At 47.2% G+C, this 141,664-nt stretch overlaps 6 protein-coding genes and 1 long non-coding RNA gene across 25 annotated transcripts; 4 read left to right on the top strand and 3 right to left on the bottom strand.

Annotated features, from left to right (window-relative positions):
- Positions 1–17,139: 17,139 nt before the first annotated feature.
- On the top strand, positions 17,140–23,324 carry ccnl1a (cyclin L1a). 3 transcript variants are annotated; one of them, XM_029843701.1, is made up of 11 exons: positions 17,142–17,529; positions 17,700–17,774; positions 18,257–18,366; positions 18,716–18,891; positions 19,764–19,884; positions 19,970–20,034; positions 21,579–21,678; positions 21,756–21,860; positions 21,950–22,200; positions 22,268–22,360; positions 22,433–23,324. In XM_029843701.1, the coding sequence occupies exons 4-11, from the start codon at positions 18,779–18,781 to the stop codon at positions 22,869–22,871; spliced, it is 1,287 nt and encodes a 428-aa protein (XP_029699561.1). In that variant the 5' UTR covers positions 17,142–17,529; positions 17,700–17,774; positions 18,257–18,366; positions 18,716–18,778; the 3' UTR covers positions 22,872–23,324. The 3 variants fall into 3 exon arrangements, with proteins under 3 accessions (XP_003976321.1, XP_029699561.1, XP_029699562.1); XM_003976272.3 differs by lacking the exon at positions 18,716–18,891 and having other exon boundaries at positions 17,140–17,529; XM_029843702.1 differs by lacking the exon at positions 17,142–17,529 and having other exon boundaries at positions 18,716–18,755.
- A 1,326-nt stretch (positions 23,325–24,650) lies between these two features.
- Positions 24,651–86,539, bottom strand: veph1 (ventricular zone expressed PH domain-containing 1). 10 transcript variants are annotated; one of them, XR_003889976.1, is made up of 18 exons: positions 86,400–86,539; positions 83,740–83,893; positions 83,460–83,641; positions 83,167–83,385; positions 81,791–81,965; positions 52,998–53,161; positions 52,346–52,381; positions 52,073–52,267; positions 45,864–46,084; positions 45,145–45,342; positions 44,267–44,571; positions 44,013–44,158; positions 35,711–35,845; positions 28,384–28,501; positions 26,816–26,949; positions 26,018–26,159; positions 25,679–25,732; positions 25,513–25,600 (listed from the first exon to the last, which is right to left on the bottom strand). XR_003889976.1 is itself a non-coding variant. In XM_029843691.1 (17 exons), exons 3-17 carry the CDS (start codon positions 83,595–83,597, stop codon positions 25,418–25,420), a joined length of 2,421 nt encoding a protein of 806 aa, XP_029699551.1. In that variant the 5' UTR covers positions 83,598–83,641; positions 83,740–83,893; positions 86,400–86,539; the 3' UTR covers positions 24,651–25,417. The 10 variants fall into 10 exon arrangements, 9 of the variants coding, with proteins under 9 accessions (XP_029699551.1, XP_029699558.1, XP_029699553.1 ...); XM_029843691.1 differs by lacking the exon at positions 26,018–26,159 and having other exon boundaries at positions 24,651–25,600; XM_029843693.1 differs by lacking the exon at positions 26,018–26,159 and having other exon boundaries at positions 25,418–25,600; positions 83,460–83,638.
- Positions 63,658–71,440, top strand: ptx3a (pentraxin 3, long a). The gene is made up of 4 exons (XM_011617198.2): positions 63,658–63,885; positions 67,635–67,794; positions 68,167–68,603; positions 70,017–71,440. The coding sequence occupies exons 1-4, from the start codon at positions 63,744–63,746 to the stop codon at positions 70,679–70,681; spliced, it is 1,404 nt and encodes a 467-aa protein (XP_011615500.1). The 5' UTR covers positions 63,658–63,743; the 3' UTR covers positions 70,682–71,440.
- On the top strand, positions 85,941–87,361 carry LOC115251420 (uncharacterized). 2 transcript variants are annotated; one of them, XR_003889980.1, is made up of 3 exons: positions 85,941–86,069; positions 86,348–86,652; positions 86,844–87,361. It is a non-coding gene; the product is annotated as an uncharacterized lncRNA (long non-coding RNA). The 2 variants fall into 2 exon arrangements; XR_003889981.1 differs by having other exon boundaries at positions 85,943–86,069; positions 86,348–86,617.
- A 159-nt stretch (positions 87,362–87,520) lies between these two features.
- On the top strand, positions 87,521–96,636 carry golim4a (golgi integral membrane protein 4a). 3 transcript variants are annotated; one of them, XM_011617195.2, is made up of 16 exons: positions 87,521–88,134; positions 91,197–91,271; positions 91,344–91,393; positions 91,502–91,555; positions 91,626–91,776; positions 91,981–92,063; positions 92,158–92,241; positions 92,828–93,037; positions 93,132–93,332; positions 93,624–93,814; positions 93,886–93,980; positions 94,098–94,177; positions 94,246–94,446; positions 94,544–94,612; positions 94,703–94,780; positions 95,777–96,636. In XM_011617195.2, exons 1-16 carry the CDS (start codon positions 87,948–87,950, stop codon positions 95,897–95,899), a joined length of 1,932 nt encoding a protein of 643 aa, XP_011615497.2. In that variant the 5' UTR covers positions 87,521–87,947; the 3' UTR covers positions 95,900–96,636. The 3 variants fall into 3 exon arrangements, with proteins under 3 accessions (XP_011615497.2, XP_011615498.2, XP_011615499.2); XM_011617196.2 differs by having other exon boundaries at positions 93,910–93,980; XM_011617197.2 differs by lacking the exons at positions 87,521–88,134; positions 91,197–91,271 and having other exon boundaries at positions 91,342–91,393; positions 91,917–92,063.
- LOC105418248 (uncharacterized) lies at positions 94,350–102,113 on the bottom strand. Of its 4 annotated transcripts, none has more exons than XR_003889979.1 (9): positions 101,924–102,113; positions 101,425–101,548; positions 100,459–100,552; positions 99,103–99,224; positions 98,895–99,037; positions 98,209–98,406; positions 97,708–97,827; positions 97,339–97,488; positions 94,350–94,482 (listed from the first exon to the last, which is right to left on the bottom strand). XR_003889979.1 is itself a non-coding variant. In XM_011617205.2 (7 exons), exons 1-7 carry the CDS (start codon positions 101,932–101,934, stop codon positions 97,710–97,712), a joined length of 810 nt encoding a protein of 269 aa, XP_011615507.2. In that variant the 5' UTR covers positions 101,935–102,113; the 3' UTR covers positions 96,166–97,709. The 4 variants fall into 4 exon arrangements, 1 of the variants encoding a protein (XP_011615507.2); XR_003889978.1 differs by having other exon boundaries at positions 97,700–97,827; XR_003889977.1 differs by having other exon boundaries at positions 97,339–97,827.
- Positions 102,114–102,488: 375 nt separating this feature from the next.
- serpini1 (serpin peptidase inhibitor, clade I (neuroserpin), member 1) lies at positions 102,489–109,387 on the bottom strand. Of its 2 annotated transcripts, XM_029844090.1 has the most exons (9): positions 109,267–109,387; positions 106,492–106,773; positions 106,096–106,326; positions 105,767–105,961; positions 104,381–104,585; positions 104,031–104,128; positions 103,546–103,632; positions 103,376–103,465; positions 103,229–103,305 (listed from the first exon to the last, which is right to left on the bottom strand). In XM_029844090.1, exons 2-9 carry the CDS (start codon positions 106,757–106,759, stop codon positions 103,229–103,231), a joined length of 1,251 nt encoding a protein of 416 aa, XP_029699950.1. In that variant the 5' UTR covers positions 106,760–106,773; positions 109,267–109,387. The 2 variants fall into 2 exon arrangements, with proteins under 2 accessions (XP_003976318.1, XP_029699950.1); XM_003976269.2 differs by lacking the exon at positions 109,267–109,387 and having other exon boundaries at positions 102,489–103,305; positions 106,492–106,759.
- Between the last annotated feature and the right edge of the window lie 32,277 nt (positions 109,388–141,664).

Consider the following 141,664-nt stretch of genomic DNA (forward strand, 5'->3'; position numbering starts at 1 on the left):
CTGGTAGACAGGCGGTCAGTCCTTTAATAGGTGGCCTGATGTAGATTGTCGACAGGTGCGTCTGCCTGCAGCGCCAGCTGTAGCAAATTATCGGCTCATCCACGCCCCCTGCAGGAAGAAACAAGCAGCACACGACCCGGAACCCTAGACCCAACAGATGCTTGATTATGGTTTTTATTTCCACCTTTATGTTGAAATATTTTAAGATGACCTTATTGCACCCCTTCTGAAAAGAATAAAAAACTCCCCATCCAATCAATCTGTAGGTGGAGTTTTTAATCATCTTTAGACTGGCAGGTGCAACCTCCAACCATGTAGGTTCAAAAAACTTCTCAATTCCACCCTCCATATTCAATGACATCGTTCATTGGGTCTCAGATAAAGTACTTGCCCTGAAACAAATGTCCAATTATATTTTCTATGCAGGACAAACTAACAACAATTGCTGCAGGCTTTCATCACCTGGCTGGATCACCAGCTTCTGCCAAAGTGGTGGGCAACATACTGTAGATCGATGCCACCTTAGGATCAAGCCCTCTGGTGCAGAAGCTCAATGTGGCTTTTACAGAAAACTGCTTTATTCAATTAACAATCAAGCTATGTGTGACCATCAGTGTTTGATTGTGGATATATTCACTAGAAAGCAGGCTCTGTCCACAACTCAAGAGGCGTGAAACACAGCCCTCTCTATGTTCAGGGACTGTCCCCACCTGAGGGTTACTGTATCCTATAGGGGAGGGTGGTTATCACTGTATATCCAGGCTTGTAGCATTGATAGCACCATTTAGAGAACATGGGAGACATATGATGGCGGCCAGGTTCAACAGACATCATACAAAAGCTCAATCTATTATATAAACGACATTGGGGATTATGAAGACCAGATGGTGGCCAATATTTTACAAAACCTTGTAGGTGAAGCCTGCCTTTGCCACAAAGGTTATTGCATGCTGTACCATTTGGCACAATGTCCGCCTGAGGAAAGGTGAAAGCATAGAAATCCTCTTTCCAGAAAACAGGTGGTCCTTCTTGTCCCAGCTGCAGATCAAACTTTGGACATCATCGTCACTCCCTAAGCCATATGTCAAAGTCAGTCCTCGAGGGCCACGATCCTGCAGGGTTTTCTGTCCTACCAGGCTGAAAATGCATTCAGGTTGATAGAAAACCCGACAGGATTGTGGCCCTCAAGGACTGACTTTGACATTGGAATGAGACTCCAACAACTTCTTGAATCTCCATTTAAAGTGTGACAACTCTAGTATGATATGATTAAAGTGGTATGAAAGAGAAACGAGCTAATGATGCTTATAATTACATAAATTCTAATATCTTTAAGGCCAAAACATACTACACAGGAAGCACCAATATGTCATTAAGTGAAAGAAAATTTTTGCTTCTAATAAGCAATATATTAAACACATTGCAGACAATACTTACATTTGTATGACATCTCTCCCTGCCCCAGTTCAACAGCCATTAGCAAGTTGTCACGTGTTACCGTAAAGGCTGATGGGATACATAACTGGGTTAGGGTGCATCGAGTTGTACACTACTTTTTACAGTGCATTGTGGGATACATTTAGTATGCTACATAATAGGGTACAGCGAAGCTCACTAAGCATTCAGATACTACTACAATCAGAACAAAAGAAGATTCAGACCACTGTTGCCTTTGAAGAAGATACCAGAAGACAAGGACAACAGTCAGAAGCTTCAACTCCAAGCAGTAGCCTGATGGCTAACACAACCAAAATGCTGCACACATTTAAGATTCAAGATTCAAGACATACAGACACAAGTAAGAAAGAAACCACAAAAGAGTCGTCTGTGGCGTGTTCTCCACTGCCTGCCCCTCAAAGCAGCACTTTTCTACACTAAATTTACTATTACATAAATGTTCTGCTTTTTTTCTTTTCACTTTAAGCTTTTACGTTAAGCAGGACAAAACTCTGTTAAAGTTATTTTTTTAGCAAATTCATTTTACACTAAAAATAATTCATTAATTGAATATAATTAAATAATCAGTTTTCATGTATGTTCTCACTCTACCAAACAGGCTACAAACGAAGGAAAGGTGCAGAAACAAAAACACATCGTTTAAATGTAACAGAAAATGCTGCAAAGTGCACCAGGCTACTAGGGGTAGCCAACAGTCTCCCTCTAGTGGCCTGAGCATTGTAAGACAAGTGTTGGCTGACCATTCGATGCGCTCTAAAGAGACTTTGAAGAAATTCCCTTCTGGTGTTTAAACCGAATATGGGTCTATTTCCGTCCTCTCCCTCTGCCCTCCAGCTGCAACGGCAGTTCTGCTTTCTTTCTCATGTTTTAAGTGGGCAGAGTGTGTTTTCACAAGAAGAAGAGGAAGCGAATGTGCCAGGACACGTTGATGTGACTGTTGATGGAAGCAAACACGTTTGACTGCTGTGATTATATTTGACAGCCTGATTGTTGTATGGCTGGTGTGTGTGTGTGTGTGTGTGTGTGTGTGTGTGTGTGTGTGTGTGTGTGTGTGTGTGTGTGTGTGTGTGTGTGTGTGTGTGTGTGTGTGTGTGTGTCTCAGCCTAAAGCCCATAGGCAGCCTAAAGACAACCTAATGGCATCTCATTCTGTTATGGTTATGTGCAAATGTCTTCTGACACACATATACACAGCACACATACTCACAGTTGACAGGCAAGCACATGTGGAGGGTGAACTCCACAGACTAATTTCCACAGCAGTGTAGACACACTTGCAGGTTTGTGAGGACTCTGCAACAAGGTGCTCATAAACACAAGCACACATACAGGGAATGGTGTGTGTGTGTGTGTGTGGGCGTGTGTGCGCGTGCGCGTGCATGTGTGTCTGTGAAACTAAGGCCTTGTTGGTCACAGGGCAACCCTACAGCCTCCCTCCTGTGTAGTCCCATGAGTCCTCCCACACCCTATAATTAGTGTCACCAGGGCAACCAGAGAAAGAATGTTCAGTATTCCTGTTGTAAGTGTGTGAGCAGGAGGTGCAGGTTGTAGTCGTCATTCCTGAGGCCTCAGACTGAGGCCCTCAGTCTAACAGTCATGTAGGATTGTGCACGCAAGTGTGCTGACATGCGCACTCGCAAACACAAACCTTTATTATTACCTGCTGCCCTGAAATCATTCAAAAAGCAGATGTTTATGTTAAAACAGTCTAACAGACGTAAAATGAGTGAGAGTGAGCTTCAGTGAACTACAGTCAGACGCGCTGTTATGTCACTGCTGTTTTGTGGGTCATAGTGTGGAAGACCAAGACCTCCTCTGGTGGACATTCCCTAACACCCCTCCCCCTTCACTGGGTCTTTTGCTGTGTTCCATTTAACTCAGAATTCAGAGCTGAGAATAACAGCCGCCTTTTCAGGGTCCCAATTGCGATGTCAGAAAACAAGATGGCGACTGCCTTGTCTGAATATGTGGTGCTTCTGCAACTTTCAAACAAGGTGGATGCAATGGAAAGACAAAACGCAGTAGGTAGCCTACTTTTTCTCTCTCAGCATATTTCCTTGTGTACAAAGCGTATGGAAGGGTGAATGCACCATTTACTGTTGACACTGGGGGCGGCCATTTTTCAAAGCCAGCTGAGGGGTGGTGAGGAATCTTCCACCTTCCAAGTAGGAAATCTGACTTTGGAGGTGTTCCAGCCGAAACATCCAAATTGGAATTCTGACTTCTGAGTAAAAATGGAATGCAGCATTAATTGGGTCCTTCACTCAGAACCAATGACTCATCAGAAACAAGCTGACCCTGACAACCTGTGTCTATAGTCATGATGCCATTAACTCAGGAGCTCAAAATACTTGAAACACATTATCTCCTCCATCAAAGTGCACTTTGTTGCATTGAGCCAGCTTTTAAAGTAAGCTATGAAAATGAGCCAGTGATTGGAGTTGCAAAAAAGACCTTGAACTCTTATGTCCTACTTCCTGAGTTGCTTCATCCACTCATAGAAGGTAGTTGATGCAGGTAGCTGATGCAGGTAGTAGATGCAGGAATCTCATGCAATGTCAGACTTGTGCTGTTGAACTTTTTTGCTCATTTATTGTAAATTAAAATAACGCCAATGACAGAAGCAAATGAAGTGAAGTCCTTATTTAAGTTATTTCATGTTTAAAAGCCAGGAACAGGGCATAGTGGAACTCACTGCACTGTCCTCAGGCCTGTGTCCATAAAGGCATCACCTGTTCCCTCGTGGAGGCTGCTAACTCACACTCAGCAGAAATATTGTAATAACTACAGTCAGGTTTTGATGTGACAGCTGTTGCTTGTGTCAATGCCTGATGGCTTAGATCAGATTTTTTTTTATATCAAACAAAACAATGGAGAAGCATCTGGCCTCAGGTGGACCAGACCAAATCAGATCAGATCAGATCAGATCCAGATTTGTGCCTGAGATTCAGCTGTGACTGAGAATTCACAATTTATCTGGCCATTTTGGCTCACAGAATTTATAAGCCCCACCAATATTGTGCAAGTTCTGATCCAAAGAGAGATACTATTACAACTATTGAACATTGTGTTACTACTAAAGTTCAACCAGTCAACTACAGAAAATGACAAAATACAACAAGGTAAGTTGTTGGCATCAAAAGATACCTGATCCTTTGAGCTTGACTGTGTTCAATGTAATTTATTGTTTTAGAGACCGAAGGCTTTACTCACACGCCAACCACGCGTTGTAACAGGTTAAAGTATGGGTCGTTACCTGTAATGTCCACAAGAGGGCAGTGTACCATAGCAATAGTCTCAATGCGCAACATTTAATTCAACCAGAAGATTCCGCAGAAATCTGTGCGGTCCCTGCCCCCCCCCCCCCCCCCCCCCCCCCCCCACCAAAGCGCATAGGAGGTGATACATGCCAAACATTTTGACGACAGGAGGTCCTGTCAATGCCACTACCTGGGCCAGTGTGACAACTCCTGCAGTCACCATCTTTCTGACCAATGTCTCCCCCGTCCAGATGGGAAGGTCCAACTTGGTCCCCCATAGGACTGGCTCTTGCAGGAGCAAGAGCCTGCCCCCTCCTTTCTTTAATCATGCCTTAATGTCAATGCCATGTTCCATGCCCTAAAAACACTGTTAATGAAAACAAGGCAGAGGAGATGCACTCGTTTTTGATGTGTTCATGAGAACCGGATTAAAATCTTGACCCAGGCTATTAAGACGCTGCAGGACACAGTGGGACAACGGTCTCCACAGAGTCACTTTTGGCCCAGTTAAGCACTGCAAGAACTGTAGGCTCCTACTTGCCAAATGGACTGACCCCCCTCATCTTTAGGAGGAAAAGAACACTCTGTGGAATCCAGTGTAGCTTGTCCCAAATAAAATTAATGAAAACCTGCTGAATCTGCCTAAGGAGGGGAGCCGGAAGGTCAACGCACATCATCCTGTGCCACAAGGAGGAGGAGACCAGATTATTTGCAATTCGTGTCCTACCACCTTCACTTCTCTAGCCGACCTTTAACACTCTCAAGGGTGTCTTCCCAGTTCTTTCCCATAAAGTCCTCCTCCCTCAGGAAGACCCCAAGGTAGAAAAGTCTTCTTGTCTTCCACTGAAGACCCCCAGGTAGTGTGAGACCTTACCCTAGCCCCCCTCAAACCATCAAAGCCTCGTTTTTTAACCTTGGCTGATGAAATAAAACCAAATTCATTAATAATGTTGGTTAAAACATCAATATTTTGTTGTGAATTGGTTAAAATGATCAGATCAGCAGAATAAACCGACAATTTAAAAGTTACAGGGCACTGAGGCAAACATATGCCAGCTAATTTCTGTCACAATTTGTGCAACAGAGGCTCGATGGCTATTGCATATAACATCCCAGTGAGAGTAGCCCTGCCTCACCCCTCTCTGGATCTCAATTGGAGCGCTCAGCCCACCATTAATTTTTAGAACACTCTATAGAGTGCTCAGACCATAGCTGTAAAGCCAGAGTTTAACCCAAAGGCAGCTAAGGTCTGCCACAGGTACTGGTGTTCAACCCAGTCAAAAGCCTTTTCCTGGTCTATGGAAATAAGACCAGTCTAGGTGGCCAATGAACTGGAGAGTTTCAAAATTTCCCTAATTAAAGTGACATTATCACAGATAAACTTGTTGGGCACACAGTAAGTTTGGTCAGAATGAAAGATGGACAACATAAGAGCCAGAGCTTTGGACAGGATTCTGTCATCCATGCACAGCAGAGACACCGGCCTCCAATTCTTTAAGTCCTGTGGGTCTCCCTTCTTTGGCAGCAGGGTGATGACTGCTCTTCTGCAGCTCATGGGCAGTCTGCCCCCTTTCAGGCTGTCAGAGACCACCTGCAGTAGGTCACTACCGATAATGCCCCAGAAAGACTTGTAGAATTCAACCGTACGCCGTCCATCCCTGGTGCTCTACCATTTTGCAGATTTAAGGTGGCAGCGTGGAGCTCTTGCAGGGCTATCTCTGCTGCCAGCCCTGCATGGGTGTCTTTGCTGACTTGAGGGAAACCCCTGAAGAAGGTGTTTTGCACATCTAGATTACTCGACCACTCACTCCTATAGAGGTTCTTATAGAACCCAGCACCGTACTTCCTTTATCTTATTTTTCTCTGCATGCTCTACTGTTGTTGCACTGTGAATTTCCCCGTGTGGGACAATAAAGGACCTGAATCTGAATCATACGAGTTTGAGATTTTGGAGCAGCCACCCGTACGCAAGGAGTGAATGATCTTTCTTTGTCTGTTCTTTTTGTTTAGTCCAACAAAAAAAGGGGATGGAACATCCATCTGGGAGGTGATCTTGAACCGGTCTAGAGCGCCCTGTTGTGAGATGCCCAACAGGTTGGCCAAAGCTAACTTTTTGGACTTGAGGGTATTTATTAGGTCCATGTTTTCTGTAGATGCAGCTGAAATGCTCAGTTCTCCTACCTGCATCTCAAGATCTTTAATTTTCACTCGCCTAAATGGAAGGTTCATGGAAAATTGTTGGCACATTCGTCCGCCTGAAGCGCCAGCTGTGGATAACCATTGGCTCCTCCACGCCCCCTGCAGGAAGAAACAAGCGACCAGGAACCTTGGAACCCATTATTACCCCACCCCCTCAATGGGCGCCTCTGAGCACCCTACCAGGCTTGTCTGGGTGGGAGTAGAAGTCGCGGAGGAGGCTGTCATCAAGGATGAATCGGCGGGGAACCCATGATTGCTCCTCCGGGCCATACCCTTCCCAGTCGACCAGGAACTGGAACCCTCGTCCTCGTACGTCCCGGATTCTCTTGACTGTAGAGGCGGGCCCCCCATCCACAACTTGGAGGGGGGGGGGGGGGGACCAGATCCGACACAGAGACCGGCTAAACCCTGGAGACGTGGAATGTGGGGTGCATCTTAAATGCTGGTTCAGGTTCAGGCGGATGGCTGTGGGGTTCACCATCTGCTCTATCTCGAAAGGGCGAAGCATGGAGCCAGCTTCAGAGACTCCACCTGGAGCGGGAGGTCCTTTGAGGACAGCCAGACATTCTGACCTAGCTGATAGGACAGGGCTGGAATCCAGCGTCTGCCGTTGAGAGCACTGGGAGGCCTGCAGGAGTGCAGCACGGACCTGCCTCCCCACCCTCCTGCATCGGCGTATGTCGGCCTGAATCGAGGGCACCTCCACCTCATCCTTAAGGACCAACAGCCGGTTTGGTGGAACCCCACCTGGAACCAGAACTGATTGCTGAGCCTCTCGGACTCTCTCCGCCAGGATGCAGCTCCCAGGATGCAGGAAGGGAGTAAGATGGGGTCCGGTCCCGCGTCAACCGGATCAGATCGGGACCCCGAATCTGCAACAGCTCTCCTCTCGCCCCCACGCCTGGAGGCGAGAGTAGAGCGAAGGCAGTTGGGCTGACAGGGCATGCTCCAACTCACCAGTCTCCCTGTCAAACAATCTATCCGGGGGTTGTGGCGCGCCAGCCAAGGAGCTCCGAGAACCCCCGGGGAAGAGGATGCCGGGATGAGGAACAGGCGGATTTGCTCCCGATGGTTCCCGGAGACAATGAGGGTGAGGGGTTGAGTTTGGTGCGTCACCATTGCCAGGACTTCCCCATTGAGACCAAGGATAAGTCTTGGCACGGGCAGAGTCTCGACAGGGATGCGGACTTACACGGCCAAGTCCTGGCTGATGAAGCTGTCGTCTGTGCCGGAGTCCACCAAGAATGGCGCAGAGACAGATTCCTGGCCCCAAAGGAGCGTGCCCGGCAGTGTTAAGCAGGCCGACGAGGAGCAGGAAGAGGGATCGCTCACCGGCACTCCAACGTGCGTTGACGAGCTTAGTCCATTGGGCCGGGACGGGCAATTGAAGAGGAAGTGGCCAACCTGGCCGCAATACAGGCAGGCCTTTGTCCCCAGCTGGTGCTTCCATTCCACGTGGGAGAGTCGGGCTCATCCCAGCTGCATAGGTTTGTCAGTGAAGTCCTCCTGAGGTGGAACAGGGACCGGAGTTGATGATTCAACTGGAGCTCCACTCCTCCAGGACGGACTCCTTGAACTCCTCCCTGGGCACTCGCTATCCCTCTGCATCTCTCCCACAGTCGGTTGTCCAGCTGGATCGCCAGGCTGATGAGCGTCTCCAGGTCCCCAGACTCCTCCCGAGTGGCTAACTCACCCTTGAGTTCCTCCGCGAGTCCTTGGGCTAACACCCCCCGGAGGGCCACGTCATTCCAGGCGCTCCTGGCTGCGAGAATGCAGAACTGGATGGAGTAGTCCATGATGTTGAGGGTCTGTAGTGAGGCCCAGATATCTGAAAGCAGCTGGTCATGCTGTCCCAGCAGCTTTCCCTGGGCCTCTAACGTTCGGCGCACTGCGTCTTGGTCCGCCGGGTCCATACTGGTTGGAGAGTTCTCTTACGTTTAAGTTTTTTCCAAGACCTGAAAGCAGGCAAAAACGCAGTGGTAAAAGAGTCCAAACAAGAGTCTTTATTATAAAAATATACAAGGCCCTTCTGGGTCGCGGGGAAAATCTCTTATTCGGTCCTCCGGGACGCACCGGGAGCTCGAGCGCGGAGCAAAAGACCAGTTCAGCGACCGGTACGCATCCCGCAGATAGGCCTGGAGACCTCGGCCGAGCGAGAAACAAAGTTAGCCAGGGAACCTTTTCGAAAAACCAAGCAACTGGAGTCAGGGTTACCAAGATGTATACGAAAACCCTCCGACGCTGGCAGACTGGCATTCTGCCCTTAAATGGAAGATTGATGGAAAATTGTTGCCAGGTGCGTCCACCTGCAGCGCCAGCTGTGGATAATCATTGGCTCCTCCACGCCCCATGCAGGAAGAAACAAGCAACAAGCGACCCGGAATCTTGGAACCCAACACTATGACTTTTAACACCACTTTTAATAACAATAATAAATAGAATAAAACATTAACAATTAACAAACAAACAATCACTCCGGACATGAACTGGGGACCCCGATCAGAGACTACATCCGACGGAAGGCCGTGGAGCCGAAATATGTGCTGCAGAACAAGTTCAGCAGTCTCCTTGGCCGATGGAAGCTTGGGTAGGGGCACAAAGTGGGCCATCTTGCTGAACCGGTCTACCACAGTCAGGATAGTGGTGAATCCGCCCGACAGTGGCAGACCGGTAACAAAGTCCAGAGGAATATGGGACAGGGGTGCATTTTCTGGTCATCAGCAGAGCGTTGAGAGAGAACGGCGCCGACCCTCACATCAGAAGCATCCACCTCTACTATGAACTGCCTTTCAGGATCAGGAACCAGGAGAATGGGAGCTGAGGTGAACCGGGCCTTGAGGTTCTGGAATGCCTCCTCGGCAGCCTGGGACCAACGGAAGGGTACCTTGGAGGAGGTGAGAGAAGTGAGGAGGAGTGGCCACGGTGCTGTATCCCCGGATGAACCTTCGGTAGAAGTTGGCGAACCCTAGGAACCGTTGCAGCTGTTTCCGGGACGGGCCAGGAGGTGAAGGCAGAGACCTTGGAGGGGTCCATCTCCACGCTGCCTTGACTGATAATGTACCCCAGGAAAGAGATGGAGGTAGCATGGAATTCGCACTTCTCAGCCTTAACAAACAGAGTTTTCCATCAGGCATTGGAGGACAGCTTGGACATGATGCACATGTTCCTCCTTGGACCAGGAGAAGATCAAGATATCATCCAGATAGACAAACACAAACTTGTTGAGCATGTCTCTTAAAATGTCATTAATGAGTGCCTGGAATATGGCCGGGGCATTAGTAAGGCCGAAAGGCATGACCAGGTACTCATAGTGTCCAGTGGGTGGGTTGAAGGCGGTCTTCCACTCGTCCCCCTCCCAGATCCTTTCTAGATGGTAGGCATTGCGGAGATCCAACTTGGTGAAGACCATGGCCCCCTGAAGCAGCTCAAAGGCTGAAGCGATGAGTGGGAGAGGGTATCGATTCTTGACCGTGATCTCGTTGAGGCCCCTGTAGTTGATGCAGGGGCTCAGGGACCCGTCCTTCTCCACAAAGAAGAACCCTGCCCCAGCAGGAAATGAGGAGGGACGGATGATCCCAGCAGCCAGAGCGTCATTAATGTAGACCTCCATGGCCTCTCTTTCTGGTGCAGACAGTGAGTAGAGACGACCCTTGGGCGGCGTGGTGCCGGGAAGAAGGTCTATGGTGCAGTCGTAGGGCCGATGAGGGGGCAGGGAGGTAGCCTTAGCCTTGCTGAACACCTCCCGGAAGTCATGGTATTCGGAGGGTACCCCGGACAGGTCGGGGGCCGGAATGTATTTGACTGATAGTAGAGGTGCAGTAGCTTGATCAAGGCAGACCTGGTGACAGGAGGAACTCCACCCCAGAATGGAACCCGTCGCCCAGTCAATGCGGGGGTTGTGATGACGGACCCTCGCAGGCGGGCAGACGAACGGTGCTCCGCCCCTCCCTGGTGTAGCTCTCTTCTCCTTGCCTGGATGCACCTGTCCAGCCTAGAAGTCAGCTCGATGAGTCCATCGAGGGAGGGCGAAAGATCAAAGGAAACCAACGCATCCTTTATGTATGGCGCTAGCCCTTTGAGGAAGGCATCGCACTAGGCTGCTGGGTTCCAGTCACTAAGCCGGGCCTGGGTACAGAAGTCGATAGCGTAGCAATGGGCCGACCTTTCTGCTTCAAGCTCAGGAGTCCCCCAGTGGCATCCGGGCCCAGAGAAACAGGCCCAAAAACCTTACGAAGTTCAGCAAAGAAGGCCTGGAAAAAGGGACAGGCCGGCGTGCCCCTCTCCCACTCTGCCGTTCTCCACAGGCGTGCTCTGCCAGTCAGGTGATTGATGGTAAAGGCGACCCTCACCGCCTCCGAGGCGAAGGTGTAGGGCTGCAGAGCAAACAGGATAGAATAGTTCGTGAGAAATGGATTGCAGCCCTCTGAGTCCCCAGAATAACGCTCTGGGGTTCCCACCCGGGCTCTGGAGCCTGGTGGGGGAGCAGGAACCGGAGGAGGAGGAGCTGGAGCAGGAACAGGAGCGTCCGGTTGTGACACTGAGCCCACCAGCTGTTGGACCTGGGTGGCTACTGACGTTAATGCCCGCTCCAGAGCCAACGCCGTCTGCCAAGCCTCTGCAGTGTTGGAGGCTAGCTGGGCCTCGAATTGTTGGAGCCTTCCCTCCACTTGGTCCAAGCGAGACTGGGGTGGTGACGAGTGTGCTGGATCCATGTTTGGCCAGATTGTACTGTGACGGGTGCGATTAGGACCCCAAAGCAGCACTCTGGAAAGCTGGGACCGTTGGTAATGACCTTTATTAGTACACAGGCAAGCAGGAATTCAGGCAGACAAGGAAGCACAGGAAACAGTCCGTTCTTCAGGCTCAGGGCCCACACAAAGTCTGTGGGTTTCAGGCTCGGGGATTGGGTTGAGCAGAGCCGGAATGCGGAACCGTACAGTCTGTTTACAGCGGGCAGGAGTGACAGAAAGGGGCTTACAGTAGATGAGGCCGACGATGTAGCAGAGCAGACTGGGGATGAACAGCAGCGAAGTCAGGACCAGGTGAGCAGACAGGAACCAGAAACGCTAAGGCAGACGTCGGGGTCAGGGACGGAAGGCTGGAGAGTTTACCGGGAGACAGGCGGCGCAGGCAGGTCAGGGGCAAACAGGTTTCCGCAACAGGAGGTCAGGCAGATAAGTGCTGGAGAGTCTTGCATGGAAACGCAGAAGAACAATCTGGCAAAGACTGAGAGTGCAGGGGAGGCTTATAAGCAGGGCTGATTGGGAATAAGCTGCAGCTGTGCTTGCAGGGGAGTGGAGTTGAGCTGACGGGGTGGGAGTGGCTGGCAGGTAGAGTGCAGCAGAGGCAGGGAGAGTGGAAAATTACTGGGGCAGAGGGACAGGAGGGAACTGGGGAAATGGGGCTGTGACATCCTCGGAAGAAGCCAGTTCCATCCCTTCAGCCTCCCCTCAACTTTTTATAAACCCCCCTCCGAATTCTTGGACATAAAAGCTTGATCACCAAGGTGGATACCCAAGTACTTTAACCCCCCTGTCCCCCAGGAGAGCTCCCTGGTAATGTAAGCTACTTGCACCGTTCTCCACCCACTGCCAAGGCTTCACTTTTGTTCCAATTAACTTTTGCTGATGACAGTTTGTTAAAACTAGTGACAGTTTTACAGAGGTTAGTGATGTCGATCTGACTATTGATAAAAAACAATGATGTCATCGATGAAAGCAGACACAACATAACGCCGCAGACAGCCTGAAATGGTGAAACCATAGCTGTGCTCTCAGTTTCCGTAGGAGTGGCTCAATAAAGTGCGAGTGTAGAGCATCCCTGACATTGAGCAGCCCTGCCTGATCCCCCTCTGGACAATGAAAGGAGCATACAGGCCACTGATCTTCAGCACACTCTCAATGCCACAGTACAAGACCTGGATCCTGGCTATGAAACCTGGGCTAAAACCAAAGGTCTGCAGCATCCGCCACAGGTACTGGTGTTCAACCCTGTCAAAAGCCTTTTCTTGATGCAGAGAAATCAGACCAATCTCACAACCCAATGAACCAGAGAGGTCCAAAATGTCTCAAATTAATGCAATGTTGTCAGAGATTAACCTGCTGTGCACACAGTATGTCTGGTCCTCATGGATCACCCTCTCCATCACCTTTCTCAGCCAAGTTGCCAACACTGTAGACAGCAGCTTATAATCGGTGCAAGGACACCGGGCACCAGTTCTTTGTCACGGACCAGATGAGAACCCAAACGCGACACCAGAGTTTGGCTGAACACCGCTTTATTGTCAGAAACAGACAACAGACAGGATTCACCAGGGAGCGAGCAGAATAGAGTAGTTGGGGACAGGCAAGGTCGAGATCGGGCAGGCAGGCAAACAGGAATACGCTGGAAAGTCATCTGAACACGAATAGCGATCTGGCAGGGAGCAGGTGTGCCTCTGGGGACTAAAAGGGGGGCAAATTTGTGTCCTGATGCACAACAGGTGCGCAGGGCGAAGAGACTCATGGGCACGATTGCCCGCAGCTGTGACAGTTCTTTATGTCCTGCAGGTCCCCTTTCTTTGGGAGGAGGGTAAGGACAGTTCTCCTGCAGCTCAGTGGCAGCCAACCTTGGCTCAGACTGTCCCTGAGGTCACACAGTAGGTCCTCACTGAGTACAGGCCAGAAGGCCTGTAAAGCTCTGATGGAAGCCCATCAACGCCTTTCCCACCAGCCACGCCATGCAATGCTGCCGTCAGTTCCTCAGCAGACAGAGGAGCATCCAGCTCCCTGTTGTATTCTTCACCCACCTGGGGTAGACCTTTCAGGAAGGACTGCTCCACCTCAGGCTGCTCCTGGCATTCCATCCTGTACAGATCCCAGTAGTACATCACCAGCCGCTGGCGGATCTCAATAGGGTCATCAAGCACTTGTCCATTGTTGGCCCTCAGGGAGTGCATCATCCTCCTCTGGCCATTCTTACACTCCGGGCCAAAGAAAAAGGGAGAGGGGGCATCGATTTGGGCGATGTGTTGGAACCTTGAGCAGACCAGAGCGCCCTGAGCAGCCACACCCAGCAGGTCAGCTAAAGCTGATGATTTGGTCTTGAGAAACTAAAAATGCTCTCTTCTTCCTGTGGAGGTGGAGCTCCACCACTTCTCTCTCCAGGTCCCTCATGGACCTGGCCATGTCCCTGCTGGCATTGAGGGTGTACTGCAGACAAAACTGTTTAATGTGGATCTTCCCAACATCCCACCACTGCTGAGTGGAGCTGTAACTATGTTTTGTCAATTGAAAATTACTCCACAGGGTTTTGAAAGCATCCTTAAACACACTATCGTGCAACAGTTGGGTGTTAAAGTGCCAATATGTACTTTTACATTTTTTATACAAACAATACAACTCACAATAGCATGATCAGAGAACCAACCGGACTGATAGACACCCTCTTAACTATATTTATATGGTGCCTAAAGAAATAGAGCCGATCCAACCTGGCCAGAGAGAGCTGGTTCCCCCTGGAGTGGGTCCAGGTGAATTGTCTCTGACCCAGATGGAAATACCGCCACATGTCACACAGCTCACGAGCCTGCACCACCTTTGTGAGGGTACTTTTGGATGGCATGTGAGGTTCAGGGTGATTCCTGTCCAGCAGGGGGTTCTCTGTGCAATTAAAATTTCCTCCCAGGAACAGGAACTCATCATTGTTGCAACTGGTGACAACCTTCTCTACCTCATTCAGCAAAACCAGCCTGTACAACCCAGCAGTAGGAGAATACATATTCACAAAAACAAGTTTAACATTTTCAAATACAGTGCTTATTTTTAACAATCGGCCTGGGACAGATTCCTCTACAGAGGAGGAGAGAGGTACAAAATCTCTGGAGAAGAGGACCCCCACCCCCACACTGTTGCTGCATCTATGGCTAAGGAACAGCTGCCCTGCCCAATACCTTCTCCAGTCAGGCTCGGAGTGCTGTGGGTCCTCTGAAGAAAAGTTACACTCAGTTTTTTGCTGTTGACAAGTTCAACTTACTGCCAGCAATGCGGACCAAACTCTGACACCGATCGTACAGGGAGCGGACAGCCCGTATCAGGGGGCCTGGCACCCCATACTCTCTGTGAGTATGGGGTGCCGTATCAGGGGGCCCGGCACCCCATACTCACAGAGAGTATGGGGTGCCGGGCCCCCTGATACGGGCTGTCCGCTCCCTGTACAATCGTGTCAGATGCCGGATGGTGGTCCAGAACCTTTTCGAGGCTGTCCGAAAGTCGTTCGCCATGGCCTCACCGAACTCTTCCCATGCCCGGGTCTTTGCCTCGGCAACAGCCATGAGCTAAGTGTGTCCTGTGGGATAATTGTGTGAGGTAAGCTGTGTGTGTGTCCTGTGAACTATGTGTGTGAGGTTCTGCTTTGGACATTTTCTTCACTTTATCATTTTGGACTTTTGTATCCGTATTGTTTCTCTTGATGGACACATTGAGGCTGTTCTCCTCCACTCCAACATCCCCCATGTCCAGGACGGTCTCAGTCATTCTTGTGGTCGTCTGCTCCACCAGCTCTCTGGTGAGAGACTCACTCTGCAGGTCCAGGTGGTCCCCCAGGTGGTCCCCCTGCAGCTCTGCCGGCTCCTCCAGCTCCACAGTTGTGCCCGCATCGCTCTGCGCGTTTTGCGCGGACTCGCTGTCCCCGTCGTGCGCGTGCGGCGCGGCGTCGACGGGCAGGTCGGCTGGCCGATGAGCCTCCGCGCCATTCGGGCACGACCGGATCACATGGCCCTCCTCCCCACACCCAAAACATTTCAGGGAATCAGTGGTGACAAACACGGTGTAATCAAAGTCGTCCACCCTGAAGCGAAGAGCCATGTTGAGCCCTTCCTTATCGTTATTAAGGACCATCGACACCTGTCGTCTGAAGGACACAACATGGCTCAGCAGCAGGGACTTATACCCGAGAGGAATTAACCTCATCAGGGACACCACGCGTCCGTGTCGGCTGACCCCTGCAGCAACATGTCGTTCTTAAGGAACGGAGAGACGTTCAATACCACCACCTTTTTTGCCTGGTTTGACAGGGGAAACACCGGTGTCAGTGCACCGTTAATGACCACCCCAGCCACCACCAGCTGATTGGCCTTATCAGTGCTGTCCACGAACACTACCACCATGCTATTCATCCTGGAAGCGGATTTCACGCTCTCCACAATCTCTCCCACAGCCAGGGCGCACTCCTCCACGGACACACCGGTCTGTGGGTGAGTTTCTCCAACTCGGAGACTCCCGCCGCCGCCGCCATGACCGTGGCCACCAAACAATTCCACCAAAGACAGTGAATAAACAATCAAAATTACAGTAAAGTGCTCCCCAATGTGATTAAACACCACCCAGTGTGACAATAAAGGTTAGGAATCAGAAAAAAATTGGAAAAAAACGCTTATATCCTTCACTCACTCACTAAGAGAGAGAGAGAGATGCCTTCAGAATTTCCTTAATACTTGGTGTCATATTTTCAACACGGTGTTTCTCAGAGAATTTAAAGGATGATCAGCTGCTACTGAGTGGCCCAAAGTGGGCCATGAAACTCCAACGTATCGAACCCCCTCGCCCCTGCCGCCCGTTTGAGTTATTAGAGTGTCTTTCAACCCAGGACCGGACCGAAATGAACACAACGTTCTCCTCGTGGTTTCCACATGGGGCTAGGTTTTTTTTTTTACTCCAGCTGTCACAAAGAGATCATTTACGCTTCTGACTGTCAGAATAAACAGGGTTTATCTTCTTATTTACTGACAAGGCGCCTGACATACAAGGTTACAATCTGTTATACAAGATGGTAAAATCTAAAGTTTCCGAATTGCAGGCTTGTTATACATTGTGTTTGACGTTCATATTCATATTGCTCATAATCATTGCTATTAAGCTAAACTTAAGTGGCTTTTTGTAATTATGCGGATTAATATCCTAAAAAGTCTGGACTTTCCCGTAAATTACGTCACAATTACGGTTGCTCCGGTGGCGTTTACTCCTGTGCCTTTTACGTAATCTTAATAACATTTCAAACGAATGCGTCTGTGAACAACCGCTGCGATAGAAAGATGAGTTGTCATTCTACTTCTGTGTACAGTAACAACAGTTATTTCTATTAATATTTATAACATATGACTGTGTCACACCAGCAGGAGGCAGTAATGACCCATAGAGGACAGCGGCCACATTAACCACAAATGAAGAACAGGGTGGAGGGCGCGCGGTGCGGATGTGCTCACGAGTCACGTTGCCGGAGCACGAACGTTCCTTGTACCGCGGTGACGTCACTGCCAGGCACTCGGAAAGCTGAAAAACGTTGCGTCGAGGCCGGCTGCGTGTTAGCTTTTTAACGACTACTTTTCCCTCCAGAATATGGCCGCGGGTCCTCTTTCTGTATCTTCGAATGCTTCCACCAACAACGATGGCATCCTCATTGGAGATAAAGTTTACGCAGAAGTATTCCTCACCATCGACAATTCGCTTATACCCGACGAAAGGCTTTCTCCGACGCCATCGATGCTCGATGGCCTCGACTTGAATACAGAAACCGACCTTCGTATTCTGGGATGTGAACTGATTCAATCAGCGGGTATTCTCCTCCGGTTACCCCAGGTATCATGTTGTCAACCATTCTCCTCGAAAAGCCGTATTACCTTGTTGATAGCATTTCGCTAACGTTAGCATTGGCGCTAATGTGAATGGGTTAAAATGGCGCCTATCCATTGTGCTGGCCTGCCTTAGTTAGCCGGAGCAGCAAAGTCATCCTGTATTCTCGTCGACAGGTTGCGATGGCAACGGGACAGGTGTTGTTTCATCGTTTTTTCTACTCAAAGTCCTTCGTCAAGCACAGTTTTGAGGTAAGTCTGGGCGGAATTCGAACGATTGTGAGCCCGAGATTACGTGTCAGTGCTAGCTTAGCTTTGCGTTGTGGTTACGTTTGTGGCAGCCATGTTACCGATACGTTGTAGCTCCAGTTTGTGAACAAAGACAATACGCCTAGAGTCATTAATAGGCAACTAAAACAATTCCACATGTATTTGTGCTTTAGATGAAGTGAAAAATAGTGCGTTTACCCATGTGACGTAGGGTTGTTTTATAGGTGTAGTTGTGTGTGTATATATATATATCTATATATATATAGATATATATATATATATATAGATATATATATATATATATATAGATATATATCTCAGTGTCTATAGCGGCAGCTGCTCTAGAAGGTGACTCAGGATATGTTGTTATGGAAACACTACGTGAAGGATGTCAGGATGTGGGTGATTGTCCTAACTGTCATTTAAGGTGGCCTCTAAATCTACTTGGTGTCATTCTTTTCCAGATTGTTGCCATGGCGTGTATAAACCTGGCCTCCAAGATCGAAGAAGCACCACGTCGAATACGAGATGTCATCAATGTTTTCCACCACCTACGACAGCTCAGAGGCAAAAAGTAAGTATCTACATCTACTCTTGGATTGATCAACAATTCAATGTTTTCATTTGTTCAGTGTCCATTTCTGAAATATACAATGTTAACCTGTTTTTACTGTGATGTACCTTTCTGTTGATCATGTACTCAACCATTTTAAAGTTTTTCAGTTTCTGAAGTGTAGTTGTCCACATGCAAGCTTGATTTCACTGATTTGCTATCTCACTGAACAGTGGAGTGCTCTTTTGCACACTACAGAGGCATTACAGCATTCACATGTGTGCCTTTGTCATTAAAGTACTCTGTACATGTCTGTACTATAGGCCCTGGCATTAACTTGGCTTTTTTTTCCCTTGCAACCAACTAACAGCGACCAGCTACATTTACCAAAGCCTGGGTGATGTGGAATGGTACGTAAGATGAAGCAGTCGGCATGACAACCATGGTGCAATGGGGGCTCTCTCCTCCCCCAGGGCCACCCCACCCCTCCTGCGGGAGACGCCCATGGTCTGAGCCACCGTGGGCCACTGGGATCGGGGATGACAGGTTGGCCGAAGGTCCTTGGCCCCTGGGGCACCTTGAGGACTTCTGTGGTTCAGTCTTAAACTTTTGGGTAGCTGTCCATCAATCTGTGGACTGTTGGGTAATGTAGTCTTTGACTGCTCCTCACCATGCATTTCCTGTGTGCTTTAAGAGCATGAATCCGTTCACCAACTGTTGCTCATGGCTTTTCTAGAAATCTCACCTCAAAGTCATCATTGAGGTTGCTGCTTTGGCTCAGACAGGAAGTGCAGTATGTTAAAGTACTGCTGAGTAAAGGTACATGTAGGAACAGTGAGTTTCAATACCTGGAGCAGTTTTCCATGTAAGTGTACCTGTAAATCTGAAAACAGGTGAGAGTTTTGGCTGACTGCCTCTAAATATACAGTTCCACATATTTCTGTTTTATAAAATAGTTATAAAATATTTAAGTTCCCCCGTGTGCAATAAAAGGTTGTGACCTTGAAAGGAGTATGACTTGGATGTCGTGTTCTGTGAGTGGTAATGGGATACATCCATTTGTACAGTAGGATGTATATGTTGAATTTTGGTGTTGGGAAAGTTGAAGGCGAATGCCACTGTCTCACTGGGAGCTGTAGACAATACTGTCAGATTCTCATGTGGCCTTAAAGACTGAAATGGTGATTTGATATTTCTGTTAAAGCTGTGACACTGGGTGATGTGGTTGAGGACTATCTGATCCCAAAGTTTTTACTGGAACCACAGGAGTCTCAAACCCCCACAAACTGTCAGGCATTCAGAGAGAAACTAGCTGCTCCGAGTTGGTTGGAAAGGAAAAAAAAGTTGATTAAGTCCAAAGGGCACATTTACTTTTAAGGAGAGAAACATGATTTTATTTTGATTCCTTTACAAACCAGGACTCCAAGTCCATTGATACTTGATCAGAACTACATTAATACCAAAAACCAAGTCATCAAAGCTGAGCGGCGGGTCCTGAAGGAGCTGGGCTTCTGTGTGCACGTCAAGCACCCACACAAGGTGAGTTGCTCACACCTGTAGTCTGAAGGTGTGTTATACGCCTATGGTTGACCGCTGCGCCTGAACATGCCTGTCTTTGTTCCAGATCATCGTCATGTACCTTCAGGTGCTGGAGTGCGAGAAGAATCAGATCCTGGTCCAGACGGCCTGGTGAGTTCCCAACATCTCTACAGCAGGAGCAGTCTGTCATGGAAGTGCAAACAGACCTGGGCCAAATCAGTTTTAAATGGTTGAAATGCTTGCAGATGCTTTGGTGTCTGACCGTGTCAAACTGTGCCTGGACACCTATTAAAGTATTTAGCCCAGGTCTGACCGAGACCTCACCTTTCCACCCGCTCTGTCATGTGATGGGGCAGGCCATGGTGTGTCCCCCTGTCTTCCCCTTATCGCGTCTTCTGAATGATAATTCTTTTGAATGATGATGCTGTGAACACGGTTTAACTTTGTCCTTTCTCTCTACTCTTTGATTAAAGGGTAGTCCGTGCTGGTAAGTCACATAAAGAACCTCTGAACTCTGCCTACTCCAACCACATGAACTCGGCAAGCTGCCCCCATTGGCTGGCTGCTCCCGCCCTGACAGCCAATCCCAATGTCAAGATTCACTGAAGGGGGCGGGCCTTTCCGTACAGCTGCCATCATCTTGTTTTCTCTTGGGGTCAAAGGATTTGTATTTTTTTGGTCTTGCTACAAGGATGTGACTAATACTTGTGTCAAGTAGCTACACATACATTTTTCCTAGTTTACTTGCATTTAGCTGTAAAGTAAACTAACCTTTTTTGAGCTGCCTACTTCAGATTTATAGTGTATATACACCATTGTACACTGTGTCCTTCCACACTGACATGGTGTCCAGACGTGTGTCTGTCTTACAGGCTGATCCAGTTCTCAGCTTTGGCCCCCCAGGATGGCTCTCGGCAGTCTAAATCAGTGGCCCATGATTGTTAGCGTTGAGTTAGCAGGCTCATTCATAGCAGTCGCTTCAGGTTACGTCTGTTAAAGCAGCTTGGACAGGAAGGAATTCATGTGCAGCACCTATAAAAAACCTCAGAGCCACAGACGGACGAGGGTCCGCTGACGAGCAAAACATGGAGGTTTCACTCTGTCATGGCTGAATTTACCTCAACAGTCATGGTCCCTGAAAATGTGCATGAAGTTTTGGGGGTGAACATTGCTTCTGTAGGTCTTGTCCCCTTCCTGTTTTCCATCACATTATGGACATTTATTCTTGTTTTCTTCATGGTTTCATGTTCAGTCTCAGTTGCCGGTTGCCAGCATAGTCGGAGCACATTAGGACACTCGTCCTCCATTGGGCTCAACATCATCTTCACATGTCTCAGGATGTCCCACTGATGCCTTGGCTGCATCAGCCTGTCATTGATTCCAGCCTGTAGCTGCCATGCATGCAACACATGCACCCCCACCACCCTGCACCAACCTGATCACGTGTTCATGCTCTACCTATGACATGTCGCCTCTAGATCCCTGAGAGTTGGACAAAGTTAAATACGGTTCATTCCAAATTTTGGGTTAGGGTACTTTGGCACCAAATGGTTTCACTAAAACAGCCTTTCTTGAATTGATGTGTGTAAATCAGCTGCTTAGCTTAAAGTAAATGGAGGATAATGCCAAATAGATGCTAATCAGAGTTGTTTCATGAGTCGAGGTGTGAAGCCAAAGTGTTTTGTCCATTTTAGGAACTACATGAATGATAGCCTGAGGACTAATGTGTTTGTGAGGTTCCAGCCTGAGACTATCGCCTGTGCCTGCATATTCCTTGCTGCCCGAGCTCTGCAGGTATGAGCAAACATTAGACTGCAGCCATTTCTAAATCAGACCAGAGCACCTTGTATACTAGTGGTTTTCCTGTGTAGATACCCCTTCCATGCAGACCTCATTGGTACCTGCTTTTTGGAGCCACTGAGGAAGAAATCAAGGAGATCTGTGTCACCACCCTACGACTCTACAGCAGGAAGAAGGTCTGTTCAGGCTTCCACTCCCCAAAGAAACAAAGACCTTCAGCCTTGCTCGTGAAAGTTTCTAATATTTAGATTCTTGTTTAATGCAGCCCAACTATGACCAACTTGAAAAGGAAGTAGAGCGGAGGAAGGTGTTCCTGGCAGAGGCCAAGCTGAAGGCCAAAGGTTTCAATCCTGATGGGACCCCTGCGCTTGCCGTTGGAGGCTTCTCCCCCGCCTCTAAACCCTGCTCTCCAAATGTGGTTAAAGTAGAAGAGAAGTCTCCCAACCCCCCCACTGCCAAAGCGGCGAAGAAGGAGCCTGACACCCGCACGCAGATCAGCAAGAGTCCGCACAACGGGTAAGCCTTGCTCAGTAGCACCCCAGCTGGTGTGCCGCTATGTTGCTGATGCTCGTTTGTCTTCCAGTTTGAGGAAGGACGTGAAGATCGGGAGGAACAGCAGGAGCAGAAGTCGCTCTAGATCACGCTCCAGATCTCGATCCCGCTCCCCTCGCAGACAGTAAGACACCCCCCTCCTCCTGCATTTACTGCTTTTAGCCGAGTTCTGTTCTCATGGTCACTGTCATTTCAGTTACAACAGCAGGCGTAGTCACTCGGGAACCTACAGTTCACACTCGCGCTCTCACAGTCGTAGTCCATCACCTCGTCGACATCTGCCCTCACCCCTCCTCCCCCATCTCAAATCCAAGGCCAGCCACCATGGCAACAGTGACTCCAAAGCCAGTGGACGCCATGGGAACAGCGGCGGGTCAAGTCACAAGAGAAAGCGCTCTCGGTCACGCTCGCGCACTCCAGTTAAAGTCGAGCGAGATCGAGATAGAGAACGGGAGCGAGAGCGTGGCTCTTATGAACTCTCAAAGAAACACAAACACGAGCGAGCCGCTGGCCACCGCGGCGAGAGAAGGGAGAGGGAGCGCTCTCGGTCATATGACAGGGAGAGGGAACGCAGCCACAAGAGCAAACACCACGGCGGCAGCGGGCACTCGGGCCACGGCAGGCACCGACGTTGATCCACCAGGACCATCGCCTGGTTTAAACCAAATGGATGTCAGTCAAAACCTGTGGTAAACTCCAGATAAAGGCTTTTTTTAAGTGATTCCTCATTCCCGCTGACGGCGCTAGCATGATAAAGTTGTGGACTTTAAAACAGACCTTATTTACAGTGTAAAGATGGATCAGGATCCACTGAAAATATGAATGCTTTGATTTATAAAAGCAAAAGAGTGGCTGGAAGGACAGAATGAAATGTGTAATGGAGATATGTTTGAACACCGAGAAAGGCAGGTGACTTATTTTTGGATCATTGCTAAAGCTGTTTATATGGTTTCAAAAGGTATTTTTTTTCTTTGCAGGAGATGCAGACTTGATTTAAAACATTTTATTGTCTTTGATTTGTTACACTGGTTTGTAGTCTGCACTTGTTAATGTCCCGATTTTTATTGAGTAATAAATGAGTAATTACACTGGCTCGCACTTTCTTTGAAATAAGGGTTTCACGCAATATGTGTAGAGTCGACAGGGGGCGCTCTTATACCGAAACAACTCAGTCTTGGACAAGGTATGTTCAGGTGTCTAATACCCGGGCCGACTCCCCAAAGATTTGCAGGAGCTTTAACTGCACATGAAGGTTTCTCACCTTCAGATTCTCGCAGCAACTATAAGCATTCTGAGAGGAAATCCCTCCTTTCAGTCCTCAAACACGCAGAAGGGTGCAGATGTGAGTCCAACGGGAGTCCTGACATTCTGTCCTGCAGACTAAAGTGTGATTCCAGTAGAAATCTTCTGGTTTGAAATTGAAACATTAAACGATCTTTTAGACTAGGGTCTCCAGTCATTCGGAACCCTGTCGCTCATGTTTGCCCCCACCTCCCATGTGTGTCAGACCCATTCTGTTCACTTCAGACTACGAAGGGGAACAAGCTCCATGTGCCTCCTTGACCCTGAATGGGTGTGGTGGGGAAACGACCGTCTCCCCTCAGAGTTTAGGTTCTGCCGAAGGACAACGCCAGCAGCTCACAGTCTAAAGGTCAGTGTCAGCTGTTGATGCTGCTGCACTTTCCAAGCTCCCCAGTCCAGCAGGGACCTCTGAACATGCCCTTCTGCTCCTCTGGTGTTCATAGGTCTCCCAGGGTCTGTCCAGGGGGCTGTCCAGGGTGACAACATGCAAAATGTCCTCCACAGGAAATGCAGTTACCTCCAGCATTGCTCAATGTTGGTTTCACCCTGGCCGTGCACAGGGTGCAATTTACACTGGTGTAAATTCTGTCCTCAGATAAGAAAAACATTTAATTCTGAAAGAAGTCTACCATAAAAAAAATCAAATCAAAACACAAGGATCAGAAAACTACCGAGTGAAGGCACCAGCACAACCCCAGACACTGTGGGACAGACGGACATGTTTCTCTATGATGGTTTCAATAAAAGCACAGCAGTGATCATAAAAACAGAAGACTGGCTGCAGATCAGTCAGTCAGGGGCAGAACCGAGTCAGATCTGAACTGGAGCAGCTCCGGCCTGTCAACAACGTTCATAGATCAATATGAGCGATCTCCAGAAAACTAAATCCTGCCCCCTCTGTAGTCAGATGACACGCCTCCCCAAACCTCTGCCAATGAAACAGGAAACAGACATAGATTCAGATTTGTGAAGAGTTTCTGGTTGTGTTGGTGAATATTTACACAGTCTCCATCTTTGCATATCACAGCAAGTAAAACAATCTCACCACACCAAAAATTTAGGGGAAATGTTTGTAACATAAATTGGCCTATACCCAAACACTCCAACCATCATTTTGTAAATAAAAACAACCTTTATTTGCTTCAGGTGTGAGCACATCCCAAAATAACAAACAAAAGAAGTTAAGTTCCCTGACCGGGCCTCGCAAACAAATAAACAACATACAGATGGGTATCTTCCAATTTCCTCACATGAAAACAGGAGAAAAAGAAATCAGCCAAAGAAAGGGGCCTCTCACCCCAGACTGCTGCTTACAAACATGAATGCTTCTGTTCCATAATGGTAAAATGGAACGATGTAGAACTGCCGCATGGAGGAAAGATGGAGAGGCCATCTTGGAAGTCAAGTGGAGCTTTTAAATCCTTGAAGCGCTGGAAGACCAATCAGGGTACCAGTAACCAGAACTCCTTCCTCCACCCACTGCATACAGATGCACACTGACACACCCACACACATCCACACATTCATTATTGCAGGGAATCAGAACATTGCAGTGATCATAACATTTGGTAATAAAATAACTGAGATGTGACTAGCTTGTAAGTGTTGGAGGTGGGGCTTGAACCTCGCACTTCACATTCTGACCTGTCAATCTGAGGCTCTAGCTCTATACAAACATGTTGCCTCCCTACACTGAGCCAGGTTAGGGTTTTCTTTGTCTTGAGGTTTTACGCTAAACTAACAGTCTTTGCTCCTCCACCAGTTCCCGTCTGCTGTTCTCTTCTGTCAGCATCTGCACTGCTAGCTCAGTATTACTGCTAAAGGAGATAGCAGCTCCTCATCGTTCAGTTCACATTGAGCTCAGAGGTCAGCTGTTGCATCACAGGTAGGTGGTGGCCTCGTGGTTCTCCCTCTCTCTGGCCTGGGCCACGGCCACATTGATGCACTGCAGCCATTCCTCTGCGTGCTTCTCATCCTGAGCTTTCAGCACGTACGTCTTGCTGTCGGTGAAGATCTCAAAGGCTCGAGGCAGGCTGCGATCACGTCGCTTCCTGGCTACAATCTTCAGAAGGAAAGACAGGCAATAACCTTCAGACAGGGTTAATGTGCTGCTGAAGCTGAGGCAAGAGGTTGTGCTCACCTTCACACTTTGCACTTTGCTCAGCTCAATGGGGACGTCCTCCAGCTCATTTTTCTGTGGAAGACGGGTGAGGAAACATGAAGAGAACAAGAAAAACATCTTCTGGGACCCTGTCTAATGGCAGTAAATACTATTATTTAATAATACTGAATAGGGTCAGTTTAAGGAAACATTGACCTCTAATTTCTCCAGTTAGCTTGTGACTCAGCAAAGACCCAGACCCTGGAAGCCCATTTTTGAGGCAGAATCTTGAGTCTAGACTGGACTGTTCTGCAGCACCACCACCGTTCTGATGGATTTGAAGTTCTGTGTGTAAATCACTGCCTCGTCTGCTCCGACCTTTAATGCTGATGAACACACATGCTGGAGGTCAAAGGTCAGTGGCAGCAGGTGCACCCCAGCAGAGCATGCTGGACTTCAGAGACTGTTCAGAGGAACCTTTATTCCAGAGCGGAGAACTGTTGGTGTTTCCTCATCTGAGCTGTGTGGAGCAAATGTGAAACATCAGCCTCCCTCAGCAACAGCTCAACCAGCTTCACATAAACTCCTTCAGCTCCATGTAAACATGAACGATAACCATGGAAACAAGAAGGTTCCCGCGTCCACCTGGAGACACTCAAATATTGGCCTTTCTTTGATGACGCTGTCTCTGCAGAACATGAGGTCACATCACATTGTCTCATCTCTAAAAGCAACAACGTCAGTGTTTGTAACATCTGTGTGAGCAGGACCATCTGCACACGTGATTATTTACACTCGTATAAATTCAACTTTTATTAACTTAATGTGCTGAATCAGCATTTTATAACATGTAGTGATGGTAATCTAAATATTTGTGATTAAAACAATAAGTCATGATTGAGTATGGGCTATAAATATTTACAACACATTGGGCTTATGAACCTTAATTAATCATTTATTAAGGTTCTTTGGGTCCCTTTTATTTCATAACAGGAGTCAGCAAAGGACTGATCACACTTCCTGATTCCTATAACAGAAATATTGCTCACAATCTTAATTGTTCAGTTCCAAGCGAGGTGACTCAGTTCTTCCCGTCTGTCCCACGCTTACACGTACAGTTGGGAAGCTCCACCCCCTGTGAATGTGTGTGAGTGTGTGTCCTCATTGGCTACGTACTGCTTTGGCTCTCCTGAAGAGAAGCTGGTTTCCTGCCAGGGTGAAGTAACGAGTCTTCCAGCGCTTGATGAACTTCCAGCGGACATGCTTCTCCTTCAGCTTCCCCTCCATCAGAGGCTGCCCCTCCTTCACACCTGCACAGTCACACAGGAGGTAAAGATCCAGCTGGTGGCATCAGTTCGCACCTCAGACACTCATTAACACTACAACAGTGTGAAAAAGAAACAGCAGCAGGGAGTCAGATCACATCCATCCGATAATTACTTGGATGTCATATTGTCACCAGATCTGATTTACTCCAAGAAGAAAATTCACCCCAGCAACAATTCCAGGAAAATGATTTCAAAGAAAGCAACCCTCTCGGTCCCAGTATAACCAGTCATTAATCCTAACTGTCCCAGCATAACCAGTCATTTATCCTCTCTGTTCCAGTATGACCAGTCCATTTACCCCTCTGTCACAGTATAACCAGTCATTAACCCTCTTGGTCCCAGTATAACCAGTCGTTTACCTTCTCTGTTCCAGTATGACCATTCATTAACCCTCTCTTCCCAGTACGTGTTGGCGCCAACTTCAAAGCAGGAGGCGAAAAACAGTGGGGGAAGGTTTGCGTGAGTTCACGTGACCAGCGCCCCCTGCTGACAGGCAGCTGTGGTGCATCCAGCCCAAGTGTAGCGCTGCAGCTGCAGGTGTTGCTGCTGGATCTGAACTCTACACATCAGAGAAGCTGGACGATGGATTAAAGGTTGACATCTGAGACTCATAAAGGATCATAGTTCCAGCCAGAGACACAAATGTTTCCCTGCTCTTCAAAGCCTCCTGGATCTGCTGTATCTTTCTGGAATTCAGTCCAGTTGGAGATCCTCATTTTTGAATCAGGAGAGTAAACGTGGGAGTAAATCTAGGTGTGTATGCATGAGGGTGTGCGCATGCATGAGGGTGTGCGCATGCATGCATGCATGCTTGTTTTACATTGAGGCCTAAAGCTCAACTACTTCTGTAGGTACTCCATGCTGCTGCACGTGCATGGACGAATGCACAACATCAAAGGGATTTCTGTACCAGTGGAAACAGCAGAGAAGCTGGGAACATTGTAACTTACACTGGGAACACCTTAACCTTCACTGGAAACACCTTAATCTTTACTGGGAACACCTTAAGCTTTACTGGGAAGACCATAAACTTTACTGGGAATACCTTAAGCTTCTCTGGGAACACCTTAACCTTCAGTAGGAACACCATGTGCTTCTGTGGAGCCAGCCAGCAGGTTTACAGGCTGCTGATGCTGCTGACCTTAACCCGGATGCTTCTGTCTTCTGACAGCTGAATGACGATGTTCCATCGGGTCAGGTGACTTTCAGGTGTCATTAAAGATCACCTCTGAAATACATCAGTGTGTTTCTCTACAGGATCACTCCACAGGTGTGTACTTCCACACATTCCACACAACAGGGGGGCATCATCACCACATCATCAGCACTGAAGCGGCAGCTTAGTATAGTATCAAGTGGTAAAAACACAGGTGGGAGCGCGGGGTTTTGGGAGGTATACAGAAGTGTGTGTGTCACCTGTGGCCTTCTCAGGGTTGCTGCACATGAAACACAGCCAGCCACCCCCCTCCTCACTGTAGGCAAACAGGTCTAAGAAGCGCACCTCCTCCAGCTCAATCTGGAGGCTGTCCAGGTCCTGAAGACAGACATGGAAGATACAGGTGAAGATAGGGGAACACAGGCGATTACAGAGGAACTCAGGTGAACACAGGCGATTACAGAGGAACTCAGGTGAACACAGGGGAACAAGGAATCTTTATTTGTATAGCGTCTGTTACAATCAAAATTGATTCTAGGCGCTTTACAGAATCCCAGGGCCTGACCCCCAACAAGCAACAGTGGCAAGGAAAAACTCCCCTTTAACAGGAAGAAACCTTGAGCAGGCCCAGGCTCATGTAGGAGGACCCTCCTGCTGATGGCCGGCTGGGTAGAGAGAGAGGAGAAGGGGAAAGGACAGGTAGAGGAGAGAATAGGTAGAACATACAGAAATACATTATATTAAGTAAAATAAGTATGATAATTTGTCTGTCTAGGATAGTAACTGGAACTACAGAATTAGTGACAATAAGCTTTTCAAAGAGGTAGGTTTTAAGTCTAATCTTAAAAGCAGATATGGAGTCAGCCTCCCGTACCTGGACAGGGAGCCGGTTACACAGCAGGGGGGGCCTGGTAGCTAAATGTTCGGACCCCCATTCTACCCCTAGAGACTCTGGGGACCACAAGTAGACCAGCATTGTGAGTGCGGAGTGGTCTATTGGGCTGATAAAGTGTCACTAGCTCCCCCAAGTAGGATGGAGTTAGGCCTCTGATCACAGGGGAGCAGTCATTTCCAAGTTATCTAGATGGGAAGGTAAATCATCTGATGGAACACACACACACACACACACACGCACACGCACACACACACACACACACACTAACCTGAGAGGAACTTAACAGCTCCAACATTTCATGGACACGTATCCATGAGTGTCAGTAATGAAAAAACCCTTTTCCCACACTGACGCAATTCTGACCTGATCCTTTAAACCATCTCTCAACCCTCAGACAGTTCTTTGAAGTTGTGAGGACCAGCCAAAATGTGCTCACTTCTCAGAATGGTCCTTAAATTGCAAGAAAAATGAGTATTTTGGTACTGTGTCACTGATGATGAATAGTTTGTACAGATATTAAACAGATTCATTTTAAATGTGATTTGTAGTTGATGATATCAGCAGCTCCTGTGAAATTGTTGTTTTCTTGTTAGTTTTGTCAAATTCTGATTTTCGTGTGTTGTTGAGCAAGACCTGATAACCACAATGGAAGTGGCCCATCTGGTGTAGACCAGGGGCCTTTATGTGAGTGCATTTTCCTCTATGGTCCACATGTTGATTGCCCTCCATTGTGGCCTCAGTCTTGTCAATTTTTCCAAAGAAATTACAATCAGGATTTCTCAACATGTTTGTCCTGAAGACCACAGAGTTCCGTGACGCACGTCCAGGCTGCACTTTTCAGGCTGCAAATAGCACACCTGGTTCTCGTTTATCCTGCTGCTCCACTCCATCCAGCCCCCCTCAGTCCAGAGATAGAGAGAGAAAGAGAGTGTATGTATGTATGTATGTATGTGTGTGTGTGTGTGTGTGTGTGTGTGTGTGTGTGTGTGTGTGTATGTATGTATGTATGTATATATGTATCGTATTTTCACGACCATAAGGCGCACTATATTAAAAGGCGCAGTCTCAGTTATGGGTGCTATTTCTGTACATAAGGCGCACCGTATTATTAGGCGCATGCTGAAACATACAGTAAAAAATGACAACGGAAGTAAAACAGTGAGTTTCGACACATTTATTGAACAAAATATTCATTCTTCCGCCACAAAACCATCAAAGTTTTCATCTTCTGTATCTCAATTAAACAGCTGCACAATTTCACTGTCCAACATCCCGAATTCCTCTTCTTAATCATCTGAATCGGACTCACCAACCGGTTCCGGTTCAGTGTTGATTTTGTGAAAGCTCTTACAATACATGAACACGGTATCATAGCCCCTGCGTTTACAATCCACCCGCATATGGTGGCATATCTTGCTCGCCGCTGCCTCATAGTCTTTGTGAAGGAGTGTTCGTTTTCCGTCATCCAGCGCTCTGTCCGTTTCCGTGGCAGCCGAGAACCACGGTGAACGACGACTTCTTGTGCCCCGTTGTGCTTATCGCCACCGTGCTGGTCCCTTTTTCTCCACTTTGTGGGTCAAAGGGATGTCAAAAGTCAGAGGGATCTCATCCATGTTGGTGATGTGGCTGGGCGCGGTTATCTTGTTGCGGCAGTGGGTGCGGAAGATAGCCACCCTCTCCTGGTAATCCGCGGGCACCGCTGCGCAACAGTTGTCCTTGCGCGTATGGAGAGATGCCGCCGCCTCATAAAGCGAAAACACTAAGTTTGCTTGATTGCCATTTTCAGCCGCATATTCGATGGCCTGCAGTTTCAGTCAGCCTCATTCATACGCGTCTCGCTTGACCGGCGCCATTTTATGGGATCCTTACGCGTAGGTGTGCCGCTAATCGATTGGCGGAGCGTTTACCGTAGTGCACCCACCAAAGGCGCACAGCAGATTTCGGAACTCAGTCCACACACAAGGCGCACCATATTATAAGGCGCACCGTCAATTTTTAAGAAAATCTCAGTGTTTTAGGTGCGCCTTATAGTCGTGGAAAATACGGTATGTAGTGTGTGTGTGTCTGTATGTATGTGTGTGTGTGCAGGTCCATCACTGGTTCATTGCTGTTGCTGCTCCCTGCTCTACAGTCCAGGGTGAAGGGAATATGACATTTGGAAATCTGCCTGGAGCAGCTCGTCCTCACAAACTCAGCGAGTGAGGAGACAAGTGTGGGAGGGCACCAAGACAGCTGTGAGAAAGCTGATGGCTTCAGAGGAGACGAAAGGGTGGCTCAGGTTCCTCATCACTCTAAACTTAATGGAAGAGACACGAAGGGAAACTAAATCTCCACCAGAAATAAAGGGAACACTCAAGGTCGCCCAGAAGGTCCATCTCCCCTGTGGATGGTGGTGATGATGGTGGTGGCAGCAGGTCCATACCATACCATACCATACCATACCATACCATACCATACCATACCATACCATACCATACCATACCATACCATCCTCTACCGTTATCCGGGGTCGGGTCGCAGGGGCCTAAGCAGAGCGGCCCAGACTTCCCTCTCCCCAGCTACTTCTTCCAGCTCGTCCGGAGGGATCCATAGGCATTCCCAGACCAGTCGAGAGACATAGTCTCTCCAACGTGTCCTGGGTCTTCCTGGGGGCCTCGTACCGGAGAGAAATGCCCTGAACACCTCACCAGGGAGTCGTCCAGGGGGCATCCTAACTAGAAGCCCAAGCCACCTAATCTGGCTCCTCTCAACGCGGAGGAGCAGCGGCTCTACTCCAAGCTCCTCCCGGATGGCAGAGCTTCTCACCCTATCTCTAAGGGAGAGCCCAGCCACCCTACAGAGGAAGCTCATTTTGGCCGCTTGTACCCGTGATCTTGTTCTGTCGGTCATAAGCCAAAGCTCATGACCATAGGTGAGGGTAGGAACGAAGATGGACCGGTAAATCGAAAGCTTTGCCTTTTGGCTCAGCTCTCTTCACCACAACGGACCGGTGCAGAGTCCGCATTACTGCAAACCGGACCCCCTCAACACCATGACTGTGCCTAGAAATTCTGTCCATAAAAGTTATGAACAGAATCGGATACAAAGGGCAGCCCTGGCGGAGACCAACCCTCACTGGAAACAAGTTCGACTTACTGCCAGCAATGCGGACCCAACTCTTACACCAATTGTACAGGGAGCGGACGGCCCGTATCAGGTGGCCAGGCACCCCATACTCTCGGAGGAACCCCCCCACAGGAACCCCCGAGGGACACGGTCGAATGCCTTCTCCAAGTCCACAAAACACATGTGGACTGGTTGGGCAAACTCCCATGCACGCTCGAAGACCCTGCTGAGGGTGTAGAGCTGTTCCACTGTTCCACGCCCAGGACGAAAACCACATTGCTCCTCCTGAATCCGAGGTTTGACTATCTGGCGGACCCTCCTCTCCAGTACCCATGAATAGACCTTACCAGAGAGGCTGAGGAGTGTGATCCCCCTATAGTTGGAACACACCCTCCGGTCCCCCTTCTTAAAAAGAGGGACTATCACCCCAGTCTGCCAATCCAGCGGCACCGCCCCCGATGTCCACACGATGTTGCAGAGTCGAGTCAACCATGACAGGAACTCTGAGCAGATCTCATCCACCCCCAGGGCCTTGCCACCAAGGAGTTTTTTGACTACCTCGGCAGCTTCAGCCCCGGAGATACAAGAGCCTGTCCCCAGGTCCCCGGGCCCTGCTTCCTCACTGGAAGGCGCATCAGTGGGATTAAGGAGGTCCTCGAAGTATTCCATCCACTGATCCCGAGTTGAGGTTAGCAGCACACCATCGCCACTATACACAGCGTTGACAGTGCACTGCTTCCCCTTCCTCAGATGCCAGATGGTGGTCCAGAACCTTTTCAAGGCTGTCCGAAAGTTGTTCTCCATGACCTCACCGAACTCTTCCCATGCATGGGTCTTTGCCTCGGCAACCGCCGTAGCTGCACTCCGCTCGGCCTACCGGTACCTATCTGCTGCCTCAGGAGTCCCACAGGCCAGTAAGCCCGATACGACTCCTTCTTCAGCTTGACGGCATCCCTCACCGCTGGTGTCCACCAGTGGGTTCGGGCATTGCCGCCACGACAGGCACCAACCACCTTGCGGCCACAGCACTGGTCAGCTGCCTTAACAATGGAGACATGGAACATGGTCCACTCGGACTCAATGTCCCCTGCCTCCCCTGGGATATGGTCAAAGCTCTCCCGGAGGTGTGAGTTGAAGCTCCTTCTGACAGGAGACTCTGCCAGGTGTTCCAGCAGACCCTCAAAATACATTTGGGTCTGCCGGGTCTGTCCGGCATCTTTCCCCAACATCGGAGCCAACTCACCACCAGGTGGTGATCAGTTGACAGCTCTGCCCCTCTCTTCACCCGGGTGTCCAGAACATGCGGGCGCAAATCCGATGACACAACCACAAAGTCAATCATCGATCTGCAGCCTAAAGTGTCCTGGTGCCAAGTGCACATGTAGACGCCTTTATGCCTGAACAAGGTGTTTGTAATGGACAATCTGAGACGAGCACAGAAGTCCAACAACAAAACACCACTCGGGTTCAAATCAGGGGGACCGTTCTTCCCAATCACACCTCTCCAGGTCACACTGTCACTGCCAACGTGAGCATTGAAGTCACCCAGGAGGACGAGGGAGCCCCCAGAAATAGCACTCTCCAGCACTCCCTCTAAAGACTCCAAAAAGGGTGGATACGCTGAACTGCTGTTTGGATCATAGGCCCAAACAACAGTCAGGATCCGTCCCCCCACCCGAAGGTGAAGAGAGGCTACCCTCTCATCCACCAGGGTAATTTCCAATATACAGGCACTGAGCTAGGGGCAACAAGAATTGCCACCCCTGCCCATCGCCTCTCACCATTGGCAACTCCAGAGTGGTAGAGTCCAACCCCTCTCGAGAAGACTGGTTCCAGAGCCTTTGCTATGCGTTGAGGTGAGGCCAACTATATCAAGTCGGAACTTCTGAGCACCAGCTCAGGCTCCTTTCCCATCAGAGAGGTGACATCCTGTCGCAGAATTTTAGCCGTTTGGAGAAGTAAATGATGAATCTAAGTTATTGCGTAGGAGATGGTTTATTCCAGTCAGTCGGTCAGGATACATACACGGATGCATGCAGAGAGATCTCTCCCTAAATGTAAACAGTTCTGATCTTATATAGCCGAAGGCCCGCCTCCGAGGCGTGGACACAGGATGTCTTCACAGCAGGTGTGCGCTGCATGCACCGCATGTGTTTGGTGCCTCCACAGCATGTGTTTCGGCCGGCGCAAGAAGTTGAATGGCTGAGAATGTCCCCCTCCTCAGTTGTTTGACGCAGGTCTCCTTTGAACCTCAGGGCCCCTTTGTTTCCTGTAAATGCATGAGGTGGCAAACGGACTCCTCTGCTCCCCCAGTCTTCACCACACCCTACCTAAATTTCCATTTCAACCCTTCCTTTTGCACTCAAATTCCATTTCACATCCCATGTCCCTAGAGCTAGTTTCTGCAGCCGGGGATCAGACCACCAAGGTCTCTGCCTTCGGCCGCCACCCAACACACAATGTAACTGACCCCCTTGGCCCCTCCTGCAGGTGGTGAGCCCAAGGGGGTCCCGTGTTGCCTCTTCGGGCTGTGCCCGGCCAGACTCCATGGGCAGAGGTCCGGCCACCAGGCGCTCGCCAAAGTGCCCCGCCCCCAGGCCTGGCTCCAGGAGGGGGCCCCGGTGACCCGCATCCAGGCAAGTGAAACTTGGAACCGATATTGTTACTCATCATTAGGGGGTCCTGGGCTACGCTTTGTCTGATCCCTCACCTAGGACCTCTCTGCATTGGGTGGACCTACCAGGGGCATAAAGCCCCAGACCACGGAGCTCCTAGGATCATTGGGACATGCAAACCCCTCCACCACGATAAGGTGGTAGCCCAGGAGGGGGGCAGCAGGTCCTTGAAGATTAAATGAATAAAGAAATCCACTGATCTGCTGACCTCAAACTGGGACTGATGCACTTTGAGACTCCAGTGAGGTGTGTATGCAGACTGATCAATCAATCTTTATTTGTATAGCGTCTGTTACAATCAAAATTGTTTCTAGGCGCTTTACAGAGTTCATGTAGGGGGACCCTCCTGCTGATGGTCAGCTGGGTAGAGAGAGAGGAGAAGGGAGAGGACAGGCAGAGGAGAGAATAGGTAGAATAAAGAAATACACACAGAAATACATTATATTAAGTAAAATAAGCTGCCGGTAGAGTCGAGTTGAGTGGGTCAGTGGGGTTGGAGGTCAGTAGGGCAGCATGCAGCTCTCAAGGCAGTGATACCTGTAGATGAATACGGGGGGGCATAAAAACTACACAAGAAATAACAACAAAGGAGGAACAAAATGAGAAGTAAAGCTGTTGATGAGCAGAGTCTGAGGCAGCAATTTTAAAACAAGAAGAAACAGAGAATGTAAGCAGCAGCAGTAGCAACGGTGACCTTTGACAGTTAAATCAAATCAGTTCTTCAAAATGTTAAAAATCCCTCCTGGTTTCTGCAGTAACAAATGTCAGGTCAATGTTTTCTTCCACTGCTGTGACTGGATGACAGCAGCATAACTGCATGTGTGTGTGTGTGTGCGTGCCTGTAACTAACTAAAAACAGTTTTTGTTCTACATTCACAGTGCACCGTTTGGCAGAACAGAGAACTCTGGTACCTTTTGATGCAGTGTGGCGTGCTGCGTCATGGTCATTGGAAAGCTGTGCGCTCCTTTCAGCTGTATCTTCTCCCAGAGTGAAGACAGTTTCTCCACACCATCGTCCTTGGAGCACAGAGGAATGCTGGACTTACACTGAGCCAAAGAAATGTGACCATGAGAAAAGACAAGGAGAGTAATTATAGGAGAGGAAAAGGAAATATCACATATTAGACATTGGATAAAAAAAATGGAAATCATTCAGCTCCCGCTGCACACCCGCTGAGAAACCGACCCTGGTAATTGTTTTGCGCTACGTGAAGCCTACTCCAGCGACCATAGTTAAGTGCATTCCGGGGGCCAGAGTGGGCGACATAGAAGCCAATCTAAAGCTGCTGGCGAGAAGTAAATGTAAATTCAGTAAAGTTATTATTCATGTCGGAGCAAACGACACCCGGCTTCGTCAGTCGGAGGTTACCAAAATTAACAGAGGTGGTGTGCAACTACACAAAACTTCCTCTCCCCAAACTGGCCAGCAATTAAATGTTTAGTCGCATGTCGTCGCTTCGTTGCTGGCCGTCATGGTGGTGCCCCAAAAATCAGGTGTCCTTTGTAGACAATTGGAACAGTTTTTGGGGAAAACCTGGTCTGATTAGGAGAGACAGTGTCCATCCCACCCAGGATGGTGCCTCCCTCATCTCTAGTAACTTGGGCAATTTTATTAGACCCAATGTGACCTGACAAACCAGGGTCCAGATCAGGATGCAGAGTTGTAGTCTAACACACCTCTCTGCCGCTTCCATAGAACCCTCATCCACCAACAATAACATATTTAACTCTATAGAGGTAGTCTCTGTTCCATGGTTAAGTTCACCAAGCACAGAGCAGGGGAGCGGTGAATCACCATAATCTTATTAAAATTAAAATTAATTCTAAATCTAAAATTAAAATTCTTCTGAGGACCCCGTCTCAGCTTCCTCATCGCTGGATGCCTCGGATGACAGGGTCTCTAAATTGGCACCCCCAACAGCATTGGGGATCTTGGAGGGCTGGTCAGGGTGACAGCGATGGAACTCGCGGATGAGCTGTGCATCCAGGATGTGACGGGCCGGGACCCATGACCTCTCCTCTGGGCCGTATCCCTCCCAGTCTACGAGATACTGAAGACCCCTTCCATGGCGGCGGGAGCGAATTAGGCGGCGAACTGTGAAGGCAGGACCCCCATCAATAATCCGTGGAGGTGGTGGCAGCTCAGAAGCAGGCATCAATGGACTTTCACGAACCGGCTTGACCCTCGAGACATGGAAGGTTGGGTGGATCCGCATGGTCCGGAGCAGCTTGAGTCTGACAGCCGCAGGGTTGACGACCTTCACAATAACAAACGGCCCGATGAACTTGGGCGCCAGCTTCTTAGACTCCACCCTCAAGGGAAGGTCTCGGGTCGAGAGCCATACTTTCTGGCCCACCTGGTACTTGGGAGCCTGGGAACTACAGCGGCTGGCGGCCGTCGAGTAACGGTCAGCAGCCCGTAGGAGAGCAGCCCTGGCCTGGGTCCAGGTCTGGCGGCAACGGTGGATGAAGGCCTTGACGGACGGACAGGAAGCTTCCTTCTCCAGGGCCGGAAACAGCGGCGGCTGGAAGCCGTAGGCGCACTGGAAGGGGGAAAGTCCCGTGGCAGAGCTGGTTAAGGTGTTGTGGGCGTATTCTACCCACAGTAGCTGCTTGGACCAAGTGGTGGGGTTTCTGGACGCCATGCAGCGAAGCACCGTCTCCATCTCTTGATTCATCCTCTCCGATTGGCCGTTGGATTGGGGGTGGAAACCAGAGGACAAGCTTACGGTGGCCCCGATGAGGCTGCAGAACTCCCGCCAGAATATGGATGTGAACTGGGGACCCCAATCAGAGACCACATCAGACGGAAGGCCGTGGAGCTGAAATATGTGCTGTAGAACTAGTTCGGCCGTCTCCTTGGCCGATGGAAGCTTGGGTAGGGGCACAAAGTGGGCCATCTTGCTGAAACGGTCTACCACTGTCAGGATGCTGGTGAATCCGCCCGACAGTGGCAGACCGGTAACAAAGTCCAGAGAAATATGGGACCAGGGCCGATATGGCACAGGCAGAGGTTGCAGGTAACCGGCAGGGGCCTGGTGGGAGCGCTTGTGCTGACTACAGATCAGGCAGGCATTGACAAACTCTTTCGTGTCCTCCTCTAAAGTGGGCCACCAGAATCGTCGCTGCAGGACCTCTTTGGTACGCCAAATGCCTGGGTGACAAGTGAGCCGGGAGCCGTGGGCCCATTATAGGATGTCAGACCTCAGGCCCTCCGGGACAAACAGGTGGTCAGGAGGACAGGAGCTGGGATCAGGCTGATTCTCCATAGCAGCTTTTACACGCTCCTCTACCTCCCAGGTGAGGGAAGCCACCAGGCAGGGAGCAGGGAGAATGGTGTCTGGGTTTAGGGCAGTGTCTTCCGTTCCCAAAAACTGGCGGGATAGGGCGTCAGGCTTGACATTGTGGGAGCCTGGCCGATAGGAGAGGGAAAAGTTGAACAGGGGAAAAAATAATGACCACCTGGCCTGACGGGAGTTCAGTCTCTTGGCTGAGCGGATGTACTCCAGGTTCTTATGGTCCGTCCACACCAGGATGGGCAATTTAGTCCCTTCCAACCAGTGACGCCACTCCTCCAATGCCAGTTTCATGGCCAATAGCTCCCGGTTCCAGATGTCATAATTCCTCTCTGCTGGAGACAGACGTCGGGGGAGAGGAAGGCACAGGGGTGCATTTTCTGGTCATCTGCAGAGCGTTGAGAGAGAATGGCTCCAACCCCCATGTCAGAGGCATCCACCTCCACTATGAACTGCTTCTGAGGATCGGGAACCAGGAGAATTGGAGCTGAGGTGAACTGGGCCTTGAGGTCCTGGAAAGCCTCCCTGGCAGCCGGAGACCAACGGAAGGGTACCTTGGAGGAGGTAAGAGCAGTGAGTGGAGCGGCCACGGTGCTGTATCTCCGGATGAACCTTCGGTAAAAGTTGGCGAATCCCAGGAACCGTTGCAGCTGTTTCTGGGAATCGGGTACGGGCTAGGAGGTGACGGCAGAGACCTTGGAGGGGTCCATCTCCACACTGCCTTGACTGATAATGTATCCCAGGAAAGAGATGGAGGTAGCATGGAATTTACACTTTTCAGCTTTCACAAACAGCGAGTTCTCCAGCAGGTGTTGGAGGACGGCCTGGACATGATGCACATGTTCCTCCTTGGACTGGGAGAAGATCAAGATATCATCCAGATAGACAAACACAAACTTGTTGCGCATGTCTCTTAAAATGTCATTAATGAGTGCCTGGAATACGGCCAGGGCAGTAGTAAGGCCGAAAGGCATGACCAGGTACTCATAGTGTCCAGTGGGTGTGTTGAAGGCAGTCTTCCACTCATCCCCCTCCCGGATCCGGACTAGGTGGTAGGCATTGCGGAGATCCAACTTGGTGAAAACCTTGGCCCCCTGAAGCAGCTCAAAGGCTGAAGCGATGAGTGGGAGAGGGTACCGATTCTTGACGGTGATATCGTTGAGGACCCTATAGTCAATGCAGGGCCTTAAGGACCCGTCTTTCTTCTCCACAAAGAAGAACCCCGCCCCAGCAGGCGATGAGGAGGGGTGGATGATCCCGGCGGCCAGAGCGTCATTAATGTAGGCCTCCATGGCCTCTCTCTCTGGCGCAGACAGGGAGTAGAGACGAGGCGCGGTGCCGGGCAGAAGGTCTATGGCGCAGTCATACAGCCGATGAGGGGGCAGGGAGGTAGCCTTAGCCTTGCTGAACACCTCCTGGAAGTCGTGATATTCGGAGGGCACCCCAGACAGGTTGGCGGTCGGACTGGATCTGACAGACAGTAGAGGTGCAACCGCTTGATGAAGACAACCCTGGTGACAGGAGGAACTCCACCCCAGAATGGACCCCGTCGCCTAATCAATGTGGGGGTTGTGACGACGGAGCCAGGGATAGCCAAGGATGAGTGGGAGGTGAGGTGACTTCAAGACGTGGAACTGTATGGTCTCGTGATGGTTGCCGGACAGAAGCATGCGGATGGGCGTGGTCTGGTGAGTGACGGTCCCCAGGAGATGGCCATCCAGGGCGCTGGCAGGAACGGAATGTGGTAAGGAAACCTGGTCGATACCCAGCTGGACGCCGAGCTCCTTGTCGATCAGGCTGACAGCCGCCCCAGAGTCTATGAAGGTGGCGAAGGTGCGAGAACCCCCGCCAACAGGAGCCGGATGTGAAACAATGGCCGTGGGCAGGGGGCAGAGTCTTGAGTCCGACTCAGCAGTACGCTCCCTTTTACTGCTGAGCCCTCACTTTTACTGGGCAACGAGAGACGAAGTGTCCAGCCTGGCCGCAGTAGAGGCAGAGGTTCCCCTGGCGTCGTCGCTCTTGCTCCTCAGGAGTCAGGCTGGTGCGTCCCACCTGCATGGGATCGGCCCCCCCAGATGCAGGCCCTGTGAGCAGGTTGGGAGCGACTGGAGACCCTCGCAGGCTGCTCCGCCCCTCCTTGGCGTAGCTCCCTCCTCCTTGCCTGGATGCGTCTGTCCAGCCTAGAAGTCAGCTCTATGAGTCCATCGAGGGAGGGTGGAAGATCATAGGAAACCAACGCATCCTTTATGTATGGTGCTAGTCCATGGAGGAAGGCGTCGCACTGGGCTGCTTGGTTCCAGTCACTAAGCCGGGCCCGGGTACGGAAGTCGATAGCGTAGTCAGCAAAGGGCCGACTTCCTCGCTTCACACTCATGAGTCCCCCGGTGGCCTCCAGGCCCTGAGAAACAGGCTCCCACCCGGGGCTCTGGAGCAGTGCCTAGTGGGGGCACAGGAACCGGAGGACGAGGAGCTGGAGCAGGAACAGGAGCGCCCGGTTGGGTCACTGAGACCGTCAGCTGTTGGACCTGGGTGGCTACTGACGTTAATACCCGCTCCAGGGCCGACGCCGTCTGCCAAGCCTCTGCAGTGTTGGAGGCTAGCTGGGCCTCGAATTGTTGGAGCCTCCCCTCCAGTTGGTCCAAGCGAGACTAAGGTGGTGATGAGTGTGCTGGGTCAATGTTTGGCCAGATTGTACTGTGATGGGTGCGATTAGGACCCAAAAGCAGCACTCTGGAAAACTGGACCGTGGTAATGACTTTTATTAGCACACGGGCAAACAGGAACTCAGGCAGACAAGGAAACACAGGAAATAGTCCGTTCTTCAGGCTCAGGGCCCACACAAAGTCTATGGGTTGCAGGCTCGGGGAGTGGGTCGAGCAGAGCCGGAATGCGGAACCAGGGGGGAAGGACGTAAATCCTCGGAACCGTGCAGTTCCGCTGACAGTGGGCAGGAGTGACAGAGAGGGTCTTACAGGAGATGAGGCTGACGATGTAGCGGAGCATACTGGGGACGAGCAGCAGCGAAGTCGGGGCCAGGCGGAGAAATCAAAACCAGGCGAGCAGAGAGGAACCAGAAATGCTGAGGCAGAAAGCAGGTAGGTTGTCCGGGGAACAGGCGAGGCAGGCAGAACGAAGACAGGCAGGGTCGATAACAGGGAATCCGGCAGGGAAATAACGCTGGAAAGTCTCGCATCAAAGCAGAAGAACAATCTGGCAAAGACTGAGAGTGCAGGGGAGGCTTATAAGCAGGGCTCATTGGGAATAAGCTGCAGCTGTGCTTGCAGGTGAGTGGAGTTGAGCTGACGGGGTGGGAGTGGCTGGCAGGTAGAGTGCAGCAGAGGCAGGGAGAGTGGAAAATTACTGGGGCAGAGGGACAGGAGGGAACTGGGGAAATGGGGCTGTGACAGAAACTAATATCACAATTAAATGTGGACTATTAAATATTAGATCTCTTTTGTGCAAATCCCTGTTAGTGCATGACCTGATAACGGATCATCACATTGATTTATTTTGTCTAACTGAGACCTGGCTTCAGGAGGAGGAGAATGTTAGCCTAAACAAATCTACTCCTCCTACCCATCTTAATTATCATATTCCTCCTGTTACTGGTTGAGGAGGGGGAGTGGCATCAATCTGTCACTCCAAGTTATTAATTAATCCTAGACCAAAACATGGTTCCAGTTCATTTGAAAGCCTGACTCTTGACATCACCCATCTGAACCAGAGGACAGAAAAGCCACTTTTGTTTGTAGTTGTATATCGGCCCCCTGCTAGACATTTATGATTAAGGATTCTTCTATGCTCAGAACAAAGTCTTACTATAGCAGATGTCTTTCAGATAATGCTGTAGCTTTGTTTGAGGAAGCGATCCCTGTGCTCATCCCGGGACCACCGTGTGCTTCTCCAGGGCTCAATTATTATAATCTTAGCCCTGCAGAGGTTGACTCTATTGCTGAAGGTGAAGCAACCTCACTGAGAATCATGCTTGATTCTGTTGCTCCCCGAAAAAGAAAATAGTAAATCAGAGGAGGTGTGCTCCCTGGTATACAGGCTCCTGGTTGTACAGTGCCAGGAGGAATGCAAGGAACTGTACATTGGGGAAACCAAACAACCTCTCCACAGAACAATGACACAACACAGATGTACCACCTCTTCAGGTCAGGACTCAGCAGTCCACTTACACCTAAAGGAGAGCGGGCACTCCATCGAGGACAGCCAAATACGGATACTGGCCAGAGAAGACAGCTGGTTTGAGAGTGGTGTCAAGGAAGCTATCTATGTGAAATTGGAAAAACCATCCTTAAACTGAGGTGGTGGGCTGAGGCACTTCCTGTCACCCACGTACAATGCAGTCCTCCACTCCTTCCAACAACAAACCAAACATTCAAACCATTCCAGGAGACCTGGTGACTCACCAACACCTCAACCGAAAATAGGTGAACGACCCAACCAACAACCCTGCCAATGACTCTCAGGTGACCACTCAGATCATTAACATGCCAATGGTCCACAGGGGCTATATTTTCAAGCTCGGTCCCAAACGAGTTCAGAAGCCTGAAGTGAACTGAAGACGCCTTCTGGATAGAAGGCGAAATGTCTTCAAAGAGAAGAAACACAGTCCAGTTGACAGAGAGAACTACCTTGGATAACGATGAACTGGATGATTGAGAATCTACACAGACACCCACTGGTATAATTCACACATTAGGGCCCTCAAGCAGAAAGTGCGAAGACTAGAAAGGAAGTGGTATTCTTGTAAAATAGATAGCTATCATGTAGCCTGGAAAGACTGTCGGGTAGTTTACAAAAAGGCCCTCTGTTAGGCGAGAACAGCTTATTTTTCTTCTTTAATTGAAGAAAACAAGAACAACCCCAGGTTTCTTTTCAGCACTGTGGGCAAATTAACCAAGAATCACAGCGTTTTAGATCCACGTATCTTCCATGTATCTACCTTCTTCCCTTAGTGGTGAAGACTTCATGAGCTTCTTCAATGATAAAGTTCTAGCTATCAGAGAAAAAGCCAACCAGGCCATCCCAACAACTGGACCATCACCAGATGTGCTGACTGTGGGAACATACGAAGGGGTCTCCAACAAGCCCTTAAACTCCTTCACCCCTATATATTTTTCTGAGGCGTCTTCACTAATTCAGAAATCCAAGTCCACCACATGTCTTTTAGATCCCATCCCAAAACACCTGTTCAAGGATGTTTTACCAATGATAGGCAGCTCTATCCTGGACCAGATCAATTGTTCCATAGTGACAGGTTATGTAACCCGGTCCTACAAGGTAGCAGTGATTAAGCCGTTGCTAAAGAAAACATCACTGGATCCTGACGTATTAGCAAGTTATAGGCCGATATCCAACCTTCCCTTTATCTCTAAAATTCTTGAGAAGGTGGTGGTGACTCAGTTACTGGAGCACCTGCAGAGAAACTGAGTGTTTGAGATGTTTCAGTGAGGTTTTAGAGCTCACCATAGCACAGAAACAGTACTTATTACACTTAGTTTTTCTGCTTCCCCCCTTCTGTATTCATCTACAGGTATCGCCGTCTTCAGAGCTCCATGCTGACCTACTGACCTCTGACCCCGCTGACCCACTCAACTCAATTTTACCGGCAGCTTATTTTACCTAATATAATGTATTTCTCTATGTATTTCTATGCTTTACTTATTCTCTCCTCTACCCGTCCTCCGCCTTTCTCCTCTCTATCTACCCAGCCGGCCATCAACAGGAGGGTCCCCCTATATGACCCTGGTCCTGCTCAAGGTTTCTTCCTGTTAAAGGGGAGTTTTTCCTTGCCATTGTTACTTGTTTGGGGTCAGGCCCTGGGATTCTGTAAAGCGCCTAGAAACAACTTTGATTGTAACAGATGCTATATAAATAAAGATGGATTAAAGATTGATGTGTTGGTGCACCTGTAGCTGCAGCAGCATGATGTGGATCCACAGGTCAGGTTGCCGGCTGCTTAGGTAGAAGCAGGACTTGGCATACAGACAGTAGGGACTCTTTACAGGACAGGAGAATGACAGCCTGGCCACACGGCCTCCAGTTGAGTTTGAGTCTGTCACACGTAAAGATAGTTCAGTCCAAACACACACAAACGACAAACGACACACACACACACACACACACACACACACACAGACACACACACACACCAGAGAACTACCTTCGATGGTGCAGTGGTCCGGGGTAGGGATCTGATGCATCAGGCTTTTACAAAATTCTGTGATGGTCTCCATGTTGTCTCTCAAGTGGATGAAGAGTTTGTCGGGCTGTTCTTCCTCCTCTTTTCCATCTCTGTCCATCCTCTCAGGCTCTGTGACCCCTGTATCAGGGGCAGGGGCGGTGGTGGTCTCAGAGTTGATCACTTTGTTCTCTGAGTTACTGGCGGCCTGATTTCCTTCATTATCCTCGCCGGTGTCAGAGCTGATGGACCACGAGCGCACAGCATGAAGAGCCAGACTCGTCGATCTGAGGAAGACAACAGGATGAGGAAAATCCTCTGCCCGTTTCTGAAAAGCTGTGGAAGAAGGCCTTAGTTTCTGTAGAATCATCTCCAGGAAACTTGGCACACTAACATCATCAGGATCATTCCCAAATGATTACTGGTGTTAACATGTGACTAAAGGTGATTACAGATGATCACATGGGACTACAGGTGATCACAGTGAAGACAAGTGATTGCAGGTGATTACAGGTGACTAGAGGTGATCACGGGTACTTACAGATTATTACAGGTGAATACAGGTGATCACTGGTGATTACAGGTGACTAGAGGTAATTACAGGTAATTGCAGGTGATCACAGGTGACTGTAGGTAATTACAGGTGATGATAGGTGATCACAGATGACTGGAGGTAATTACAGGTGATCACAGGTGACTAGAGGTAATTACAGGTGATCACAGGTGAGTGAAAGTAATTACTGGTGATCACAGGTGACTAGAGGTAATTACCGGTGATCACAGGTGATTGGAGGTAATTACATGTGATCACAGTTGCCAAGTATTTGGTCTCCAAACTGTTGCAAGAGCAGAAGTTTAACCTGTTGAACCTTATCTCTCGGCGCTCTTCTCTAACTGCCTGGGTCAGACCGTAGTGTCTCTCTGGTGTGGGTGGGGCTCCCTGCTGCCCTGCCTCCTCCATCATTTTGTCCTCAAAGGCCTTGTTGCTCACCTGCAGCTGCTGCTCAGTTCTATTGCCTCCTGCAGGAGACACAGAGGGAGAAGAGGCCTCGTGTATCCTGTAACACACGGGTTGGAGGTGCAGGGCACGTGAGTTGAAACTGTCCAGACATATTTGAATTGATTTCAGTCACGTCTCCCCCCTCCCTTCCCAGCATTTCTCAGCATGACCATCATCTGTCTTTGTCTTGTTGTCCTCCCTCTGAAAACTTTCTCCTCTGTTTTTTGCTTTCTAATCATGTTATTCATCTCTTCTCGGTCTGCCTATGTCATTTGCTTCATGAGCTCATTAAACACTCTGTTTGCTCCACAGGCTGCCAGAACCAGGCTGGTTCTCCTAATGTCTCAGGCTCTCTCTGTAGCTCAAAATACAATCCAGGAATCTCCGCTACTATGGAAACGTTGTCCCCAATAGATTATGCTCTTGTTTCTCATTCACATTCATACTAAACATACACATTGGCTGTGCTTCTGTTAGCATTAACTACTGTTGCTGTTATCCACACAGTCTGAATAGAACATTCTGTTGGTCAATGAGGTCAATGTGTTAATGTGTGATATGATATAAAGCATTGATGACCTGCAGTGTGAGGTTGTATTGTCCTCCAGTCTCCGTCCCAGCTGCCTGGCAATCGCTGTAAAGGAGTTGCTCATCCTGTAGATATCTTTAGTGCCACCTCCCAGCAATGATGGGTAACGGTCAGTTAGAGCTCTGATCTCCAGCAGCAACATATGGTGAATGCTGTGCTCCACACTGCCCAAGAGGGACACCAGGTAGACCAGAGAACTGTGAGCGTGAGCCTAGAGACAGAATAAAGATTTCAGCAAAATGTTGTCAAATACATTGTACTGGTGTACAGCGGTGGAACTGGGTTTACTCGGTTTTTCTACAGTTTTTCTACAGCTGATGCAACCAGACCAATTTTACGGTTCCAACACTTGACCTGCTGGTGATTAGAATTTACAAGCTCACCCACATTTCAAATCTTGAAGTGACTTTGTTTGATTCAAACTCTGGTGACTTTGTCAAACGCTTGTGACTCTGGATCAAACCCTGGTGACTCTAGATCAAACTCTGGTGACTCTGGATCAAACCCTGGTGACTATGAGTCAAATCCTGGTGACTCTGGATGAATCCGGATCAAACCCTGGTGACTTTAGAACAAGATAACTCTGGATCAAACCCTGATGACGCTAGATCAAAATGTGGTGACTATAGATCAAACCCTGGTCACGCTAGATCAAAATGTGGTGACTATAGATCAAACCCTGGTCACTCTAGATCATACCCTGGTGACTCTGAATCAAACCCTCGTGAGTCTAGATCTGACACTGCCTGGTCTTCTGCTCTCATGCCGAGGTGGAAAATTCCACTCACTCTGCCATGCCCCTCCTCCACACCCATCTGATCAGCCTTCATCATTTTCACCTGTGGCTCCCTGTTAGGCCTATTTAAACCACTGCTACACTCACTGTACATTCATGCCTTGCCAGATTGTTATCGCTCCATGCCAGACTCTCCAGCACTTTGATCGGATATCCTGGTTTTGACCCTGCCTGCCTTGGACTTATCTTCTCTGTCAGTGCCCTGGTAAACCTGACAACCTTCTGGCCCCATTCAAGAGTTTTTGTCTTGTGTTTGTTTGGACTTTGCCCTCTTGTGTTCTTTTTTGCATGCCACAGAGGTTTGTGATACCTACCGTGCTGTTACCCACAAGTTTTTAATAAAGATATTTATTAAAACTGTCCGGAACTCCTGTGTTGCAAGTGGATCCCATCACACCGTGTCAGTACAATCTGGCCAAGTATGGATCCAGCACATGGCCCCTCACCACTGGCTCGCCTTGACAGGATTGAGGTGGTTCTGCAGCAGCATGAGACCATGATGGCCACAGCCGATGCAGAGGCCAGACAAGCAGCTCCTCCTGGTTGGAGTAGATTCTTTGGGTTGAATTTGCCCACAACTCCCTCATATGCCACTGGTTTCTCACCATTTCAGTGTTGTTATGGGTACCAACCCTGGCTCTTTCCTGCCCTTGAAAAGGAGGTCCTTCCACTTTTGCCTTCATATCCTGGTTTTGACCCTGCCTGCCTTGGACTTATCTTCTCTGTCAGTGCCCTGGTAAACCTGACAACCTTCTGGCCCCATTCAAGAGTTTTTGTCTTGTGTTTGTTTGGACTTTGCCCTCTTGTGTTCTTTTTTGCATGCCACAGAGGTTTGTGATACCTACCGTGCTGTTACCCACAAGTTTTTAATAAAGATATTTATTAAAACTGTCCGGAACTCCTGTGTTGCAAGTGGATCCCATCACACCGTGTCAGTACAATCTGGCCAAGTATGGATCCAGCACATGGCCCCTCACCACTGGCTCGCCTTGACAGGATTGAGGTGGTTCTGCAGCAGCATGAGACCATGATGGCCACAGCCGATGCAGAGGCCAGACAAGCAGCTCCTCCTGGTTGGAGTAGATTCTTTGGGTTGAATTTGCCCACAACTCCCTCATATGCCACTGGTTTCTCACCATTTCAGTGTTGTTATGGGTACCAACCCTGGCTCTTTCCTGCCCTTGAAAAGGAGGTCCTTCCACTTTTGCCTTCATTCGCCGCTGTCATCGCACCTGGCACCAAATGCATGCATCCCTTCTTCGTGCTGCTGACTGTTATTCTGTCGCCGCCAATCAACATCGATCTCCAGCTACGGTCTACCAAGTTGGTCAAAAGGTCTGGCTCTCCATTAGGGATCTGCCCCTTTGAGTGGAATCTAGGAAACTGGCTTGAAGATTCATTGGCCCTTTCCCCAACGTGAAGATCATCAGTCCGGCAGTGGTAAGACTCTGGCTCCCTGGATCCATGTGCATTCACCCTACCTTTCATGTGTCCAGGGTCAAGCCTGTTCAGGTAAGTCCACTGGTTCCCCCCGCGCCACCCCCTCCCGCGCCTCAGTTGATCAATGGAGGGTCCCGTATATGCTGTAAGGCGGCTTCTCTGCTCTAGCCGTCGTGGAAGAGGGATACAGTATTTGGAAGACTGGGAGGGATATGGTCCAGAGGAACGTTCTTTGATTCCTGCGCGGTTCATCGGATTCATTGACTGGTTCATTTGGATCAAACCCTGGTTAAACCATAACAAAACCCTAGTGACTCTAGATCAAACCCTTATTACTATAGATCAAACCTTGATGCTCCTAGATTAAATCCTGGTGACTCTGGATCAAATGCTGGTGAGTCTAGGTCTGAGAATAGCTAGGGTCTGTGGAATGTCTTAGAAACATAGATGTGGTTATGAGAGAGCTGACGTTCTGAATCTCAATCATTAGGTTTTGGCGAGCAGCATGTAACTGATGTGGATTTAAAATGATCGTAAATTTGCCATTTCGTCTAGCACATCAAACGGAAAATTGATTTTCCGTGTTGTGCATCCACCCATGTCAACTACAGTTCAGAAATAGTGGAAGAATGTGCGACAGATTTATGGAGGATTTTAAAACATTTGTAACATTTCTGGCATCACTGAGCCCAACTGATTCTGGTCCTACTGAAAATGCCCTCTAATATCAGCTCATCTTTCACACATTGACTTAGCTGCCAGGTTGGCTAGTGGTGGCTCCTGATGTTTGGATATGAGCAGCAGGATTGTGGGTAATGTAGTTATTTTCTTCTGAACCATTCTGTTTTAAAATTGGACATTAGAAGGAAATGAAAAGGAACCTAAACAGGTGTAATATTGTGATGTAATGCAGTAAATATGCAAGTTGCAACAAATATGCTTGTAAAGTTGCTGGAAGTTGATCGTTATGTGGACAGGACTAGCATCTTACTCACAGTGTTTGGGTTGAGGCAACAAATGGGTTTGTCGCTCTTTTTACTGCATGCTGGGACAGAAGAAGGTATCCATTTTCTTGTTGGGAGCAGGTGAAGCCAGTAAATTAGGAAATAAAAGGTGTGTGGAAAAACATGGGGGCCATAAACATGTTCAGCGAGGCCCCTCGTTACTCCAGCAGGTACTCACACGTATGCTAACAAGTTGTAAATCAGGAATTCAGTGTAATGCATCAACCTGAAGAACTTCTGCCTGAAGATCAGGGAAAAAAACAATAGAATGCAAATAAACTTTCATCAAGTTAAGATTGACAAGTATGCAGCAGAAGCATCAAATTCCCATAATCAAAATACCAGTTTGGGATATTTCTGCTGTATTTGACATTATAGCTTTGACTGAACTGGGATTTTACAAACTCCCAGAGTTTGAATTGGTAGAAAAGACATGTCCACCTGTGAAAGACAGACACTCATGGACAAATACAAAAGTCTCTGTTACTCTCTGTGCCCTAAAAAAGCTGTCAGCCGTTGGACCATTGAGAAGAGCTGAGAGGACTTGAGCAGAGGACCAGAGGAGCAGATCAACGTGTGTTTCAGGGCTCACTCAGTCTTAATACAGGTAAAACAACCACCAGAACATTAAACAATACCAATAAAAAAAATCACTGGTCCAACAACAGTTAGAGTGGAAGATTCCATTGATCCCTGAGAAGTGTTGAACCCACATTGCTCACTGGAACCTCATGACAAATGTGGAAATTTCTGTATCGGGCACATTTGGACCGTCCATCATCATTCCGGCGCTGGGATATGTGTTCTACTTGACAACTAAACATTAACAAAAACACTGTCTTTCTCCCTTTCCTGTTCAGTTTCCTGTGGAGGTCTGCAGAAGAGTGACCTCCGTTTTAGAAGCCTTTAAAACTGGACTGTTGGCTCCAGAACAGCCTCCTGTTGGGAAACACAGAGGATGTTCCAACATTTGCCAGTCCAGGATGGTGACAGTATGGACATGAAAGACATGAATTTCTGATCTAAGTTTAGCCTCAGAGATGACAGTTCCAGTATAAACTGGGAGGCAGCTGCTCCAGTTAAAGATCCTCCTGAGATGAGACTTCTCTGGAAACTTTGATGCTGTAATGTGACAACACAATTCAGGAGTTTCAACTTCTTTATCAAATGAGCCAAAAAGAAGAATCAGACCTTCAAACTGCAACAAGAACCCCCAACTTCAGCTGATGTGAGTTAAAGTAAGCCAGGATCCACCACAGTTATGGAGTCTCAGGGTTTGTTTCTCAAACACACACTGATGCAACCACAGCCTGTAATGACTCCCCCTTAGGATCAGAGGCTCCAGGAGCCAGAGAGAGTTGTGCAACAGAAGACAAATGCATCTCTGTTTGAAAGTGTGTGAGAGCATTTGTGTGGGGCACATAGCCACAGCAGAAACTATCTGCTGCCATCACCAGGAGGCCTCTGTGGAGGCATTTCCCAGAAACTGCCTGGCTTAGTTTACAAATGGTTCCAACATGAGGAGGGACAGAACAAATATGTGCATCAGCTCAACAAGCTCTTCCCAGATTTCCACTTTTCCCTTTTAATTTTCCATGAATTAGATGGAAATTGGCCCTAAATGGTCCCTGTGGGAGTGGGGTGCCCTAACCCCATCCAGCCATCACCTTCATCACTGTCAATACATGACAATGTACTGACAGCAGTGTGTGATATCATTGTATGATGCAGTGATTTCACTTTTGCAGACACATGCTGATGACTTCATAAAGATGGACGCTTTTGAAATATAAACCCTATCAGGATGTCCTAGTCCTTCTCTTTTTAGCTGCTTAAGATTCTGCAGTCTATGTCGCAGCTGATGGGTAGACCTGTTGTGTGTGTGGGTGGGTGTGTGTGTGTATGGTCACATGGTTGTGCTCAACACGATCCGCATACACACAATGATTTGACCCGTTCCTCATCATTCTCCTGTAGTGCCCTGATTCGTGTCCTTGTACGCTTCCTACCCTCTCTTATGAGTATTTAAGCACTTTCCTGTCACTTCTGCACAGCCTCAGACTACAACCACACTGGTTGCCTGTAGTCCTGACAGGACCTGGTGTTTAGTGCCCCAGGTCTGTGGAGAGACTCGTCCTCTGGGAACACAGACCTGGTCTTGGGACAGCCAAATCTGAGCTAAGTAGTGCTGGCTGACAGAAGGAGCGTGGGACAGCATGGAGGAGCGGGCTCACAGGTTCCACAGCTGAAAAGACTTGACTGCTGACCTTTCAACGTATGCGTGCACGTGTGTGTGTGTACATGCTGATGGTGTCAGCACATCCTTTCCTTGCTCTGCAGCCCTTCAGCGATACTGAAGCTAAATGAACTGTAATCACCAGCTCTGGTTCCTACAGCACTGAAGAATCCCAGTTCATGTGTTCACACATTGTTGTGTTGATCTTCACTGAGCTGTGCAGACACTGAACTCTGAGGAGGAGACATGTTTGTCTAGGCTACACACACCAGATAAAGACAACAGTCACAACCTCCGGATGTGTCCAGCAGTGAGGGTTTTATTCCTGGCAGCACAACAGAGGACAAGTCAGGCAGGCTCAGCCCGTCCATCTCCACTCATTAAAGTAATCACTCATGCTGTGTGTATATGTGTGTATGTGTGTCTGTGTGTCTGTGTGTTTGTGTGATCTGGTATATGCTCCACAATGAGCACAATAATTCACATTTATCAAGCAGAGTGAGGGCATTTTGTCTGGTCCTCGCAACTTCAAAGTTGTGTCTAAGGGTTCACACTTGGATTGGTTCAGGTCAGAACTTAGATTGAGTCAGAAACAGGGTCAGAAGCTGAGGACAGGGCTGGATTACGTCCATGTGAGCGCTCACAAAGACAGAGATGTGTGTATACATTTATACACTGAATATGTTTATGTGTGTGTGTGTTCTTGTTGGCATGTGTCTGTACCTTGCTGATGACACCAACGGAACCATGGATTTTTGCCACGTGACCCAGAAGAGCAGGGAACTGCTGTCCCACAATCCTTAGTGCTGGCAGGAGCCCGAAGAGAGAGGAAGGACTGGCCTGGGACACGTCCACCAGTGCGCCCAGTAGGGCCTCGCTGAGACACTGGTATTCCAGGTAACTGACCAGCCGGGGCACCTGAGGGCTCAAAATCTTTGTGGGGACACACACAGATAAACCAGAAAGGATGTTAACTATCCTTATTTTGATACTCACATCACAAACACAGCCTGAGATGTCTTCAGTCTTCAGCTGGAAGTGAGCAGAGAGACCTGGCACCTCATGAACCGAGCCATGAACAAAGCTTGACTGTGTCCCTTCATTATCTGTACTGGTCACACTGTGTTGCACCAGACTGGACTGGATCACGCTAACAAAGCAGGGCACTGCCAGCCCCGCACACATGTGAGTCAGCACTTCACGGCCTTAACCGAGGCCTCATGGGAAGCTTTTTATCTGCTCACTAGAGTGAGAATAGTGTGTCTGCAGTCACAACAGGACAGCATCTCTGAGTCTGGAGGTGGACAGACCAGATCTCCATTGTGTGATGACTGATGCAGGGACTTCCTGCTCCGCTGACTCTGGGCCAAATGTACTAGCACGCATTTCACTGGCCACCTGGCCGGGTTAAACAGAAAAGAGCTCAGCTCAGGTTCAGTTAGACATGATTTGGAAATGTCTGCTCGAAACTGCAATAATACGTGTTTAATGACGTGTTTCAGGGCCGCTGCTTTTACAGTTTTGTGATCCAACACAGAGTGATCAACGGAGTTGTCAACAGTATCATGACAACTGTGGATAAACTCACTTTAATGGAGGCTTTTCTGAGCATGACACTATTATGCACAACAGCACCCCAAATACTCACCACTGGATGTTTCTCTGCCACAGCCTGAATGAGGCGGATTAGGTGCTGCTGCTCTGGGCTCTCCAGTTGCAGCATCATGGCAAGGAGGCTGTGGAGGTGACAGTGGATGGCCTCTGGCTGTCTGGGATAGACTGACGGTAACACTCGCAGCAGCATGTGGTTACCTGCAAACAGACACAGGTCTTTTCTATTACCGGTACTACCAAAGAAAACAGGAGGAGGAAAAGAGAGGAGGGCTGCTGTTTTCAGACTGTCTTCAAGCCGTTCGTGCAACAGACAAAACAAAAACCACAGAAGCACCAGAAGAGACAAGGTGCCACCAAGAGACCAAGGTGTGCTAATGCACATCCCTGATCCTGAAGCATGATCCAGAGTCCAGATCATGACTTCGCAGTCAGACCATTTGGGCCACCAGGATTCTGTTCCGTTCCGTTTTCTCCCGCTTATCCGGATCCGGGTCGCGGGGGCAGCAGCTTCAGGAGGGATGCCCAGACAGCCCTCTCACCGGCCACTTCCATCAGCTCCTCCGGGGGAACCCCCAGCCGCTACCAAGCCAAGCAAGAGATGTAATCTCTCCACCTAGTCCTGGGCCGGCCACGAGGCCGCCTCCCGGTGGGACATGTCTGGAACACCTCTAAAGGGAGGCTTCCGGAAGGCATCCTAGCCAGATGCCTGAGCCACCCCAACTGACTCCTCTCGATGTAGAGAAGCAGCGGTTCTATTCCAAGCTCCTCCCGGATGTCCGGGCTTCTCACCCTATCTCTAAGGCTGAGCCCGGCCACCCTATGGAGGAAACTCATTTCAGTCGCTTGTATCCGCGATCTCATTCTTTCGGTCATCACCCAACGTTGATGGCCATAGGTGAGGACTGGGACGTAGATTGACCGGTAGATCGAGAGCTTTGCCTTCCGGCTCAGCTTCTTCTTCACCACGATGGATCGGTTGAGCGCCCGCATCACTGCTGACGCTGCTCCGATCCGCCTGTTGATCTCACGTTCCATCCTACCCTCACTCATGAACAAGATCCCGAGATACTTAAACTCCTCCACCTGGGGCAGGACCTCCTCCCCAACCCGGAGAAGGCACTCTACCTTTTTCCGAGCGAGGACCATGGACTCTGACTTGGAGGTGCTGATCCGCATCCCTGCTGCTTCACACTCGGTCGCGAACCATCCCAGCATTTGTTGGAGGTCCCTGTTCGATGGCACCAGAAGAACTACGTCATCCGCAAAAAGCAGCGACGAGATCTTCCGCTCACCGAACTCAAAATCAACTCAAATCAATCTTTATTTATATAGCGTCTTTTACAATCCAAATTGTTTCAAGGCGCTTTCCAGAATCCCAGGGCCTAACCCCAGACAAGCAACGGTGGCAAGGAAAAACTCCCCTTTAACAGGAAGAAATCTTGAGCAGGACCAGGCTCATGTAGGGGGACCCTCCTGCTAATGGCCGGCTGGGTAGAAAGAGAGGAGAAGGGGGAGGACAGGTAGAGGATAGAATAGGTAGGAGAGGGAGAGGGAGAGGGAGAGGGAGAGGAGAGGAGAGGAGAGGAGAGGAGAGGAGAGGAGAGGAGAGGAGAGGAGAGGCATAGAGCATAGACATACATACAAAAATACATTATATTGAATTAACTTGAATTGAATAAGCTGCTGGTTGAGTGGGTCAGCGGGGTCGGAGGTCAGTATAGAGCTCTGAAGGTGGCGATACCTGTAAATAAATACAAAAGGGGGGGAGAAGCAGAAAAACTACACAGGAAATAGCATTACTAGTCTACTTGATGGAGGAGGAGAGGAGAGGAGAGGAGAGGAGAGGAGAGGAGAGGAGAGGAGAGGGAATCATGACCCAGTGGGGTGACAGAGGCCTGTCAGGTGATCATGTTTCTGGAACCCGGCAGCCTTGGCCTATAAGCTAAGATGTTAACCTAATGATTAGCCGACCTCCTAAGTATGATAATTTATCTGTTTATGATAATAACCGGAACTACAGAATTAGTAACAATAACCTTTTTCAAAGAGGTAGGTTTTAAGCCTAATCTTAAAAGTAGCAATGGAGTCAGCCTCCCGGGCCTGGTAGCTAAATGTTCGGCCCCCCATTCTACTCCTAGAGACTCTGGGAACCACAAGTAGACCAGCATTCTGAGAGCGGAGCGGTCTATTGGGCTGGTAAGGTATCACTAGCTCCTCCAGGTAGGATGGAGCTAGGCCTCTGAGGACCTTGTAGGTCAAAAGAAGGGTTTTAAAAATTATTCTAAATTTAACGGGCAGCCAATGAAGAGACGCCAGTACAGGAGTAATGTGATCTCTTTTGTCAATACCAGACAGGTCTGAAGCTTCACTAACTTCTCTGTCTCCTCTGGTTTCATGGATCAATAAAGCTGAGTGTCATCAGCATAACAATGAAAATGTATTGCATGCTGCCAAATAATATTCCCTAAGGGAAGCATGTACAAGGTGAAAAGGATTGGTTCAAGTACAGAACTCGACACCCTCCACTCCCCGGCTCCGCCTAGAAATTCTGTCCATAAAAATTATGAACAGAACCAGTGACAAAGGGCAGCCCTGGCGGAGTCCAACCATCACTGGGAACGAGTCCGACTTACAACCGGCTATCCGGACCAAGCTCCTGCTCCTTTGGTACAGGGACTGGACGGCCCTTATCAAGGGATCTTCCACCCCATACTCCCGGAGCACCCCCCACAGAATGCTCCTGGGGACCCGGTCATAAGCCTTTTCCAAGTCCACAAAGCACATGTGGACTGGTTGGGCAAACTCCCAACTCCCCTCAAGCACCCCAGCAAGGGTAAAGAGCTGATCCGTGGTTCCACGACCAGGGCGAAACCCGCATTGTTCCTCCTCGATCAGAGGTTCGATTATCAGTCTAATCCTCTTTTCCAGCACCCTGTCATAGACTTTCCCAGGGAGGCTGAGGAGTGTGATCCCCCTATACCGTATTGGCCCGAATATAAGACGGTGTTTTTTGCATTGAAATAAGACTGAAAAAGTGGGGGTCGTCTTACATTCGGGGTCTAGACATTATACCCATTCACAACGCTAGATGGCGCCAGATATCTTTAAAGCGAATGCTGAAAGCAAACCCCTGTCACGAAAGAAGAAAAATAAAAATAGCGGTAGCACGAAGAAGAAAAATAAAAAATAGCGGTAAGAATGAAAAGAGAAGAAAATAAGAGAAGAGATAACAGAAAATAGTCTTTTTTCAAACTTGAGTCTTGAAAAAGAGGGGGTCGTCTTATAATCAGGTCGTCTTATATTCGGGCTAATACGGTAGTTGGAACACACCCTCTGGTCCCCACTCTTAAAAATCGGGACCACCACCCCGGTCTGCCAGTCCAAGGGCACTGCCCCCGATGTCCACGCAATGTTGCAGGGGCGTGTCAACCAGGACAGCCCTATAACATCCAGAGCCTTAAGATACCCCGGGCAGATCTCATCCTCTCACGGAGCTCCACCGCTAGGCAGCTGTTTCACTACCTCGGCAACTTCCGCACTGGAAATTGGATGGTCCACCTCCTGGTCATCTGACTCTGTTCCACCTTGAGGATACGTGTTGGTAGGATTGAGGAGCTCCTGGAAGTATTCCTTCCACCACCGGATAATGGCCCCAGAAGACGTCAGCAGCTCCCCATGCACACCTAACACGGTGTGGGCGAGTTGCCCCCTGCCGCCCTAAAGGCGAGGGACAGTTTGCCAGAATCTTCTCGGAGCAGACCAAAAGTCGTCCTCCATAGCCTCACCGAACTCCTCCCATGCCCGAGTTTTTGCCTCCGCGACTGTTGCTGCCGCAACCCGCTTAGCCAACCTGTACCGGTCAGCTGCTTCCGGAGACCCACAGACCAGCCATGACCTTTAGGCCTCTTTCTTCAGCCTGACGGCTCCCCTCACCTCTGGTGTCCACCATTGGCTACGGGGATTACCGCCACGACCAGCACCAGCGGCCTTGCAGCCACAACCGCCTCAACAATGGCGGAGTGGAACATGGCCCATTCCGACTCAATGTCCCCTACCGCCCTCGGAACATGATCAAAGCTCTGTCAGAGGTGGGAGTTGAAGACCAGCCTGACGGGTTCCTCCACCAAGCATTCCCAACAGACCCTCACTAAGCGTTTGGGCCTGCCAGGTCCGCGCGGTGGCTCCCCCCCCGATCCAACTCACCACCAGGTAGTGATCAGTTGACAGCTCTGCTCCTCTCTTCACCCGAGTCTCCAAAACATATGGCCGCAGATCAGCTGACACGACTATAAAGTCAATCATTGACCTACAGCCCAGGCTGTCATGGTGCCAAGAGCACCGATGAACAACCTTAAGTTCGAACATAGTGTTAGTTATGGCCAAACTGCGACTAGCACAGAACTCCAATAACTGAACACCACTCTGTTTCTGATCGGGCAGACCGTTCCTCCCAATCACGCCTTTCCAGGTCACACTGTTGTTGCCCACGTGAGCGTTGAAGTCTCCCAGCAGCATGATGGAGTCCCCAGTTGGGACACTGTCCAGCGTCCGTCCTATATCCTCCAAAAGGGCGGGTACTCTGAACTATTGTTTGGTGCATACGCACAAACAACCGTCAGAATCCGTTCCCTGACCCGAAGGCGCAGGGAAGCAACCCTTTCGCTCGACCGCGAGAACCCCAACGTCGAACTAGAGAGTCTGGGGGCAAGCAAAAAGCCCACCCTCACTCTCCGTCTCTCACCCTGAGCAATTCAAGCGTAGAAGAGTGTCCAACCCCCCTCAAGGACTTAGGTTCCTGAGCCAACATTATGTGTGGAGGTGAGGCCGACCATATCTAGTCGGTAGCGCTCAACCTTCCCCACAAGCTCCAGGTCTTTCCCCGCCAGAGAGGTGACGTTCCATGTTCCAAAAGCCAATTTCCATAACCGAGGATCGGACCGCCAAAGCCCCCGCCTTGGTCCGCCGCCCAATCCACACTGCACCGGACCCTTCATGCTCTTCCTGCGGGTGGTGGGTCCACTGGAGACGGAAGTGTTCACATAGCTGGTTCGTGCTGGGTCCGGCCGGGCCCCATGGACGCAGGCCCGGCCACCAGGCGCCCGCCATCGAGCACCAGCCCCAGGCCTGGCTCCAGGGTGGGGCCCCGGTAACCCTCCGGGCTGGGTACGCGGCTTCCCTTTTCGATGTTCCATGATTGCTCTTGTGAACCATTCTTTGTCTGACCCTTCACCTAGGACCAATCTGCCTTGGGAGACCCTACCAGGGGCAAACTGCCCCGGACAGCATAGCTCCCAGGCTAATTAGGGTACGCAAACTCCTCCACCACGATAAGGTGCCACCAGGATTCAGCATTTGTAATAAAACCTTACAGCAAGAAATACATAAAAAGATTCACACATGCTGGTAACACTCAGCAGTGAAGGTCTCTGACCAGTCTGGAGCTTCAAAATGGCCCACGTTTGTCCTCTTGATGTAAAGAAGTCTGCTCGTTACACAAATCATTGTAAAAACAGATAGACTACACGTACAGTCATCCAGAGCTGCTAATAACTGTAAAGCTGAGTTTACAGCATTTATGGGCCTGCACAGGAATGTTAAAAGGCAGGAGTTCACAGTCTCATAGCTTTACAAAGGCAACATCTGGTTGGACAAACATTCAAGAACAGGGTGACCGTGGGCACCAAAGTCAGCTCTTTGTGTAACTGTCTAGTTCCTGATGTGGTTAGGTTCAGGGTGAGGGATGTACGAGGTCAGTTCTTTTTTCCCTTTGTTATGTGTTTGCCTTATTTTGTAGGTGGCATGGCTAGATTAGCTAGATTGTTAAGTATAATGGACTCCTCAGCATTAGCCAACATTGTTACACTAACAGTCTCCTCACTAAAAGCAAAGCTAACAGTCCAGGTCTCACTCTTGAACGGTGCCATTGTATGCTCACCTGGTCGGTACGTTTGCGGATTCTCTAATGTCTGGCCCGCGATAATACACAGTCAAACAGCAGTGATGTCTGTCCAGCATCATGTTTGATGCTGGACCTCAGACCTTTCTTAATGGGTTTGAAAAGAACAGAAGAACAGTAAGATTCCTTTTTCTCTGACAATAAAAATGCCCTTAAAGATTCCAGTGTTTTTTCTGCTGCTTCTGCCTAACTGTGATATTTAAATTATTTACATTTTCAACAAGATTTACTAGTTATAGTAAAAAGTTCTAAGAGAGTCTGGGAATTTTTCACACATTAGTTTTTTGTTTATAAAAAAGAAACATGGAGATATTTACAACATTTTGAGGTTTAGAGTGTTTTCTGTAAAATCCAACAGTGACATTTATGTATAGTGACATACAGTATATGTGATGCAGCTTGAAACACTGGCACAACATTTTAAATTAAGGAGCAGAGTGATACCTCCTCCTCAGAGCAGCAATCTCTGGGATTCCACATGTTTTTGTTTCATGTCCCGCCCACTTGAGGGGCATGGCCTCATCAGAATCACTTGATCTCTTCTAGATCACATCAAACACCACGGAAACGGTCCAATGATAGAATCATCTCCAAAGACATATCTGAGTTCAGCACGGAGACGTGACCCACAAGATCTGACACAGAGAACATCTGCTCATAAAAGAAGTTGGTACAGAATCGCACGGTGATGCGAGCAGACACGTCACAACCACAGGTTCACTAGGACAGTATCAGCTGGACACAGTGAGACAAGCTGTCAATTTATCCATTTATCCATCAGATGTGACCTTGAGTGTCACTGATCTGGTGCACTCAAGATCACATCTGATGGATAAATTGAGTGCCGCTGATCTGGTGCTACAGCGAATGTGTTTACCTACAAGGATAACCACAACAATCCTGCACCACCCAATCCAGCACACGTATGTATGTGAGTGTATGTGAACGTATCAGTATGTTTGTCTATGCAAGTGTGTATTTGAGTGTCTGTCTATGTGAGTTTGTATAGTTGATTCTGAGGAATGGATGAACGGGCATGACGAACAGTATGGAGTTCAGTATGATACGGATTGTTGTCTTGTAGGAGACACAGATGTTACAATTGAATCATGTTTGACATCTTTAGGTTGGAGCATTAATCTCACACAAGAACATGTGTTGTTATTTTGGTCAATATAATGAAGAGAGAACACACACGTACATAGATGCACACACACTCACACACGCACACACACACATATAAACACACCAAAATGGACACACAAGCGCACACACACACACACAAACTTTCATGATGTGTTTCCATATGGACCCCAGGTGATCGTCATGACGCAGACACATACGCTTGTTCATCATAATTATTGCTTTATCGTCCTCCTACAGAATCACTTAACATCAAATTAGGAGTCAGAAAATGAAATATGCAGTAATCTTGTACGTGTGGTTTTTTGGGGGGGAGGCTGTGAATGTGTGAGTGTTATTATGAATATGTGTGTAGGAAATAGACTGTGGGAGAGCCTGTTATTTGGAGCTTCAGTCCTGGCTGACATACGAGAACCACAAAAGTCCATTTTAAACTGAGACCTGTGAATAAAGGTGACCTGAACTGAACAAACAGAAAGATACACACACAACATGTGGGGAGAAACACACACACACACACACACACACACACACACACACACACACACACAGCGCTGCATGGGGCAGGATCAGGAAAGTAATCTCCCCATCTCTGGCTTGTATCCACTTATGACCTATAGTCAATATTCTAATCAGGTGATACTCTAGCTCTTACATCATTTCCTGTGCTGTCATGAGTTTGGTGGCTGATCTTCATATCTCGACTGCCCTGATCTTCCTCCTGCATTGAACACGTCTCACTCCTGGTCTCACTCATGGCACCGAGGTAAGATGAAGCAGGTGATCAATAGACACACGATATATAACTATTGATAAGGCTGATGTTGATCAAGAACAATAATCCACTGTAGGAAGAGAAGTCTTCACATCAGCTCTGTCCTGAGCTCTGACTATACCCTGTCCACCTAGCCCACACTTCCCCATCACTGACGTTGAGCCTCGGGCCAATCATTGCGAATTGGTACTAGTGGAAACGAGGCATAACCAGTCCAGTTTCTGCATCATAGGAGATCAGTACAGCCAGTAATTGTGTACACGTCTATATCAGACTCACTTATGCAACCAGACTTTCTGTCTAAAAATCAGTTCACAGTACTCAGATTATGGGTGGAGACAGCCCCAGCACTACCCCTGGTAGATAGTTTGTTGCTGTTGGGCCAGGTTGACAGGATTTTTCAAGCCTCCCTTTGGAGCCTTGATGTTGGGGAGGAGGAGGCGGAAAGGCCTTTCTGCTCAGAAGGCACCTGTCTGCTTTTTCGTGTCCAAAAAATGCAATATAGAGTACCAGACGATTTTTCTTTTCTTTGCTTTTAGCCACAGTATTTTTCCTGCTGGAAGTGGTTGTTCATGGTTAGATAGTGGAGGGGGAATATTGTCCCAGTCTTTGAGGCAGGAATATGTTGCTTCAATGTCAATTAGCATTTTAGTGGGGATGCTGTTGATGTGTAAAGGGTAAGCACAGCATCTTCTGCTGAATACTGGGACACTTTGTCAGGGTTAAAGGATTCTCCTAGGCACCGTCATTGTTGTTCGTCAGTGTAGCCATAGTCATCGCAGCCATAGTCAGCGCAGCCAGGGACTGGGAGGCCACACATCATGAGTGATGGGGGGGTCAGGTCTATAGGGTCCAGGGTAAAAGGAACTAGAGGAACTGGAAAAGGCTACCCTTTTCTTCCATTTCTGTCATAATGTTCCTCAACACCACTAGGGGGGGCCTGGGTTGCTGTGGCATTGGCTTTGTTCCCTCTTGAGGCTGATGTTACAGTTGTCCAGGGAAGGGGCAGTGGGTAGTGTCTCTGTGGGTGGGTGTTTCAGAAGGCAGGAAGTTGGGCAGGGTGCATAAAGAGGGGGCCGTTCCTCCTCCATCTGGTCAGTCTGTTTCTGGTTTTCTTTGGGTGTACTTAATTTCTCTTCTTTGGTTTCACCTCCTCATTCATTGACCCACCATTTTGGAATGTATTTCAAAGTCTTAAGTTCATTTTTCTGCGTACTCCATTTTCCTCTTCTTCTCCCTCTTGAGCAGTATTCCAGAATTATAATCCGTTTGGGAAAACAGCAGGTTTCCTTGATAATAGACCACAATCTTCATGTTCTGGCCAGAAGATGGGATCACTCCCTCCTCCCACAGGCCTCTCTTTTGCTGTCTTGTCACCAGTTGAGCGAATGCGGGCATTCGTTCGTTCCTAAAGTCCTGGGGTCCGGCATTTATTCCTAAAGTCCTGGGGTCTGGAACCAAAACCAGGTGTCGAACTGGGCTGTATCCACAGAGAGTCTTTTCTTCTGGTTTTACCTCAATCATGTTGGGGTCACCAATTGTTAACAGCCTCCTCTTCGGAGCCTCGATGTCGGGGAGGAGGAGGAGGAGGAGGAGGAAGCGGAAACGCCTTTCAGCTCTGAATGCACCTGTCTGTGTGTTTGTGTCCAAAAAATGCGACACAGAAGACTGTTCTTTCCAAAAGGTTGCCCAGCATTTTATTGAAGATCAAAAAGGAGTCAGGATTACAGCAGCCAATAAGTCAAAAATACTCGAAGATCCACACAGCAAAAACCTAGTTGTAATTCAAAACCAAAAAATCACTCGACTGGTAAATAAGTCGCCACTGCACCGTTTGCGGTCTCTGAGGTACCTGAACGCTCACTGGGCCACTGTACCTCTCCGGACACCTTATGCTGCTCCCAAATGCTAACAGTGTGGTTTATATTCACTAAGGAATGCACTGAAAGACAAATTTACAACCAGGTCCATATCTTGTGTTTTTGGAACAATCTCTGCCTGTTCGAGTATCTTCCAAGGACATGAGGCACTGGAGGCCTACCAGACAACTTAGCTTTGCAAATGACCATGTGTCGTTCAAAACTCAGCATGAGTGGTCAAATGATGACTGAATAAGGAGAACATTAAGTGTCTAAACTAAGCAAAAACACACCAGTACATGCTTACATGGATCATAGCTGTGATGATTAAAGTTGACTATTTTGGATGGAAATATGAGGAGTCATAGCTAAAACATTGTTAATACACACAGGGCCTTAACTGTTAGCAATCTCACAGTTTTAACTTTAGCATTGAATTTTCAACCCTTCAGCCACAACGATTGGCCTACTACATTACATCCATAAAGAAGTAAGCAAGTTAGCTAGCTAACTCAACGACAGCAATGGACGAGTTTATGCAACAGTAAACTGTCCGTGAGTCAGCATTGCGACAGTTCTCCTAACACTACATTGCCATGGTTTTACTCGGTTCTCACCAGTTGATACAAAACACAACTGTTGAAAACTTGACAGAATGCTTCTGCTTCCAGGTCAGTTAAATATAAGCTAAATGTAGCAAGTGCAGACGTATAGGCCTATCCACAGGCACCAACATCTAAACCATATTAGATTGTGTGTGTGCGTGAGTGAGTGTGAGACTGTGTGTGTGGGTTTAGGTGTGTAAGGGGAGCATACATGTGGTTGAGGACTCTACAATGTTGGGCTTCCTGCCGAAGGGTTACTCAACATTTAATGGGGGAGGGGGTAGAGAATGAGAGGGAGGGGCAGAGGGGTGGGGGTGGGGGAGGGAGCAGTATGAAAGAGTGCAGGGTGGGAGAAAGTGACACAGAACTCCTCTGAACACAAGCAGGAGCAAACTCACCAGATACACTCATTCATCTCTACACACACACAAACACACTCAGCATGCTACTGTGGAGTCTCCCCAGAACAGTGTGTGTCCTGTCGGTGTGTGTGTGCCTGGCTCTCACCTACGAGGACGACGATATTGAGGTCAATTACGCTGACACCTACTACAATGAAATCACAGAGGAGGACACGCCAGTCCGTGAGTGTTGCCCTGTGTGTGTAAGAGAGTGTATGTGTGCTTGTGTGTGATATCAGCAGGGACATTAGGGGAATTACTGGTGGCCATGCTGGCCACCTGGGTCCGTTTTGAGGGAGCATCTTCAGTGAGTTAGTCACCCTGAGATGAGGGGAACTCTGGTCTCCACCTCAGAATAACTCTGAATCAGTTACCATGACAACAAACTCCATCAAACTAACCTGCTCGGTTTGCTTCATCTAACTCACATAAGTCTGTTTCTGGAGGAAGCAGTTGATGTTAAAGAGCAGACACTCCGTCATGAGAAAATCAGCTGATTATTGCTTCATTAGAGATTGTCATAAAAGAGTTAAGGCTTTGTTTGATTGGTACTAGTGGAAACGAGGCTACAATCCTGACAGAGGAAACTTCCAGCTAATACTGTATATTGAAGTTTACTCTGGATCTGGATGGATGACTCCCTTCATCTCAACCCATGACTGCTGAACCTTGTGAAGACGCTGAGGCTGAAACTGGGTTTTTATTTTTGACACAAGTCTTGTTTCTCCTCTTTAATGTGAAAGCATCTTGTTGCTATGTTCATGAGCACCCTGCAGGACAGCCCTCAATTATTCTCTCTGTTCCAAAAGTCCAGACAGAAGCTGGGAAACTGGATTTTGGGTTGCATCTGCATCCTGAAATTTGCTTCAAATCCTTTTAAATCTTGTGTCCTTACATGACTTTAGAAGACAACTTCTAAAGATGTCAAGGTTTTTAGGTCAAGCACACAACCCAACTCTTGTCTGTGTATAAGTGTTTGTCTTGTTGATGACCGTCTCTCGGTGGAGCAAATCTGCTTATATAAAGAATTAAATATAAGAAATATATACATGTGTATATAAAATGAACTTTTCTAGCAGCCTCCAGATAACCCCAGTTCATGAGTGGGGACTAAGGACCAAGGTTAGGGTTAGACCATCTATCAACCAGACTAGAGTTTAGTATAATCACTCTGAGGACCAACACTTACTAGATCAGCCACTGAAGATACCTGCTGGACAACAAGCTGTGAAGGTCCTTCCTGGTTCCTATGTGCTTGTGTCCTGTCCAAGTGGTGAACCTCACTGACCCCCCTGGCTGATGGAGATATTTGGTTGGTAGATGAGCAGCTTTGAATCAGTCACCTCTCACCTTTTCCACCCATTCCTGATCATTTTCCAGCCCTCTTTTTTTTACAACACAAAAGCTTTTTCACATTCTGCTAGCAAAAGTTAGATGGCAACATAACAGTGCCTCATCGGTGCATGAGAAGGTGGAGTCAGCAGAGATAGTCAGGACTGACCGTCTTCATTAGAACAAACATAACCAACATAGAGAATTCCATCTGTTAGTGTCCAAATATGGGACCATTCCCTTGGTCTGCAATTAATCCTCACATGTGGACTCCATCAGCTACGTTCTGCAGCTCAAACTCTTTTGCTGCTGCAATTTTGGATTTTATTGAGTTAATATACCGACTTCCTGCATCTGCTGTCATTAATATTTCCAACTCTACTGAAAAGACGTAGGAGGCTTGTTGTCACCGGTTGCCAGGGTGACTTGTGTTGTCTGTCTTCCATTGAGGAGGCTTTTAACTAAATCTAATCTAATTTCTAAATACCTGCTTTGAAACCCACAACTCTGAGTATGACAGCTCAGAGCTGGACAACCTGGATTTCAGGTAAGGAACCTGCTTTCTGGGGTATTCAGGTTTCCAACACTTACCCCCAGGGGGAATTCAGGTTACAAATAAAGGGGAAAGAAGGCAACTGCATTCTGCGTAGATTATTCTACTTTTAAGTGTTTATTAGATATTTTAAACACATACAATTATAAGATGAAGCAAAGACGGAGGCAGACAAGCTTGTGTGAACGTGTGTGAACAACACCAAACATGTTGAGACTGAGGGGGCGGAGTTTCTCAGACTCCAGCACATGAACTCATCAACACGGTGGGGGGGGGGGGGGGGGGGGGAGTGTAAGAGGTGAGGTGGTAGAAGCCTGCAGGACGACAGGCCGGGGTCGAGGTCACGGCAGATCCATCACATCACTGATGCAGCCCTGACAGAGTGGGAGCACACCCACCTCCTGTGTTCTTCAGTTGAAACTGGAGGAACTGCTGCAATGGCCATCACCTTGGTTTTCTCAGCTGTAAACCCACCTGGAGAGATTTTAGTCTCAACAACAACAGCGTGTGATGCAGTTTCTATGACTTGGGATTCATTTTCACCATTCCTCTCAAGTCCTGACCCATACTCGCCACTCTCCCCGTCGCCCACTTCCTGTATGTCTCCCATTCAATTAGGAGGTCCCGTTCAACTGCTCCTGGTTGACCTCTCCTGTTGGTCTCAGCCCTGTTAACACTGCAGCCCCAAATCTGTTTTCTGTCCCATCTGGATTGCTGAAAATCTGATTTAATGTCATGCGAACAGCACAATTCTGGTCTTTTCAAGAAAAAAAATCCCATGTATGACTCCAGATTCGACAAGCCTGTTGCCTCACTTTACTACGACCAATTTAATCAAGCTGGAGATGCTAATAATAGCATATCTTTCAGCAATAGGCACATTCATCTAATAGCACATAGCATGCAGCACATAGCTTGGCATAGCAGAGATCAGAACCACGATTCAAAGCATGAGTAGAAAATGGAGAGTGCTCTGTTGCACATCCTTTGTCTCGGTGACCATCCTTCCATGTTTCTACTTCTGTGTTGATGCACCGTGCCACCACCGGCATTACTAGAGCACACACTGGAGCTGAAACTGTGACCATCAGACAATCAGAGGTGCAGATGTGACACAATCTGATACGATCTCTTGTAAACTGCAGTTCGGACAGGACTGCAGTTTCAAGATCAGATTTGAGCAACAACTGATTTGTCTGCATTGTGAACTGGACATCTTTCCCCACGACTGTTGTGGGAATTCTGGGGGTTGTGGAACTGGTACACTGGAGAATCAGAAGATTTGTGTTTACTGGTTTACTGTAAAGTTTACTGGTCTCAGGAGTAGTACCATCATAGCAACAGTTCATGGATGCAAAGCCAACACCAATTCTGATAAGGCATTCATACCAAGAGGTATATAAGGCCATGTACACCACCAGCCAGTCTGTCTTTAGTTAACCCAGACAGAGAATGCTAACCTTGGATAAAACAGAAATATCTAACTTGTTTATCCCATCAATCCAGAATGAGTCAACATCCAGAATGAGTTTAAAGTTTGGATCAGATTTCTTACATCTACTCTGATTCTGTCCTGAGGGCACTGAAATGAAATCATTTGAGTGCAAAGGTGTTGGAGGGTGTGTGCTACAGCACCCCTGCTGGCAGGAGGTGGTGCTGATGGTTAAACTACCTGTACCAAATTACAATCTATGTAGAATTATACGTCCTCTAAAAATCACAAAATCTTCCTCACCAGCAAAACAACAAGAATGTTAAATGTGTTCTTTTCATTAAATAAGTTCAACAATTGTGTGTTCAAACAGAAAAGGGCCCTAAAATAAGATTAAAATAACATCATAAAATAAAATAACATTTACAATTTTTGGGTAAGGGTAGCAATGTAACAGAAACATTTCTATGGATGAAAATGAGCAGTCTCCTATCAGTAATCATGGATTTCTACTGAAGAGCTCTGCAGGTGGGACAAAATGTGGTGGGGTCAGAATTTTCTTTAATATCGTTGAGTAAACAAGGGGAAATCCGCCCCTGCTTTGTCTGTCTGCAGCCACATCAAGCCCACCCCCCTGCGGCTCTCCAGACCTCAACAAATGGGACAAGATGTTCTCTATGCTAGAGAATAGTCAGATGAGGGAGAACATGCTGCTCCAGTATGCAGATGACATCATCAAGGTGGAGATTGGATCACTGCGGGGAGAAATGCTCAGGTAAGTGAACATCTGCTCATCCATCCAGCACATCAAGATACCCAAACAGGAAGTTGATTTTTATTGAATCCAGCCACAATGGACCAAATTGTGAGAAAGGCAAAGTTCTGGTAAGTTCCAAGGTTCAGCCCAGAGTCCCCTCACACCAGCTAAATCTGTCCAACATGTGCGAATATGTTTGATGCTGCCTATGTGAACAGACAGGTGACCTGTTTTCTGGAGAGCACACCTGAAAGAGACTCAAGGGATGTAGCTTGATCTCCAGGTCATGAGATGACCTGCTGTTACAATCGTGAACCTTCAGAACTCACGTTTTGGTTGTTGATGCTGAAGACGGATGTTTAAGATGACTAATGTGGCCCCTTTGTCCAGGTTCATAGCCCAGTATGGTGGCTCCTGTGGGGCTGCAGTAGAGACAGCAGGAAGAAGGATGGTTCTGCAGCTGGAAAATCGCCTCAGAGAATCCCTGGAGCGCATCCGACTGAAAGAGCAGAACTCGGCTGCTGCTCGAAATTCCATTGGGAATTCGAACCACCTCGAGGCCACGTTGCAGCAGCTCATTTCCACGGTACAAACACAAGCCAACCGACTCGCCAAGCTGGAAACCAGTTGTTTCAGCAGCCCAGGAACTGGGATGGGGATGAACTCAAAACGATCTCTGCTCCCAGAGGGGGGAGCGGCCGAGATCCTGGAGCAAGAGGTCGCATCTCATCAGGCGGCCTTGAACGGGCTCCAGGCTGCACTGCTCCAGGTGAGGGTGGGTCTGGCTGAGGTGCTGAGTTCATCGCAGCAGAGATACCTCCCTGCAGGTGAGATATCCATTTTACCAGCAGCCATCTGTCCTCACCTGCTGTCTCTGTCTTCACATTCTTCCACACAACCACCCACATACGCTTCCACCTTCACAGTTTCTTCTCTGTTGACATATTCAGGTCAGGCTTCAGCTTAAAGAATCAGACCCCCCCACTGGGTTTTAGGGTCCAGCAGCTAATTCTTCCTGAATTCCACTTCCTCAGTCTTATGTAGTTCCCTGTCCTCAGTGTCCATCTCAGGCTTTTTAAACTCATGTCTCTCCTGTTTAACTGACATTTGCCATTAAGGTATTGGCTGGTTTCTGTCCTGAGCTGGATAACCAGCAGACACAGGAACACTTTTTATTTTACACTGCAGTTTTTTATTTAAGGAACAGCTCAAACACCTCCAAGGTCAACAATTCTGCAACATGTCCACTCTAACATTTCCTGAAATCCTTTAATTCCATGATTTGGGTCAAGATCAACTCCTGGTTGATTTGTTAGTCCTTCCTTTGGTATTCTGCGTTTTTAGGCTAAATAAATTTAGGATAATGGACTTGTGCTAGCAAAGATTAGGCAGTAAATCTGGGAAACAAAGCTGTTACTCAACATGTGGTTCCTCTTAGCTGAGCTGCTGCTCTGGTTTCATCTCCTTCCTCTTTGAGAATACCGATTAATAACAGTATAACATGTTATTGATTATGGTACGAAATAATTTTTTATTTTTTGACACAAACACACGCGCACGCACACACACACACACACACACACACTCACACACACACACACACTCACACACACACACACACACACACACCTTTTTTGTCAAAACATAAAAAACTCACAGCAAACCACAAAAACACCAAAGAGCCCTGGGAAATCAGAACCAAATGGAGACCATCTATGAGTCACATAGTCTCAGTGTTCAAAGGGTCTTTTTAAGCAGAGGTTTGAAACCTGAGAGTAGCCTAACATGAACTTGAGGGGGTCTGTGGTTTAAGTGGAGACAGAGTGGGTCTGCTAACAGGACCAGTCCTGAAGCTGCTCCACTGCTCCACTTCCTCCAAAAATGAGGAAAATAATTCAGATGATCAGACTTTCTGTTTCAGGATTCCTTTAAGGTTCATGGTGATGAGAACATTTTACAGTTCCATCCATCTTTCCTCCTCCAGAAGAAAAGTCCCTGTTAAACCAGCTTCTGTGAGGCAACATATGCTAAACTCAGCCAGCTAACATTAGCATGGCTTCTTTAAGCTGTGACCCAACTAACTGTGAGCTCACTAACATTTCCTGTTCTTGTCATGTAATGACCACTATTTCTGCCAATGATCTGGTTCTTTGGTGCTGAGTATTCAGGTTTAATCCTGCTCCCAGAACAAACCCACGTGTCTAACATAGGCCTAAAAAGTCATTGTTGTTTCTGTTTAGGATGTGAGATGGCACTCCTCTTCCCCATGCGTTCTCGACGGATCTACACGGCCGTGGCACCAGAAGTCCCGCTTGCCCTCTCTGCCTTTACTGTCTGTATGTGGGTGAAGCCAACCGCTGCCTCCAGCAAAACGGTGCTTTTGTCCTATGGGGACCGCCACAACTCTTTTGAGATCCAGCTGCTTCTCGCTCACACATCGGCACTCATCACCATTGGAGGAGAAGCCCACCTGGTAGAAGCGCGTGGCGTGGTCAAATCAGGGGGAACAGAAGACTGGATCCATCTGTGTGGGACCTGGTCGTCAGAACAAGGTCTGGCGTCCCTGTGGGCTGATGGGAAAAAGGTGGTCACCACAACTGGAGTGGCAGAGGGACATGTTTTACCGGATGGGGGCTCATTCCAGCTGGGGCAAGAACGGAGTGGCTGCTGCCTCCCAAATCAAGGCAATGAGTACAGGGTACCGGGGTTTGAGGCGGGATTTGAGCCAAAGTTGGCATTCACAGGGAAGATGACAGGGGTCAACATGTGGAGCAGGGTTCTGTCAGGGGAGGAGATATCCCAGCTAGCTCTGAGAGAGGGGCGGGGCTGCGGGCAGCGGGGAAACATCGTGGCGTGGGGAGTGACGGAGATGGTTCCACACGGAGGCGCACAGTTTGTCAACTGACACATTGGAGGGTTTGGATTGTGATTGGCATCGTCATCATCATCATCATTAAATGTAATTAGCTTCTTGGCTAACATGAAAAGAGCATCTGTAAACATTACAGGTCATCTATAGAATGTTTTTGGTGTAGCTCCACCTTCATATTGTTGTAGCCTTACCTCCACTGTGATGTAGCCCCACCCCCATTTTTGGCCACAAACATGCAGCTGAACTTGATACTGTGAGAGAGTGGGAGTCTATTCGTGTGATGTCAACAGATTTAGCATATAACCCGTAAATGGTGCACTTACCAAAGACTACAAAGATGCTAAACTGAGCCAGTGAAACCAAGGAAACCAGTGAACAAACCACAGCCATCCAATAAAAACTGTGCTGGTTTCAAATGACACAGGTTAATATCATAGGTCCCCACTGCAACCGAGGGTGGAGGAGAATGGACGAATGAATAAATAAATGAACAAATGAGCGACTGAATGAATTATACGGGACTGGAAACTGCTGTAGGGTTATTTCATTTGCTAACCCTTTCTAGATTTTGTTAGAGGGAGTTACCCGTGTATCTTTATCAGCTGGAGTGTGTGAACACATTTTATTTTTGTTTTTCCGATCATAAAACTGTTATGTTACTGCTTATTTTCAGATTTGATCTTTTCTGAACCTTCGTGCTGTAACCTTTGTTCCTTTTGTGAAATGGTGAAATGTAAATTGTACATAAGCATGTTTTGCAAATGATGAATAAAAGTGACAATGTTTCCAGTTTTCTGTCCCAACGATGCCTCCATCATCAAAATGCTCACAATAAAGAGAAATCAAACATTTGAAACACAATTGCAGGTAAAATATATACACGTTCATATCATTACGTGTTCTCCAACGAGCCCTTAAACTCCTTCACCCCTATATATTTTTCTGAGGCGTCATCGCGAATTCAGAAATCCAAGACCACCACGTGTCGTTTAGATCCCATGCCAACACACCTGTTGAAGGATGTTTTACCAGTGATAGGCAATTCTACGTGGACCTGCAGAGAAACAGCCTGTTTGAGATGTTTCAGTCAGGCTTTAGAGCTCACCACAGCACAGAAACGGCACTTCTTAAAGTTACTAATGATCTTCTCATAGCGTCAGATCATGGACTGGTCTCTATGCTGGTTCTGCTGGAGCTCAGTGCTGCCTTTGATACAGTTGATCACAGAATCCTGTTACAGAGACTGGAACATGTGATTGGGATTAAAGGGACAGCACTAGACTGGTTTAGATCATATCTATCTGATAGATACCAGTTTGCTCATGTCCATGGTGTTCCCTCCTCATAAAGTAGGGTTAGCCATGGAGTTCCACAAGGTTCTGTACTTGGACCAATCCTTTTCACCTTGTACATGCTTCCCTTAGGGAACATTATTCGGCAGCATGGGATAAATTTTCATTGTTATGCTGATGACACTCATCTTTATTTATCCATGAAACCAGAGGAGACAGAGAAGTTAGTGAAGCTTCAGACCTGTCTTAAAGACATAAAGTCCTGGATGTCTTCAAATTTCCTCCTCCTTAACCCAGGAAAAACTGAGGTCATGGTGTTTGGTCCTGAACCTCTCAGGGATAGATTAGATCACATGATCACTCTAGATCAGGGGTGGGGAACCTCCGGCCTCCGGGCCGTATACGGCCTACGAGACCATTTCTACCGGCCCGCAACGCAATAAGATTTTTATATTTTATATGTGCACTTATACAGTGTTCGCTAAACTCCGCGAGCTGCGAGTAGCAGCGGTAGTGTATTTTTGCCTTTCGTATCCTGAAATTTCTTTCGTAACGAGGAAATATTTTCCCGTTTTCTGAGATAAAACAGACGGTTATGTTATGTCCGAGTCAAGGTCAGGGTCAGTGAACACAGCATGTGATGTACGTAGTGGGCTGGACTGATTGACACGGACGAAAAATGCTTAGCGAAACACGCTAAACTCGACGAGTTGAAAGGACAGGAGTTTGGATAAAATTAACGCTCTTCGCCGGAGTTTGGAGGCTCAACAAGCAGCTTTCACACGACCATGTACCGACAGAGAGAATATTATGCGTGCAAGTTTTGTGGTGAGTGAATTAATAGCCACGAAGCTGAAACCTCACGCCGAAGGAGAGTTCGTGAACGCGCCTCGTAGCCGCCGCTGAGGTGCTCGCGCCGGACAAAGTAGAATTGTTTCAAAGCGTGAATTTTTTTTCGTGAATAACTATTGAACTAAGACATATATTGTTATGATTCCAGTGGCTCTTTTTCATTTATTTTCTTGATTATCTTGTTGTATTGCAGTTTTTGTGAGTAGAGGCCTCGAACAGGCCCTTACGGGTCTCTTGCCTCAACTCTGCACCTCTTTTTATTGTTTTGTATGATCATGAAAACGTATTTTACTTGTCATTTTATTCTATTTTTTTTGGTGATTTTATATGCATGTGTGCTAAATAAATAATTCAAACTCAAATGCAGCAATCATGAGACTTAGTAACACAGTGGTTATAGACTTTTTTTTTTTTGTCTTTTTTTTTGCATCCCTAGGTATGTGTTCATAATAGTATGGCCCTCGGAGGACTTTATAAAAATTGAAATAGTCCTCGATATCAAAAGGGTTCCCCACCCCTGCTCTAGATGGTATCTCATTAACATCTAGTCTCTCTGTGAGGAATCTAGGAGTAACTTTTGATCACAATTTCTCCTTCAACTCACACATTAAATTAGTCTCTAGAAGTGCCTTTTTTCACCTGAGAAACATCGCAAAGATCAGAAAGCTACTGACGTGGCATAATGCTGAAAAGTTAGTCCATGCATTTGTTACTTCCAGGCTGGACTATTGTAATTCTTTATTATCAGGGTGTCCAAACAACTCTTTAAGAAGCTTCCAGTTGATCCAAAATTCTGCAGCCAGAGTTCTGACAGGTATTGACAAAAGAGATCACATAACTCCTGTACTGGCATTTCTTCATTGGCTGCCCGTTAAATTTAGATTTTTTTTAAAAACCTTTCATTTGACCTACAAGGTCCTCAGAGGCCTAGCTCCATCCTACCTGGAGGAGCTAGTGACACCTTACCAGCCCAATAGACCGCTCCACTCTCAGAATGCTGGTCTACTTGTGGTTCCCAGAGTCTCTAGGAGTAGAATGGGGGGCCGAGCATTTAGCTACCAGGCCCCCCTGCTATGGAACCAGCTCCCTGTCCAGGTACGGGAGGCTGACTCCATCGCTACTTTTAAGATCAGACTTAAAACCTACCTCTTTGAAAAAGCTTATTGTTACTAATTCTGCAGTTCCAGTTATTATCATAGACAGACAAACTATCATACTTAGGGGATCGTCTAATAATTAGGTTAACATCTTAGCTATGCTGTTATAGGCCAAGGCTGCCAGGGTCCAAAAACATGATCACCTGACAGGCCTCTGTCACCCCACTGGGTCATGGTTTCCTCTCCTCTCCTCTCTCTTCTCCTCTCCTCTCCTCCTCCTCATCAAATAGACTAGTTATGCTGATTCTTGTGTAGTTTTTCTGCTCCCCCCTCCCCCCCTTTCTGTATTCATTTACAGGTATCGCCGCTTTCGGAGCTGCGTGATGACCTCCGGCCCTGCTGACCCACTCGGCCGGCGGCTTGCATAATTAGTGTATTTCTCTCTCTCTCTCTCTCTCTCTCCCTCCCTCTCTGTGAGTGGAGCGCGTGGAGCTGAGAGCGTTCTCGTTCTGAGAATTTTTCAAACTTTTGCAAGGTTTCGGCCTATGTTGTACGGTTAATTGTTGATTTATTGGGTTGGTTAGTTGTTGGTGGTGTTTTTTGTGTGTTTTGTTAGGGGTTTGAGGTTTGTGTCGGGTGGAATCAGCCAGGTTTGTCTGGCTGGTTGGCGTCTGACGCACATGGTGTTTGGTGGTGGGAGCTGGGACCTCTCCCGGTTAACGCGGAGGCATGGCGTTAAGGTGGGGACCGGGTCTCTGTACACCGTGGAGGAGGTGGCCCTCGCTGTGGGGGAGAAAATCGGACATGGGTCCGTGAAGTCGGCCGCCCGAATGAACGGGGCAGTGGTGTTGTTTGTGGACAAGGTGGAGCAGGCGAACCGGCTGGTGGAGACGGGGATCAGCGTTGGCGGGAGATTCGAGGCGGTGCTGCCGCTGAGGCAGCCCTCCACCCGGATCACCCTGTCCAACGTACCCCCTTTCATCAGCGACGAGTTCCTGGCCAGGTTCGGAAAGATCGTCTCGCCCATTAAAAGGGTTCTATCGGGGTGCAAGTCCCCGTTGCTAAAGCACGTCGTGTCTCATAGGAGACAACTTTATATGATATTAAATAACCGGGCGGAGGAGCTGAACGTGCGCTTCCACGTTAAGGTGGAAGAATTTGACTATATGTTGTATGCGTCCTCCTCCAGCATGAAGTGCTTCGGCTGTGGTGAGGAGGGTCATTTAATTAGAGCCTGTCCGAGCCAGTTGGTTCCGAAGGGCGGGAGACCGCCCCGGACCGGCCCGGTGCCGGGAGTCCGGGCGGCCCCGGGGGGGCCACTGCGGCAGGACTAGAGGAGAGTATCGGGAGAGGTGGACAGGAGGAGGCAGGTGAGAAGGTGGTGAGTGAGGGTCAGGTGAGTGAGCCTGATGGTGCACTGGTGGGTGTGGTGTCTCAGGTAAGTGAAGGTGGTGAGGGACAGGTGGGTGAAGGTGGGTGAAGGTGGTGAGGGACAGGTGGGTGAAGGTGGTGAGAGACAGGTTGGTGAAGGTGGCGAGGGACAGGTAGGTGAAGGTGGTGAGGGGCAGGTGGATGAAGATGGTGAGGGACAAGTGTATGAAGGTGGTGAGGGACAGGTAGGTGAAGGTAGTGAGGGACAGGTAGGTGAAGGTGGTGAGGGGCAAGTAGGTGAAGGTGGTGAGGGACAGGTAGGTGAAGGTGGTGAGGGACAGGTAGGTGAAGGTGGTGAGGGACAGGTGCATGACGGTGTTGAGTTGATGAAACAGGAGGCTGCGTGGACTCTTGTTCCACAAAAACGCCCGAAAAGGAAAGATGAACTGGCGGAGGTGGGCGCGAAGGCCAGTCGGTTGCCTGGGAAAAGAGCATTCTGGAAACCTGAGCTCGCTGAGAGCAGTGATGGAGGAGAATGTGTGTCTGATGAGAGTGAGCTCTCACACACAGAGAAATCCAGAACCTTCGATGACGGCCCATACACTGCAAAAATGATTAAGAGTTTCCTTGCGAACACAAAAAACTCAAAAGGGGTTAAAGTTGAACATCACTTCCCCGAGAAACAGTTATTTTACACATCTGTCAAACATCATCTTAGAAATAAACTGGAGTCAGATTTTACTGACCAGGAGGTTTTTAGATTACGAAAATTGATTTTAAAAGTTAAAAGAGAGTTGTGCAATTGAGGTTTTGTTCAGTGTGGCGGCTTTTTTAGTGTTTTTAATAGCCATCCTTGACCATAGTTTTAGACCCCTCACTTTTTTAATGAATAATTTTAAGGTGGGAAGTTTAAATATTAACGGGGCTAGAGAAACAAGAAAGAGGGCCAAAGCATATGAAACGGCTAAGAGCAAAAGAATAGATGTTTTATTTTTACAAGAGACCCACAGCAGTGACAGCAATGAGACCGACTGGAGGAGAGAGTGGGAGGGGGGGTTGTTTTTAAGCCTCAGCACTACGGTCAGTGCAGGGGTGGGCATCCTCTTCTCCAGGTCTTTTAACCCAGTCGCTGTCACAGTGGAGCACGTCGTTCAGGGACGCTGCCTTTTAGTTAAAGCTGCTTTTAGTCACCACACGGTTGTTTTTATTAATATTTATGCTCCCAACAACGGTGCAGAGAGGAAGCTCTTTTTAGAGAAAATCAACGACGTTTTAAACAATCTTAGCTCGTCTGATTTGTTGATTTTAGGGGGGGATTTTAATTGTACATAAGATCATGTTTTAGATCGAAATCACATAGAGCCGCATCCAGTTTCCCAGCAGGTTCTGAGGCAGCTGGTCCGCTCCCATGGTCTGGTGGACGTGTGGAGAAGGATGCATGCAAGCCACAGACAGTTCACATGGTCCCACATCAGAGACGACACCATCTCTTTGGCTCGCCTCGACCGCTTTTACTGTTGTAAACACCATTTTAGTACTTTTAAAAAGTGTGATATTTTACCAGTGGGTTTTACAGATCATTCTTTGCTTTTAGGCTGCGTGCTAGTGAGGGACATTCGCCCTAAAAGCGCCTACTGGCATTTTAATTCAACTCTGACTGCCGACAGAGGTTTTAAGGAGGCTTTTAGCTACTTTTGGGCTGGTTTTAGGCAGAGGAAGAAGGATTTTACCTGTCTAAGACAGTGGTGGGACCATGGAAAAGTTCAGATCAGGTTGTTGTGTCAGCAGCACACTCTCAATGTCACCCGCTACATCACCAGATCAATCGAAGCTCTGGAGACCGAGATTGTGGAACTGGAACAGTTTTGTGAGTCCAGAGGATGTGTTTGGAGGGTGTTTGGAGGCCCTCAAGACCAAAAAGATGGCCTTGGCCAACCTGCTGGACACTAAGGTACAGGGTGCGCTGGTGCGGTCCCGGATCCAGGACATCGCAGAGATGGATACCACCTCGACCTTCTTCTTTGGCCTGGAGAGGAAGCGTGGGCAGAGCAGGGTCATCCACTCCCTACTATCGGAGGAAGGACGGGAGCTGACTGAGCCGGAGCAGATCCGGAGGAGGGCAATGGACTTTTACTCCTCATTGTTCAGGAGTGAGTATAAAGAAAACAATGAACTGTTTGAGGAGTACTGCTCTGGACTGCCCCAGGTGCCAGAAGAGGCCAATGGTCAGCTGGAACGCCCCCTGTCTGTCCCAGAGCTGTATGCTGCTCTTCAGAGCATGCAGAGCCTGAAGGCTCCGGGCATCGACGGACTGGGGGTGGACTTCTACAAGGCTTTCTGGAGCATTGTGGGGCAAGACCTCCTGGACGTTCTCAACGAAAGTCTTCACTCTGGCTCCTTGCCGCTGTCCTGCAGGAGGGCAGTAATTGCCCTCCTACCAAAGAAGGGGAACCTGCAGGACATCAAGAACTGGCGCCCCGTTTCCCTGCTCTGCTCGGACTACAAAATCCTCTCCAAGGCCTTGGCCACCCGGCTGAGGGAGGCCATGGAACACGTCATCCACCGGGACCAGACGTACTGTGTGCCCGGCAGGTCAATGGTGGATAACATCCACCTCATTCGGGACGTTTTGGAAGTCTCCAGTTTATTGGGAACACAGGTTGGTCTCCTTTCTTTAGACCAAGAAAAGGCTTTCGACCGTGTTGAACACAGCTTTCTGTGGAGAACCATGGAGAGGTTTGGGTTCAACGCTGGTCTGATAGCCATGATCAAGGTCTTGTATCGTGACATTGAGAGTGTCCTGAAGTTCAATGGTGGCTTGTGTGCTCCTTTTAGGGTGCATAGAGGTGTCCGTCAGGGCTGCGCCCTGTCGGGGATGCTCTATGCGCTCTCCCTGGAACCCCTCCTGATCAAAATACTGTACGTGTAAATGTTCAGGGTTTGGTTTTATCGGGTTTTACTGGAAAGTTGGTTTTATCTGCTTATGCTGACGATGTTATTGTTTTTACTAGAGATCAGCAGGACATCAACATTTTAAACCGCATAACGGACAAGTTTTCCATGGTGTCGGCGGCGAGGGTAAACTGGGGAAAGAGTGAAGCCCTTGCTGTCGGCAACTGGGGTGGGGGTCTCCCGGTTCTCCCAGGAGGCTTGACCTGGAAGAGGAATGGACTTCGGTATCTGGGGGTGTACCTCGGCTGCCAGGAGATGGAAGCCAAGAACTGGAATGACATCGTGGAAAAGGTGGACAGCAAATTGCATAAATGGAGCTGGATCAAGCCCCACATGTCTTTTAGAGGGCGGGTTTTGGTTTTAAATAACCTTGTTGCTTCGCTGCTGTGGCACCGGCTGGCCTGCCTGGATCCACCGTCGGGCCTGCTGGCCCAGGTCCAGTCAAAGATGGTGGATTTCTTCTGGGACCGTCTACATTGGGTGCCACAGTCAGTATTGTTTTTACCTCGAGAGGAGGGGGGCCAGGGCCTCATCCACCTGGCCAGTAGAGTGGCCACGTTAAGATTACAGTTCGTTCAGTGGTTCCTCGGAGGGCCTCCTGATTTAGTGTGGAGGAGTGTGGCCAGCTGTGTACTCAGACGTGTGAACAACCTGGGGCTGGATGCTGCTCTGTTTTTAACTAAGTTAAACTTTTTATCATTACGGGGGCTACCTCTATTTTATCAGGGTGTTTTTAAATCCTGTTCTCTCTTTAGATGGAGCTTTGTTCAGACCGACTCTCTGCACTGGCTTTTAAAGGAGCGGTTAGTCTGTGGTGGCATGCTAGACATCTGCAGCAGCGCCACCCCTGGGCTGAAGGAGGCCCTGATCAGAAGGAGGATGGTGACACTGCAGCAGGTGGTGGCAGCAGCGGGACCAGAGCTCACCGATGCCCAGGCTGTGAGCTCGGCGCTGGGGGTCCGGTCGGTCCGACTGATCCAGAGGAGCTTGGACCTCTGGAAACAGAGACTATCGATAAAGGAGAAGGGTCTCCTCCTCCTTCACGGGAGAGGAGAGGCTGAGACTGACCCCACGGACGCTTTCCCTGAACTCCACCCGGACCTCCTGGACCTCGGGGGTCCTCTCCTGGATGGCTGTGGCTCAGGAACCCTTCACGGCATGGACAGGAGGATTTTATACGCCAACATTGTGAAGACACTCAACAAAGACAAACTAAAAAACAGAGAGGTGACTGTATGGAAGGACAGGCTGGGGGGACAGAGTCCTCAGTGGAGGACTCTCTACAAGCCCCCTATCAAGAAGAGGACTGGTGACCTCCAATGGAGGATTTTACATGGAGCCATCGCCACCAGTGCCTTCCTGTCAATTTTAAATCCGAACACTTTAAGCAACTGTCCTTTCTGTGATTTTAATGAGAGTGTCTTCCATGTTTTTACCGGGTGCAGTAGGCTGGTGGGTCTTTTTAGGGTTTTAACTGATGTTTTTAGGCTTTTTAATGTCATGTTCACCACTGCTGTTTTTATTTGTGGTACAAGACACAAGAGGGCAGAAAAGGGGAAATGCCAGACTTTAAATTTCTTAATAAGTGAGGCTAAACTTGCGATCTATTTGACCAGGAGGGACAAGATTAAAAATGGAGCGGCATGTGACGCGGTGGCTTTGTGGAAGCAGAACGTGGGGTTGCGCCTGAATCTGGAGTTCTGCTTCTACAAAGCCACTGAGAACCTGGAAGCCTTTAAACAGCAGTGGGGACATGACCAGGTTTTAGTGAAGGTAACAGAGCAGGGGGAGATGGAGGCTGCAGCATGGCTGCTCTGAGGGACAGGTTAGGGTTTTAACTGTTTTTATGTGAACAGAGCACTGTAAATAAAGTACACTTTAAAAGTCAAAAGTCTCTCTCTCTCTCTCTCTTCCCCCCCACCCAGCTGGCCATCAGCAGGTGGGTCCCCCTACATAAGCCTGGTCCTGCTCAAGGTTTCTTCCTGTTAAAGAGGACTTTTTCCTTGCCACTGTTGCTTGTCTGGGGTTAGGCCCTGGGATACTGGAAAGCGCCATGAAACAATTTTGATTGTAAAAGACGCTATATAAATAAAGATTGATTGATCATTTCTACACATCAAATATGATTATCCTGAACTTGGCTTCAGTCATCCTGATGTCATGGCAACGCTCCTCACAAATGTTTACATTTTAGTGGTGGAGCCAGGATCGTGAGTCAAACACTCTCCTACATCTACAGATTGGACTCTCCACTGAAACAAGCAAAACCTTCAGATTCAGGGGACACTGCTGAAACCAGCCAACCCCCATAAACACACAAACACACAAAGACTGAACAGACTGTTTTTGCTGTAGAGGGTTTGTGTGGAGGGCAGAGAGACCACCACATATTTAAGAGACAATAGTTGGAGGTAAAAACAACAGCCACAGCCTCTGTTGCAATAAAGACCTCCAGCAGAGTCATGCTATGTGTGTGTGTGTTTTCCTGCTGTAATGAGGCCCACACTGGTGGATCAACCCCCCCATGAAACTGGATCACAGTCACTGGGAGCTCCACATAATGTTCTCTTCCTCTGTGTCTTCCCCGAGAAGATCACTAAAGCACCAATGTAACAATGTTGGATTTTCTTCTTTGAAGCTCAAAGTTGCTCCAAGAAAAACACAACTGACATCATTATCAAGAACGTCACACTAGAGGGGGTCTTAATGAGATCCTGAAGAGCCAAGTCAAAAGACAAAGGAACCTTTCACAGGAGGGAGGGCATGGGAGGAGGGAAGAGGAGGGGAGGAGAGAGGACGAGAGGGGAGGAGAGGAGGAGTGGAGAAGAGGAGGGGAGAGTAGAGGAGGTGGAGGAGAGGAGGGAAGAGGAGAGGAAGTAGGGGAGGGGGAAGGGAGGGGGAGAGGAGAGGAAGAGGAGGAGGAGGAGAGGGGGTAGGGGGGGGAGAGGAGAGGCAAAGAGAGGAGGAGAGGAGAGGTGGCGCTCAAGCCATTTCTCGTTGAGAATTTTGAGATCCTTTGAAATATCAAATATTTTGCCAAAACTTGAATATGTGCAGCTCCCAAACATGAAAAATGCTCGAGAAAAGAAAAAATAATTGAATAAAAATGAAAAAACAGAGTCGAAACCTAATAATGCTGCACCTTCCCCTGCTGGTCAATACGGGAACAGTTACGTGATAAAAATGCAGCCTCATGAAACAGTCTACACCAGAAAGTGTTTGTGAACCACAGCAGCTTCAGAGCATCTGCGAAGGTGTGTGTGTGTGAGTGTGTGCGTGTTTGTGTGTCTGTGTCTGTGAGTATCTGTCTGTGTGGAAGGGAAAGTCATCATCATCATCATCATCAGGACAGCAGAGGAATGTTGACAGTTCTACTTTTGCTGTAGAACTCAAAGAAGGAGAAACAGTTCAGGCTGGACAGGAAGTCAGCGCTATATCAACACAACTCTGTCATGATCTAAAGTGTACAAATACAAGGAACACTTGAGATCCTCCTGCAGCCACAGCTGATGTACCACAAGAGGCTGCTATGACTCAATAGGTGTGTGATGATGAAGAGTAACGATGAAGGCGCCTACCTCCCAACACGCTGAGCATTATGGCCTCTGTGTGCTCAGCCAGCAGATCCACCTCGACGATGGCGGCCAGCGAGAGATAGCTGGACATGTTCCTGCTCAGCTCCCTGTTTCCTCTCTGCAGGAAGCGCACAGCCACAGGGATGGCCAATGCCATGACGGACGGACGGCTGTAGTTCTGATGGAGATCACACCAAGATGTCAGATTCAAGCTGCAAAACAGCCCAGTCAAACACAAAAACACAAAAAAAAACCCATTGAACTCGGCTTTACATGGCAAGGTTAATAAAGATTTTACAATGAAATGCATCCTTCCAACAATTTATTTCATTCAAACTGCTGTCCCAATCATCTACATTTTTGTTTGTTTAAAGCAGGGGTGGGCATCGAGGGCCATACCCAAGCCAGACTTTCTGTCCTACAGGTAAACACTTTCACCTGGGGTTTCATTTACCTTGGTGAAAGCGTTTCCTGCCTGGTAGGATAAATCCCGGCTTGAATTATACCCTCAAGGAATGGATTTGACCTCCGCTGATGGGCAAGTCCAATCCATGAAGGCTGGAATCCAGCCAGGTTTTTTATCCTACCAGGGAGAAACCGCGTTCACCAAGGTAAACGGAACCCCAGGTGAAAGTATTTACCTGTAGGACAGAAAGTCTAGCTTGGATACGGCCCTCGTGGACTGGATTTGCCCACCCCTGGTTTAAAGTATGTTTGAAGGTTTCTGTTGTCAAGAGGCAGAATGAGGATTTAAAGTGCACTGGCTCCCCCAACAGATCACATAGTGGTACAGTACCGTGTGTGCGAGTGTGTGTTCACCTTCCTGGATAAAATGTACCTTTTTTTTGTCTGTCATACCTCAGTTCCACCGCATGATGGTAGTGTTCACAAAACAAAATATTCCAGCTGAGCCACCATTTTTCAAGGATTTCCTCGCATTAATGTCAGAAAGGGTTTCTCTGCTTTTCATATGCCTCCCTCAGTGGGAGTTTAATAGTCAGTAAGATAATCTGTGTTCTTTTGGCTGTGCCTACCTGCCACATCAAACAAAAACTGCTTTATCCTCTTATTCAAAGTACCATTTATGATACTTCCAAAAATCAGATAATGAAAAGTGAAGGTTGTTTTAGGAGTCGGCATGTGTGTGTGATGTGTTTGTGTGAGCCACCGGTCCCTGCAAGCTAACAAGGAGCCGCTCTGCTGCTTCATCTGTGATCGGGTGGGTCAGCCACCAAACAAGAGCGGAGGTGAGGCCTTGTGTCTGGTCTTCAGCCGCTGGATGTTTTGAGAAGACCAGACCTGCAGCAGCTTTGTTCTGAGACATCCTGAGCTGCTTCACCAACGTATGGAACTCTTTAAATGCGTTCACATGCCCGTACCTGCAGGATACAGCTGGTGATGTCGGAGGCTATCTTGGCGTGTGGTGTGTCCTCTGTGCCCCCCTCCTGCGGGGTTAGATTATGTTCCAGACATGACTCCCACAGCCCCACCAACGATGTGCCGTGCCTCTCAATGGAGCTCGTCTCCCTGATGGCCGTCGTGATGCGCGTTATGCAAATCTCCACCACGGCCTGGTCATTGCCATTAGACACATAGTCCTGTAAGGTGGAGGTGAGGCGTTACTGAGGCGTCCAGAAGTATGACTAATGGGGAGGAGCGTCTGCTGACTGACCGGTGAACAGGCGATGACCTTGATGTTGTCCAGAGCCTCCGACAGACTGCCTTCAATTTCTGCATCCTCCAGTGAAAATAGATCCCCCGCTCGGGACAGGTCCCGCTTCCCCAAAACCTGTCTAAACAACTGGTGCATCCTGGCCACTTCCCCAGTCCTGTCAGACCAGTCTGGGATGGCTGCTGCCCAGTTTAATGGAGGACAAATTTATCCTCGACATCATGTTTCACACAGTTGTGTGTGTGTGTGTGTGTGTGAGTGTGTGTGTGTGCATACTGACCTGATCATTAATGATATATTAATGATCAATTCTGTCCCTCCTGCTTTACGTCTTCTCCCCGATTCTGGTAGGAAGTGACACATTTATTCCAGCGCATCTGTGGGTCTTTCCCAGGTCAGTTACCATGGAGACGAAACATATTCCTGAAATCCTGCTGAAAGTAAGTAAAAGGAAAGGAAACTACACCTGATCATTTCCTGTGACCATCTCACCTCAAAAGTATCTACACGAATCAATAGTCTGGCCTCACAGACGTGCACAGTGTGGACGACTGAACACCAACCTGCTATTGCGTCACAGCCTGAGGTGTTATGCTCACATGTGGGACAGAAGGCAAAACTTCACTCTGGACCATCATCAGCTATTTAACACACCATCACTCACACCTGTCACCACACACACTCTACCATAATGCATACATATGAAAGACTACAGAAGAATAATAGTGTGTGATTATCATGGTGTATGCAAGATTGTGTGTGTAAGACAAAGTATGAATTATGTCCCTGGCAGCCTCAGTATTTAGTGTATCATTGAGTGTGTATGTGCGTGTTTGTGTGCCAATAAAATGAGCCAGAGGAATTCTAGTTCTTAAACAATCAGCTAGTTACTATTAATCACTGAGTTACGGCTGAGCGAGCTTAGGAATGCAGTCTTTAAATACACACAGACACACACACACATTTGTTCAGTGTGAATGTGAATGGAATGTGTCAGACCTACACACAGAACTGCTATTGGGCCACACAGTGAGACCCCTAACCCTGACTGTAGGGGGGTAATTTGACTGAAGCCACCCCCCTCTCTCCCTGTCTCCTCTCCCCCTCTCTCTCGTCCTTCTGCCCTCCTGTCTTCTGGGCTGAGAGAAAACACTGGATCTTTTGTACAATCTATAAGACAGACCCTCACCCACACACGCACACTAACATGCACCTGCTCAGTCTGCACACACACAGGAGAACATTCCATGGTTCTTTTTCCTCTTTCTTTCTTTCTTTCTTTCTTTCTTTCTTTCTTTCTTTCTTTCTTTCTTTCTTCACATAATCATTTTGATCCTCAAATATCTGACTGTGATTTGTTCCTGTCGGCTCTTGTTTAACTGCATTAATGAGGACATTCTAGTGTTTGTTTTAGAAGAATGAGACCAAAGTCTTTAACAAACATATTAACATATTTGACTATATCCAAGAGGCACACTAAAACAGGCATACATCAATGGTCAGGTGTGATTATTGTTGTGAGGATGAACAAAAATAAAAAATCTTTTAGGTTCTTAAATCTGAAATCTGAGCCAATGACGGACTTCCATCAGCTCCTGGAGCACAAATTTGGTGTTTGCCTTAAAGTTCTGAACAAAAGCCAATTTAAATTTATTTATATATGTTTATTTATTTATTTATTTTAATAAAAACTGGGTCGTGGATTATGTAACTGATATCATGAATTTTATGAGTAAATATGAGTAAAAAAAAATGAGTTCCCTTAAGTCATCTTTCAAAATCTGTAGCCATAAAATGCTGCAGGAGAGTGCTGTGTGTGTATGTGTGTGTGAGAGAATGATCTTCATTATTTATGGTCTGCAGTTATGCAGCTGTGGAGCACCGACAACAGGCAAGAGCACTAGGACAGTGAGGTTGGGGCCATTTGTCCCAACACGTCGGCCTGAGTGGAGCTGATACTACAGGAACGTTACTGTGGTCATAATTTCAGGTGCTACAACAGGACCAGAACCAGGAAAAACTCCTTTTCACTTAGCTGAAGTTTGCTAGCATGTTGCTAACAGACACAGGGGTACACACGGCACAGATCAGCTACAGAGGTTAAGGACAGGTGTGTGTTCAAGTGTGTGTCTGCTGCTGTAACTGGGTCCAGTCTCTGGGACTCTGATGAGTTTCACCATGAATGTTCTTTAGAACACCTCTACAGTCAGAAAAACATTCATTATTTCCATCTCCACACTTACCTGAGCTGGACTTGTTCTGGTTCCAGCACCGTATCTGTCAAATGTGTCCAAATGTCCCTTAATGTTTAATGTTGTTTTGAAATGTGCTGAAGATCACCAGCATCAACAATGCTGGTCATGCCTCCTTTGATGTGCTGGTAAACCATCACTGATGGAGGGACTGGGGAGACAACCCTGCATGTGGGGGTCGGGATGAGGGTCACAGGTCCACACTGTAAAGAATATGTGACCCATCTAACAGTACATGATCAACTTCATGACAACAAGCTGGGACATCTGTTTGTGTCCGTCTGTGACCTTGAGGTGTCCCCCACCCTCGTGGTTCCTTCCAGTACAGTTGGAACAGCATTAATTTGGATGTAGACAGGTAAAGAGGGGAAATGAAATGTGAGCATTCTAACTGAACTCGCCTTTCAAGCTTCCGGGCACATTCCAGTGTGCGCATATCTGTGTGTGTGTGTGTAGGGGGGTTACAAGTATTCACTGTGATACATCACAAATTTACAAGTATTTAACGGGTATTTAACCACGCGTTAAATGCGCGTGATCACGCACGCGTATATGCTTGATCTTTGTGTTTATAAGTGAATTCATGTGTAGCGGGTTTCTTCTCATACACAACTTTCCCAACATTCCGACATTCAGCCCCGGCAACGCGTCTCAGGAATAAAAAAAGGGTGCAGAGTGAAGAGCTTACCAGGTCCGATGCAGCACGGCGGCGCGCGGGCACGGAGCCGCGACGGGGCCTCGGTGCAGTCCTCCAGGTAGACCTCGGCGGTTCACGGAGTGACACTGCAACGCTGCAAAATCAAGTTCCAGCGCGATGGAAAACCTTCAGCTCGTTACACTGAAGACTGCCCTCAGAGAACCAAGTGCACCACCGTGTGGCTATACAGAGCGCGGAACTCCCAACAGGTGAATGGAGGACAGTGTCACGGTGATGCCTTCAGGTACCGTCGGAAAACCAGAATTAGGACCAAACAGTTAAAAAGAAACTGAAAGTGTGTGATTTACAACTGTGGGTGTGGTAGTAACAGTATTAACTACTGCATTAGACGTATATTTTATTTCTATATTAGTTCGCTGCATTTCATTCCCGTTTTATTTTTGATTGGTTTCACGTTCCTCACTTTACCAATAGATGGCACTATTTCCCGACGCATAACAACCGGAAATGCAGCTCGCAAAATAAAAGCCTGTTATTCTACCTTTTCAGCACATGCCAGCACCAATGTGAAATATTTGTACAGACTTACCAAAGTGACAGCAACTGGAAACAACCAATAAAGTGTCATTTAATAAATTCACATTTTAAAATGTTCATTATTTGTGCCAAACCCTTTCTGCCTTACTGTAAAAAAACAACACCCTGACTGCCAATAATTCGCATCTATCTTTAACTCATACATACCGTGCTTTTAATAATTCACCCATTTTCTGCTCTGCACCCCTATTTTATCTAGTCTAGTAAGTGTTCATGTGCAACTGTAACAATGCACATTTCCCCACTTAAATTGAAAACATTAATATTGCTGTGGGACATTAGATAAATGTTTTGGGTCAAATTAAAATTTATCTATTACAATGAAATTAAACTCACATTTACAACGTTTTTACTAACAGGACGCGTTCGAAGATTTCACGAGAACCGTTTTAAGGTCTGTTGTAAATGTCTGTGAAAATGTCTGTTGTACACCTTATAGGAACTACAAATCCCAGCTGATGCCATTCGATTGATGTCACCGTCAGCCAACCAGAGCTCTATTCCACAGAGCAGAGCGGGGCCTGAGCACGATAGGGGAGGGACTTCCTGTGAGGCAGTTGTTTGATGGCAGGCAGCTGCGGGGCTGACACGTAAACTCAGTTAAAGGTGCTGCGGAGGCCATGTCGGAGACCTAAGGCTCTTTTTTCTCCCCGGACGTGTCTGAAGCGCGGCAGCAGAGTCCAGAGGAGGGAGCCGGAATCGTTAGACTGACTTTAAACTGTATTTTAGAGGAGAGACGCCAATTTGATCGCGAGCGGAACCTGAGCGGTTACTTTGAAGTCCCGGGAAAAGTAGCGACTAAAATAATGCACACGTCAGCAACGATTCCAACTTAAGCAGGGTTTCTACTGGAGATGCTCGGAGAGTGACGGAAAGAGCAATTTCAGGCTTCACTGGGACGCTGAGAAGTTGGGACGGAAGTTCCCAGCAGCAGAGACGGGGCTTACTGGCGCAGACAGCGGGGAGGGCTGCTGGTCCAACATGGGAAACGGGGTTTGTTCCCGGAGGCAGCGGAGGATCTTCCAGTGTCTCCTGTTGGTCACCGTGGTCTGTGGAATGTTCTACGGGGGGATGATGTCCTACGAGATGCACAAACAGCTGAGGAGGACCGAGGCGATGGCGCTGAAGTACCAGCAGCACCAGGAGTCCCTGTCGGCGCAGCTCCAAGGTAAAAAGAGCGACGCAGGCGTGATTTACAAAAGCACGGAGTCCGGTCAGCCAACTGCTGCTCCAGGCTCGGCTCGGCTCCACCGGACCCACTTTCGGAAATAAGCAGGAGGCCATAGAACCATTTACAAAACAACAAGGCTTCCCATTAATTAAAGCAAAAGTTAGCTTAAAGTTGCAAAATTACACAAAAGCCCATCAATAACATTATGCATGCACGGAAATGCGTCTTGCACGATGTCTAAGAACAAATTAATCAAGTCCGTCACAAACAAAGGCAAATGCGTGCATGTTTCCATGCTCAGTACAATTCTATCGAGTTATTGATTATTAAAGCATCATATAAGAGTTGAGAATGAAGTTGTAATACAGAACATAAACTTTACCCAACAAACGTATGATGTTGTGCTAATTTGTGAGGTCAGACATTCTCTTTTGTATGCAACTACAATAAGACTGAAGTTAGAGCCTGTAGCAGCGCGCGCGGGTGGTAATCGGTGTGTCCCAGGTTCACCTTGATGTCACGGCTCAGCCACAAACCCCTGTCTGCTAGCCTCAGGAACAGTCTTGATCAGTTGATTCCTCAGTAACAGCTGTTAAACATGTTTGATGCTTACCGGTAATCGGTTCCTCATGTCTGAGGTGGATCACAGCGCCCCACCTCAGACGTGTGGGTTGGATCTGAGATGGATCACAGCGCCCCACCTCAGACGTGTGGGTTGGATCTGAGAGCAGCTTCCTTCAAATAGGGTCACTGGCTGCACTGACTGAAAATTTGTAGAGTTCACAGAACTTTACAGCTCTAGACAGGACAAACTCTTGTTTGTGGTCACAAGAAGTGAGAAGTGGTTTAGTTCTTGGAACTGAATGTAATGTACAGTGACTTAAGTGCACACTCATCACAGCCTATTTTAAACGGTTGTTGGCTGTTGGCTGTGAAGGCATCTTAAGGTGTTTAAACACGGGTAGTTAGTTTATTTAATATGCAAGTGAAAGATTAATATTTTAAAATAGAATTCTTCCTGTGAAGGTGTCAGCTTTTATTTGACCTCATTCTTCCTCCAACCCAAGCAACAGCCTTCACTTTCTGTTACCTGTCATCCATGTTGGTATCTGAACTCTGAACAATGCTGGGGTCAGTGCGGTACTCGAGTTGAAAAGCAGTCAGTTGCTCATTGAGCCAATCAGAATTCACTCGATATCCACTGTTGATTGGTATGTTTTTGTGTCCTATATTTAGAGGGGGAGCACAGCACGTCATTTAAAAGGTCACATGATTCCCTCCCACAGATGCCAACTACCGTAGATGTAAAAACTCAGATTTATAAGTGGCCTCTGAACCAGAGAAGCAACATTATTGCTCTTATTTCTAAACCTGTGTATGAGAGTGTGCTGACCACCTGGACAGGCTGCTGTTACCTTAACTCTTGGGTTTTTAGTTCTGAAGCCAGTTTAGCTGCTTTAGAAGCAGGTTTCTCAGTTTTCAGCCCTCTGAGGTTTCGCAGATTTACTCTGTTACAAATGGGATGAAAAGAAAGATGAGCTGAGAAGCTGCGACTGCTCCACCATCACAGGTTCCACCAGTTTCTGAACATCTGGAGTTCATTTGATGAAGTTTAAACATGTTTAATTCAGCTTTATTTATATAGCATCTGTTACCGTTGGGGTTATTGCAGACTGAGCAGGACTGGGCTCAGCTGGACTGCCCCCCGTCCCCACACACCCACACATACACATGAACACACACACAACCGCATCTTTACTTTGCTGATCTATATCACTGACCCTGAAGGTGCTGGTGTTCCGGCCCAGTGCAGGGATCAGAAGGTAAGTGTGTTCCTACAGCTCAACCACCAGCTCCATGGTCCCAGTTCTCTCACACCTTAAATCAGGCAATGTTCCCTCTAAGCTGCACGCTTGCGCAATCGCGCACTGCTTGCACATACTCAGCGCACAAGAAAATCTATGCAGCGCACAAAATAAAATTCAACAGAAACGTATTAATTAATATCTAATGTTAGAACTGATATAATCTAGTTAATTAGACCAGTAATATTGTTTTCTGCACCATTTCACAACGTAACTCAATGAGCGACAGGTGTCCAGCCAATAATCCGAAACAATTCACTTACGCTACGCAGCCAATCAGCATTGACAGTGTTTGCGTATGTGCCCTGCCTTTACTCGCCGTGCAGGTTAGCTAGCTAACAGCAGTGCAGCGGAAGAGATGCAAATGCTAATCCCTTATCATGGCGGGCAGAGCCACATCCACAAAGTCAAAAGTAGCTTTGTGATCTTTACACATCTGAAATTACATAAATGGAGGTGATTTGTCTCAGCTATAGAGCAACTAGTCCTTTCTGCTGAAACTTGTATGATTTTGCAATCATACAAATATACTGTCAACACAACAGACTCTAAAATGAATAAAAAGCATTAGAAACAAACGCTGCTGAACTAAGATGGAATTCTGACTAAAAATGTGGGTTTTAACAAGGAAAATTAGAGGGTCCTAATACTTAACCAGGCAGCAAACCTCTCAGTCAGAATAATACATTAAATTTATTTTCCTGAATACTTTCTCGGTGTGACTAGAATCTGAAGTTTTAGTAAGTGGTACCATTGACTGTAATGAGCAGCAGGATTGAAATGCCATTTTCATCTGGCATTTTAGCTAAAAGGTAGAATTCTGATCCTCACCTCAGACACAATGACTGATGTATTGTCCTTTGGTCCTCTATGTTACATTTGTCCATCATATTTTGTGATTTATTTATTTATTTATTTTATTTTTTTACATTAGAAACTGTAGCTGAAAAACCCATAATGTAAACGTAAATACTGTGGTAGTATAACAGTGCAAATCAGCTAAACCTGCCAGAGCTGAGGATAAGTGTCTCTATGATGGAAGCAACCTCTGCTCTTTCCAGATGTTCCCTCTAACAGCAGGATCGCACCTCTCCTACACTCTCAAGGCCACTTGCTCTTTCTTTTCATTCTTCTCTTGTATATACTTTCCACCAGACTGAAGAAGAATAACTCTTCACCTTTTTCTTTCTTCAGTGGTGTATGAACATCGGTCCAGGTTAGAGAAGTCTCTTCAGAAAGAGCGTTTAGAGCACAAAAAAGCCAAAGAAGGTGAGGTCATGCCCACTGCAGCTTCAAGAGCACCTACTGAAATAGAATCTGAACAGGTTTCTTTCTTTTTAGATTACCTGTCCTACAAATTGGAAGCACAGCAGTCAATTAACAAGGAGAAGGTATTTATCCACCTTCATGATGGTTCTGAATGACTTCAGGTGTTCATCCTCTAAAGTTCCACCTGCTGAACTGGGATCAGGAAGGTCTTTGTTTCTGTGTTTGAACAGCAAGACTCCATCAGCAGACTGAACTCTCTACAAGTGCAGCACCAGATCCTGAAGGTACACATCTGGCTGAGCTCTCCCACCATCATTGCTGCTGTTAGTTAAGACTTGTGGTGTCTTCTGTCAGAATCAGCACGAGGATCTGAAGAAGCAGTATTATGACCTGCAGGACCAGCACCAGGCCCAGGGTGACGACCACAACCGGCAGCTGGACGAACACCGAGAGCGCTATGACAAACTGCAGCAGATCAAAGAGCTGGAAGTCTCCCAACTCAAAGGTGGTAAAACAAATGGGCTGGAGGATGCTAGCTCTTCATTTGTTTCCATCTTTTGACCTAACTAAATAAGGTCTTGGTGTTTCACAACCTAAAGAACACAAACCTTAAATATTTATTTCTCTCCATTTTGTCTGCTGCAGCCTCAGATGCTCAGCAGGACAATGTTGTGTCCGGTCTTTGACGTGTCTGGCTTTGGGCTTGCAGACAGTATGTTTAACCTGAGGGAGGAAAATAAACAGCTGAGGAAAGCTCATCATGACATTCACACCCAGCTCCAGGATGCCCAGGTGAGAGCAGCCATCAGTCTTTGATCAGAGATGTCAGATTCCACCTCTCTCCATTAGCTATCCTTCCTTCATGCCGGTGGCTGCATGTGTTCAGGTTCGTCATCAGGACCTGAAGGCGGCCCACGACCAGCTGGCTCTGAACCTACAAGACCACAAAAGTGCTCTGGCTGCAGCTCAGGTGGGACATCTGTGTTTACTCTGCTCAGCTCTGGTTCTATTTGCAGCGGTGGTCTCTCACTCATTCTCTTCTGCGTTAGACAAATCTTTAAAAAGCAGAACTAATTCTCTACCTCTTTACATGCTGGTCTGAGTTCTAACAGCAGTTCTACAAGAACATTCAAACCAGTCACCCTGAAGGACAGGATCAAAGGTCAGAGAGAGGACTCTAGCATCCACGAGCCAATCTGCTGCCCTCTCATCAACTTTAGGAGTTCAATGAATCTTCAAGTTCTCCAAGGGAACCTCCCAGTGGGATTAATGATGTCGTCCATCCGTCTGTCTGTCATCTATATCTATCTGTCCATTTATGTCTGTCTTTCTATCATCTAAAACTGTCTGTCTGTCTATATCTATCGCTGTGTCTGTTTATCCATCCACATAAAGGATGGGTAGTATATCTATAATGAATCGGGTTGTTTCATTTTTCTAGACTTCCTTTTATTGTTCTAGAAAAGGGGGTCATCATGGTCCAAAGATTAGTAGAGAAAAGCTCTCTTTGGTTTCTGTGGTTCTATCATAGTTCGGTGATTGTCTGTCCTCTTTAGGTGCAGGTGGATGAATACAAGCAGCTGAAGGAGTCCCTGAATGCAGCCTCTAATCTGGGCCAGCATCACCCCAACACTCCTCAGCACCAGTCAGTAGCTGTTGACACACCAGAGTCCCGCATTCATGAAGCCGAGAAGACCAGAGTCCTGGACCTGCCAAATAAAGATAAGCCAGGACACTTCCTGGACCAAGAGGAATCTGAATCCAGGGTAATGCAAGTGCCCTCTTACTAATAACCCAAAGATGCTAAAACAGCTACTTTTTAAATATAAATAAATGTAAATATAAATCTTTGTCACCCAGTTGGGGGAGCTCGGCCAGTCAGACAAGGAGGGAGAGGCAGAGAGGAGGAGGGAGCTGGAGGAAGAGGAGATGGCTCAAGCAGGCAAGCCTGAGAAGCTGGAGGAGGATCTAGACCAACCACAGCAGGAGGAAGATGAGCAGCCAGAACCACAACAGCCTGATGAGAACACTGCGGACCAAAAGAGGGGTCGTTCTCAGCAGGTCAGTTATCCCTGAACTCTCTGGACTGAGACTAGCACCTCCAAGAAAAGGGCACACCTTGTCTACAGCCAATGGAACAGAAGGGGGTGTGCTTAAATCATCCCCTATTGGTTAGATATAATAATATTCCATGGGTGAAACACTGGTGGACACTGTAGAATCTTTCTGAGGTCCGCAGTAGCTAACAGAGTGACCATGTTTGTTTTCTCTTTGAGCCTGTTAAAACCAAAACTAAATCTTTACCTGGATTCACTCTGACTTTTCCTCCCTGCAACCGTCTCCTCTGTGAAGAGCCTCCATCAGCAGGACACCCCATTGGAACACATGAAGTCACCCTTTGACCAACACCTTGAAGCTCAACGGGCCGAGGAGCGTAGGCGGATCCAACTGAGGCAGGCGGACCTGCAGCTACAGAGAGAGAGGGAGCAGAGGCTGAAGGAGGAGCAGCAGCACACAGACACCAACAGAGAGGAGCAGCAAAGGTCTGCGTCCAGATCATGGGTTCAAATGGTCTGAAATGTTGTAAGGTCATGATTTTCAAATCCATTCAAAGCCTGTCTTATGGTGCTGGTAACAGGAGGACGGCGTATGAGAATATGGACACTGACATTGTTCAAGGAGAAGAGGATCATCACACCGATGATGAAGGTGAGACGTCAGCAGTCCATTCGGTTTAACTTTATTTACAGGGCAGCTGTTACAGTAAAGACCGTCTGCAGACATGTGACAGAAACCCTGATGGTTGGATGTGTCACATGTGATCAGACAGAGACACACACCTGCTGAATGAAGAAGAGGAGGAGGAAGAGATGAAGGTGGAGCAGAAAGTCCCACCACATCAACAGGTGATGCTCTCACACGCACACACCCATCACCACTCTTGAGCTGTTACCTTGGGACTTTCCCTCTGCAGGCCGTCATAGATGGTGAGCTGGACCCTGAGGATGACCCCAACAACCAAGGAGAAGATGAGTTTGATGAGGCAGAGGATGAGCAGCCGCAGCACAGGGTCACTGAGGAGGAGGATGAAGAGGAGCCAGCAGCTCTGGGCCAGCACAGAGACACACACTCCCACCAAGAGCCACCAGCGCCAGCTGTGGAGGAGGAACTGGTGGTGAGTGAATAACACAGATGTCACCAGCAGGTCCACCTGTGAAGAATAAAGATCAGAATTGGAAGAAAGATGTGAACTTCCTTTTTGAAATTTCTAGATGGCTGGAAACCCGGACCAACAGGAAGATACGGTGGACGACCAGTACCAGGAGGACTTGGAGGATGAGGTGTGTAACCTGAGTCATTTTCAGATATCAAAGAGATGTCTGTCCTCCAGAACATCAAATTTACTGTCTACTGTCTCCATGTTGGTGAAGGCTCAAGAGGATGTGGCTGGTGGGCAGAAAAGAGATGTGATGGAGGAGGATCCATACAATGAGGACAACATTGAACAGGTGAGTTTTCAGCAGAATCAGAACCAGGATCAGTTCTTCTGCTGACGTTCAGATTTCTTTGGGTTTCACTGACAACCGAGCAGCCTCTGTTGAAGCCCTCTCAGCCAACATGTGCTGGTTTCAAACCAGGAACCAGTCAGACAGGTTCTCACAAACGCTCATGTTGGTACCCAAGGTGACACTTTCATACCTGCTCTAGCTGCTGATGTGATTCAGATCCTGCTGAAACTTGTCAGAACTTCAACTCTCAAGCAGCTATGACTTCAGACAGAGAATCAGACAGAGATGATCAGCTCCACATGGAAACTGTGAACTCATTGAGTATCAGTCATATTTACTGCATGGCTACATGCACGTGAGGGTAACATGAACCAGTGTGGAGATCAGGTGAGGAATCTGTTGCGGTGTCACATTAGCACCCAGTTAATTAAATTCCTCCAACACTCGTTTTCATGAAAGTGGTCCAGGTTGATGAATTGTGACGTATTACTGTCATCACATGGTGGTTTTGTTGTCATTAATACCCCCTAGCAACCTGCCCTCCATGAATCTGACTCCCGCCCTGCACGCCCCAACATTCAAGTATTCATTCCTTTGGTCTGGAGGGTGGATTTGCATTGAAGGAGGGTGGGATGATATGATGCTGTCTCTGAGAGGACTTCGGTTTCTTCTGCTCCCAGTGGTGAAGTGAAGCTCTTTAGTCAGAGCAAATAAAGCTGCCCTTCAACCATGATGGCCGGGAAAATGGCTTCACGCACACATACTGCTGAGAGCAGAAAAAGAGTAATTAAACATGTTCATTCAGGAACACGTGCTCTGCACAACTACATATTATGCGCAGGCTGCTGCCACGTGGAGTGACGGGTATCTTAAAGCGTCTTGTATTTTTATAAAACACAAGTTGTGAAGCAGCTTTAGTCAGAAAAGAACCTTTTACTTCCTGTGACAGTCAGACTGTGGAAAATAACATTCCTGAATTTTTTTGTTCTTCTGTAGAAGCGACCAAAAAAAGTGGAAGACCAAGAGAACGAGGAAGACAACTATGAAGAGGAAGAGGAGGAAGTGGAGAATCATGTTGTCCGAGTGAATAAGGGAACAAACAGGAGGGCAGAGATGTAAAAGCGGCAGAGACTGTGATTGCACTGGCTGCCTTCCGAAATAATGGGGAATAATTCATCCGTTCAAGTGTCGGAATCAGGAAAATGAGGGCTATTGTTCAAGGAAGTTGAGCGCACCCTGCAGTGTGGGAGTGGAACTGTGGAAATGGGCCACATCTTTCAGGTGATAAATGGATGTAGAAGCTTTTTAATCCTGTTTCTCTTCTGCTCTTCTGATCTAACTGTTGTCAGACACCCGGAGAATGTATTTATCATGTTTTATCTTTGTGCAAAAGAATTTTTAATGTCCTGTAGTTCAGAATTTTTATTCAAATTATGCAATCTATTTTCTTTGTAGAGTCCACATCTGAAATTTCATGTCATTCTTCTCTTATTTATTGCTGTGCTGACTGACAATCTTTCAAAAGGTGCAACATTTCCTTTGCTCTGAAGCAATATCTGACACAGGAGTACTGTCACTGGATATTTCTGCCATGAAAGACGTGAATGTGCCTTCTCTAGTGTGGATTTCAGGTTTCCTGACCAACTTCTCATGTCTTTTAGCTGGAACTTGTCACGTGGACTGCTGGTTTAAATTTGCCTCATTCAAAACAATTATCTGTAAATTCCACTGTTTACTGTACAATGTCTAGTAAAATCAAGATTTTGTGTATGATTCTATGTTTCATCTGTTGTATTTGATACCTAAAGAACTTTTGATTTAATCTGAATGACATGCAGAATAAAGAGTTCAACAGATTTCATCTCTGTCCGATCTTAAAATCTCTAAACTTCTGTCATGATTTATGTCAAAACTTTGGTTACAATTGGTGGTTATTAATTGTTCCTCTGAGGTCATGTGACTGCTGGCATTTGTTAGCAAAATACCTCAAAAACTTAGGGGGATTTCAATAAAATGTTAACGAAAAGCTGATTACATTTTGGTGAAGTTTGGTGATGGTATGATTAACTTATGATCTTCCAAAGATCATAAGTTAATCTTTATCCTCTCCCAATGTGGAGGACATGCCCCCAGGCTCACACTGCTCTCACATTTGCAGTTCCATCACAGGAGTTCGGTTTTTAAGAGACAGAGCTCTTTTTTTTTTTTTTAAACTAACTGATTTCACTGGGAGCCCCGACCCTGATCCCAACCCTGACCTAGAGCTTGACCCTTACCCTAAACCCAACCCTACCATGACCCACAGCATCAATGATCTGTGAGATGATTCTGGTGTCTTCTTGTCATGTCAATGTCAGAGACAGAAAAGTCCCATTTGAGGGTGTCACAGATTGAAATGAGCAATAATGCTGCTTCTGGCATAAACAACCTTCTTTCGACACAAAAAAATAGTGTTGATTCATGTAAAAATAGTATTAATTTATTGTTGACATCCAGCTATAAACCTGTATTTAATGACTGTTAGAAAACGGGAATGTGTGAGTGTGTGTGAGAGACACCTGCTGCTGGGGGTTCGCAGTTCATTATCCAGTCAGTCAGAGGACGCGAAGCCATTATCCTGCTGAGTCTGTCTGCTGAATGATTGATAAACCTGCAAAGGTTGTCCTGTTTGGTTTCTTGGGTTTTCTACCTGTGTAAACCTGGAAAATCTACAGAAGTCAAAGAAAGTTAGTAGATCCGCACAGATTAGGACAGATTTTCCAGCCAATAAAGGCAAGTCAGCCATAACCAATTTACATACACCTGAGACCTAAAATCTAGAAGACATTTACTCTTTGTATGTATGAAAATGCTTCTGCTTCATTGCTCCTTATCACATTTTATTTGAAGGCATCCCCTGTGATTGATTCTCTGTCAGACCTGTCCACCTTCATAAAATGTTGCAGATCCTGGTACTTTCTGGGAAAAGCAGTCTTGAGGGTGCAAAGTCTTCTAAGAGCTTTGGAATTCCATCTAGGACCTCCAACATTGGCAAACAGGTAAAAACCCTGAAAGGTGATGGAATGAGATGAGGAAAACCAGAAGAGAAGAGGGAAACAAAGTTCAATAAACTTCTAAACTGTAGTGCTGGTGATTATCTTCTCTCTAGCATCCCAGTGGAAACTCTCTAATCTACACTGGCTGAAGGCAGGGGTGGAACCTGACCTAAAGCTACACATACACAACCCTAAAGATGGAATTCTTTGACACACAAAGACATCAGATCAGAGATTCCTTCTGGCTGGAGAAAAGTCCTACAAATCCTCAGTGTGGCTAACCAAGGAACCAAAGGATTAACGGTGGATTGATGATACACTAGTTCAGTATGCATTTTAGTTACGGAGGTTTCATTTTTGAGTGCACCATCCACGTTGATCTTGTCTGCTCACCGTGCACGATAGTTCGGTGTGAAGGAAACTGGGTTGTGGAGCAGACTGAGCGAACGGAGTGAAGCCTTTCCCAGAGCTCCAAGTCCACCCAAGGACCTAATGGCATTCTCAGACAGACAGAGATGCTCCACCACGGGGAGCTTTGGCAGCTGGCGCAGACCCACCAGATGGTTCTGCTGCAGGTTTAGCATTTTGCACCTGCCAAGAGAACAAGAACCAGAACTCTATTGGTCACATCAATATCATGCTTGCCAAATAATAGCTGGCTTGCCTTTGTTGGCTGGAAAATCTGTCCTAATCTGTGCGGATCTACTTCCTTTCTTTGACAAACACATCACCATCAGTGTAATCATCCATCACAGCTGGAACTCCACCTATCCGGGTGGGAACGACACCTGCTGCTATTCAAATGACCAGGCAACAGAGGAGACAGCTACCGAGACAACCCTAATCAGGAGTGGGGAACAGACTCTTTCTGGCTCATCTGTGGAGAGTTTTGCATTTGATCAAGAGATAGAAGCAGGAGGTCAGCATTTTAGAGCCAATTAGACCAGAACCAGAGGGTGTTCTGTGTCTCCCAGCACAGAGTGTGGGGGCCAAGAAGACAGGCCAGTTCACAAGGAAAATAGAGTTTCAACAGGAGTTGAGACACAAGCGTGGTGCATTCTGGGTAGTGTGATTCCAACCTTGGCAGGCATACAGAACTCAGGTCAGTGAGCGAGTTTGAGACCAGCTGCAGTTTCTCCGCACGGATGAGTCGGTGGAGGATCCGGAGGAAATTTTCAGACTGAAAAGGATCACCCAAGTCCTGGTAGGACAGGTTCAACTCCTGAGGAAAGACAGGAAGTTGAACCATTACAATCTTCTGGAAACTGAACCAGTCTGTTGGCTCACCAGACAGTTTTCCCAGTTCTCCTGCAGTCGCTCCTCCCAGTTCTGCCCTTCGTCCTTCCTCCTCTTTCTATCTAAACAGGCCTCAGCCACCTCTCCTTCAAACAGTTGATCCTCTGAAGGTCCTTTTAAATGATATGATCAAAAATCATTTCATTATTGCCACCTTGTCATTTATCACTTCAGCCTCGCGGTGCCCCAACCTCTTTTATGTCAGACAATATTTTTAAGATGTGTCGGGCAAATAATAAAACAGAATAAAACGATATGACTAACACAAAAACTGGTATTCCAAAATATAATAATAAAGGTGAATCCACTGTGTCATTGTATGTAACTTTGTTAGCAGTGTCCTGCTGGCTAGTGCCAACAACATAACAAGAGTAACATGCTGTCAAATCAAGATACACCAAAAAATAAATATAAAGTACATGAAAAATACAACTCATCATGATGCTAAATCAGCGACAGCACTAAGCTTCTTTTTGTCTAACCAAATGGTCCCATCTAGGGGTAATGGGAGACAACCACAACCGAAGTGTGTTGCTTGTTTCCAGCTGACTCCTTCAGTTTGTTTTGGTTGTTGTTACTGCAGAAACCCCCCTCACACACATATGATGTCTTAAATGCTAACAGCTGTGTCTCAATGTCCTTTGCTATTTCTGTGATGCGCCAAGTGACAGTGCTAGCCCACAGAGGCACCCGTGCTATCTTTTTAACCACAGCCTCTCTAAAAAGTTCGGAGTGGAGGCCCTCAGTAATTGCTCCTGTCCTGCTTTTTTCTTTCAAAATACCCCAAACGCTTGTTTTGCTTGGTCTCCAGGTGGCGAAGCAGTTTTGAAGGCTTCATTGCCTCACTGGAGAGCCAGTCACCACATATTATGCAGAGCGGGCTTGGTGCGTGGAAATAACCTATCGCAAAGACTCCAAATTTTAAGTCATTCTCCTGATATTGTCTGTTAAATGCTGCTTTCTTTTTCTTAGGGGTCAAAGGCTCTTCTGTCTCCTCACTGGGCCTTTTTTCCCTTTGCAAAGAAACTTTCCAAAGATGTCCATTTTTTACTCATTCTGCTACATGACCGAGACAAGCATCTTGATGTGAGTTCAGATTGATTCATAGACAGATGAAGGAGAGGATTTGGTCACTTTTAAAATAAAACATTGTTCAGATTCATATAATAAATAAAATAATTTGTAAATTATTCTTTATGTGGGCCCAGTACCAAACGACCCATGGACCAATACTGGTCTGTGGCCCGAGGGTTGGGGATTGCTGCTTTAGATCTTTCTCTTATGTAAACAAATGTCTTCACGCACATCCTGCAACTGCATTTATGTCTGAATATCACAGAAGATCACCTTCTCTGACCCTGGGGCATGTCAGCTGATCCCCTGTGACATCACAGTGGTTGAGATGTTGCCACGACACAAAGCAGAAGCGACTTGAGGGAAGCTGAGGAGAAAAGCAGAGTGAACGTTGTAGTTTTAGCTGAGTACAATGTAACACAAGTCAAACATGTGACAACATTCACATATGGATTTGTGTGTAACAGACATACAAATGTCAATGAAGGGTAAGCATGAGAATATGTCTCACTGAAGTCTCCCTTTGTGACACAAACACACGTCACTGTCCTGTAGACAGGTTTAGGCCTTCACATCTCTGCAGGTGGCATCAGAGCCAAGAGCAGGTCCCTCAGCTTTGTGAGATAAAGCTCGTTCCTTTCGTGATCATCTCAATCATTCTCCTGTGATGCAGCCTCAGCAGGAGGAAGATCCAGGAGATTCTAAATTCTCAAGTAAAACTGTTGTTTTCTGCTTCCTCCAGACTGATGCACTCAGTCTTTTCCTAATTTGACCTTTTAACCCCCCCAGCACTCATCCCACATAGCGGTTATTAGTCTGTAACTCAACGCGTTCCTGTTATTCTAGACCTGGCTCCTGCTGACCCTCCCACAGAGGTCAGTGCCTCACATCCTGTCAGAAGAACAGGAGATAAAGCAGGATAAATGATGGCGGAAAACCAATCTAAAGATCATCAAGGCTTCCACTAAGACTAAACACTATATGGTTTAAACAACTTCGTCAGACATTACAATAGTCAGCACTGCTAAAAATGAAATATAATTAACAAATCCTGACAAAACACAATAATGATGGAAGGACAGGTTGAGCTGCAGGTTCACATTCAAAGAGAAACTCAAGGTGGAACATTGGGTGATATTCAGTGATGAGACTTAATAATAATCAATATGGCGGGAATGGACCAAATAGAAGACAGTTGACAGATAAAAGGGAGCAGGCGTGAGCGTGTGTGAGACTCACAGGAGTAGACCCGAGTCCAGAATCAGGCCTCGGGTCGACGCAGCGGGGCGCATACACGAGGTCAGAGGACCACGAAGAGCTGGATTTGGGGACACCGTCTGTGAGGGTGTTCACACCTGAAGAGCTGAGAGAATGAGGACAGACGCTAAGACAGAGGACAAGACACAGTCCCACCTCCGCTCCCTGGTCCTGGATGGAAGCCTTTCTCTTCCGTAATGTAAGCCGAGCTGTGTGCTAAAACCCTGAATACCGGCCGGTACTGGCTGGGTCGAGTTACCCACAACCCGGTTTGACATTGCAGATTAGCGCACGATGCTGCCACCTGAGCAGAACGAGGGTGTTCCCTATCCTATCCGCCACTGGGACACAGATGATTCATTTTATGCCTCAATTCTTTTAAAAAGTGACATTCTGTTAAGATGAAGTAGCTCATTAGAATCGCTGATTCTCATTAGAATCAACCTGTCATTGAACCAAAATTGACAGGACACGATCGTACCTTTCGGACATGTCCTTATCTGCTCCTGATCGGCTCCTTCCCGCCCTGTAACCCAGTACCAGTCACCCATGAGCCCGTTGGGTTTGCCTGGATGAGGGTTTGCCTGGGTTTGCCCACAGACGAGGTTCTGGGTTCTGTTCGCTGGTTCTAAACCATAACACTGAGCAGCAAACTTCAGAGGGCGGTGTCACAATTCATGGTCACACCCACATTCCACCGAGACCCTCCCAACTCGGACTCTGATTGGTAAAACTAGTGAGGCGCTCGTTGATTGGCCCACCTTCAACACTAAACATGCTCTCTGTAGGAAAACAGAAAATATTTAAAGCTAGCTTATTGTTATGTTTGTTAATCTACTTTTATAATAGATTAATGGAAAATTGAGCAACAATCTCAATCTGATAGCTTGTTAAATCAGCTCTTTAATTAGTGCACAAGGTGGTTAAATGTCACTTAAAGACAAAATATGAAAGAGGCAGCCAATGCTGTCAAAGGACCAAAGTACTGAAAACATTAAATTACATAACATAAAGAAAAACATTAATGACCTGAGACATTTTTGTAACTTTTCACATTCATGATTTTATTGAGTAAAAGAATGAATACAGCTGGTGTTCCACTTTTTGCCTGTATATACTGTACATCTATGGTGGTGCTTCACATCCATATGTCATAAAGGCTTCCCACTGTAGTTACGTGATTCCTATGCTTGCACGTATTTAAATCAGCCACACAAATGTGATAAGGCAGAATAGTTCTGCAGCAGGTTAGCCTTGCATGAACAGATCTTTTACTAAGATTCATTATATAAAGGACAAAATACTTGCACAAGTTGTATTCTCCAATAAATACTGAGAATATACTGTATGTCTGTGTGTGTACAGAACACGGTATCAAAAGTACAACAACATGAGTAAAATGTGACAATCTCAATATTCAGTAACCTGTGTGTTAGCTATGAAAGATGAAGTGCTTGTTCAGAGAAAAAGATTCTGTGCATCAGGTTTGTGTATGCCTGGGGTCAAAGGGGAGTATGCGTCAGAGAATGACCTCATCAGTTGTTCCTGTCATGCATTTAACCACCGTTCTAGAGAATATTCACAACGTTAAAGCTTGCAATATTCAAACACACGTATTAAATGTCCTTTTCAGCATATTATATACTGCATAATATACAGACTTATGTTTGTTGCCCTTCAGGGACAAATAAAGTATTTGAAATAAAATGACGCGATGTGGAGAGTATGAACCCAGCTGATGATGGCGCCAGAGGACAGGTTTCTCAGGTGTGACCTCAGTTCAAAGTTACAGGGAGTCAAAGTCCGGGCCAGTGGCATCGATAACATCAGGGGTCATGACCCTGCCCATGAAGAGGATGGACCCTGCAAACCCCCCCGCAAAAACAGGTTAAAAAGTCCTGATATACACATGCGTACGTCACATGACACACACCTGTCCTCCGGTCTCTAATGACAAAGAAGAAGGGGTGATCAGCCATAACTTGCGGGTACAGCACCAGGGTCCGGGTCAGGGCGACTAGACCTGACAGGAACAATAGGAGGTGTTTTCAGTCAGCAGGAAACAGGACATGCAAACCCCTTTTTGACTACGCTTTCGTTTACCTGAGCCGACGGCTCCCTCCAAACCCTCCTCGGTCACCTCCAGGTAAGCCTTCTGAACTGCCTTCCCGATGTACAGATCTTTACCAGCTGACGGACACAATAAGCAGCCTGTAGATTGTTTGTCACTCCACCACAACCAACGATAAACAGCTGGTCTCATTCTGGTAGTTCTTCAGGTACCACGTAATGATATGGGAGTTTGTCATTTAAAGTATTTAATCAGAGCTTTCAGCTAACTTCAGACAAATAATAACAGGAGACATCAGCAAATACCAATTCCTGTCTCAGCTCTCTCTTCTTTATCTGGGTCTATTATTACTTCATGAAGTTCCACTTCTGACCTGTTCACTTGGTAGCAGTTACTGTGGTTACCTCCAGAACTTTGTGGAGGCGACTGTTGCATCACATCAGCTGGAATGTGGACTCAGGCTAGGTTTTTGATCAGGGATCAAGGAATCAGGTTATATGTTTATGTGTGTTTCTACCTATCATGGAAGAAAGATCAGCTTCTGTGGAGAAGACGCTCTTTATCCCAAGCTCCTGCAGAGTCTTCCTCAGGTCAATTTTCTGCTCCATTTTGAAGCTGTTTGGATTTCAGTTTTAGATTAATGCTCAAAAACATTCAACATGTGTACAATATATGAAGCTACCTCCTAACTTTAGTTCCTGTGATCGATATTTATACCAATGAAACAAGGTGGTGCAACAGGATGGAAGACTTCTCATTAACATTCATAACAAATGATGCAGGAGAGTTCCAGGATGGACTGAGCTGGGTAAATAGAGCGAAGTTGCTAAGCTGGCAATACAGTGAGGAGTCAGGAAGGTGTCTCACCGTGGCAGGTAGACTTCCACCTTCTGCAGCTTTACGTTGTTGGCCCATTCCTCCAGCAGGGGCGCCTTGATGATTGGCTCCAGGGAAGACAGAGGCACCTCCTGACGTGGAAGCACGATCATCATGGACAAGTCTTCCCCCTCGTACGGCATCTCCAACACCTGGTACATCCCCCCCGCTTCCTGTGAGCCGTCACTGAACTCGCCTGGAGGACCAACATAGAAGGTTTTTCATTTTAAGCTGCACGATTCTTGACCATCTCATCTCATCTGAGCATGTCTACATGTGTGAGTAAGTCTAGGTTGACACCTTGGACTTGTGAAAAAAACCAGACAATCATCCTAATTTTACCCAATTCCCTTGAATGCAGCATCCTGGGGACGAAGCACTCAAAAGTTGAGGATTCTACAGTGAGGAAGTTGACAACTCCTGTACATCAATGGCATTATGTTACCAACATGCATGCAAACACGTGCACGACACTGACTGGTAGGCGAGCTGTCAACCATCACCGTGTGATGTGTTTTTATTGCTGCACACAAATGCAAGTTTATCCAAAACACCCGAGGTTATGCAGCAGAGTGAAGGACTCATCACCATCTTACAAGCTAAGGCTGATGTACCAGTGCAGCATAGAGGGAGGAGATGCTCCTGCAAATATTTCACTTACTCTGCTGTTCAAAAACCAGAAAGCAAACAGAAGCCTCCTCCCTGAGAACCTGTCTCTGTTCTGCTGCACACACACACACACACACACACACACACACACACACACACACACACACACACACACACACACACACACACACTCTCTGTAAGTGTGCGCAGGAGCATGCGTGCACTGCATTAACTTAGGTGTACACACCTTCCGGCTGCACCAAAATAACCCTGATACATCAGTTTACAGAAGCGTTGCAGCACCGATCTGTCGGAAGTGGAAGAGGATCCATCTTACCTGCTTCAAATCCTTAATCCTTAAACCAAAAAAGATCCTTCTCTACAATTTATAATTTTTTCAACATGCACTGTAAATTTATGCGGACTCATCTAATTTTCACTAAATTTGTGTGAAAACCTTCAGCTGCACTCTATTTCACCAATTCTGGATTAAATGTGATGCTGACCACTCATGTGAGAGGCTGGAAGGATTTAAAACTGCCCCAAAATAGCAGAAAAGGCAGAAAAGAGGAGTAGAAAAAAAAGAGCCCTCCTAACCCTCCGAACATTGCTAAATTATATCTTAGATAAACATTTTTAACAACTCCAGGAAATAACTGAAGAGCTCCTGCACTCTCTCTCTCTCTCTCTCACACACACACACACACACACACACACACACACACACACACACACACACATACACACACACACACAGCACATCCTCACCATAGTAGAAGTCTCCCTGTTGGTACATCATCTGCGTCTGGACCTCAGAGCCGTCATCTTTGCTGAAGGAGAAGGTTCTGGTGTTTTCTGGCCTGAACTGGATTTTCCAGGAGCCCCTGAAATAGATGGCATTCACCAGCATGAGGCGGGTGATGCCGCTGACGTCCTCAGCCGACATCAGCTCTCGGATCATACCTGGAAGCAGTCATTTGTGATGTGCATTAGGGTGGATGCACTGAGCACGAGTGCAACATTTGAAAGAAGAAGAGGTCATAGGTCATGTGATCCAGTGTCGTGAGAAGACAGTTGCGCGGTTCTCATTCACTCACTTTCTGTATGGTTTTCCACCCAAGTGTTGATCTGCTTGGCCACGGCTGCTGACTGACTGAAGTCTACCATTTCCACATGGGCCTTGAAGTACTTCTTCATCAAGTGCAGAAACTCAGGGTTAAAGGTAACACCCTGCTGCAGGAAGAGGATGTTGGCGAAGCGGACCACATGGTGAGCTTCCTTATCGGCCAGAGGTGCTGTGAGGTTCTGAAGCAGTGAGAACTCTCCACCTGATGAAGAGAGAACCTGCTATGGACATCCGTACATAACCGAGGTGGTTTTTAATGTTTAGATAGTGGCTGACTTGACAAGAAACACATCAGATACTGTCACGGTGACAGCCACGATTAGATATAACAGGCAGGATTGAGCTTCCTCCCCCAGTTGGGTCTCACCTGACACCAGGTGGCTGAACCCTGCAACCTTTCGGATCTGCTCCAGAGACACCCCCCTGGCTCCCAGCCCCACCATGCCCAGGGCGACAGCTACACTCAGAGGGGAGAAAATGATGTTGTCTTGATCGCCTCCTGCCTGCAGCAGGTGGTACAGTCTGACAGAGAACTCTGCTGTGGGGTCCTCCGGCACGTCTGTACCATGGCAGTAATGGCATTGTAGCATCAAAGTGAGGAGAACGAGAGGGGACAGAATGTCTAACATAGACATTGCAGCTCAGAACACTGAAAAAGGACGACAGAGAAAAGTAGAAAAAGGGTTAAGGAGATTTGAGGGAGGACAAAAATGGATAGATGAGGTGGTGAAAGAGAAGGAAAAGAGCAGGTGGAGAGATGGACAGATGGATGGACAGTAAAAGAGGCATGGAAAGAAGGATTACAGAAGGAATGAGAGTAGAAACAGATGTAGGACAAAAAAAGAAGTAAACATAGAGAGATAATGAATGAGTGCAGAGAGAACAAGATTGTGAAGGGCTGGATGTGAGCATCCACAATGTCTCTCAACATCAGCAGGGACAATAGGGAGCAGCTAGAAGCTGAGCAAGCCTGAGCTGCTGTGTGCTCCAAATTCCTGCTTTGACAGGACAGACCATCAGTCAGGTTCATCAATACATTACAGCTGAGGATAAAGCATTTCCAGTCTGTGCTGTTGTTCATCTTTCATCTGCATCACAGCAGGTCAATGTGTGTGATTGCAACACTGTGTTGACCTTGTGACTTTTGAAATACTGTCCATAAAAGGTTCTCATCTGTCCTCTGGTGATGTGGACCTGGATGTCCAGTCTGCTCAGGTGCCCCTCCCACGTCAGCAGGGGAAACCATCCTGGTTTAAGTTGCACCGGTTCAATTCTGACAACTTGATTAATTCCATGGAGTTAAGTCAGCGACCTTTAGCAGCACCTAATCTCTCCCTTTAATTCTCAGATCTGCAGGTGACATTTGGAGAATGTGACATCACTCACTTTAATTCTTACTGCCATTTAAACCCAACACCTTTGAATAGTGTGCTTTATCATCCGGCCTTCACAGCCATATTTCCACATCCAAGTCTCTGTTGCCAAGGCAACTGCAAGTGACAGATATCTGTGGTTCAGCTAAGCTGACAAAGAATCAAAAATATCTTCTTCCGTCCACAGACCAACAAATAATTCCTCCTTTTGCTTAATGTTCTCTTAATGAGAGCTCTTTGCACGCATGTACACGCATGCACACACACACATACATGGTGATGCTCCGCTGCTCTGATAACTTCAGGGTAATCTGCTGAAATTTCAACAAGTGTATGTGAACCTAGCTAGAATCCTAAAATGTCAGTCAGATCCAAGGTTTCTGAAAGTTCAGAATTGGACTGGACCTGGATGAGCTCTCAGGGGTCAGGAGCTTCAGGTCCTCAGACATCAACAGATGTTCTTCCATCATCAGTCTGAATGAAGGAGAGGAGCCTCAACGTCAGGTCAGCTAAAATACTCTGGTTGCTGTAATAGTGTGTGTGTGTGTGTGTGTGTGTGTGTGTGTGTGTGTGTGTGTGTGTGGCCTCCAGGGGAAGAGACAGAGATGAGAGAACTGAAGACTGAGGTGATAATAAGGGTGGAGTAGCTGATTATGGCAGTGATGACTGTGTTGCTTCAGGGAGAAGAAGGTTGACTTGACAACGGAGATGAAACAGACCAAGAGGCCATCATGGTGACTACAGAGGCAACTAGACAGACAAGTTCAAGAGGGAGATGTGAAGGGCTGTTTCAGGGCTACTTCACTCCTCCACCACACCAACCCAGAACTGAGGAGCTCGTCCTCTACAACCACAAAAACCAGCCAGTCATAGACAGGTGGTGAAGGAGGACGCTTAATTAATAATTTATACTGCTTATTTAAAATGCTTCTATGGATGTTTGATTGTTAAAACAGTTTTGCAACATTAATCAGCAGATTTCCTCCCCCCTAACCCTCACACACACAAACCCTCACGCACGCACGCATGCACGCACACACACACACACACACACAATCAAAGATTATAGTTGAGACTCAGCTGCTTTAAAGCTGCTGCTGTCTGGATGGACTGAACCAGAAGAGGAGAGTTCTGCAAACAACCGCAGATGCAGATAAATGTGGGATTTATGGTCCAGATTATGATTAAACCAGGAGGGATTATTGTTGCTGAGCTGCTGGGCCGACCGGAATTAGGAGATTATTATTTTAAAGAGATCAGAGGTGAGAGAAGGGAAATATCACTGATATATCTAATATTTACATTTCAATGTATGGACGGGATGTATTGACTTTTTTCTGTGTGTGTGTGTGAGAGAGAGAGAGCAGGGGTGTGTGGATATGGCTGGATCTGGCTCTGTTACTACATTCTGCCTCGTTAATTCACACATGCGCCTTTGCATGGAATTTAAGGACAACGATGCTGCTGCAAAATCAGTGGAAAACAACAACACAACAACAACAACACAGCAAAAACAGAAGCTGTGTAGTGACACACGTTCCAGCTTCAATCGCCTCAAATAATCCGCTTTGGCCCTCACTAAAACGCCTCACATGTTTTTTCGTCAGTGTTTGCTTAAACGTCCAGTCACACCAGCACATTTATATTTAAAAAAAACAGTTATATGGTATAAAGATGCTGCTGTTTCCCTCTTGTAATCCTGAATAGGTCAAACTTGCGGTTATGTTCATTAAGGGTGCAGTGGAAGAGAAGCAGAAAAGGGTTCTTACCGATAAACGCAATCAGATGCGGTGGAAGGAAGGAAGGATGGATGGATGGATGACGGGCGGATGAGTGCACTCTCTCTTTCCTCCAGCGCTGCGGTTTCCTGCCTGTTTCCGCTGCTCTAGGCCACGCCCTCTGTCCTCCCATTGGTTCGCTCGATCAAAGAGTATCCAGTTCACTAAATATGCATCAGTTCTAAACATTCTCCACGTTCTCATTAGCTCTTATTTAAGTGAGATTTAATGTCATAGCCGACTTTGGTTACAACATTGCTAATAAGTATCTCACCTGTTATATCGGTAAAGGTGGTTATTCTACTCATCATCGGTACGTTAGGGGAGTTTTTCCTTGCCAATGTTGCTTGTCTGGGGTCAGGCCCTGGGATTCTGGAAAGCGCCTTGAAACAATTTTGATTGTATAAGACGCTATATAAATAAAGACTGATTTGATTTGATTTGATTTGATTCACTAAAAGGTTTGCCTTGTTTAAATTCGTCAGCTCCATTTCAGACCGATGAAGTGCATCTGCTTAAGCAACTATTATATGTCTTAAATGAGTTATTAATCATTATTAAACCGTCAATGTCTGTATTTTATTTATTTATCTCACGACAAAACACGAATAAAACGATGCTATTATGACAAGAACCAAATACTTTCTGCGGGAATATTTTATAAATACGAAATGTTGTACTTACACTTGTGCTTATGTTATACTTTAAAATAATTTACTTCTTCTTATTTAGCTGAATTTAATTAATTTTTTTCTCCTGTTGGGGCTTTCACCAGGCACCAGGTTGGTCGGAACGTTCTTGTCTTTGCTCCCATCTAGCGGCCATCGGAAATGACACTAGCCAGATTTGACTTTCACTTCCCCATCTGCAGCGATTTCTCTAAAAGCAGCAGCATCACTGTTGTTTATGATGATGCACCATCACATGTAATTACAGCAGTAAAACAGGAGGGCCTACTTAGCTGGAGAAAAATGCTGTTCTAACAGCAGCGTGATGATTATGTGACACTCCTTTTTCTTGTATTTTCCTCCTCCTGCCTGTGAAGGTCAACTAGCTCTCTCTGCAGGGCTCAAAATTGTGCATCAATATTACATGTGTAATAAATGAAAGCAGTCCTGCAGACTGTTAGAAGAAAAATTAAATGTCGAGCAAAGCAAAGATGTTTAGTTTGAATAATGTCAACATGGAGAAAATGCTCAGGAGGGCCTGCTTAGCCGGAGGACCAGTAAATGCTGTTCTAACAGCTGTGTGATGATTATGTGACACTCCTTTTTCTTGTATTTTCCTCTTCCTGCCTGTGAAGGTCAACCAGCTCTCTCTGCAGGGCTCAAAATTGTGCATCAATATTACATGTGTAATAAATGAAAGCAGTCCTGCAGACTGTTAGAAGAAAAATTAAATGTCGAGCAAAGCAAAGATGTTTAGTTTGAATAATGGACATTTCGTATTTATAAAACATTCCCGCAGAAAGTATTTGGTTCTTGTCATAATAGTATCGTTTTATTCGTGTTTTGTTGTGAGATAAATAAATAAAATACAGACATTGACGGTTTAATAATGATTAATAACTCATTTAAGACATATAATAGTTGCTTAAGCAGATGCACTTCATCGGTCTGAAATGGAGCTGACGAATTTAAACAAGGCAAACCTTTTAGTGAATCAAATCAAATCAAATCAAATCAGTCTTTATTTATATAGCGTCTTATACAATCAAAATTGTTTCAAGGCACTTTCCAGAATCCCAGGGGCTGACCCCAGACAAGCAACATTAGCAAGGAAAAACTCCCCTAATGTACCGATGATGAGTAGAATAACCACCTTTACCGATATAACAGGTGAGATACTTATTAGCAATGTTGTAACCAAAGTCGGCTATGACATTAAATCTCACTTAAATAAGAGCTAATGAGAACGTGGAGAATGTTTAGAACTGATGCATATTTAGTGAACTGGATACTCTTTGATTGAGCGAACCAATGGGAGGACAGAGGGCGTGGCCTAGAGCAGCGGAAACAGGCAGGAAACCGCAGTGCTGGAGGAAAGAGAGAGTGCACTCATCTGCCCGTCATCCATCCATCCATCCTTCCTTCCTTCCACCGCATCTGATTGCGTTTATCGGTAAGAACCCTTTTCTGCTTCTCTTCCACTGCACCATTAATGAACATGGAGGAAATGCTGCTTATTAGGGATGCCAAAACCCTGAAACACCAGTAAAGGTCACCTTATCCCGTTCCCATGAGGGGAGCCCTTTATTCCCTTGTGATGGAAGCCATGGAGAGGGTCATTAAGCACCACAACCTGTCACAGACTGCTTCACAGCTCCACCCCTGCAATTTGCATACCAGGCAGGCTGAGGTGTGAATGACACCAAAGCCTTCATCATGGACATCAGCCGTAAAACACCTGGAGCTTCCCAGCACCTCTGCAAGGCTTTTTCACACCTTGCAGCCACTCTGGATGACCAGCTAATCCTCTGGATTCTGGACTTTCTCACCCAAAGAACACAGAGAGGCCTGGTCTACAACAACCAGGCATCCCAGAGTGCTGTGTGCGCTGACTACTGCTCTTCTTTCTCTACCACAATGAGAGCAGGACTCCAGAACACAACTGTCCTCTATTGAAGATGGCTAATGAGGCAGATCTCCTGTCCCTCCTGGAGATGGTGGTGACCAGAGGGAGTTGGCTCCAGCTGTCTCCCACACCCCTGTGTTTTACTGGTGGAGACTGCGATGAAAACAAATATCTGGAGAATCTCTTCAATGACCACTCTCCTTTAAAACTGAGGTGATCCTGAAGAAGGTTCTGAGATTATTGGACTATTGGACCTGACCGCTGTGTGTGAGCCCAGAATTGAAGGACCACTCTCATCCTCTCTTCCAGGCTTCAGTGTCCGGCCCTTAGGACCTGGAAGAGGAGCTCCACTGTTGTCCCCCAGTATGTTCTCCTCCTGACCTCGCAGACCTCTGACCACTAGTAACCCCACAGGAGCTACTTGGCAGTAGTGCATGTGTGTGTCTTGTCCTGGCCGTGCAGTAGTGTTATTGGGCTCTGTGTGTGCTACATGCAGGTGAGAAGGATGTCCCATGTGTAAACCTTACCTTTCCTTTCCTTTCCTTTTCTTTTCTTTTCTTTTCTTTTCTTTCTTTTCTTTTCTTTTCTTTTCTTTTCTTTTCTTTTCTTTTCTTTTCTTTTCTTTTCTTTTCTTTTCTTTTCTTTTCTTTTCTTTTTCTTTTCTTTCCTTTCCTTTCCTTTCCTAATATGTACTGCGCGGTTTGGCTAAATGTGTGCTGCTGCCTGCTCCTTTAATTGACCCCCCAGGGATAAATAAAGTTTTTGTCCGGAGCTGAACTGAATGCTGAGAGCTCAGCATCCACTGATACGTGCTGCATGTTGATGATGAAACCTGAGCTTCAGCCTTTTACTGCCAACATCTGTCTGGGATCTGGACTCTTGTCCAGTTACATTAAAATCCCCAATTTAAATCTTTTCGTTGCCTGTTGACACGCTTTGTCTATAATGAGGTAAATAAATGCAGACTAAATTCTTGGTCTTCCAGACATGTCGCTAAAATCTTTTTATCCCCACATTCTTCAGCACAATCGCTTTGTTACTTTGCACCTAGCAACCAAAATGTGCTTAAATGAAATGTAATAAAGTACATGTATTGTAAATAATCCATAACTTTACTGGAGACAACAAGGACAACTGAAACTGAAACCCTGAAACATCTCCAGTGCGGCTGTGGTTTGAGTTAGTTAAGAGAGGGAACTTTAGCTGAAGCTGTTTTCAGGATTCACAGGATTTATTACTTTATTTATCCCTGTAGGCTCATTCAGTCTGTCAGTAACAACAATAAAAAAAACCAAGAACAGTATTCAGTCATCATCCTGTCAGGAAAGAGATGAGCAGCAAACACACAGGTGTGTCTGATGAAGGACTCAGGAAGGTTTGAGTGCTGTTGGGAAGGCCCTGCATGTTGCATGTGCCATAAAACAGAGTTGATAAATGAAAAATACTAGCAAAAAAGCTGATAAAAAAGATGTCAGAACTATGGAATGACAGTCTCACCGTGTCTCTGTAAGAGAAATCACATTTAAATATATCTGATATTTTCTATGACTCACTGTGTTTATGACTTTATGGTACAAAGAATCAGAAAACGAAAATATTCACTGTATTGCCTAATTTATGACTGATAATATTAATGATAATCAGTTAGTTCACGGCTTTTGTCTTTTCTCCGGTGTGTTGACCAGCAGGTGGCGCCATTTCTCCACAGCTCAACCTCCCTACTCTGTCGCGAAATTGAATTTCTTGTGTCGAGTACAGTTATGGATGGTAGTAATGCACACACACTCACACACACTCACACACACACACACACACACACACACACACACACACACACACACACACACACGCGCGCACACAGAGCTAACATTCCTTCACTTAACAGACCATACAGTGTCACAGACACTTTACTTTATCTCTCATTCTTATTACACACTTACAGTATTTTTCACGCTGATTCGAGCAAATGAGATCAGAGACTCAGCTTCCCACAGACCAATGAAGAAGATGTTCCCACTGTGTGTGTGTGTGTGTATGTGTGTATGTGAAAGAGAGAGAGAGACATCAGATTTAATCTTACTGAAATGTCATTTATATTCATTATAGATCCAGTTTCAACCACTCTGAACTACCACTCGTTTCTTTCTGTTACAGTGAAAAGTTGATGCATGAGAACCAGTGTGCCACACAGGCTCTTCATGTGGCACACAGGCTCTTTGTGTATCTGGATAACATGGTCCAGGTAAATGAGCCCCCAGCCCCTTACTGCATTCAGGATAAACATCTTGGGATGAAGCTGTGTCATCTGAAAGCATGATGATAAACAGCTTCATCCTCAGACATTCATTATACTAGCCAATAAGACGATAGAGGACGGATGAGGCTTGTGACCTTTGACCTAATGACTGTAAGAAGCATTTTCAACACAGTAAAGGATCCAATTATTAAACACACGGGTACACACACACACACACACACACACACACACACACACACACACACGCACACACACACACACACACACACATACACATACAGGCTAAAGAAAAAGGTGAATTCAATTCAAAAGGGAAAAGTAAAAAATTAAAAATTATGCAAGTGCAAGGGGAAATAAGTTGAAGGTAAAAGTGTTTGTGAAGGAGGCAAAAATAGAATCAGTGAGCTGAGGATTTCATTGCCAAATTAAAAGTTACAAAAAGTAAAACAGCTACGTTCCAAACACGTTCTAACCAAATATGAGTGATGGAGGTCTGACTGGAGGAACCTGCAGACCAGTTTGCTCCTCTCCTATAGACCAGAGGGAAACCTTCAGAGAAGGCTTAAAACCCCTGGAACAAGAATAGTAGTATTAAATAAGAGAGTAGATGTTATGATCCTGTGTCTGGTCTGTGTGTTTTTTTTGTTTGTTTTTTTTGTTCTTGGTTTGTTAACCAAAAGGTATGAGTGACCCAGCTGTTGTGCTGGCTGCCTCCAGACCTGCAGCTAATCTGGTCGATTGGTAGGCCTTTTCAACAGCCAGCACCAGCTGCTTGGCGTCACATTGTTTTGTCAGTGCTAGTGGTAAACCGAGTGGTCCAGACACACTACTGTTGCTTATTGTGTTTTTTGACTGAGTTATTCCTTTTTGTCTTTAGGTCACCACCGTTCCAATGAGCACTTCCCTGGGTTTTGGCTTGGCACTTCGATCACTTTGGTCTTCATGTATAGCATGTGCACTCATCCTCACTGTCAATATTTTTGTAAATAAGCTGTACCTTCTTGTCTGTCTTCTTGGGTCCCGCCTTGAGTTTTCGTCAGAGCCGTAACACAACGATCTGACCAAAATGGACCCAGCTGACACTGAGGCGCTTCATCAGGCCTCCCAGGGTACTTTACTCGGTCAGCATGATGAAGTACCCAGTCGGGTTTTGAGCTCACTTTGGGAGCTCTCTGCGAATGTTGCACTTCTCCTTGGTCAATCTGTGTCATCTCCAGCTGCCCAAGCAACTGCCGCTCTGGCTTCCTCAGCAGTCGACAACTCTTCGGTGTTTGTCTTTCACGGCACTGCGTGAGCCGTATGTCCCCGTCCCCAACTGCTACTTGGGCGAGGTAGGTTGTTGCGATAGTTTCTTGCTATGGTTATCCTTGGTTTCTGACCTTCAGCCGTCCATGTATTCCTCCGACAAGGCAAAGATTGCTTTTGTGGTCAATCTTTTGTCGGGTCACGCTGCACAGTGGGTCACTGTTATTGAGAATTGTGCTCCCCCGTCAGTTAATTATGAGGCATTTTGGGGGGGGCACAGTAAGCCTCTCTTCTGGATATCATCTCCAATCCAATAGCCAGACCGAGAGAGCAAATCGGTCCTTGGAGAGCGCCCTGCGTTGTGTCTCAGCCCGGAATCCCTCGTCCTGGACCTCTTTCCTACCGTGGTGGAGTGTGCCCACAATTCCGTGGTGTCAGGCTCCACTGGGATGTCTCCACCGGGATGGCCTCCCTCGGCTATCAACCCCCTTTGTTGGAGGAGGAGGTTGCCGTGCATTCAGTTGAGGCCATCCTTCGATGCTGCCGAGCCGTCTGGTGCCAGGTCCTCAATGTGTGCCCCACATTTTATGTCTCTGCTGAAAAATGTTTGTCAGACCTAGTCCTGCCTTCTCCCCCACCCCACATGTCATTGACAGCAGTCTGGCTTACACTGTCTAGATTTTGGACGTCTGACATGGACGTTGTCTTCAGTTCCTGGTTGACTGGGAGGGGTATGGCCCCAAGGAGCAGTTGTAGGTCCACGGGAGGTGCAGGGGAGGGGGGAGGTACTGTTTTGATCCTGTGTCTGGTCTGTTTTGTGTTCCTGCTCTGTTTGTCCGCTAGGGGGGTGGGTGACCTACCTGTTGTACTGGCTGCCTCCACACCTGCAGAGAATCCGGTTGATTGGCAGGCCTTTTCAGCAGTCAGCACCAGCTACCTGGTGTCAGATTGTTTTGTCAGTGCTAGTGGTAAACAGTGTTCCAGACAGACTACTGTTGCTTATTGTGTTTTTTGACTGTGTTATCCCTTGTTTTTAGTTCACCACCTGACAAGCACTTCCCTGGGATATGGCTTGGCACTTCATTCACTGTGGTCTCAACGTATAGCACGTGACCTTCTCACTGTTGTAAATTAGCTGTAGTTCACTGTACTGGCCTTCTTGTCTGTCTTCTTGCCCCCCCCTTGCGTTTCCAGAGCCTTAACAGTTGAACACAAACTGGTGACAGTTTTTCCAAAAAGACTGTTAATGAGGATAAGCGTTACCATAGCAATGTTATGGCGGCATTGTAAAAGCTTCTGCTGTGATTTGGTTATTTTGTTTGTGTTGGCCCCTCCTGGGCTACCACCTTATCGTGGTGGAGGGGTTTGCGTGTCCCAATGATCCTAGGAGCTCCATTGTCTGGGGCTATATGCCCCTGGTAGGGCCACCCATGGCAAACAGGTCCTAGGTGAGGGATCAGACAAAGCGTAGCCCAGACCTCCTAATTATGAAAAACAACACTGGTACCAGGTTTCCCTTGCCTGGATGCGGGTCAACGGGGCCCCCTCCTGGAGCCAGGCCTGGGGGGGGGGGGCACGTTGGCGAGAGCTTTGACCATGTCCCAGGGGAGGCGGGGGACATTGAGTCCGAGTGGACCATGTTCCGTGCCTCCATTGTTGAGGCGGCTGACCGACGCTGTGGCCAAAAGGTGGTTGGTGCCTGTCGTGGCGGCAATGCCCGAACCCGCTGGTGGACACCAGCAGTGAAGGATGCCGTCAAGCTGAAGAAGGAGTCGTATCGGGCCTTACTGGCCTGTGGGACTCCTGAGGCAGCAGATAGGTACCGGCGTGCCAAGCGGAGTGCAGCTACGGCTGTTGCCGAGGCAAAGACCCGGGCATGGGAAGAGTTCCGTGAGGCCATGGAGAATGACTTTCGGACGGCCTCGAAAAGGTTCTGGACCACCATCCGGCGTCTGAGGAGGGGGAAGCAGTGCACTGTCAACACTGTGTATAGTGGTGAGGGTGTGCTGCTGACCTCAACTCGGGATGTTGTGGATCGGTGGAAGGAATACTTCGAGGACCTCCTCAATCCCACCAACACGCCTTCCAGTAAGGAAGTAGGGCCTGGGGACCTGGAGATGGGCTCTCATATCTCCGGGGCTGAAGTTGCCGAGGTAGTCACAAAACTCCTCGGTGGCAAGGCCCCGGGGGTGGATGAGATCCGCCCAGAGTTCCTTAAGGCTCTGGATGTTGTAGGGCTGTCGTGGTTGACTTGACTCTGCAACATCGCGTGGACATTGGGGGCAGTGCCGCTGGATTGGCAGACCGGGGTGGTCATCCCTCTTTTTAAGAAGGGGGACCGGAGGGTGTGTTCCAACTATAGGGGGATCACACTCCTCAGCCTCCCTGGTAAGGTCTATTCAGGGGTACTGGAGAGGAGGGTCCGCCGGATAGTCGAACCTCGGATTCAGGAGGAGCAATGTAGTTTTTGTCCTGGGCGTGGAACAGTGGACCAGCTCTACACCCTCAGCAGGGTCTTCGAGGGTGCATGGGAGTTTGCCCAACCAATCCACATGTGTTTTGTGGACTTGGAGAAGGCATTCGACCGTGTCCCTCAGGAGGTCCTGTGGGGGGTTCTCCGAGAATATGGGGTGTCGGGCCCGCTGATACGGCCGTCCGCTCCCTGTACGATTGGTGCCAGAGTTTGGTCCACATTGCTGGCAGTAAGTCAAACTCGTTTCCGGTGAGGGTTGGTTTCCGCCAGGGCTGCCCTTTGTCACCGATTCTGTTCATAATTTTTATGGACAGAATTTCTAGGTGCAGTCATGGTGTTAAGGGGGTCCGGTTTGGTGACCTCAGGATCGGGTCTCTGCTTTTTGCGGATGATGTGGTCCTGTTGGCGTCATCGGCCTGTGACCTCCAACTATCACTGCATCGGTTCGCCGCCGCATATGAAGCGGCTGGGGTGAAAATCAGCACCTCCAAATCCGAGGCCATGGTCCTCAATCGGAAAAAGGTGGAGTGCCTTCTCCGAGTCAAGGAGGAGATCCTGCCCCAAGTGGAGGAGTTCAAGTACCTCGGGGTCTTGTTCACGAGTGAGGGAAGAATGGAGCGGGAGATCGACAGGCGGATCGGTGCGGCATCCGCAGTAATGCGGACTCTACACCAGTCCGTAGTGGTGAAGAGAGAGCTGAGCCGAAAGGCGAAGCTCTTGATTTACCGGTCGATCTTCGTTCCTACCCTCACCTATGGTCATGAGCTTTGGGTAATGACCGAAAGAACAAGATCACGGGTACAAGCGGCCAAAAGCTCTCCCTTAGAGATAGGGTGAGAAGCTCTGCCATCCGGGAGGAGCTCGGAGTAGAGTCGCTGCTCCTTCGCGTTGAGAGGAGCCAGATGAGGTGGCTTGGGCATCTAGTTAGGATGCCCCCTGGACGCCTCCCTGGTGAGGTGTTCAGGGCATGTCCCTCCGGTAGGAGACCCCCGGGAAGACCCAGGACACATTGGAGAGACTATGTCTCTCGACTGGTCTGGAAACGCCTGGGGATCCCTCCGGATGAGCTGGAAGAAGTAGCTGGGGAGAGGGAAGTCTGGGCTTCTCTCCTTAGGCTGCTGCCCCCATGACCCGACCCTGGATAAGCGGTAGAGGATGACAACAAACCATGGGTGACAAGTGACCTGAAGGCCCTTTTGAACAAGAGGAAGAGGGCCTTCACTGCTGGGGACCCGGCTGAGCTCAGGAGTGTACAGAAGGAACTGAAACGCAGTCTGAAGGAGAGCAAGGACGCCTACAGGAAGAAGCTGGAGGAGAGACTGGAGAGGAACCAGACCAGGGATGTTTGGAGTGGGATGAGAACAATCACTGGCTTCCAGAAGAAAGGAATACGCTCAGCTGATGGGAACGTGGACCAAGCTAATGAGTTGAACCAGTTTTTCAACAGGTTTGATTCTAGCTCCCCCTCCCCCAGCTGTCCCAATATTCCTCTGGATAACAATGGGTCCCCTTCACACCTCCAGAGCACCTAACACCTCTGCCAACTTCTTCCCCCTCCCCCCTGCTGACACCCTACATGGATTCCAACATGTCACCCATCCCCCCGACAGGACTATCCTTCACGTCTGGCCAGGTGAGGAGAGAGCTGGAGAGGCTCAACCAGAGAAAGGCTGCCGGACCGGATGGCATCAGCCCACGAGTGCTGAAGAGCTACTCCAGGCAGCTGTGTGGAATACTGCAGCACCTGTTCAACCAGAGCCTTCATCTTCAGAGGAACCCAGTGCTTTGGAAGACATCCTGCCTGGTCCCGGTGCCGAAGAAGACCCATCCTGTGGCACCGAGTAACTACAGGCCAATAGCACTGACCTCCCGCATTATGAAGGTCACGGAGCGGCTGGTGCTGTCACACCTCAGACCTCTGGTGAGCCCCTTTCAGGACCCTCTGCAGTTTGCCTATCAGCCCAAGGTGGGGGTTGATGACGCAGTGATATACCTGCTACAGAGGGCTTACTCCTCCTTGGACAGACTAAACACCACAGTGCGGGTCATGTTCTTCGACTTCTCTTCTGCCTTCAACACCATCCAGCCAAGACTGCTGAGGGCTACGTTGGAGAAGATGCAGATGGATGCTCCCCTTGTTTCTTGGATCGAGGACTACCTGACAGGTCGGCCACAGTTTGTGAGACTGCGGAGCTGTGTGTCCGACCCCCTGATGAGCAACACAGGAGCTCCTCAAGGAACTGTGCTCTCCCCCTTTCTGTTCACCACCTACACAGCTGACTTCCAGTACCACTCTGAGACATGTCATCTCCAGAAGTACTCAGATGACACAGTCATAGTGTGTGGAGAATGGACAGGAGGATGAATACAGGGACCTTGTGGAGAGTTTTGTCAGGTGGAGCAGGGAGAACCTTCTGCAGCTCAACGTGACCAAGATGAAGGAGATGGTGGTGGATTTCAGAAAAAGCAAGTCCCCTCCCTCCCCAGTCTGCATTAGTGGGAAAGATGTGGAAATAGTATCATCTTACAGGTTCCTGGGTGTTCAGCTGGACAATAAACTGGAGTGGTCCACAAACACCGATGCTGTTTACAAGAAGGCCATGAGTAGACTCTATTTCCTCAGGAGACTCAGGTCCTTCAGTGTTTGCAGCAGGATGCTCCACATGTTCTACCAGTCTGTCATGGCTAGCACCATCTTCTTTGCTGCAGTGTGCTGGGGTGCAGGCATTAAAGCAAAGGATGCCAACAGACTTAATAAACTCATTAAAAAGGCAGGGTCTGTTGTTGGCTGTAGACTTCATAACTTGGACGAGGTGGTGAGGGACAAGATGGTGTTGAAACTGCGGACAATCATGGACAGTCCCTCCCACCCCCTCCATAACACAGTGGACAAACTGAGAAGCAGCTTCAGCAGCAGACTCCTGCAGCCTCGCTGCTCTAAGGAACGGTACAGGAAGTCATTCCTGCCGTCCGCCATCAGACTGTATAACTCATCCAAACCCAGCCAATAACAATAACTGTGTAATGTTCATGTTGTAATTTTATTTCTATTTTATTCTATATATATGTATATATGCTTATAATGCTTATAATGTCTGTGTAAATTCTCAGTCATCCAGGTCATTGTATCCAAGGTGGTTTTCTCTGTCAACTGGACTGGGTTTCTTCTCTTGAAGACGTATGCTTCTAATATGTATATATTATATTATGTATATACTGTATATTATATATATATATGCTTATAATATATGCTGTATATATGCATTTGCTTAGGTTGCTACTATAATTCAATCTCCCCACGGGGATGAATAAAGTACATCTTAACCTTAATCTTAATGTTTGTGTTGGCCTCAAAATCCACAACACTGACATGAAGCTATTTTAGAACAGGTTTAAGCATCTTTTATTTGGTGTGAAAATTAGCTCCCAAAGTGAGTTGACAACAGCTGAGGAGATACCCACCGCCTGTCGTGGCCGGCGGTCATTCAGAGATGTAGCCCACCTTCATCCATATACATATGTAGGTGACCCTAAAAAGGATACAACGGTCAAAAATAAAAACGGCTGAGCAGAAGCGCTTTAATCAGGGGTGCCAAAATCCAGTGCTCAAGGGCTGCAGATGAACTGGGTTTTCTGTCCTACCAGAAGTAGATGTTGCCTTCATCTGGGATCCCACATGAAGGCAACATCTGGGATCCCACATTCCTTGTTTTATCAGGCAGAACCTATTTCCCAGATGTTGCCTTCATCTGGGATCCCACATTCCTTGGAGGAAGTAGGTTCTGCCTGATAAAACAAGATTTTAGGAACGGATTTGGACACCTCTGGATTGAAGGAATCTTGTTGTAAAGCCCTTTCAATTTGTTGCACTGTTTTTCTGTGATCTTCTTTCTCAGCTCTGATGGCTGAACCGAAGGCCCAATAATAACGCTCATGATTCACCACTGCTACATACCCTACACACTAATGGCAGCTACTCACAACATTACAATTTGGCAATGATGCCACATTTTTCATGGAGATGAGTCAACCTACAGGAATAAGATCCTATAGTCATCAAACTAAGTTCTAGGTTTTAGGTAGGACTAACTACCTGGAGAGCCTGGCTGTCTGTTTTTGGGCAAAATACAACATCCAGCCACACTCCCTGCTGGTAGCTTAACAGGAAATTTCCACTCTGTCTGCACTGCTGCTCTGGGAGTTGTGCATCCCTACTAACTGCCCAGCTGCTCCTCTCCTGGTGATGGGCTTGACTAAGGTAAGTTGGTTTCTGTATGAAAAGGCCTACACCATGCTCTGACCTAGGAGAACCAGTTTTTACCAGGTTTCAGTGGCGGAGATGAGTGGCCAATCCTGTTCATCTTCTACACACTCCTCCTTTCCAACATCATCCATCATTTATGGTCTCCAGGGTTAGGATTGAGGTTAAACCCTTTACCTACTTCCATTACTTGACTTGATCCTGCCACACCTCAAGTCCATCACCACCCCCCTCCTGGATCCACTGCAGTTCGCCTACAGAGCTAACAGATCTGTGGACGACGCGGTCAACCTGGCCCTTCACTCCATCTTGCAGCACCTGTTACAGGACAAGCTGTCCCAGCTTAGTGTGCCTGACTCCCTCTGCAGGTGGATCACTCACTTCCTGACGGATCGGAGGCAGTATGTGCGGCTGGGGAAGACTGTCTCGGACTCTATCACCATCAGCACTGGATCACCCCAGGGCTGTGTACTTTCCCCCCTGCTCTTCTCCCTGTACACAAACTGCTGCACCTAAAGCCACCGGTCTGTCAAGCTGATCAAGTTTGGGGATGACACCACCCTCATCGGGCTCATCTCTGATGGCGACGAGACTGCCTACAGGAGGGAGGTGGCTCGACTGGTGTCCTGGTGCGGACACAACAACCTGCAGCTGAACGCTCAGAAAACAGTGGAGATGATTGTGGACTTCAGGAAAGTCACAGCCCCTTTGCCCCCCTTGCCCTCATGGACTCCCCCATCACCATTGTGGACTCCTTCCGCTTCCTGGGCACCACCATCACCCGGGACCTTAAGTGGGAGCCAACCATCAGCTCCCTCATCAAGAAGGCCCAGCAAAGGATGTTCTTCCTACGGCAGCTGAGGAAGCTCAAACTGCCTCCCAGGATGTTGGCGCAGTTTTATACGGCCATCATCGAGTCCATCCTCACCTCCTCCATCACCGTGTGGTATGCTGCCGCCACTGTCAGGGACAGACTGAGGCTGCAGCGCGTTGTGCGCGCTGCCGAGAAAATGATCGGCTGCAGGCTTCCATCCATCCAGGACCTGTATATCTCCAGGACCCGGAGGTGTGCAGGTCGGATCACGGCCGACCCTTCCCACCCTGGTCATGGACTGTTTTCCCCCCTCCCCTCAGGCAGGAGACTACGGTCCATTCGGACCAAAACCTCCCGCTACATGAACAGCTTCTTCCCCTCTGCCATCAGGCTACTGAACACCAAGTGACTTATCACTTAAGCACCATGTACAGCAGCCAGTCGGACTCATGAACAATACACTACTTTTGCATTGACCTGCACTGTGGACTTCTAACTTTAACTTAACTGCTGCTCTTGCACATTATAGGAATACACATTACCTATTCCTTACTATTTATATACAGTATATATATATGTCTTATTTTATTTATCTTATTTTAGTGTTTATTGTCTTCTCTATGTTGAATGTTGCAGCGTCACACCAAGACAAATTCCTAGCTTGTGTAATACTGTGTACTAAATGAACAATGGCAATAAATAAATCTGAATCTGAATCTGAATCTGAATTATGTTGATGACTTCCACCGAATCATCACAACTGCATCTCATGCTGCACTGACGGTCACACAGCAATTAAATAATTGATGCAATCAAACTTTCTCAAATTAAATTGTGACAAATCCCTCACAATTTCAGCCTCACCAATTATAACTCTCCTTCAAACATCACATCAATAAAATCAGTAGACCTGCTGGTTTCCATCTAAAAATCAGAGCTTGCTTCCGCTCATTACTCCCCTTTTCTGCTGCCAAAACTTTGATCCACAACTTTAGCACATCCAGAATTGATTACTGCAACAGTTTTCTTTACGGAGCCACATCCAATATCCTAAATAAACTCGGCTGCTCTTCTTCACATCCACTGACTTTCTAACCCTAACCTTCTCTACTGGCTCCATGCGCTCCAGACCTCCGAGATCAGAGTTCAAATCTAAGTGGAACCTTCATTATTCTTCACCTAAATCCATCAGTAGAAATAATTCATAGTGAAAAGTTCCTTGTTCACTGATAACATGGGTCAGACAGAATTTTCTCCTTCTACTGGGTTTCTGTTCTCACATTCCTTCACACAACACCACATACAGTTTATTAGGCACACATGCACACAAACTGTCACTGCTGTAAGCCTCAAAGGTTCACATGTGATCAGAGGCCCAACATCCAGCAGATCCACCTTTCCTGAATCATTTCTTTGACCTGTTTCCTTTGACTACACGTGTGTTTCTATCCTTTGAAGCCTGACAGATCAAAGTCTTTCCTGGATCAGACCTTGCTTCCATGGTTTTCTGCTTTACATCTCACATGCGTGCCCTTGTCCCTGTCACTGTTGTTGCCAAGTGATAAAGATGTTTGTGAACACAATCATGCTCACCCACCACAGCAGTGCACACACACACACGTGGGACTTGTAATTTCATTAATTTGCTGTAATCTATAATCCTGTAGCGTCTGAGCCGGTCAGGTAGTCGGAGCTTCAAAGCAAAGCGGGTTGACAGTAATTGTGAGAGATTTGAGACTCTCTTTTATGTTGTTCTTTTATCAGATTCTCTCGTCGATATTTCTTCATTCTTTTATATTTTCTCCTCTTTGTTCAGGAATCTGTAGTTCAGAATAAGTTTAGGAACAATGTGATTATTTCCCAGATCCTTAAAATTTTGGTAATTGGCAGAAAGGTCTGAGAAAAGTTGATGAATATGTAACCACATTAGTGAAGGTTTTGTAAACGCTGCTCTGGATCTGTGACCACCGTGATCGGCTGCTGTCAACAGACGCTGCCTGATCAGATGGGGTCAGAGGTCTGTGGAGGGCAGCGCTGATTGAAGCGCTGATTTCATCAGACATTCCATCAGAGATCCATCTACCCTCCCTGAGACACTGCATCCTGGCAGGTCAGGAAGAGCTGTGAATCGATCAGGAGCCTTTTATTTCTGATCTGTGTATCAGTTTTCTCTCTTTGTCTCTTCTCCACTGGCACAACTGAAGAACAAACACAAGGAATGTTTCAACAGAGCTGAAACTCCCCCAGAACTCCAGAAGTATTTGTATTTCTAAGGGAAAAAACCACATTTTTTCAAGGGGAGATTTTCAAAAGTAGGTCTCCTCAGATCTGCATTGTTGGAGAAAAGTTTGCTGGCTGAGTTGCCTTCTCTGGCCTTCTCTTTCTCTCGCCTGCACCTCTTTCGTCTCCAGTATTAAGATCCATACCAATTTCCCTCCTCACATTTCAGCACTTCATTCTTCTCCCTGTATAATAGCAGATTCTCCACGCTGGATTTGTGGTGGGCTATTTTGGTCTCTGTCCTGGCTCCTACATGCTTCACTGTAATCCAATTTTTGATAGTCCTAATTTTTAAAGCTTTCTTATTGAAATTGCTGAGACCTAATTTACTGATCCTGTCACCGTTGACCACCACAGATATCAGCTAATTCACAGTTCTAGCCCATTAAAATCACACACAGTGATTGGTTGTGGTCAGGTAGGAGGGAGAGGGAGGTGTGTGTGTGTGTGGTTGTGTGTGTGGAAATCTATTCACATTAGAGCCAGACGTGGTTCTTGTCCTGATTTGTTCTGTGTGTTTTGTAGTGTAGTGATTTTCTAATGTAATGACTGTCACCGTAAACCACTGCAGGTGTGTTTTTTCGGCAGTGTTTTGTTCGTGTGTGTCTGCGTGTGTGTCTGCGTGCATGCATGCACGTGTAAGTGTGTGTGTGTGTGGGCGATGCAGTTTCCCTGCAGTAGGATTCCAAAGTTGTGTTGATGTAACTATGGTGTGATTGTGTTTGTGCACTGGAATTGCACCTCACATGGATTATTTTCTCTTTGTGAAGAGAGGGAGTACACACACACACACACACACACACACACACACACGCACACACACACACACACACACACACACACACACACACACACGCAAAATAAGGCCCAGACTCAAAACCACAACGACGATTTCGTTGCTGGGAAACTTCTCTGAAAGGGAGAGATCCTGAAAGAAAAGTATTGTGTGGTCTCTACTCTGGCTGGGCTTCTGGGGGCAGTTAGTTAATTCTCTCTGGGGGTTGCATGTTCCTTCAGTTGTTGATTGCCTTTCAGCCATCGCTGCCTTGGACAATCTCTGGACACAAATTGTGGGGGCTCCTGCAATCAGCTGAATCTCCTGCTGAGCATGAGCCAAGAGCATGTCAGCCACCAGAGACAGAGGATTTATTTTAAATGTCATACATTTAATGGTGTTTCAACACCTCAGAGCACCAGGAAGTCCAGGGCAGTTTACTCTGACCCCCACTGAGGACCAAAAGGAAAAATTGGTAAGTTTGACCCTGCCTTTGTGTGTGTGTGTGTGTATGTGTGTGTGTGCGCGCACCCAGAGGTGTTGGACACTTTCGGGACAGTAGCTGTGTATCAGAGCTGGGACCTGAGGAACACGGGTTTATTTTGTCAAGACCAGCCGTGGTCTTGACGATGGTGCATCAAAAACAGTGCAGTGATGCTGGTGAAGGTAGACCAGGATGTGCGTGGCCTCGTCTTGTCTCTTCTTGTCTTCTTCCGCTTTATTCGGAAATGGGTCGCAGGGGCAGCAGCCTAAGCAGTGATGCCCAGATTTCCCTCTCAGCAGACACTTCCTCCAGCTCTTCCGGGAGTATTCTGAGGCAATACCACGCCTGAGACATAGTCTGTCCAGTGTCTTCTGGATCTACCTTGGGGCCTCCTCCCAGTGGGACATGCCTAGAAAACCTCCATAGGGAGGCATCCAGGGGCATCCGAAACAGAGCCACCGCAGCTCAGTCATCTCGACATGAATGAGCAGCGGCTCTACTCCGAGGTCCTCCTGAGTGATTGAGCTTCTCACCATATAATAAGACTAAATCATAAATCTAAAGGTTTCTTTCTCAACAAATCCTCTTGATGAAGAGTTGAAGACAGAAACATGGCTGATGGGTCTGATGCCATGAAGCTCCAGGCCAGCTGACCACCACAGCACCAATTAGGATGCAACTGATGATTAGTGACTGCTCCCATAAACAGAACATCAGCTTTCTTATTTACTATTGCTTTTTTGTTCTTGGTGTAGTGTGAAAGGATGTGTTGCTGGAGATGTAGTCATAAATAGAGAGGTGGATAAACCGTGGTGGTGGGGGAGGGGCGCTCCAGTTAATCACTGTTAGAAACGAGAACTTTCCACTCATTACCGAACCTGTCATTGAAATCTCTGCTCATTTTGATGCTACTTCCCCTTAAGTGTCAAGTGGCTGGTTGCACCTTTCTGCCACCCCCACACCTCCTCCCTCAAGGCTGTCATCTACCTGAAATTTGGATTTCTGACAGAACGCAGGCGGCAGCACCGGCTTTGACACCTCTGTCTTCTGGAGCTGTTGTTCTGGGATCATTTGGGCTGAATTCACCACTGTGGAAGGTAAAAGCAGAAAGTGCTGCTAACCACCGACATGTTAATATAATAGCCAAGAGAGTTGCTTCTGTAACTCTTGTGTGGTTACGCTGAAATGACAACCAGGTCTGAAAAACATTACTGAGGGATTAGTCCAACTGGGGACATTCTGTTTCCTCATGTAACACCTGAAAAAACGTGTTATTATGCTGACCTTGAATACAGACTTCCTCACATGTCCTTTACCTTCCTTTTCTTGAAGGTGCCTGATTGATGTGTCTCAAGTGTAACCATGGGAACAAGGATGGAGGTGATGCAGCTGGAGAGCAGGATGGACACTGAAGACTACAGAAAACTGCAAGGCCTTTTCAAGGTTGATTCACATGGCAACATTTTCCAAATACAGAACTTTAAATGGCTTCATGCATGTCACCTCAGTTGGACCTTTCTCACAGCTCTCACAGTTCCTTCATGGTTGTCATGGTGCACACACCAATCAATAAATGTAACTGCCCACACTCTCAGAGAAGCTTTAGTCAGTGGGGGCCAGTTCCAGTCACAGAGAGCCACCGTTTCAAGCTACATCACCATTAGTGGGGCTGAGGTTAGGGCCCCGACCTGTAAGAACCTGGAGGACATGTAAGAGTGGAGCCAAAAGTTCTCCGTTGTGATACTTCTGATCAGAAATGAGCGCACATGTGCTGCTATTTGTGATGTAATCTGCAATCATGACACATGTGTGATTGTGATGTGATGATCTGGACACAGGACCCCTCCGGTGCGGCATGCTCCTTGTCCAGAGCTGAGTTCATTGGGCTGGCTTGGCCGTCAGTCGGCCGTGGCTCCAGGCAGCAGTACAGCCTCCTCTTTGACAGTGTGGTTGCCTGTCGCTGCACTCACCCCCTGAAGGAGGATGTGTGTATCACCTGGGGAGGCCTGTGCTCCTTCCTGCTGCTCCAGTTGTCAGATAAAATAAAGAACAGCAGGATCAGAAGCATTCCTTCTTGGAAGCCACCACAAGAGGTGCCCTGTCCACATCGAGACCCTGTTCAAAAGGTAATGGAGAATTGTGCTCCTGCAGGAAGTTATCAGAAACAGGTTTGGAGCTCTGCTGACGGGCTTATTTTTAAACTTAGAGAGATAGTCTTGCTAGGTTTCACCCATCAAACCTTCACACCTCTGCAGATAAATGACTCTGGACTCTTTTAAGTCTAACATCCATCAATTAATATGTAAATGAGGAGTCCAGGAATATTGCCATCTGCTATAGCTAAAGTGATGGCTCAACACTTTAATTTCTCCACCCCAACAATGATACAATGTGACTGTCAAAGTTTAAGGTATTGCTGCCTGACCTCAGTCCAGACGCAAGAGAGAGTTCTCATTACTGCTGATCTAACATCTTAATGATTAGATCTAAACTTATTAATAACAAAATGTCAATTCTGGATTAGATGCAGATAAAAATCATGGACTTTTTTGCTCTATCTTTTTTTTAATCACTCAATCAACTTGATCACAAGAAAAATACAGGTTCAGCTTTAAAGAAAATACACTTCAAGAATAAACTAGATAACTTTTAGCCATTTATGTTATTAAATTTTAACAACTAAAATATTTTTCTTTTACATTCTCTCACCCCAGTGGATCCACATCCAATACACAAATACACACAGCCGAAAAAACAAAAGAAATAACTCAGTTGCAGGCCTGATTGCAGAAAAATCCGGGTTACTCCAAACGATCTTCAAAATGTAGAAAACTGCTACATCAGATGTAGTTCAGTTGCAAAGAGCGGCGGTTTACTGGTCCAGGTCATTGATGAAAGGTGGCACCCGTGTTCGACGTTCAGAAGCAGACGGACGATGGAGGCTCACAGGCACTCAACGACTACCTCCAGATGGTTAGGAATTACACCATGGCGGTGGTACAGGCAAATCCTCACGGTCCCGTGTTGAAACGGCAAGGCCCAGCCGATAGAGATAGCTGTTTAAGCCACTCCGCGGCTAAAAGTTCACCCCCTGTACTATGGAATGCTAATTACAGCTAGCACAAAACAAATATGTTTTAACACGGACGCTTCAACCCAAAACATGTGCAGTAATAAACATCCCAATAATCACTTACAGAATGTTGAGGACACAATATTTTTTGTAAAACAAAGATATACCGGTACTGATGTTACAGATAGTTCCTCTTATGCTAATTGATCTTTTCACCTGCGCCATGCATCTCCCCAACCCCGCTCTCATTTTTCTTCACTTCCCCCCCAAAAAAACATCCCAAAATCCACCTCAACCAATCACGCATTAGTTCAACACTTCAATAACAGTGATCTGTTCGACATAAAATAAAAAATACAACAAAACACCTGAGTGTCTTTTAAACATTCTCTCTGTGTTTTTTGTTACCTTTTCTTGTTTACACATTGATGTTTTTACCTTGAAGTGTGGGCAAAGCCCTCTGTGCTGCTATCGTTAATGTGAATCCATCGGTTCTATCCTTAAGTGTTGTGCGGCCTCTCTTCTGTTATCTGTCACTCACTCGGTACATTTAGCCTCATGCTGGTATCGTTGCTCTATGGCAGGAAGATCAGAGGCGCCGTCCACTCTGAAGGACAGTTGCTCTCCTCAGTTGTGACCTGTCCTCTGCTCTGTCCAGGTGCTGCACCTGCAGACCTCAGGTCAATATTTGACTGTGAGTAAAGGAGGAACTGTGGTTCTGTGGGATGGTGAGAACATGTCCCCTCTGCACACGCAGCAGCTGCAGAACAGCAGAGTGGCCCCCAAAGACCTGTGGGTCACTGATGTGGTGGTGCTATCCAACATAAATAAGGTGACTTCCACATTTGCTGAATGAGACTTATGTAAGTGTTTAGTGAACATTGTTTTAGCATTTACTTGGTATAAACGTCTGACCAAATGATTATTGATGTAATATGTTGGCTGTTGGTGGGCAGGTGTTGGAGCCTTGGCACTACAGCTTGTGCTAGGCTTATGTGCTGCTATAGCATAGCACAGTTAGCTCATAACCAGAAGGTCATATATGTGAGGTCAAACTTTCTTTGTGGGGTTTGGATGTTCTCTTTGCAGATGTCTGGTTCTTCTCTAATCCCTCAAACCTTTAACATCAGCTTTATTCTGATGTGTTTATTATACTGTCGCAGGTGGCTGTGTCCTTCACCAGTTAGGAGGTGTACTTCTACGACATGCTGGCTCAACGAGACTTCAGCTGCCAGTACAAACTGCAGGTAACATCTCTGATAGTGTGTTTTTAGAAGCTCAACTCTGATCCATTTTAACATTTCATCCTAAAGTGTGACATCAGATTATCTTCTGCAGTTGCTCTTCATTAAGAGATGATCATACCTCTCTGCAGGGTTTGAAGTTTACTCTCTGGTGTCTTGACTACTGGGCTGAACCTTCACAAACAGACCGGGCTGTTCTCACTATAGGTGACATTGGAGGACAGGTATTTACTGTATACAGGAAAGGCAGGTGAAGGTCAGCAGAAGTTTATATTCTAACAGTCTGTGTATTTTCTCAGGTCAGTGCATTGTATTTTACCTCTGCTAACATCTCTCTGTTTGAGAGGCTCAGCCTGAGGAAAGACTCAGATTCAGCTTTTGTCATCCTCTGGGATGAGCTGAGGAGAGGACGACATCGCTCGCGTTACACCGTGACACACCAGGGACACATGTCTGCCTGGGTGAGGAAAGGTAGGAATTTGCAGCTTTATTATCGTCCCTGATGTTGGATTGCAATACCTCTCGTGTGTCACTGCCAATCCGCGTGTTCTTTAAATGAAGACTTCAAGTAAACAAATTCCAATTTCAAAATGTATTTAGCAAACAGAATCAATTCAAGATACAAATATTACAGAGCTCTGGGCCAGTTCATAACCCTACCAACAACAAAGTCAATTGTCAGGGCATGAAGTCTGACATCCTAACTATCCCTTGGCCCAGTTTATATAGAAAGACATATGTAATTATTGATGCTAATTCAGTCCAATCTAGTCCTTCTTCTTGGGTGACTTCATCTTCTTCTTACTGCCTCATTTGGTGTTGGTGCAGTCCTTCTCCATTGTCTTCTCAGATGGCCAGGTCAGAGGTCTTATTCCTGTCCAGGAACTTATCAATCACCAGTAAATTATGCTGTCATATTTTACGATGAGGGTCTACCATTTCCTGTCTGCCTGGCTCCAACTGTCTAAGCAGTATTCATGTCAAAGAAGGGTCAACTGACTTGCTTATGTGTATTCCTACTAAAGATTATATACTATCCCTAACTTCTAAACTAACTGTAACATAAAACGAAAACATATAGTATAACACATGCTAATAAGATAAAAGATGCTGACAAGATAAACTAATTCTCTTCAATCCCCAATTCATTGACTGCTCCCTTTGCTGTAATCAAGAATAATAGAAGTTTAATCATGGTGCCATCTTCTTTAGATGTTCCCGGATCTGTCCAAGCGTTCTCTGTGAATTACCTGCTGGGGTACATTGATTCCAGTGATACCAGAGTTAGGGTTAATGTGTTAGTATGTTAGTATGTTAGGGTTAACATGTGATGTTCACTCTGCAACTTCAAAGGGACCAGTCCACCTGGGCTCTGACCACTTTCTCTTGATGACTCTCAGAAGAACCCACTCAGCTGTGTGTGGAATTCCTGGATCCTCACTGACTGTTGTTACAGAGGTTGCCTGTTGGGAGAAAACTGAGAGAGTTGTTTTTAGTTGAACAAAATAAGATTTATATTTCATTTTAGTGCTGGGCTGGCCTATGGATGTTCTGCTCCTGGTCCCGGAAAGGGAACACCCCTCTCGCGCTCAAAGGGGGTGAATCCTGTTCGGGAGCTTAACAGAGCTTCTTACTGACATCAAGGCTATTGGAAGCGCCTGTATCCATTTCATTCCACTGTGAGCACCTATGTTGCCAATTTTGCTCTTCAGTGTTTGATTCATTCTTTCTACCTTCGCTACTTCTTGTAAATCTTTATTCTTAAAATGAGTTCCATTGTCAGACCTAATTTGTTTAGGGAAACCATGTGTCGGATTAATCAAAAATTTAATAACACTTTTTGCATCTTCTGCTTTTACGGGAACCGCCTAACCCTAACCCTCTGGCCAGCCAGTGTATGCATCCACTGCCACCAAGAGGTATCGGAACCCATTGACTCTATCAATCATGTCAGTGAAATCTATAATTTTCTTGCCCTGCCATGGGGGCAACTGGAAACTTGCCCTCGTGTGGTCGAATTGTTGATTTTACATTAAATCGTGTGCATATTGAACATTCTCTGCATCATTCGTGGTTTCCCGCAGTGTGTCAGGCCGTGGGCCTCTTCCAGAACGGCATCTACCAGACTGGGCGGGAGAACAGGTCTGCCGTCTGGCCCCCGCCAACTTCCTTCAACTTTCACTGCCCCCCTTTTCCTTCCAAACTGTTTTTTCATGTGGAGAAGCTTCTTCTTGATCACAACCAAGTCTTTTTTTGTGAACTGTTTTCTCTAACAACAACAAATTGTAACTTAGTTTATAACCTGCAGCCTTCTTTGCTGCCTGATGTGCAGCCTCATTACCTCTTCCCTCCAGAAAGTTCTCTTTACTATGACCTTTGCACTTTACGACTGCGACCTCTGCTGGTTCCATGAGTGCCTGTGTCAGTTGCCTCATCTCTGCCTCATGTTTTATAAGAGAGCCTGATACTGCCTTAAAACCTGCCTGCAACCAAAGTTCAAGTTGACAAGGTTCTAAGTGAATTGCTCCCACTACATATGCTGAATCTGTATAGATGGTCACTCTCTTTCCCTTTGATATTTCTAATGCTCTAATAACTGCCTTCAATTCTGCAAGTTGTGCTGACTCTTTACCTGTTATCTTTCCTGTTTCCACTTCCATTTTCTAACTATTACCTAGGCAGCTTTCAGCCTCTCTTGTGGGTGTCTGAAACAACAGCCGTCTGTGAATAGTATTTCATCTGGATCCTTTAACGGCTCCGTCTTAAGATCTACTCTAATTTTTTCATCTTTCTTCACTTTCTCCTCACATCTATGTGGTTCACCCTCTCCCATACCATCTGCCATATTGATCCCTTCATGTGTGTATGTTATGTGTGGTGCCGTTAAAATCTTGTCCATCCTTTTCTGCCTAAGTGAGGTCATGGTGAATGCTGCTGAGCTGACCAGTGATACCACACTATGTGTTGTAAGAACTGTCAGAGCGTAACCCATCACTAAATGTGCTGTTTTTTGTAAAAGTTTTGCTACCCCTGCTACATGCCTTACACACGGTGGCTGCCTGTTTTCAATGGGGTCCAGCATTATACTTGCATACATTAATACTTTCCTTTCACCCCCTTTTTTCTGAAAGAGAACACCATTTACTGTATGTTCTCCTTCAGAAACATCCAAAAAGAAAGTATCTTTATATTCCGGAATGGCAAAACATGCAGATGTCGTGAGTGCCTGTTTAAGAGCAATGAACGTTTTCTCTCCCTCAGTTGTCCATGTTAACCGAGCTGTCAAATTACGCATTCCCTGTTCATTCACCATTGCACGTAGGGGCGTAGTCTTTTCTGAATATGTAGGAATAAAATGTCTACTATAGCTCGTGAGACCCAGAAATGACAACATTTCCTTTACAGTCTCTCATACCACTCATTCTGTTCAGCAAAGTCGACCTGTGCAGCCACACCTTCAGGCCCAACACACAAACATGGTGATGTAATCATCCAGAAATTTCCTTATAACTTTTCTCTAAACGCATCCTAATACACCTCATTATTCTCACGGTTGTAAAATAGGGTGACATGATAAGGATCAACTGGCGGGGCAAAGGGACTTAGCATCGACAACCAGGGCCTCCAGCTCTGAAACAATGCCACAACTCCGACACCAGGTGAGGTCTCTGGCTCAAGTTCTCCCCAATAAATGTCCGCCCACACCCCCTGTTCTGGAGAGGGTGTCGGACTCATCAGCATTTGTCCCTTCACACCTTGGTGTGAAATACAGCAGTTCAGTTTCAGTCCATTAGGAAATTGCACCACAAGACCTTTATCTCCACACAGAATAGCTGCTCCTGTCCTCACCAGGAGATCTCGTCCCAACAGGTTGATAGGGCAATGTGGTGAAATGACAAAGGGGTGCAACACAGTCTGTCCAGCAAAACGAGTCACTAATGGCACAGAAAACGGCAGTTTCTCCGGGCTTCCTGAGAACCCCACAAGCTCGACGGTGTCAGATGAAATCAGCTCCGGTGTTAAATTCCATGAGATAGTGGAATAGCGGGCTCCTGAGTCAACCAAGAAAGAATGTCGTCTTCCCTGCACCGTCACGCGGACGAGAGGATCTGCCAGTGCCTCGTCCGCGGGGGCCCCTGGGCCCCATCACTGCAACTCATTGTAGTGCCAGTTTCCCGCTGGGAATTGGCCTTGTGGAGCAACCTCAGGATTTGGAGCACGATATTGAGGTCTTCCCCTTCCTCTGTTTCCTCTGTTAGACTGGGGGAAGAAAGGAGGGTTTGGGCCAGGTCCGAATGTTGGAACACCGCCTGGTACATCCGGATAGTTGCGATATGGACAGTTCCTTTGCCAATGACCATACCGTTTACAGGCGTGACACTGATCTCGGCCTAAGTACCCGCCCATCGAGCTGTATCCCTGCCCACCGCGTCTCCCACGCATGCCTCCCCTAGGACTCACCCAATGTGGGTTTCTAGGTACAAAATCTTGCTGCGGACCTAACTGATCTGGCTGCACCTGCCGAGGAAACTCCTGAACCATCTGTTTCTCTTCCTTTCGTTTATCATTAAGCTTTTTCTGTACCTCATCTAACTGCATTTTTAGGAGCTGTTCCTGGGCTGTCATCACCCCCTCTTTCTTTCCCTGTTGTTTAACTTTAAATGTGTTGATGTGGTGAGAGAGATGTCTCTCCCAGACCTCCGCTGTGCTGCCTGGAAGGTCAGGATTTCCTTCCATGGCTTTTTTCACTGACTGTGGAAGTCCTAAAATTATGGCCTGACGGAACAAAGTGGTGTGTCGATTATCTGAGCCAGGATGGCACACTGTGGCACACATCCATTCCTCTTTACACCTCGTAAGGAACCCATGTGCCGACTCACTTTCCTCCCACTTAAATCTTAAATTCTGCATTGCTCCTGGAGATACTGGAAATATCTGTCTCATAGCTTCACCAACCCTGGTTGCACAAGGGCCAAAACGTGCAGCATTAGGTCTATCTTTAATGCCTGCTGCTATTTCAACTTTATCCAAATCCCAGAGAGACACCTGTCTCCCTAAAATTCCTCTAAAGTCTCCCATCGCCAACTGCATGCTCTGTGTTAAACTGAAAAGGGTAGACATCCACTTGCCGCCTCCCTCTGCGGGTGGGGGCATCTTATCCACTAAACAATTAATATCTGTGATAGCAAATGGAACATATACTGGTTCCTGTCCTCCTCTTTTCTGTATCCGAGGGGCCTGTAGCTGCGGTCTTTCTGAAACGGGCCCCTTACTCCGCGTGTGTATTCCTATTTGATTCACCTCCTCATTGTTTATGGCCCCTGTCAACGGTAAACCTCTATACTCACACTCACTCTCTTCCCCTGATTCTGATTCATAATTTTCCAAAAATAAACCTGGGTCTTTTTCATATAATTTTGTCTGAAATTCAACAGGCTCTTGAAGTTCCAATTCCCCAATAAATGTAGCTGGAAGTTTGAGGGTGTCTGTCTCACTCTCCTCTTTATCACTGCCATAAATCAATCTTGCCTTCTCCTCCCTGCGCTCAGCCCTGGCAAATCTCCTGAGGGATCAGCTCTTTTCACTTGTTTTGTTTGATTGCTAAGTGTTTTAAAGACATTTAATGTAGATTTCTGACTGTCCTGTTTTTTAAACATAGTTTGTTGGGAGATTTTAGGGCGAACCACCTGAGCTTCCTCTCTAAAATTCAATTTTTCCTAAGTTATCTTCAACCTCTTCCTGTCCCTGTTTGATCCTTCTAACCTGTCTCCGAAGTTCACCCACTGTCTCACGTAACTCCTGCATTTCTTCATTTCTGTCTACATCTAACCGACCACTGTTAATAGTCAAAACTGGCAATTGATATGGGGGTGGGGAAGAGGTAGTAGGTAATGCTGGATAAAGAGTGGTGTTAAGTGTCAATGTCTGGTTTGGATCTTCTAATGAAGGCTTCTCTACATTGGGCACTCGTGTGACCCCCCTAGATCTGAAATAGTGCACCGCTGCTATAAAACCTAATTTTGGATTATCAAGATTATCCTGTAATATAGTGTGAATTTCTGACTCCCACTTACACAATGCTTCAGCTAAATTAACCTTCACCTCTGGAGGGGGAAGTATCTTCTGCTTCTGAGCTTCCTTCCACAACTTTTTTATTGCATCCAATTCTCTCTCCCTGTCCTCTTCTTTCATGCCACTCACCACCTGATCAAGAGTCCACTTCCACTGTTCTTCCACAGACCGAGGATAGGGAGAACATTCTCCCTGATCCCAACACGTTTTGCCACATTCCAGTTCCATCTTTAACTATGCTCCCAAGTGAGATTGAATGTGAATGACTCCAACAGTCAACTCAATGCCTCAGTGAAACAAGCTTCTAGACCAAACTTCGTTGGTCCGGTTTCACTCTGGGGGTTAATTCCCAAGGACAAAGAGCCTTTTAATTCACGTTCACTCTGGCGCTTTTCCAACCCACACAAAAACACAAATCACGGGCGTCGGGAGTGTCCGTCCCGTCAACTGCGCTCCGAGTCCCAACCCAATTTTTTTCATATACAGTGCTGTATATGCAATTGGATTGTTGGATTGCAATACCTCTCGTACTAGTTCCGGTTTACTCTAACCATACTTACGGACTCTGTGAGGATGAAGTTTTGATCACCCGCGCTGTTCGTTCACTAGACTCAGAGTAACCACGCAAACAACTGGAGTCCTTTGCAAAGGGGGAGCCGAGCAGCAGTTCAAGCTTCCTCTGTCAACTCCGTTCGTCTGCTGCTCGCTCACCTCTTTTATTGGTGCAAACAGAATGGGTGTCTAAACAGGATATCATAATTCATTGTCTTCTGACATCTTTACAAACTTCTCTAATCCTGACCAACAGGATACATCTGAGTGCTGAGCTTGATAGTAAGCAGCTTCAGCACTTTTACGACACTCTCATGTTCTTCCTTTCCTATCAACATTCCTCAAACACTCAAAGTCTACATACAATAGCATTTAAAGATAATACTAATAACAATAATCCTTCTCACATTTCCCTCCTGTTTATCGTTAAATGCGTCTAGATTTTCATCATCAGTATTACATCTTTACATTTTCATGAAATTTCAATGCATTACGTCATTTTCCTAGAAACACATTTCTTACACTCAGAATTCAACATGTGTACAGCTTAAGACATCTTGAACATTTCTTTTACATCTTGTATTACATTGATCCATTCTTCTTCCGATTCCTCTTCATCGTCGTCCAGTAGAGATTGTTCTTCCACCTGCAGCAAAGTACTAGTAACAACTGATCCCACGAGCCGGCCAATGCAACCCCGGACAAGAGGTACTACACAACAAGCTAGTATGGCTAATACTAGCAGTACTATCCCTATCATTATTCCTATCTTGAACAGTAGTTCCCTCCACCCCGACAGCATTTTTGTAAGCCAATCTGGTGGAGGACTACCATCGTCAATCATAGCTCTCTGTAGCTTAGTTAAATTTCTCAATGCGCTATCTATCAGGTGACCGTCCGCATCATTCTCTGGGATGAACGTACAACAGTAATCTCCTACCATTGCACAAACTCCTCCCTGGGGGGCCATTATCAGATCTAAGGCCATCCTATTCTGCATGGTCATCAGTCTTAGCGCTGTCATTTCTTCCTTGACTCCTGCGAGAGCAACTTTTGTCAAATTAGTAAACACTTTCAGCCTATAATCAACCGTTTCCAATCTCAATATGTTCTTTGCCACTCCTACCCACGGAAAAAGGCTAATGGAGACCTTTTGTCCATCTGTCCAGTGTTTAAACTCTTGTGGTACATCTGTGCCCCACACTGAGTCGTGTGGTTTGAACTCGTATTCATTCAAATCTCGTTTAAAACGCTTCTGTGCTATGTTCTCGGTGTTGTTGGCATAGATTATAATTGTGTGATCCTTGAGATGTACAGGAGCACACACTCCTGACCAGTTTGCTGGTAGGTGTGCATACGCATTGTGTCCACATAACCACCATCCCTTATCCACTAATTGCGTACCTTTGTCTTCTGGCGTGAATGTGGGATAGTTACATGTACAGTTATAACCTTCTGGACACATCTGTGTTGATTCATCTAAGGTAAAGTAACCACATAAGTGCCGGGGGTCATCCATACACTCCTGTTCGCATTGCTCGGAACTTTTATGTTGCTGTAGACACGTTTCCCGATAATACCGATCAGTTATATAGTTTAACTTCACATCATCACTGATTCCCAGTGTGCATGACGTCCTTGTGTAATGACCCCAAATCTCTACCACCACTCCGTGCATAACAGTATGTGTGATTTATCGCACCTAGCACAGGGAATCTGAATCTATTGGCTTTCCCTGCCATTGTCCGTAGTGGCTTTTGGGTGCAATTACTGCGAGTGAACCACGTTCCATTCAACAACTTGATTGTGAAATTCGGGTCACGGCTTAGCCCTATGTGGACAAAGCACTGTCCTTCACTCCCTGTCATTGGTTCAGCAGTTATTCGCGGTGTCCGAGCTGTGAAATTAGCATAGCGCCACCATGTATTCAAACCATAAATGTGTGGGGACTCTGGATCTTGTTCTAACCATGAATGTCCTAAGTGGCTAACTACGGTGCGTTTAGCGCGCGCGTAGCTCTCATCCTGTCTCAGAGCATCTTTCTGTCCCTGATTACCTCCCTCCTGTCGGAAATCCCAAAGGCCAAAACTCACGAGTCCTGCCGTCACAGCACTCACCACAATTAGGAAGAACAACTTCATTTCCTTTTAGAGCTTCTTCTCAGGTTCCGACGGGGTTCAGCCGTTGCTGGACCTATACAGGCCGTCAGCCGTTTACGGAGAGTCCGCCACTGCTCCCTCGCCTTCACCTGGAAGAATTTTCTGTTTCTTACAATGGGAAAGGTGTATCCACGACAGTTTCCCATCCACTCGAACTGCAGTCTTTGTGGTCAGCTGTACTTGATAAGGACCTTCCCATCTAGGCGTGTTCCACCTCTTCCGCACAAACTTCTTCACCCACACGTAGTCGCCCGGTTGAATGGGTTCCTGGGGGGTGGAATCTGTGGAAGACACAGGACTAGGCAGAACATTTACAGTATTCACACATCGGTTGAGTAACACTTTTTTCAGATAATCTGCTATTGTTTCCTCAACATGTTCTAACTCATTTTTTTGTTTGCAAAGTATGGTAGGCAATAAGGCCGCCCATATAATGCTTCAAAGGGTGTGATGCCTGTTTTCTTGTGTGGTGTTATGTGCATCCATAATTTCACCAGGTCGAGACAAAACATCCAGTTCTTTCCTGTCTCGTCCATACATTTCTTCAGTCTGTTCTTAATAGTACCGTTGACTCTTTCAACCAACCCTGCACTCTGAGGGTGGTATGCGCAGTGATTCTTCAAATCAATGTCCAAAGTTACTCCTACAGTTTTCACTACCTCATTTACAAAATGGCTTCCATTGTCGCTCCAGATGACCTTCGGGATGCCAAACCTGGGAATGATTTCTCTACATAGGACTTTTGCCACTGTCAGTGCATCTGCTTTTGCCGTGGGGAAAATTTCCACCCACCTAGTAAATCCATCTAACACTACTAGACAATATTGTTTACCTTCACATGGTGTTAGCTGAATAAAATCTAGAAAAACTGTGTGAAATGGATGATTTGGCAATGGTGTAGTGCCTGCAGGGGCCTTAAGGGCTCCCTGTGGGCTGTGTTTTACACAAATAACACATTGTGAACAAAATTTTTTTAAGTATGTATGAAGTCCTATAGTGTAATAATGTTCATTAACCATCTGTACCATCCCTCCTGTTGAGACATGGCATGGCCCATGGCTCACTAATGCTGCCCATTTATGCATATTTCGGGGAAGGATTGGTTTGTTTCCTATGGTTAATAGTCCTTTATCATCCAGTTTGGCTCCTCGCTTCTTCCATGTGGCCTTTTCCTTTTCTGGAGCACTTTGTTGCATTTCTTTTAGAATATCATTATCTGCAGGTTCTAGGCTAAATGATTCTTCCTCATCATTATCAAGAAGTGTGTTGTTATTTGCTGCAGCCTTTGCGGCTCTGTCAGCAAAGGCATTGCCTTGTGAGACTGCGTCTGTGTTGTTAGTGTGTGCAGTGCATTTACATACAGCTATTTTACGTGGCTGCTGTATTGCAGCTAATAACTTTCTTAACAGTTCTGCATGCATGACCGGTTTGCCCGTCGAAGTTTTCATCCCTCTTAAATTCCATTGTTGAGCAAACACAAACAGCGTGGAAAAAGCATATTGACTATCTGTGTAAATGTTAACATCTTGTCCTTTGCTTAGTTCACAAGCACGTGTGAGTGCGACGAGTTCTGCAGCTTGAGCAGAATAGGAGGAGGGAAGTGATTTCGCCTCCACCACATCGGTTGCTGTAACTACTGCATATGCGGTTCTAGTGCGTCCACAGTCATCCTTTCTCGATGATCCATCCACAAAGAGTGTCTGTCCTGTAGTCAACGCGACATCACTAAGATCTGATCGCGGCAGGACCTTAATGGAGACCTCATCCAGGCAGTTGTGCTGGTGTCCCTCTTCTGCGGTGGGTAGCAGCGTCGCTGGGTTTAAGATTGTGCAGCGACGAATCGTCAGATTCGGCTGAGACAGCAACACTGCCATGCAGGAAAGATGACGTGCGGGCGACAGGAACGCTATCTTACTTTGTAGCAGCAGTATTGACACTGCATGTGGAACTAGCAAAGTTAGCTCATGATATAGCACCACTCCTGCGGAGGCTTTTACTGCCTCAGACGCTGCCACCACTGCTTTAACGCATGGCGGGAGTGCACAAGCTACGGGATCTAGCTTGTGGGAGTAGTAGGCCACTGGCTGCCTCTTATCTCCGTGCTTCTGCAATAAAACTGAAGTCAT

The sequence above is a fragment of the Takifugu rubripes genome, chromosome 11 (genome assembly GCF_901000725.2).
Source record: "Takifugu rubripes chromosome 11, fTakRub1.2, whole genome shotgun sequence".
NCBI classification, from domain to species: Eukaryota; Metazoa; Chordata; class Actinopteri; order Tetraodontiformes; family Tetraodontidae; genus Takifugu; species Takifugu rubripes.

Bases quoted from the DNA above. Each gene is read 5' to 3' on its own strand.
- ccnl1a (XM_003976272.3), top strand. From the start codon at position 17,290: ATGGCCGCGGGTCCTCTTTCTGTATCTTCGAATGCTTCCACCAACAAC. The intron at 19,885-19,969 runs GTGAGTTGCTCA...TCTTTGTTCCAG, and splicing joins ACGTCAAGCACCCACACAAG to ATCATCGTCATGTACCTTCA. The intron at 21,679-21,755 runs GTATGAGCAAAC...TTTCCTGTGTAG, and splicing joins TTGCTGCCCGAGCTCTGCAG to ATACCCCTTCCATGCAGACC.
- ptx3a (XM_011617198.2), top strand. From the start codon at position 63,744: ATGCTACTGTGGAGTCTCCCCAGAACAGTGTGTGTCCTGTCGGTGTGT. The intron at 67,795-68,166 runs GTAAGTGAACAT...CCCTTTGTCCAG, and splicing joins CTGCGGGGAGAAATGCTCAG to GTTCATAGCCCAGTATGGTG. The intron at 68,604-70,016 runs GTGAGATATCCA...GTTTCTGTTTAG, and splicing joins GCAGAGATACCTCCCTGCAG to GATGTGAGATGGCACTCCTC.
- veph1 (XM_029843691.1), bottom strand. From the start codon at position 83,597: ATGCACCAGTTGTTTAGACAGGTTTTGGGGAAGCGGGACCTGTCCCGA. The intron at 81,966-83,166 runs GTACGGGCATGT...GATCTCCATCAG, and splicing joins TCACCAGCTGTATCCTGCAG to AACTACAGCCGTCCGTCCGT. The intron at 25,733-26,815 runs GTACGTAGCCAA...CGTCTTCCACAG, and splicing joins TCTTCAGGAGAGCCAAAGCA to AAAAATGAGCTGGAGGACGT.
- golim4a (XM_011617195.2), top strand. From the start codon at position 87,948: ATGGGAAACGGGGTTTGTTCCCGGAGGCAGCGGAGGATCTTCCAGTGT. The intron at 91,394-91,501 runs GTATTTATCCAC...GTGTTTGAACAG, and splicing joins AGTCAATTAACAAGGAGAAG to CAAGACTCCATCAGCAGACT. The intron at 93,981-94,097 runs GTGAGACGTCAG...ACATGTGATCAG, and splicing joins TCATCACACCGATGATGAAG to ACAGAGACACACACCTGCTG.
- LOC105418248 (XM_011617205.2), bottom strand. The intron at 100,553-101,424 runs GTGAGTCTCACA...TTTTCTCCTCAG, and splicing joins CTGGACTCGGGTCTACTCCT to CTTCCCTCAAGTCGCTTCTG. The intron at 98,407-98,894 runs GTTGGAATCACA...TTCTCTTGGCAG, and splicing joins AGTTCTGTATGCCTGCCAAG to GTGCAAAATGCTAAACCTGC.
- serpini1 (XM_003976269.2), bottom strand. From the start codon at position 106,759: ATGTCTATGTTAGACATTCTGTCCCCTCTCGTTCTCCTCACTTTGATG. The intron at 106,327-106,491 runs GTGAGACCCAAC...TCTCTTCATCAG, and splicing joins GTTCAGCCACCTGGTGTCAG to GTGGAGAGTTCTCACTGCTT. The intron at 104,129-104,380 runs GTGAGACACCTT...AAATCCAAACAG, and splicing joins GTGGAAGTCTACCTGCCACG to CTTCAAAATGGAGCAGAAAA.